At 28.8% G+C, this 144,179-nt stretch overlaps 3 protein-coding genes across 5 annotated transcripts in view; 2 read left to right on the top strand and 1 right to left on the bottom strand.

The window, feature by feature from the left end:
- LOC129988177 (ATP-dependent DNA helicase DDX11-like) overlaps positions 1-6,217 on the bottom strand; it is an 8,239-nt gene extending 2,022 nt beyond the window's left edge. The window contains exons 1-2 of one of the 2 annotated variants that reach the window (XM_056096331.1): positions 6,152-6,217; positions 1-523 (exon numbers count right to left, since the gene is read on the bottom strand). The exon at positions 1-523 is cut by the window's left edge and continues 2,022 nt beyond it. In XM_056096331.1, the coding sequence (XP_055952306.1) occupies positions 1-495 (495 nt within the window). In that variant the 5' untranslated portion in view covers positions 496-523; positions 6,152-6,217. Of the gene's footprint in view, positions 524-776; positions 841-6,151 lie in introns of those variants that run through there. The other variant, XM_056096332.1, reaches the window with a different exon arrangement.
- Positions 6,218-6,638: 421 nt separating this feature from the next.
- Positions 6,639-15,954, top strand: LOC129988510 (exosome complex component RRP41-like). The gene is made up of 3 exons (XM_056096756.1): positions 6,639-6,939; positions 9,209-9,415; positions 15,523-15,954. The coding sequence occupies exons 1-3, from the start codon at positions 6,769-6,771 to the stop codon at positions 15,865-15,867; spliced, it is 723 nt and encodes a 240-aa protein (XP_055952731.1). The 5' UTR covers positions 6,639-6,768; the 3' UTR covers positions 15,868-15,954.
- An 8,714-nt stretch (positions 15,955-24,668) lies between these two features.
- LOC129988815 (uncharacterized) lies at positions 24,669-117,099 on the top strand. Of its 2 annotated transcripts, none has more exons than XM_056097086.1 (4): positions 24,669-25,899; positions 26,779-27,128; positions 32,734-32,909; positions 116,717-117,099. In XM_056097086.1, the coding sequence occupies exon 1, from the start codon at positions 24,929-24,931 to the stop codon at positions 25,892-25,894; it is 966 nt and encodes a 321-aa protein (XP_055953061.1). In that variant the 5' UTR covers positions 24,669-24,928; the 3' UTR covers positions 25,895-25,899; positions 26,779-27,128; positions 32,734-32,909; positions 116,717-117,099. The 2 variants fall into 2 exon arrangements, with proteins under 2 accessions (XP_055953061.1, XP_055953062.1); XM_056097087.1 differs by lacking the exon at positions 116,717-117,099 and adding an exon at positions 38,996-41,204.
- Positions 117,100-144,179: the final 27,080 nt, after the last annotated feature.

Raw genomic sequence — 144,179 nt, 5'->3', positions numbered from 1 at the left:
TTTATCATCATCATCACTATCATATTCCTCAGCAACAAAATCTTCTTCCATTTGTTTATTTTCTTCCTTTTCATCCATTTCTTTCCTCCGCTTAGCATGTGGCAAAATTTGTTTCATTTCATATTTTTTAATATCTTTAGAATTTTTCAATCTTTTTATTTTTTCTTCATATTCAGTCAAAAATTTATATTCTTCTTTAGCATCTAGTATTTTTTTATTTTTCTCATGCTTCTCTAAGAATGAATTAAACCAATCATCTTCAGTGTTTTCAGTTTTTTCTGAAATTAATTGCTCTAAATCCTTTCTTTGTTTTGTCTGATAATCTTTTAACCATTTCAGTGCTCCACAAATAATACTTAAAGATTTACCAGTTCCTGTAGGACTTTCAAATATTCCTATTTGACTTTTATCTAAGACATTGTACAAGTTTTTCATAAATGCTTCTTGCACATCATAAGGTTTAAAAGGAAAAGGAAATGTCACATTTTCTGCCATTTAAAATCTTTTCAAAAATCAATTACACCTAAAAAAAACAAAGAAAGGTTTTACTTTTCATCAAAACAAAATACCTTACATTAACTATTCTGAAATAATATATATATATATATATATATATATATATCCATGAAATTGAGATATGACTAAAAATCATTCAGATTAGAATTTCGTCTACATTTACAGAAAGGTGAGTGTGTGTCTACAAAGTCGAAAAAATATATTACATTTAAAGCCATGAAATTCAGCACACAGGTAGTCATAAAGCTAAGTTAATCTACCTTTAAAATCCAGTTTTTTCAAAATTTTTATTGCAGATGAACAGAAGGGGAAATTTTTTCTTCTACACCAGCAAGTTTATAAACAACTGTATCCTCCTGGCAGCACAGCACAAAAGGAAGAAAGTGAGAAACAGCTGCTAAAATTAAGTAAAGGGACTCAATCGTGGATTTAATATAAGAAAAAAGGGAAATATAAGAAACGTTGTATACCACCAAGATCTTCATACAGCATTGCCAAAATTAAACAGTAAGAATACAACCAACCGCCAGTTGGGAATTGTTATTAATTTTCTTAGGCTCATATGTCAAGTTTCACTGAAAACCAGCAAACCAAACAAAAAAAAATTACTATATGTGCTATTTACTTAAATTATTATATGTGCTATATACTATTTAGTTAATGTGACTTGAAAGTTTAAACTGACTACTTTAAATATTTCATTTCTTTTTCCTTTGGTTGATCTTGAATACATAAGAATTTTGTGGAAATTATGCTTGACTTGGTCCTTGGAGATCTATTGATTCATTTGCAAAAAGTTAAAATGTCATTTGACTTCCTTTCTTTAATATTTTATTTGGTTTATAAAAATGTTGGAGGTCAGTGAAGGAAAATAAAGATGCATTAGTATAGTAAATAAATTATTACTGTATTTAAGAGATAAGTCTATGGTTGTTTCAAAAATCATGAAACTTATTTTTTACATAATTCAAAAGATTACATTGTTTGAAGCAAGATTCTTAATTTTATTCTCTCTTTTTTAAAAAATTATATTTTCAGTTTCAGTTTTTATTATTATTATTATTTTATTTACTTATTTATTACATCATTACTAATTTATTATATAGCACAATATTATTGTTGTGAAGAAAACTAAACAGCAACATTAATTTCTTTTTATTTTATTCTCATAATTTTATTTCATATTACAAGAGTTTTGATTTTACTGAAATTTACCATGGCTCAGGCAATACTGTCTGAGTTCTGCTAATAAAAAGAAAAGTTAAAATTGACATATATTCTATTCAACTTAAATTTCACAATTTTGTAGTCTCTTTTTATTAAAAAAGTGTTAAGGATTTTTCTTACTGTATCATGATTTTAGTATGTACAGAGAAGAACCACTTATATACTATTTACATTTATATGTCACTTCATCAAACGTTGTAGAGACAACCACTATAATGATACAGTACTTGATTCACAGATTTTTCTTACTGTATCATGCTTTTAGTATATACAGTGAAGAACCACTTACAGACTATTTACATTTATATGTCCTTTTATCAAACATTGTAATGACAACCATTAAAATGATATAGTACTTCATTCACAGAATGCAAAAACTTTGATTACACCATGTTTTTCCCTTTCCGAAATTCATAAATTATCTACTTCAATTTCTGTTTCTCTGTTCCTTTTAAAAGAAAACTACAATACCAATATCATGACTAAAATTTTTCATAAGTGATAAATTAAGAAAAAATAAATTGCCTGGTAAAAATTTAAGTGACAATATGGAAGAACAAAAAGAAATTATTCTACTTTCCATTAATGTGCATCAATAATGGAAAATAACATTAAACTAAACATAAATACTAAATAACATTAAACTGAGACTATTTGTTAAATACTAAAAAATATTCAAAAAACTTAATTCATTTTATAATGCTGCAACTAATAGATAATCTATACTTCAAACAATGACTAACTTTTTTTTTTTAATTCAGTGCTTACTTGCAGGCACACAAATTATATAAAATAAGAATGCTTAATTAGTACACAAGAAATGCAGAGATGTGATTTTGCAAAATTTATAAATTTAATTAGTGTTTTTATATTATACGTTAATATGCTAGTAAAATCATTGTATGTTTATATATATATTAATTTCAATATGTAGTTTGATAGTTTTTATGCTTATTTTGTTTCAATGGTTCCATCAGCAAAGTATTTTTATACTTCAAAATTCAGTCATTATTATATAATAAGCCTTATGTCTATTCTGTTCATTATGTCGACAAATTTTTCTACTTGTAACTTCGTCTCAATTTGAGTTTTAATATGATAAGAGAAATCATTAAATTGAAACTAATGAATAAGATACCGGTTGAATAGAAACATGTTCATAAAAATATATAAGGATAATATATTGCAACATTCAACAATGAAGTTACTTGCATAACACTGAATATAAACTTCAAATTTATTTTTTTTTAATCTTAGAAAACTTTTGTTTACCATTTCAATACCAAAAAAAAAAAAAAAAAAAAGCATACTACAAAAATAACTTCAAGCTTAAGGAATGATAATAAATTTCTATACATCCAATTATATTACAGAAAAGTGCAGTAGTGTTTAGAAAAGCACAAAGTATATAAAAATAAAATTCAGTGTTACTTAACTTTTATTTCAAACTGCATTTGTAATTATTATTAAATTTAAATAATTTACTAAAATCATAATTTGAAAAGAAATCTGCTGGATATTTCTTTTTATAAGCCAACTGTTGATAGCTAAAACCAACAGTAGATGAAAAATCCAAAGTAAAATGTTTCCATTCACAATAAATTTTTTTTTTTTTTTTTTTTCTAATTACAGTGAAAAATAATGCCTTAAAAGATCTCAAAATTTTTTTAACTATAAAAATTAGGAAAAAAGTTATATGGCAGTTAAATTAATATCTTAGAAAATCTAATTTCTTTCAAATTTAAAATAATAGAATTATAATATTTTATGGATTAATCATGGAAAATTGCCAAAATTTTATTCAACTTTAAATGAAAAATGTATTCAAATTTTGAATTATAATTTATTTTTTTGAAAAAGTCAGAGGTGTACATTTCTACCCACCAAAGAACATTTGTGTCAAATTTCATAGTTCTTAGGACCACAGATCTATCCTATAGAATACCAACAAACACATATTGCCTTTCTTATTAGTAGAGATATTAAAGTCATTTCAAACAAAATATCTATACATTCAGAATATGAATTGCAGAAACAACATAACATATTAAGGTTTCATAAATACAAAAAAACTGATACCGTAATTAGCATTAGAATTATTATATAAATAATTTCAGCCTTAATTGAATTACCTTGATGAAATTCTGGTGAAAACATGATTAAAGAGATGCATTTATTTCTACCTCCTCTTACTCATATAGGCTTGAAAAACATCCGTTTGAAAGGATTTGCATGTATGGAGAGAGTAAATTTGAAATGAAGATTACAGCTTAAGATTAATCAACTGTGAGAAGACATTAAAACAGGATGTATGTTAAAATATATTGATACTTTTAAATGACATTTGTACTTTCAAAGTAAATAATACAAGCAATGCCTAAGCAACAAGAGTGATAATTTTGATCATTTAAATAATTAACCAGTTGCTTAAATAATTTGAGAAATGAAATTTAAAAGAAAGTTATTGATGCTTTATAATTGTTTAAAGTATATATACTTCTTCGAAATATCTATATATAATTGATTTGGCAGTCAACCTTATATTTTACACTGTTTTTATATATAAATTTCATTTTTTCCCATTATAATGCAAAATAAAATCATTACAAATAAAAAAAAATGTAATCAGCCTCTAATTCTTTAAAATATAAAATAACACTTTATGTAGAAGGTGATGGAATATTAATATAAAAAAAAATAATAAAAAAGATAAATAGTATAAAATAAATAAATAAATTTTTATATAATAAAAAAATTTACATAGATTGACATTGATTTAGAAGCTGAGTTCAAAGTTCTTTTCAAAATAAATGGCTAATTCCTAGCATCCAAAATTTTTTGATATAATTAAATTGCAACATACAGTAATGATTTTTTGTAGAATTTTTTATTTCTTTGTTATAAAATATTAATTTTTAATACAAAAGCATTTAATCTGAATTTTAGACAGATTGATCTTACTAAAAATTTTCATTCTTAGGAAAAACTATACATTGGAAATAAAATAAAGGGTATTTTTCTGAAAATTTTTCATTAATAAAAATATAATAAATATATTTTTAAAGCATGCAATATATTATAGTCACCTCATTTTTTCAAGACATAATATATAATAATGCAATAACTTCCACAAGAAACTAAAACAACAATAAAAGTTAATGCTCCTTCTCTCCCATTATCCTCATGCAGATAAGTAACTCTCAAACCAATAGTTTATTAAATTTTTGTGTGGAAAATAAGATGTAAAACTATTTTTATACAACAAAGTACATTAATTAACAAGCACATTTAATTTTGTCTACTATATATATATATAGCCTTTTTTTTTCCCTGCTGTTTTGAATTACTATAGTGTTTCAATCGAGCAAATGAAGGAAAAAAGACAAAAATACATTTTGTTAATCTAAAAATTTAATACCTTTATTTAATCACCTTGAAAATCTGATAAATGCTTGTCACAAAAGTTATTTAAAATCATATATTTAGTTTAAATTCAAATACAAAATATTTATGTTCCCCTAGATAGCCAAATAATTTATTTTTTTTTCCAACATTTACAGATTGAAATGCTAGTGCTTATAAATATTGAAAATATTTATAATTTGTTTTAGAAATAAAGTAAAAAGTATTTTTTTAAAAAAATTAACTATCATACAATTCACTGCGACAGAAGCAAGACTCAGCAAAAAAATTAATTAGGTAATTAAATTTTTTAAAATAAAATTCCATTAAAATATTGAGAAATGATAAGCAACTGTATTTACACTAATTCACACTTTTTACATTATGTACATATTTTCATCAATTTTCTAAGCTGCTTGATAAGTAAAATTTTTTTTTAAAAAAAATGTAACATTAAAAGAATAAACCTCAAATTAAAAAATAATATGTTTCATACTTTTTGCAGATGAGAGAATATAGAATATTTATTATAGAAAGACTTTTGAATAAAAACTTTAGTGAAATAATTTTTTTTAAAAATGTGTACATTAATATATTGGTTACCAAAATATTTTTTTTTCAGCATACAATTTAGTCATACCATAATATTAATTAAGAATCAAAGAATTTTGAATAAATTAATTTTATTTATTTGCTTTTTTTTTTTTTTTTTTTTTTTTGTAATTTGTTTTGAATATTCTATAAACATGCACAGCTACAGCTAAAGAAATTTTAACTTAATGAAAATGAAAACAAATCTAAAATGTACATGGATAATGAAGTTTCCAATTAAAATTTTCATTAATTTACATTAAATAGAAAAGGAGTTTCTTAGGACAACAGAGAAAAAAATATTTCAAATTTAAAAGCATAAAAAATAAGTTCACTTCATTCATGGTATAATCATAGTAAAAATTATAGGTCATACTTATCAAGTCAAACTAAAAACGAATAAACAAATTCTTACATTTCAATACAAAAAGTCTTATCTCACAAAATTTTTGCTGGTCAAAAGTTCTTGTTTCTTAATACTTAAATTACAATGATCTGCGATTATTTTACAATTAACCGCAAAAGTATCATAACATATAAATCGCTACTGATTAAAACGTTATAAATACTTTTAATAGAAATTTTTTAAGATATTTTTATAAATTTTTCAATTATAAAAGCAAAAACCAGAAAAAAGTAAAAATCCCAAACACTGAAATTTAAGCGGGTAAATTTTTTTTCAGTTCAGTTCTATTCTGCATTAGATATTGACTTCAATTTTTGAGAAATGTGGTTCCAAATAATTTCTTATCAGCTTTTAAATATTAAAAAAGAAATGTAAATATAATAATAAACTTCTTGAAGAATTGTTGAATTTAAAAAATTAACCTCTAACTTATTCGATTATAAAAATGTAAACATAATTGACAAAGCCAGTTTTGATGCACGTTGCCGCTTTTCATAATCATAACTATGTCCATGCTTTTTGAAATGTGGTGTGATTGTTGTTTTGAGTAAAATATTTCTAGTGTCAGCTTAATCTTTATATTTATAGTTTTAAACTGTCTATTCATTGGATAGTATCTTATTAAAATGGCTGGTCTAGAATTATTGTCTGACCAAGGTATTCGAATGGACGGTCGGCGCCCAAATGAATTACGAAAAATTGAATGTAAATTAGGTGTTTCAGAAGGTGCTGACGGATCAGCTTATTTTCAACAAGGAAACACTACAGTTTTAGCCACTGTCTATGGTCCCCATGAAGTAATGATAAATTCTTTTAGATCATTGTTATCCAAAAAATATTTCTTATAGATTTGCAATTTTATTTTGGGCATTGAAGACACATTAGTTTACAGTATAAATAGTACGAATTTCCTTCATAACATGATTTTATCTTTAAAGCATTATCTTGGTACTATCCTCCCTTTTCATTTTTAAGAATTTTCTTTTACTTTTTCTTTACTTTATCTTTTACTTTTCTTGCCTCTAATTTATAGTAAAGAAGGCAGTCACTGAAACTGAAAATTGATGACACTACTCCGAAAAGATATAAATAATCAATAATTGAATATTTTTAGTGATTGATAGAATTCTTTTTATGGGTAACAAACTTTTAGAAATAAAGAAAAAAAATTCCATTTCCAAAATATAGTTTTAAAACTCAGATTGTAGTTTGCTATTATAATATAAAATATAATAGTTGTATAGCATTTTTTAAAAAAAATCCTTTTTTAAATAAATAATAAAAATTTATTATATTAGTTTATGATTATAATGTAAAATAAATATCAGACTGTAGAAAAGTAAATATGTTTTACTTTTATGTTTTCATCTATGCGCTTTTGCTTTACGGTAGCATGGTTTTTATTTATTTTCTTATGTTTTATAAGTTTTGCATATTTTGAACAAATACTTATTGTTTATAAAGTATGATGAATTAGATTAATAATAAAACTTATTACTTAAAATAATCAATAATCTCTGAAATAACTTATTGTGTTTTAGCATTCTAACTTTAGTTATGTTCTTGATTATAAAGTTTCTGGCAAATTCAAAATAAGCAATTAAATAAGTGTTCAAAGTATGATTGTAATTGTTGTATTATGTAAGATGAGTTCAAAGTATGATTGTAATTATTGTATTATGTAAGATGAGTTCAAAGTATGATTGTAATTATTGTATTATGTAAGATGAGTTCAAAATATGATTGTAATTGTGATGGCAGATAAATAATTAGATTAGACTTCAATATGAAATGTAGTTCCCAAAATGTTTGTTTTTAAAGTTCTTTACATGTAGTAGTTTTGACAATTTTGTGGTCTTTCAAGGTGCTAGTATTTTAGTGATTTTTTTTAATGATTAATAGATTTTAGCATACTTTTTAAGAAGCAACATCCTATACTTAAGTCTGATCAATAACTATATTATGTTTTCATCATTTACTATAAAAAAAATCACTTTTCCATTGCACATTTGTGATAAAATCATATTTAATGATAAAAAATTTTATACATGCTTCTTTTAGTGTATTATCTTAGATGGTTTTAAACAGAAGCTGTGTCAACTGCAATTTCTTATAATATTAAAACGATGCCATTACCAATCTGAATCTATAGTGTTTAAATTATTCATTATTAAGTGCTTTGATGACTGGATTTTTTCTAAGAGTGTTGGTTATTAATCTCAATGGAATTTCAGATATAAGATTTATGTAGTTAAATATATATATATATTTTAATTTCATGCTAAGATGGACATTTAACCTTAATTGCAGTTTTAGAAGTTTTACATATGGTTTATATATGTACTGGCCATGTAACCTTTTTAATTAAGCACTTAATGATTGCAGCCTTAACAGGATGGTGACAGAACTGAAAGTTTTCAGTCAGGGAATTTTATCATTCTAGAAAAGTCATGAAAATTCTTTAAAGTATCTAAATTTCTGGGGAACTTGCAATGAGAGCATTTCATGATAAGTCTGGGCGAGATTGTTGATTTCACATTATTTTCTTCATCCAAAACCTTATGTCGCCAAAACAATCTTAACAACAGCTTTCTTTCAAAGATATAACAACTTTTTGGAATTTCATTATGATAAGAACAACAGTATTCTATTGAATGAAGGCTAACAACAACCTTAATGAAGCTTTCAGAATTTGTATTATAATAATTTTAAAATTATAATGAAACTAAAGGTCTTTAATTATAAAAACAAATTCTCAAAATAATTCAAATTCTTTCAAAACAAATTTAAAAAAACTAAATTAACACACTGTAAAAGGTATTAATTTAGCTGGTGCAAGTAAAAATTTCATTGTGTGAAACTTATCAAATGTGAAATTTTAAAAAGTATATAACATCAATCTGTAAATAGTGAAAATGTTTTTTAGTTTGACTATCACACATGCTTTTCTAATGAGGAAGGGGTCATTGTCAATTTTAAATCAGAAATTTAGAGAAAGAGAGATTTTAATATCTGATTAATGGATGAAATAAAAATATTTACTGATAATAATAATTTCTGTTTCAGATAAGTGGAAGAAAATCTAAAGCTTTAGCAGATAGAGCACTGGTTAATTGCAATTATAAAACTGCTCCATTTAGTACAAATACCAGAACTAAATCCTCTGTATATGACAGAAGAGCTCAAGAAATGTCCAATATTTTGAAGTCTGCATTTGAATCTACAATTCTTACCAGTTTGTATTCAGGATCACAGATTGATCTATTTTTCTTGGTATGAATTTATTTTTTAAAATTACTTCTATCTATTTAAACTGATTATTTTTTCCTTGTTTCTTGCTATATTATACGTTTGAATTTTGCTTGGAATACACGTTAATATTAAATTACATGTCACACTCAACCCACTATGATTCTTTGATGTTCTATTTACAAGAAAATACTCTTATTCTTACATCTACTTACACTTTGTTGATGTCTGTTTTTTATATAAGAAAAACAATTGGTAAAATTATTCCACTTGTGTTTTGAAACTATACTTGAACCCTTTGTCATTTTCTTACACTCTGTATTTGCCTTTATTTAAAACTATTTATTATAAATAAAAGAAATAATTGTAACAAGTCATATTAGGTCATTGTATAAGAAATATATTTCAAACCTATAATGAGATTTTATTCAAAATATTTAAATTCGTTAAAAACAAATAGCAGTGCTCTATAAGCAGAATTCATTGACGTGAAGAATTAGCATAAATATATTTTACTAACATAATGCATTCAGTTTTAATATCACTAGTTTACCTTACTAAAAAAGCTATCTTCATATCTTTGTTTCCAAAATTATTATATAGAAAGGCATGTCTAGAAGAAATTATCTACCTTGTAAAGAGATTAATTTAAGTACTATACAGAAATTTGTTTTAGAAACAGAATAATACATAAATTTATTTTGTATTAAAATATAAGTTTGCTTTGAAAATTTTATATGCCTACATAAATAAATTTTATAAACCCACATATAATAAATTTTAATCTACATTTTTTTTTTTTTTTTTTTCCTTTGCTCTACTGTGGATGGCACTAAATATATTCTTTCAAAGTGAATGTTATTTTATAATTTTATTGTTATACAAAAAAAAAAATGTTTTTATTTTCACATAACAAATGGTTTAATTTAAAGTAAAAATAAAGAACAATCAACAAAAAACTTCTAAATTGAAAAATTTCAGAAGCATTTTAAATAAACATATGCAGATTTTTGCCTCAAAAAATTGAAAATACACCAATGGAATTTTTATAATATCTTGCATAGAAAGAGTTAATATTAAGTTGCATGTCTTTTAGCTTTTATAAAGGTCTTTAAACGTCATGGTACTGATTTGACCAACTTTTTGGTGTTATCTGAAGATATTTTACTCCATTTTTTCCATTCATATTTTCTCCATAATAATGTATACGTAAATTTTTCACTAAAAACAATAATTGACATCAAATTTTCAATTGTATTGATGCCAATTATATATCTTCTCAAATTTAGCAGTAGCAAAACATTGTGAGGTTCAGATTGTAAGAATATATTGAAATTACAATATCAAATTTTTAAAATTTAATTTAAAAAATGCAATAACTATGAAATTTATGGAAACATGATGATTAGGTGTTTTCATATCTTTTATTTGAATAATATTGATTTTGAACACTAAATAAGAATGATCATAACCATTTCTTATTCTAAAAAAATTGTTTATCCTTATTCATAGGCTACAAATGTTAAGAACAATAAGTTATTTGCTATAGAGTGCAGCATTCTTTTCTATATGCAACATTTATGAATTACTTTCCATCCCATTAATTTTTTCATATTATTCAAAAGCTCATGTGTTTCAACATTTTCCTTTTCAAGTCCAGATATTTTATCTAAAAAAGATCCATATATTTCAATAAAGAGTTGCTTTCCATCAGAAATTTTTATATTTATATTATATTCATCACCATAACTGTTGTCTTTGTATGTTTATGAATTAATCATTCACATTATTAATAATAATCTGTGTTAAAATATCATCGATTGATATGAGTTGCAGATCATGAGCATCTATATGTTCGGTTGGTGAATAATTTTTAATACATTTTCAGGGAAGTTCATTTTGGCAGAATTCCTGACTTTTGGATTGTTTGTTTGCTTAATTCTTTCCATGCTTTTGCGCTGTGCCAAGAATTTTTTTCGAATTTATTAATCACTTGCATTTGATATTATATTCATATTACTTACTAAAGATAGCATTACAAATTTTTTGATAAATTACTTTAATACAATGAAGAATTATTTGAGTTTTATGTTAACATTTCTTCTATTTAAAGGGAACCATTTTTCTATTTCTCTAATTTATTACTTTCTAATTGTTGCATTGAAAATGGCTATATTGCAATTATTGCTTGTTTCAAGGTTACCCCTCCCCTTTACAATTAGTTAAGTAAAAAATAGGATTCTTAAACCTAGGCTTCACGCTCAATATATTGGTCCTACAAACTATTTGAATTCTAGACTTTTTAGGATCGACTTCTTTATTTATTTATTTGCTTATTTCTCATATTGCTTTTTTTTTTTTCCCTTGCTACAGATTTATAATTTTTGAGTGAATAGACAATTAACTGTCTTTTCTTAATTTGAAGTGATTTTATTCTATATTATAGTACAATTTTTGAATCTGATATTTAACAGAATTTTGTTATATTAGTGTTTATTCACCCATTTCATTTTTTGTTTGTTAATTTTCTTTATTTTTTTTTTTCAGCTTTTGAATCTACAAATTACAAAAAATACAATTACAAAATATGGAAATATAAAAGAATGTAAACTTGGGAAAGATGAATTAGATATATTTATTTTAATTCATTGGTTATTTGATGTTAATTCATCATATGTTTAAATTGGGGTAGTTTCCTTCTGATAAACAATGCCTAATGATATGCTTCTCCTAAAAATTTATTATTAAATTTATTTTAATTTTGATAATTAACAAAACAGCATAAGGGTTCCTCTTTGGCTTTAATTTAACCCTGTAAAGTCTGCATTCTTATATTATTCTGTAACATAATAATTAAATGATTAAAAAAAGCATTGTGCTCTGTATTATGTAATTTATATCATTTGTTTAATAATTGTGGTACTCTGAAAAATAAAATATACGTACAAAACATTGTTGAAATAATATGTTCTAAGCCTAAAATGTTTGTTTAAAGTTTTTAAAAAAAATAATTTATTAATTTGCCTCTAATTAAATATAAACAGGGTTATTAATTTATTTTATTCCAGAAGATGGGGTCATTGACAAAAAAATTTTTCTATAAAAGTCAGAAGTATTGAAATTATGTTTGTATATTGTTATATGCCTATTGTTTTTGCTAAATCAATTATGAATTGGAAGGGGAAAAAAATTGTTTTTGATTTAATTATTTGCATTGCAGTGATAGCAAATTTTCTTTTGTATTTTTGAATTGAATATGAAATTTAATGAATTTCAAATTTTCTTTGTGTTAATTCTACATCTTTCATGTTATAAAAAATTACATTTAGAATTGTTTTTATAATAATGGTAAGATTATTATTTAATATTTATTTGTTAATCAACTGGTGAAAGAATACACAAAAAGTGATAAAGCTTTGTTACATGAGATAATTGCATCATGGTGAGGAGGGGGGTCATATTCTTCTTTCAATAAATCATCTGATCTTATATAGAACATATGTACTAGTGATTTCAAATTTTTTCTACTTTTTAATTATTAGTCATTTAGTAAGATTTAAGGCAAATCCAATATTCTAGTAATTCTTTGAACTCTGAAAATGATGTGAAAATTCTTAATTAATTTATTTATTTTACATTATGTCAAAAATATGTGTAAATAATTTATATTCTGAGTATGGCGTAAAATTGCTAATTTTATTAGAAAAATTTTATTAGAATTTTATTAGAAAAAACTATTTCAAATTCTATTGTTTTGTTTTAATAATTTTAAAAGATTTGTGCACTATTTGACTGTATTTCCTATTTATATTCTCTTATTAAGAATATGCCAGTTGTTTTTGTTTTTTTTTCCCCCCGATCATGTGAGAACATAATGTTGTTTTCGTTATGGGGTTTTAAATAATTGAAGCTCGAAATCGCGTAGGCAATGAATAAAGCATAAATGGTAATATTCATCTTCATTTGCTACTACCAGTATTGGCATTATTATTATTATGTATGCTTCTTTGAAAGCAGATGCGTTTTTAAAAGGTTGACGTGCTGTTTTCACCATAGTAATCTCGTGAGGCTATAGAAGACAACCTATGAAGTCATCTACTGCATGTACTCAGATGGTTTTCGTCACATATCGTAAACTACGTATATTGGAGACAATGGGTTTTCTGGAATGGGTTTTCCATGAATCCTATGGGGCTATAGAAGATTTCCCATGAATCCTCTACTGCGCATGCACAGATGGTTTTAGTTATATTTCGTAAACTACAATAAGGGTACGGCCCATTAAGACAACAGCTACTACTCAATACATCACCACTCAACGCAATATCGTTCGTCTCCCCTTCGCCTCACTGGAGGGAGAGTACTGTGGTGAATCGCATATAAGCCAGTAACAGCGCTTCTGCCCGAACAGCTGTTTTAGCAAAATCGGTATGTTACTGGACTGCTAACCCAAAGGTCCCAGGTTCTATCCTCACGCGTCTCATACCGTTTTATACATATGTTAGAGACAATGGGTTTTCACTTGGAATTACCCCGGGGGTCATCTAAGCCTCCCCAAAATTTTGGATCCATTGCGCATGCGCAGTACGGATTTTGCTTAATATTGGTCAAATCAATGTCGGGTCGATATCATAGAGCTCCTGTGGGTCTCGGGATGACGTCAAGTTCCGGTCAGACCGGAAGTTGTTATATCTCGAATTCTAAGCAACGTAGAGACGAGTGCGACCCGTCTAAAATTCGTCTCGATGAATAGAGTTCGAATAACACTTTTACCGAAACTCTAGTCTCGATAGGGTACAAGAGCGGGTCTCGAAATTTACAAATTCGAGTTACATTGCATTTGCTCATATGGTTGAATAGTACTCGCCGAAATGCACGTAACGATACGAGTTTCACATTGCTGCTCTGAGTGATTCGCGAGTTACTGGCTCTCAAAGTTGTAAAAATGTGAATTTTCGAGCGAGGTTTTCGGCCTCGTTTTTGCAAAAACTCTCTTTACGACTGGCATCGATACACTGTACTCGATGACCTCTATCGAACGATGCCACATTTACGTCGCTTACATTATTAGGAGCCGAGAAACGGAAAAAGAACATGATGTTGTTTTGGTTAGGAGGGGGGGGGGTCGAATCTCGAAATCGCGTAGGCAATGAATAAATCATAAATGGAGTGTCCTAAGCTTTCTCCCTATGAAGCCTTGCAAAGAAAAAAAGAAAGGGAACGAAAGACAAAGATTTTGTTCCGGAAAACAGATGCCGGAACAAAACCTTCAATCAACAAAAACGAATGATGAAAATTTAAAATTAGAAGCTGGTCGAATCAAACATGAACGTAAAATAGCTTTACAACAGGAACGAAGAAAGCGTAAATGTATGCAGTGTGTTACTGATTCTCAATCGCAACACTCAATTTCAAACACAGAAAGTTTTTCATTTGGATTCTGAATCACAACCGTCAACATTCAACACATAACGTCTCCGTTTTGATTCCGAGTTTCAAATATTGTTTCTAGCTCTAAACAATTCATCGATAAAAATGTTCTCACATGATAACTTGAACTTTGCGATAGCAGGTTTTAATTTTTAATTTTATTTATTTATTTATTTTTTACATAAATTAATTTTTTTTTCTCGGGCCATAGAATAATTATTTTGTTGTATTTCTCTTTCTGTCTGCATCATTTAATCAATCTTCTGTTCCAAGGATGATATAATTGGTAAAAGAATTGTGCATACTAAATTTTTTGAATTGGCAAGATTATTATTTCTGTTTTGGTCTGGTTGGCTGTAGTTTGTATATTATTTTTGTTGCACAGATGTATGCATTGAATTAATCGTGAGTATAATTTGACAAATTACGTGTAAGATTAAATTTCACGAATAAGTTTGAGACTAAAAGTCACTATCGACTAATTTATGTGTTCTCTATTTTCTAACTACTCTCCAATCCTTATTGCTGGTCTTAGAATCCAATCCCTACTTTCCAGCATGGCAATTTTATGCATAAATTATTCTTCCAAATTAGGTACCATCATAAAATTTCATCTTTGAAAGGTGTACACAACTACTGCATTTTATAAATATAAAAATTAAATAATGATAGGTAATGACTTTTTTTTTATTTTTTTGTAGGTTCTTCATGCTGATGGTGGTAACTGCAGTGCATGTATAAATGCTGGCACCTTGGCTCTTATAAATGCAGGAATTCCTCTCAAAGATTACTTGTGTGCCTGTTCAGCAGGGTTTGTAAATGAAACTCCTCTCATGGACATTAATCACTTTGAAGGTTTTCTGGGAGGCACAGAACTTAATTTGGCTATTTTGAAAAAGTCAGAACTTATTGCATGTGATGAGATGACAGAACGATTACACACAGACCATATAGGCAAAATTCGAAAAATTGCTATTCAGGGCTGTAAAGATATTTATGCTATTTTAGATGCAGCTGTAAGGAAACATGCTGCTGAGATTTCATAACTTACATAGATTTGTCATTTTCACTAAGTGATGTGTTAAGCTTTCATAATGTATATTTTTAAAAAATAAATCTCCATAATTTTCTAATTTGTTTTCTGCAATATCAATTTCATTTCATGTCAAACTAAACATTTTAAATTTTTAAAAAATTGAAGATTTGCTGGTGTAGTTTTCTCTCTGATCCTTTGAATTTTCTATTAAAGTGGTATTTAAATAAAGTATTCCTGCACAAAAAAGGATTTTTACACTATTTAAAAATTTTAATTTAATTGCTGTAAAATTCTTTAGTCTAAATTTAATTAATTTTTAAACGTTTTAAAATATGTTTCACAACAATATTTTCATTTGTGTGAATGAACCTGAAACCATTTTTGTTTAACCAAATATTTGATCATGTAATTTTCTTGCCTTGTTGAAGGCTAAAGAAGGATTCCATTTAATATTTGGGTAATTTGTGGACCTGAATGTATAAAAAGGTTTAGCTAAATTTAGAAAATAGATGAGCCTAATATAATCGTATTTTGAGGTCATGGAATCAGTGACAGATTTCTGATTAAGTAACTGCCTATGGTCATTAAAACTGTAGGAATAATTATAAAATATTAAGACACACACACATTTGTGTAAGAATTGAATTATTAAATAGATTGCAATTATTTATATTGGAATTTTAATGATTCATTTAACTAACTATATTATATTCCATTTGGCAAGCCGTGTGAAATAATAAATTTTCATACTATTGTTGTTTAGACTTTGTTAGTTGTTCCATACTATAGTTGTTTCCCTAAAATCTTTATTAATAATTATTTTTGCAAATACTTGATAATTTTTCAAGAATTCTATTAATTAATTATTTTTCTATATATGCATATTAAAGAAAAAATAAATAAAAACATATATCTTTGCAAATTTTGAAAATAATAAAGTGGATTAAGTTAAAAGTTCATTGAACGGTGAAACTCAATTAAACAGTTATTAAAAGAGAGGTTTCAAAATGCACTGCCTAGGACTGCAAAATACCTTTATGTTGATTGCATTAAGAAATTTTTTTTTCTTCTATTTCATATAAAATTATTTAAGTTTTTTTGTTTATGTATGATATACCGAAATCAAATCTCTTGAAAGTGGTTTACAATTTCATGTTTTAATATTTCAAATTGTCCAAATGTTCTATTTAAAACTACTTATATACAGATCAAATTAAAATCAATAAAATTATATTTGATTTAGAAATGTGGAAAGAGCCCTCTATTGCTTAGAGATTCTTAGATGGTTTACCTCTTTCGAGTATGGTGGCCTGTTTCTTGAACCACTTATATCAAAACAAATAACACATTTTTAATAAATATTTTTTTATTAATTTTTAAACCATTTAATGAAGAAAGTATATATTTAAAGCGTAAAATATAAGTATAAAGCTTAAAAATATGTTTTCTTCATTAAATGGATTTAAAACTGAACCAGATAGCATAATACTTTAATATAAGTAATTCAGGAAATAAACCACTATGCTTGATGGATTTAATTCTGTTGAGCAAAATATTGTGGGATGGATCTCCCTTATTTAAATGCATGGAAAATACACCAATTTTAGATATCAACAATTTATGTGGTGTGATCAGTTTGAATGATAAAGCGAGGAACTACTAGGCTGAAAGAAGAATATTGCATCTTTTGATCATTATCTCCATTAAGCCCTACACTCTATAGTGTTTTGCCTTGCATTCAGTGAACCATCAGCTGTCACCATAGAGCATTTTCAGTTTCTTGATGAGCGGACGGCGAGTGTTTAGCTGTCTTCTAAAAGAATACGATCAGATCCTCAGATTAAATCAATAGGAGTTTGCGCTTATGTTGAATTTATTGTTTGAAATGTAGATGCGATATTGCATTTTTAGTATAACTCTTTACGAAACTTCAAAACATTTGGGTACCTTTCCCGCATTTATTTAGTTAGTTCCATCAAATAAAAGGCAACTTTCTCTCTAAAAATTTTATGTTTAACCGCATTGTTTGATCTTAAATGATGTGCACAGTTTGCCTTCTCAGAGTAAACTGAATACCATGTTATTCGGGTATACAAATTAATTTTATGAAATCTTTTTCTAATATTAATTTCATTAAAAATTTGCCATAAAGAGACATTTCTGCCTTGCCGAAATAACCAGGTAAATTGAATATCTGTCGTTACTACTGATTTGGAAACTGAGGGAGGAATCCTAAATGCCCTGGTAGCTCCAGTGGGAAGTATATTCCACAAGCGAGAAGATAACTCAGTCAGTGCCTTCAATAATACGTGTACCACCATTAAAATGAAGACTTGTTAGTTTTTCAGGCAACTTCTCGTTCATTTACTTGTAGTTATCTCCTGAGATTCAACGACTATTAAAGGTTAATCAAAACAAATTATTAATAATTTAAAATTCAACTGGTTACAAAACCTAGTTTTAAGAAAAATAAAACCCATTGTTCGCGATGGTAAAAACCATCGCCAACCACTCTTCCTTTCTCGTATATAAAGTGTAAAACTAGAAGGTATTGTGATCTTTAAACAAATCAATCAAGAGATTTTGATCAATGTCCACTTTTTTATGAATCTCCTCAAAGAATGACTAAATCCTCCGGGAAGGGGGATGGGATTGGATTTCTATCTTCCGTTCATTATCCTTTTATAAAATCGATAACTCATAAACGGAATAAGCTAGATGAGTGAAATTTACGAGCTAGACATTACTCTGAAATTGTAGGTATTTATCACACTTTAGATCAAACTCTCTACTGGTTAATTATTTGCCAATGATTTTTCATGTGCATTAAAATGCGTTTACACAAAAAATAAAATTGGTACTTATTCGATCTGATATTCTCACCAAAATTGTAAATCTGCAATTTAGATTTTGACCTAATCTATTAAGTATAGAATTTGTGCACGATTTTCTTTACGATATTACGAAACTAAACATAAAACTCTACTCAAAATGTAAATATAGAAACAAATTCACAAGAAAGTGTATTCTCTGTTTTTTTTATTTGTTGTTTTTGTAATAAAATGTTTTAAATTTATTTTTATAAAATACATTGAAAATTCTGCACAGTTTTACAACTCTGTAAATATTTTACTAATTCATAGAGAAACTTACAAAAAAAAAAAAAAAGTAGCATCGTGATGCTTCACATCATTCGCATGATAACTTAAATGACATCATTTTAAATAATTCGAGGGTATCAAAATTTAGATTTGTAACTTAATTTCTTCCGAAAGGCATTTTGAAACTTAAGAATCAAACATTATTGTGCACAATCACGTTTTTTTCTGTCTCTTAAAAATATGTTTTAAAGATCAGACGATAAATTATGAATCAGAAAAATAGCAATTCCAAAAATAATTGGATTCTTATTCCATGTTTCATAAATATTTAAATACCTCAGATCATATTATTAAAGGGATATAATGCAGATAAAACTTTAATAAATCTCATATTATAAATATTAATCGTTGAGATAATGTATTTATAAAAGGAGAAACTAGTAGAATTCGAAAAATTAGATATAAAACTTGCAGTAAAAATGAAAATAACATCTGGAACAAATAACATTCGGAAAGTAATGTTCGTAATATTACGTTTTGAATCATAATAGATTGTGTAATTTTATTTGTATTTATAAAATTACTATTAATCTTATATTATAAAAGATCGAGTTTTTTAAAATAAATGAAATATAATTTTAAATTTAGAAGCGGATATTTTTGTACAACTAGATACTAAAACAGTGACATTTTGAAACATGATTGACAGAAAACATGACTACTTTTGAATAGATTAGATCAATGTTTATTGTATCAAATAAACTCTCATAATCTTTTCAAACTGTTTTCTTCCTTTTTTTTTTTTTTTTTTTTCCCCTCCACTTTGCTGGCTTAAATTTTTTTGAAGCAAGATGTTTACAGTTTTACAAATAAATAGGATAAAAAATAGGAACAACGAAGATATTTTGACATTCCTTGGAGAATAGTGAAACAAAACGATATTTAGAATTCTAGGAACAGAATCAGGAAAGTTTGTGACTTGTGAAATCTTTTCAGTTCCTTATAAAATAATAAGAATGTATTCGAATAAAAATAGTATGTGTCAAAATATTCAACGATGCATAAAAGTGAAAAATTATGGAAAAGCAAAGATTAGTGTGATTGGAAAAGCAACAAAAAGGAAATTTTCTCCAAAATATTATCCTGTAAGAGAGTTTAAACTTATTTTCTTGCTCTTTTGTTTCATAGGAATCGATCTCAGGAAAACCATAAAACTGAAAAGAATCAATAAATCAGATTTTAGCAAAATGGTAATCACCAAAAAACGGATCGTATACTTCATTAAAATCTGCATGAAATGTTTCGTTTTTTCCATTTTATTCTTCAGAAATCTCGTGCAAATGTTATTTATTGTTTTCTTGCCCGATAAAAGAAATGAATTAACTCATAGTTTGGTGCAAATATTGACTATGCTTCTTTACATAACAGTTTACAGAAAACGACAAGCAATTTTAAGGATTACAAAAGAACTGAATGATTTATACAAAGTGTTGCCAAAGGCAAATATTAAAAAACAGAAATACATTTTTATGTCTGGTTTCGCAGTCTATTTAACGCTTTTGATTATCAAAAGCGTTCGAATGTGTTTTGAAGGATTTGATATGAAAAGTATGAAAATATTCCAGAACAATCCAATGTTAAAGATTCAAGCTTCGAGTATTTTTGTGATTTCTGAGATTTTAGATTTGTTATTTGGATGGATATCTGTTATTATTATGTCTTTATTTGTTATCTTCTATGGTCTCTTATGCACTCTTCTACGAAATTCTTTCAAGCATCTTATTCACCAAGATAATCAAGATTATTCATATGAAGATGTAAAACAAAGGCTTGTCATCTATTTCAAAGCTTCTAAAAGTATGAATGGAATGGACGAAGATTTTGCTTTTCCTGCTTTTCTTACTATACTCTTGACCATGATCGGGCTCTTTTGGGGTGGTTACAGAATAGCCTTCAGTGCAAGCATGGACAGCGAGGGGAAAACTGCTTTAATATTTTCAGGATATTTTTACTTGTGGAATCATTGCTTGATACTAATTCCAGCTGCACTCGCAAATGAAGCTGCCAATAAAGCAGAAAACGATGCAAAATGCTTGCCATACCAAATACCTGCAAAAAACAGACATCTTAAATTCTTACTAAGAAAGAATTTGAAATGGAATAACCGTTTCAGCTTGTGGGAATTTTACGTAATTGACAGATCCATTTTAATCGCCAGTTTTGGAACATTGTTGACATATGGCATCATTTTAGGATCTTTAGGCAAGGAACTGTAAAATTAATTATGTAGAAGAATATTTGTGGTGACGAGATAATTCAATAAAATTTCTTAAGACCAATTCAATGTACTTATCAATCGAAAACAGTCATATTTCATTTGATCAGTTGACTTTCTAGTTCAAATGATTTTTCCACTTTTTACTTTCTCACATGCGAACGAAGTACATAGAAAGTATGGTAATTCGAAAAATACTTTCAAACCCATGCTTTTGACGAATCACTACATTTTTGATCACCCTAGGTTTGAAAAAAACGCACACATTTTCGACACTAGGTTCTATCTATGAACAGGTAACTCAAAAACGCTTTGAAGTAGACGAAAGAAATTTACTATATGAACTGTAGACGAAATTTGCAGATTTCTGTCAAATTTTGAACGAAATCTGTTCTGATTCTTCGAGTACAAGGGAAGATAGCTATAAAAGATAAAAAATTTGAATGAAATTAAAATAAGTCAAACATTTGATAATTTAGAATTCGCCAAATTGTAATAATTTCATCAAATTTAGAAAACAATAAGATTGTGAACAATATACAAGTCAGCTGTTAAAGAATAATTGTCGATAAGCAACAATTAAATAATTTTTTAATTATTATATTCGAAAGAAATTATAGATGACCCTGAAATAAACGAGATTTTTTCCTTGATAAATAACTAATAATAAATTTCCTTGATAAAAATATAGCTAATTTTACTCAATTTGGTTAATACTATTAATCGAATAAAGTTATCGAAATTCTTAAGTCCGACATTGATAGCATCAAGCGGCAACTATTTTATATTTCAAAAGTTCTAAGAGCCATAAATATCTGGATAACTTGCTCACGTCTTATAAGAAAGAATGTCACCAAAATCATAAAGGTAAATACTCGGGTGCAAAATACAAGTTATTAATTATTTTTTTACTACATAGAGTCATATTTTTTACAGCAATTTTGTATACAAGTAAAATTTATAATAGTGAGTCGAAATCCATAAAATGGATAGCAATAAATACCTTATTGCATGATTGCTGGAAATAATGTTTGTAATTTCAGTTCGATTTTATTTGGCAATTCACTTCGTATTTGTTGCTGTTGGAAATTCTTGAAAGTTTGCCTTTGCAATCAACGGACTGTATTCAAAACATTTATTTCGTTTTTGAATCGTTCGAATCTTTTTCATTAAATATAAACTATTTTTATCAACGAATAAATCAAAATAAAGTATTGAATGCAATATGAAATGTGAATGAAGCCATTCTTTGTTTACATCTTAAAAAATGTAACGTGCTTAAAAACGTTCTCCCACTTAAATTCCATTTATAAATTAAATTTTCTCCTCTTAGTACTTTAATTTATATGCACAAGGAACTGAACAAGTTATATTTGCCTTCTTATAGGACTTTCTTTTTTATTTTTCTCTTATATGAAATACACAAAGAGAAAGTTTTTGCAATAATCGAAATATTCGATCTCAAAAAAATTAATCTCCACATTTCAGATCTCTCTGAGTCCGAAAAACTTATTTTTTGAATTATTCTTATCTTTGAGCTCTATAACTTAAAAGCTCCTTATGCTAGACAGATGAAATTCAGTAGGTTGTCAGTACATCAAATTTATAGAGTTCTGTTAAATTTTAATCGATGTCCATACAAAAGAAATTTGTCTATTTGAGGTAAGCGAACATAAGTATAAAAAAATGTAAATACAATTTCTAGCAAAGCTTAAGTATACGAATTACTTTTCAGATTTGTATTAAATTTCGAACCAAAACCTTCAGTTTAGTTGACTGTCTGTTGAACTGTACATTCACATACATGTGAACTTTGTAAATCAAAAAACGCAATGATTTAGAAAAATGAAGTGTCAAATTTTGGTTTCAATAAGTAGAGGAAAACTTATAAAAGACATACTTATTTTCTTTATTAAACTACGAAGTACAAATTTCTCATGTGCGGGACACTGAAAATAAAAATCTAAGCAATATTGGCTTTCATAACCTTGCCCAAGGTTTACAGCTTTTATACGGGAGGAGGGTGGAGGGAAATAATTTGTTTAGTAAAATACACGAAAAAAGTTTTTAGGAAGACCACTCTCTATAGCTTTCCTTTTATTATTGTATTTAGATTTTTTTTTATTGAATTATTTACAAAAGAACTTTTTAAAACTCTTTACAGGTATAAATTACTCTAAAAATAAAACGTTGATGAAACTGGACACATTTTTAAAAATTATAAAAATATACATGCTAAAATTTTTAAATAATATGTCTTTTTGTTTGTGTTGAAGTGCGCAAAACAGTGCTTAATATAAATATATTTTTAATTTTGAAAAATGTGAAGGGAAGGAAAAACCTATAATGTGAGTTGCTAAAATCCGTAACTAATGGGGTCGTTCCGATTGGACCCCGTCCCTTCACCAGTCCTCACTCCCTTTTCAAACTGAAGAACCAGATTATCAAATAAATAAATTAGACAACCGTTCTAGAAGTTTCAAAACTTCGATATTATCATTAATATTTATTTCTATTATTGTCAGGATATATTAATTTGGTACACTTGATTTGATTCAAAAGAAATATATACTAGAATTTATTGAAACAAAAGAAATCATTGATCGTTTAATTTTCAGTAAATTGTTTCGAAAAATCCGAAATCAGAAAGTTGGACAGCGTAACAAGCATTCTGTTATATTATCTTAGTAAAAATTTAGAAACATTTGTTTACACATTCAGTAACTTAACACTTTCTTCTTGCTTTCTACTATTTCTTTTCGGTTATTAATATCGGCATCTCTCTTTATCAACAGCTTAATAAAGTTCTAATTTATCAACAGCTCTCTTTAATTTTTAATATAAATATGATTTTATTAAGTTAGAATAAATAATTTTTCATTACAATCAAAAACAATTTGGGGTTATTTTAAGATGTAATAGTTAAATTACTTATATAACTATTAACCTGCATTAATTTTGCTTAAATTAATCTTAAATTAATTTTTAAATTGCCATAATTTTAAAATTAAATTTTAGTATAGCGTAAGTTGAATAAACATTTATTTTTCCATAAACAGTAAAAAACCTACTAATTAAAAATATTTACAAATTTTAAAATTAATTTGAATAATTAAAAAAAATAATTAATAAAATGAAAACATTTGCACCAAGGACCTTTCGCTCATGAATGATTGCCTTGTTTACCATGCTGTTTTGCTGCTCCTTGAATTTCATGAAATTCCCTTAAATGGTTTTTATCTTGAATTTTTCGAAAACTTATTGATTTAAATTTGGCTTGAATATTTAAAAGTTACTAGAACAAATCCAAAATCTATTTTAAAACAGATTTTATAAAAGTAAATTCTGCCTCCTAATAAGAGGGGGGGGGGGGAAGAAACAAATTTCTACAGCTGCCATAGAACTGATATGAAGAAAACTTTTGTTGATATTCGAATTCTGAGATTTTTCTTGTGAGAATTACTACAGTTATATTTATTTTATTGGATAATGAATTATAATTAAACGAATTTAAAATGAATAGTTCTTTATGCAGTTTAATATAAGAGTACTATTATATGCATTTATGTATCAGAGAACGTAGGATCAAATAATCGCTTTAGAGAAGTCTGAAGTTTTTGAATTCTAATTTTAAAATCTTTGATTTCTTTTTCATATTTATTATTCTGGTAGAATTTTCTAATTAATAAAAATACATGATGGCTGTGAATGAACAAGAATGGATGAAAGGTCAATGGAATGGAAAAGTTTACTACAGTCCGGCACAGTGGATGAAAGGTGATTGGAATGGTGATTTTTTCTACGAGTTATGTAAATTGGGTGATATGGCATGTGTGAAATTTTGTATGGATAATGGTTTGATCTCAAAGAGATATGAATGTCCGAAATGTGGTGATGAGATGAAATTATCTGATTATAATGGCGTGTTATGGATTTGTAGGAAAAAGGGCGGAGCAGATCCTCATCACATTAAAAGATCTTTAAGGAAAGGAACATGGTTTCAAGGTAGCCATTTGTCATTCGGACTCATTTTAAGATTGACTTATATGTGGCTGAACAAAATACCACAAGAAAGTATCATAAATGATTTAGGTATTGCGAGTCAAACGGCATCAGAGTGGAAACATTTTTGTAAAGAAGTTTGCTTGGATTATTGTTTGAGATTTGATGGCCAAATTGGTGGAACTGGGTTGACTGTTGATATTTACGAAGCATGGTTAAGTGAAAAGAAGTATAAAATAGAAAGACGTGCAAAAGGTAACAGTGTGTTTGTTGGTCTTGTAAGACATTTAAACGATTTTTTTGTTGAAGTAGTTGAGGATAGAAGTGCAGAAGTGTTGATTGAAGTTATAATAAAAAGAATTATTCCTGGTTCAACAATACTCATAAATTGTGGCTCTTTGTACAGCAGTTCTCGTTCTCTATTTGAACAGTTGGAAGTACTTCATAATGTGACAATTAAAGAAACACAACAATCATCTGAGGGAATATGGTTTAAAGTAAAGCTAGCACTCCAGGGAAATGAATTTCTTGATGGCGAATTCAATACTGAAGTAGCTGAATATATTTGGCGGCGAAGAAATAATTATATTATGACTCAGAAGGTGCAAAATTTCTTGAAAACAATATCTGAATCTTTTCCTCCAAAATCAAAGGATTAAATTAAGTAAGTATTTGAAATTATTATACAGATATAATATGAAATTTAAATTATTCATAATTTTCAAGTTATTATTTTGGAAAACTTTAAAATTGTGTTAATTATTAGATAAATGAAATGCTTTAAAACAAAAAACAACAACGGAAATCTGAATATTAATGATAGTATCTCTCAGTATAATATTCATTGTTGTAAAAAGTTCTTTCCTCTTTGTTGGATATCAGTTGCTGACAAATTTAATATATGTGTGAAATATTAATTATGGAACTATTTTCAAAGAACTACAGATTTTTGGAAGGACATTATTGCTTAAAAAATTCAATTTTGACCACTAATTTTTAGGTCTTAATATTTGTGTCTGTACCTTGGCAAGATCTTTCAAGGCAGCGTTTTATGTGTGTTGTGACAAAATTAGATTTTATTTGATGGAAATGATTTTTTCCGTTAAAATCACTAATTATAAAGACGAAAACATTCAGTCAGTATTATGAATTAAAACAGCAAATACTTAGACTATTTTGTATATCGCAAGATTTTTTTTTTGTGTTGGACGTTATAGCCATTTTAAAAATGCTGTTATCAAGCAAGATAAACAGGAAGTTGGAAGAGAAAGTAATTTGATAGAATATTTTTACATGTGAATTGTTAAATTAAGAAAAGTTTTAATGAGTTAATTATTGAATGTAACCAAATGAGAGCTTAAAATTTTTGGCAATTTCCAGTCTTTTTACTTAAAATTTTTATTTTTTTCACTTTATTTTATCAATTTTGTATATTGAAATTAAGTATGTAATTTTAACACTGATATAGTAAAATTGATCTGTCTTCTGTTTTTTCGCATATTTAAAATGTCAAACTTAAATGTTTTAAATATTTTTGTTTTAGGTTATAATATAAAAACTCTCCAATTTACTTTTCCTAAGTCTTTTGCTCTACCTATTTTACTAATAAAATCATCTGCTGGATACAAGATAACTGATGGACAATTCAAGACTTTTTATTATTTCTTCAAGTAAACTTGAAGCATTTTGTATTTATCATTTTGAACATGGAACTCAAATCGTAGCAATAAATTCATCCATTTCCTTTTAGAAAAACTGTTATTCTGTTGTTTGAATTTTATTTCAAGAATGTTGTCTTCATTTGCTCTAAAGTATTGTCTGGCTCCAAGCTAAAAACAGAGTACTGTACCAAAGGTACATAAATAGCATTTTCTGGATTATCTTCAAAATGTGGTAAGTAATTCTCAGAATTTCACTTTCTGTTAAAGAACAAAATAAAGAAGAAGGGGGAAAATGAAATTTCTTTATATAGTTTCTGAATATTTTTTTTTTTTTTTTTTTTTTTTTACTTTTATTATAAGAAGTTTGTAATTGTCAAAAATTTGACCTCAGAAGTGAACATTGGATGAAATTTTATATTTAAGTCTCACAAAAACAGCCAATAAATAAAAATGCACTTTTGCAGTTAGATTTGTTTGTATATAAACATAATAACTCAAAAATTGAATAAGCTAGATGTATGCAATTTTTGTGCATGGTTTTATTACCATAATTGTAACTCTGCATCAAATCTAGTCCAATCAATCAAATGAAGATATCAGAACAAATCTTACAGAGTGGTGCAATAGTACTTATTCATCAATCAAAAATCATTTGCCCATCTGCCAATTGTAATAAATATTAAATTGTAAAATGTGTTTGGTAATAATTGTAGTTATACTATTGTGTGCCATTGAATTACTCATTCTTAAATTAAAGATAGTGAATAATAATTTAAATTTTTTCTTACTTTAATTATTTTTTAAGCTTAAAAAAACAGTAAATTTTATATATTAAATTTTACATTTGGCCGTGTTAAATTTGACCATGCACATGAATATATATTAATAAGGGACACATTAGATTTTTTTTTTTTTTTTTTCATCTTAGGCTGCCAAAAGTTTTTGCACCAACCCTTTAAGAGGTACAATTAATATTTTCTTAAATACATTTCATAAATATTGTAGTTATGTATATTATTTTTTAGAATCTGAGAAATTTTAATTTTTTATAATTTTATGTTTTTTGTTCTATGCATTTGATATAGTATCTAGAGACTTCATAAATATAACAAATAATTTTTTACAATATATTAAAAGGAAAAAAATTATGGGACCACATAAAATAAGTCTTACTTAGAAAATCTATTAAAAATTTCTGAAATAATGAGAAAGTACTTTCCAAATAAAATAAATATTTAAATTATACATTAAAACATTTAAATTTAATTTCTTATTTTAAACATGGAGAAATTTTCAAAATGCACATAATTCAATACTACTCTTCGTTATTCAAAATGTGCATCTTCTTGTGATGAATTGACCAAAAATTACTTTCATCACTTGAAGATATTAGAGTTAATTTATTTTTGTATCATATTATTTACTTAATTATAGAATATTGGAATTAGTTGATGTGGTTTGTACATACATTGTATTAGTGTACATAGGACTAGGGATTGCAATACCGGGATACCGAATACCGGTATTTTGAGCCATTTGTACAATTTCGTAATACCGGTATTCACAAGTTTAAATACCGGTTTTTCGGTATTTACTAGAAATTTTTAAAATTGTCTCCACTATATGTTCAGGTATCGCGAACATAGCAATATAGTATACGTTTTTATTTTATGTCTCCCTAGCGGGCGAAATGAATTAGCTAATTAATGGCTTAATTAATTGCTTAAACCTAAATTAGCGAAATATGGATTATCCTTGAAAGAAAATATTGTATCCATAACGACTGATGGAGCAACAATTAGGAAAAAAGTTGGAAAGTTGATTGGTGAAAATCAGCAGTTGTGTTATGCACATGGAATTCAATTAGGAGTAATAGATATATTATACCAAAAATATAAAGAACAGAAGAATCCAAATACGGTGGATATAGAAACTACGGATTCCAACTTTGAAAAGAGTAAGAGTGAGAGTGATATTGACAATGAAGATAATGACAATGTAATTGTTGATGAAGATATTGCTAATGAGGATGAAATATTAACCTATCAAGAATTGCTTCCTATAGTTTATAAAGTTCGAAAAATTGTTAAAATATTTAAACGTTCCTCTATATATACTAAAATATATACTAACTGAAAATAGAACAGAATATATGTTAATATTAGATTTAAAAAACACGTTGGAACAGTTTACTCCTAATGATGGAACGATTTTTGAAACTGAGAAATCCAATCCAAAAAGCAATAATCGACTTAAACCTGTAAATTAATTTTTCAGATGGTGAATTCGACTTAATATCCAGAACTATATCATCTCTACTTCTAATAAAGCTGAATATTGAGGCATTATGTCGGAGAGATTCTAATTTATTAACATCTAATGCAACAATAAATTTCATGTTGCAGTCACTGAAAGAACAGCACACATTAGTATCTGAAGAATTATATATTATATTGAAAAATCGCACAGAAGAAAGGCATACCGAAATAGAAAATGTCTTATGGTATTTACATAATTCTAATGATTTTAAAACTGAAAAGAAGAAAAGAAAATAACCAATTCATATCTGATTAAGTTAGAGTAAAGTTTCTTAAATTTTTTTTCCCACAAACCTATCCACATTCAAAATTTGGTTCAATTATCGAAGATTATGATGTCACTACTGTCGATAGTGAAAAGAAATTGTCTCTTGAACAAAAATTAGAATTAGTGATAATGTAATAATAATAGAATAGAAGTTTTGAATTTTTAAAAAATTCAACGAACCAAAATACAATACAGAAATCAGCTATATCCAAAACCATCCGACGAGAAATCGATTTATTTGAAGATGAGGGATTTAGAGGTAAATACTTGGAAAAAGTATATCGCTCATTGCTAACAGTACCACCCACTAGCGTAGATGCCGAAAGAGCGTTTTCGACAGCTGGTAATTTTTACACAAAATTATATTTCAGGCTTAATGACAGTACAATAGACGCATTATGTTTTTTTAGATCACATTTCAAAAATTTGTAATAGTACCACAAACTGAATAGTGATATTTACACTTTTTTGTGATTTAAATAAATAAGATGTTTCTTTACTTTTTTTGTGATTATATACTGTTATAATTTATAAGTTACAAATTATTTTTTGTGATATTTGCACTCTCTAACAAAACTGGCAAATAAAACAAATAAACACCTGTGTTTTCTTTTTTTTTTCCAAAATTTCTAATACCGGTATTAAAACCGGTATCCCGGTATTGAAATTTTTGTCTGGTATTGCAATCCCTACATAGGACACTATTAGAAAACATTACAACAGTGTTGTTATGTTAACATCACTGGAATTCCTATACTGCATAAAAAAAGGACTGCCTCAAAACAAGTTTGACTGTATTCAGTTATTGACAACCAGGACTTCTTGAAGGCAATGTAAGTATTTTGGAGTCCGGTGAGCCTGGAAATTGGTGAAATGAAAAAGCAGTGAATTTATAGCCCATTAAAATATATTGGTGGAAAAAAAATCTGAAGTATCATTATGGGTAGTTTGTAACTGCAAATCCTGTTGTGTGTTTATTTCTTTATGTTAAATACTTAACAAAGCTGACTTCAGCAATGATGTGAAATATCTGTCTATAGATTTGAATTGAATGCTGTCATGTTCAGAAATGAGAGCTCTTCTGTCTTGGTTTTAGTAATGGTCAGATTTTTGCTGAGAACTGTCTGGTTTTGATGTAGAAAGTAAGCTTCAGGATCTAATAATTTGAGGAAGGGAATTATTTCTGCTCCTTATTATATCCTGATAAATCCAAAAATGTAGATTTATGTGTCATAATACTGCTCCAATCCATTATGACAGTATTCAAGAATGGAATGGTTGAACACTTGTTTTAGCATAATTATGATGAACCCTATACTGCAAATTCAGTCAATTATACCTTTAGAAATACCAGTGCTCTACCATGGTTTCTGTCATTGCCATATTTATCACAGTCAGATTATAGATTAAATATGATTGAATGGCAGTTTCATTCCCATAATAACTGATGATGATGATACTGATTTTGAAAAATCTATTCATTGTATGATGAAAAGTCAAACAAACTCAATAATAGATTATACTGCTTTATTCAACATACAAGTAACAAAATGTAGCCGAAGCATATACAAAAACTGCATCCACAGAAACAATACAAACAGATGGTAAAGCAGCAATTCAAAAAAAAAAAAAAAAATTAATAGTATTCAGAGAACTTATTTCTGGGACCAAAATTTCAAGGAGATTTCATTTCATTCATTTGACTGCCACATCTTGTGTACATGCCTTCATTTATATCATAGAGCATAGAAACTTCTAGAGAGAACCTGTCTTTTAACTTAATATAAAGATACCATCAAAATTTGTGTAAGTTGCTGAATTTTTGCCTTTTTTACCAAATTGTCACTCAGTTTGTCATGAACACGAGGATTGGCACCCATTAAAATATCTGTAAAATTCTCAGTTAAATTACAAATATAGTAAAGATTACAAATTCATAACAATATTAAGCAAATGTATCAAAAGTGGATAAATATTGCACAGAATTTGAACAATTAGATGCATGGACATATTCATGCTTTTATTCAATAATGTAATATCATGAGTTACTGACAGGCATTTATATCATACCATTACCATATATTCTTTTACTTGTGCTTGTGAAACTTTAATTTTACAAGTAAAGCACAATTTAATTTTTAATTTCAATTTTAAACTTCAATTCATTTAATATGTTGTATTATTTTTATTATTTTGATATAATTAGAAAGTGTATGTGTTATTTTTATAATTTTGATATAATTTTCTTCTAGATATAATTCCTTTTTCAGATTTTATTTTCTAATATTTTTAGTGTATGCAAGTCTTCATATTATAAAAAAATGCAGTCATTACCTCTTATTTTCATTAATTGATTTGCAAAGCTAAGTTAAGTGAAAACTGAAATTTTTATACATAGTTACATTTAAAAGCACTATTATTTATGAATTTTTTAAAAGTTTTGTTGAAAGTTGTAATGCCGCAAACTCTTTTCTTGCTTTTTTTTTTGTTAGCATTCTTGAATGCTAGTAATATTTCAACTCGCTTATGCAATAATATCAGCTGATTATATCATTATCATTATAATGTATCATTATAATCAGCTGATAAAAATTCGAATGGCTCATTTTTTTATTTGAAATTATATATAATATAATTTCAATAATATATATATAACATATTATTTTGGTAGAAGCAGAATGCAGGTTCGAAGCAATGAAAACTTTGTAATTTTAATTTCATTTTATTCCCTCTCTAGAGGCAAGCATGATTATTTTCAAAAAGGTGCAGTGAGGCACAAAAGCAGAAGGCAAAAAAGGGACGAACAAATGATCACTAGTCTTATATAACATAGGATTTCTGACCAGGCGCCAATTAATATACGTGCTGACATTTGACACCTTTTCAAGGGCAACGAAAAGTATCACTTTCATCTGATAGGTAGTGCTGATGGCGCATTATTTTTACAAAGGAATTAATTAAACCGAAAGTGGAATTAGATCACGAAATAATAGAATATTTTAGAATGAAGTTTCAATGGGCAAAATTAAGATAAAGTTTTGGAAATTAATTTGGATTAAATTAAGAGTTAAAAATATCATTACATATATATATATATATATATATATATATATTTAAAATTTCAAATAAAAAATGATATATATAATCTGTATAAAATATTTTATTGACATGATTGATAATATATATATATTTTAAATTGCAGTAGTTTCTTTATATTGCATTAATATTTGTATGTATTTAATTTTATATAGATGAATATTCTGTATTTTGTTTGAAAGAACAATGGAGTTCTGCAAATTTTTGTGAAAACTTCAAAACACCTTTATTCAAGCAGACATGACCATCAAGAATTTCTTGGAATGCATAAAAAAATACTTTTTTATCTGATGTAGGGGGCAGCAATAGTTAATAAGGATTTAATAGCAAGGTAAGAAGAATATAATTTAATATTATATTTTTCATATATTGCCATGTTTGATATGATTTCTAGTATGTTTTGATACTTGCTATTAATCCAGCTGTCTTCTTTTTCTTACAGTTGTTAATTGTAGCAATTTTTGTTGTTATTTTTATTTATTTTCTTATATGATATTGTTTTCTATAGACATCTGGTGATTTAGTAGACATTTTTGGCATCTGTAAAAAATGTTTTGGGATCAAATAATGGATTACATTGCTTTTAAACTTCATTAATACTTATAAGAAAATGAAAATTACCTTTTATATGAAATTTAATATTTTCATGTAAATTATAGTAAAAAAAAACTATAATTATTAGAATTAAAAGGCAATATGAAAACAATTACTATTAAAGTTTCTCTTAACTAAATTTGTTCAGTTATCCTTAAGATACAATGCTTAAATGGAAATACATAAAATGGATAAAATGATTATTCTTGATTATTTTTATATTGATGTCATGATAACATGCATATATCATATCATATATAACATACATATTTTACATCATATGTCATGATAACATACATATGGTTGATATATGATAACAGGCATATTGTTTTGAAATTAATTTATAAAAATTAGAGAAATTTGCCAATTATTTAACTATGCTTTTCACTCTTTCACTTGATAAAAATTATAGATTGATCTCCCTGTAGGATTTTTTTCAATGTTTAAGAGGCAAAATTTTACTTTGGAAAAAATTGTATGTTATATTTAAAAAAAAAAATGTTATTTCTAATAAAGATGAATGTTTGTATGTTTTTCTGTATTTTGTGTGTTTTTCTGTTGAGTGTGCATGTCGGTACTCTATAGGCCAAGTTGTATGACCTACAGGTACTAAATTTGTCTCATATATAACATGAAGGATATAAATGTACACCTTGGAGCATTTTTTGTGAAATTTTAATTACAGTTTTAATTAATTAAAAATTAAGATGCTTTTGCAAATTTGGCATTTTTTACAATAACTTCCAAATATATAATTGCACAAAAATGAATTTTACACCATCTCAAAATTTTCTTTTTAATGATACCAATTTAATAATCTTGGAAATCTTGGCTGAATTTTGGCAATTTTTAAAAAATAGTTTTTTGCCTCATTTCCTACAATAGGTTACATTGTTGCTTTGAAATTTAAAATATTTTCATTGTTCCATCAAATATATGATTATGTGATTTTCTTCTGTTTTTTAAAGTTAAAGAAAAGAAACTTTTGTTTAATATTTGTGAAGTTTACGAGATGTGTAAAAGAATGAAGTCACAATAGCATGAAATTTATAAGATAGATGAACTACACATTTATATTTTTAATAGCACCATGATGTCGTGGGTTTGATCTCCATTAAAAAACTCCATGTATGCAATGATCAGAGCATGTATGAGCCAATTAAAACACTTCTTTAATGTTTGGCAATTTCACAGGATTATGGATATGAAATTATTTTTTACAATTTAACTGAAATTAAAGAAAATAAACATCTCTGGAAAACCAGATGTTTTCTAGAAGTAATTAGTACTAAATATTTCAGAATTTTTTTTTTTTTTTTTTTTTTTTACAAAATTAAAATAATTAAAATTGAATTATGTAATATTTATGAAAGTTAATGTAACAAGTGTACACTCTAGGTTCTAAGTACAGGTAACTTCATCAGAGTGTTTTGATTCAGGTGAAATATAAAACCTGCCTTATGAAACACATTTATATAAAATTCATGAATAATTATACATTTTAAAATAAAAATATGAAAATACACATCTTACTTTAGCTTTTATCATACAGCAAATGGATTAATGATATTAATGTTATTTAGTAATAAAGTTGGAATTGCCCCCCCCCCTTTTTGTTACTAATTTATCAATTGGGTATAAAAATATAACATACATTCTCACAAAATTACATTCTAATTTATATTATATCCAATGCTAATTTTTTCTGTAAATGATTTTAAATTTCAAGCCCAATGAAATGCTGAACAGATGATTTAAATAATTACTTTTAGACATTAATGTGAGAATCTGTAGTAAATATCTCTAATTAAATCATGATCTGATTTAATTTGAACAATTAAAAGGGATTATGATTTACTACCTCAAATGGCTAATCATTCTATGAAAGAAATGATAGGAATAATATATATATATATATATATATATATCATGTTTTCTGTCAACTGTCTTTCGAAAAGTTTAATTAAAATCTAATAATAAGTTCTTATTTGATTATGGTTAAGAATCCTGTATTCTGTTTTGTGATATTCTTTCAAAATATCAAATTTTACATCCTTATTCATAGCTATGAAGCAAGGGTGGGAAGGATTTAACCACCTTATGCTAACAGAAAGTTGCAGAAGAACAGTTCTGACAAATCTCATTCATAGCTATGAAGCAAAGGAGGGGAAGGATTTAACCACCCTATGCTAACAGAAAGTTGCAGTAGAACAGTTCTGACAAATAAAAATTGAGGTTGAGGGATCAAAACGTTTTTATTTTTTGTTGTATTTCAACAATATTATATGTGAAATATTACAAAAACAGCCAAAGTTATATGTATGAATACTGAAGTTCAAAGAAATTTAATTAAAAACTAAAATCAATTTTTAATTTCAGTACTACTAAAAAAAATCACATCAGTTATGATTTTTGTCTACTGATATATTCAGATGCCTTTTACTCACATATTTCATTTTTTAATAGATTTTTATTTTTAACTTTTCAGATGTGCATAATGTCATAGGAAGGTTTTTAACCAATTTTATTGCATGCTTTCATTCATGTTGTTCCATGACAATCAAAAAAATTTTTCTGCTTTTGTCATAATTTAATTTTTTTACATTGAGCTTTGTTTTATTTCACTAGAAAATCTTTTTATAAACAAACAGGTGAAGACATTCTCAGTATAGATATTAGAGAATAGTGTTTTAATTCTGCTTTGAGTTTCTTTGTAACATAACTACATTATAATATTGCATCTAATATGGTACATAAACTGTAAAATTTGCCTTTTCTGCTAGCCACTTTTGACTATCAGCTGGTTCACTTCTGTCACTGAGATAATTGCTCATTGAAGTTTTAAATTTAATGTAACTTGGTTTCTTACTAGTTTCTTCAGAAAAAATATTTTTAAGCATTCAAATTCTGACTGTAATATAGCCACTACTATTATAGAAGCTTTATGCAAATTCTATTCACTGTACTATATATAAGCTCCCATAAAATGTACACTTTATATTGAAGCAAATAGGATTCAACTTCATTAAATACAAAGATATTTTTTTAAAAATATGACAACAGAAAGCAGAATAATTTAGCATTGAAATTTTATGTGCACTACAGAATACTTTTTATAATTAATGCAATATCTCAAAGAATTATTTAATAAAAATTTCCTTGGTTCATCATAAAATTCATTTTTTAGTTTTACTTTCATTAGAATTTAAATGTTGTGAGTGACAATATTTTAATTTAGTCAATAAATGAATTTCTGAAAAATTACGAAATCTAATATCTAAATATATATAAAGTTTTTTTGATTCTAAGGAATTCTATTTAATGAAATATTTTATGATATTCATACTGCATCTTTCAAATAAAAAGCAAACATTTCTATTATTTGAGACCAAATCTGATCAAATAATGAAGTTTTTAATGTCTGACTTTAATTATTTATGTTTAAAATTATGGACTTATTTCAGGATAATCAACAATTTTAGCCTTGGAGAAATTCTGGACATTGATTAGCATATCTTCTTTGAGATGATCAATGGAGTTGTCTAAAATTGCATATTTTTATGAGATTATAATATTCAAATTTTCATAACTTACCAATTTTAGTCATAAAAGAGTGTATCTATCTTTTTTTATTTAAATGTTAATGTCTCAGAAATATTTTACTAAATATGATTAATAAAATTGAGGGTCTGTATAAAAATATAAAATTTGTAAATCATCAGAACATTTATTGTCTCTCTCTCTTATATAAACAATGTTTGCCTTAAATACTATATTATTGAATTCATTATATAGATATTTTAAAAGTTCACACGGGCTCTTTTTTTTTTTTTTTTTTTTTTGTTATTATTTTTCTACAAAATGTCGTGTTCATTCCTTACAGACGTAATAAAAATTGCACATTTCTAGGTTTAGTTTGCAGCATGAGTTAGCTCATTTTAATTTGTGCTTTTTTCAATGTGATGGCAACATATTGATAAAAACGTTTTTCCCATGTCTGTGTAACATGCTTGTGATGGTTAAATTTTCATTTTCTTGTTTGTGAAATAAATTGTTGGAAAAAATGCTTGTATCATTTTTCAAAAAAAATATTAAAAATAGAAATTTAATTTATGTGTTAAAAAATTAGTATTGCTGAAAAGATAACTTTTAAAATTTTAAGATGATATAAAAATTATTTTTACTGTAATAATTTTGGATGTTATTATGGAAAAATACTAAAATTTGCTCATTTTTTTATTAATTGAAATTCAATGTAAAATTTAAAAAAATCTTCCCAAGGTGCATATTTTCACCCTCCAAAATATGTATGTACCTAGTTCGGTGGGTCTAGGTCAAATGATCTAGCCTGTATAGCGGCAACTCATGCATACTCACCTATGTTTACTATAAGTTATGAATAATTCTTTATTATTTAAAAAATATATATATATTTACTGTATTTTTGTATTATTTTGCCAAGCAAATTAATATAAAATTGAAAAGCTTAGATTTCGTCCAGCCATTATTTTTACATAATGACTTTTACATTTGGATTCCTCGAAAAAGTTTTTATTAGTATAAAAATGCATGATATAATGAAACTTATTTATTAATTATAATCTAGAAATAAATTTGTGACTAATTATAAATAATGTATCTGTATATGTAGCAGTTAATTTTTTTATATATATATTAAAAAAAGGGGAAAATATATTGAAATGGAAGTCCAATTTGTTGCAATTTTCATGTTGTAAATTTTTCCATAGTTTGTATATAATTTTATAAAAATGATTTTCTTATCAATAACAATGAAAAGTTTAAAAAAATTATTTGATATTTTCATATTTATTGTATTCAAGTTAATATCTAAAAACACTTTTTTTATCCTGCTTTGTTTTTTATTTTTGAAATTCAGAATAGTTATTTCAGAATATATAATTGAAATAATTTTTGGTACACTGCAGTAATATCAATATATTCCTTCTTAATATTTTTTGAGATGGTTTCCTTGACACTTTTAATAAATAATAACACTTATTGTCTTTAAAATTTAACAAAATTAATTTATTTTTTTGTATTTATAATCAATCTAAAATAGTAGTGTCTGTCAGTGAGTTGAATTGAAGTTATACTCAATAACATAAAATTATAGAATTTCAGAATTGTTCATGCATATCTTGATTGTATTTTTAAAATATTGAAACTATGGAATATAAATTCCACTTATTATAAAACTGAGAATTGGCTGAATATAGTATTATATCAAGTAATGCCAAGTAAAAGCCTTTAAATATTGGAATAATGTCAATTTGTCAAGTTTTGGAATTTATTACAATCTGTCAGACCCAATCCAAAGTGGTTAAATATTGTATTTCTTCACATTATAAAAAGACTTATGTGGTGAAACAGAATACCCATGAAAGTAATATTTATATCATTAATAAAATATTAAATTACAAAAAGCAAACATTTTGAAATGAGATAATTTTAAGTTACTAGCTGAATTCTGAAAATATTGTAAGAAGTTTTATAGTAATATACTTCAAAATGAAAAAAAAAAAAAAAAGTGTGTTCATTACTTTGAGATATACCGCTTAATATAATGTTCATAACTTTGTAATAAATATATTCAGAAGCACATTTTCATTTTTTCCCCATTCAATGTCTTTTTAAGATTTTTTTTATACTTTCAAATGATGCCGGTCTATGGTGCAACTCATTTACCTATCTCTTATATTTGCATATTTGATGCTATATTGATTATATATTTGTGATCACATAGGTTGTATTCATTCCTGCTTTTAACATTATATATAGATATATTTTTCAATTTCTTAACAGGTTTGAATTATACTTGTTTCTAATTCTACTTTAACCAGTATACATCATGCCGCAGTTCTTTCTTTCATTAGTCCTGTTTCAAAATCTGCCAACCTATTGTACTAGGATTGTAAAGTATGTAATATAACATATGTTATTACAAAATTTTTTAAAGAAACATTTTGATTGAACACAGTGACAATTGTAAAAATTGACGAATAATGTTGCCTCTTGAGGAATTAATAATAGTTTTCTATTAAGTTGCTTTGATGAGTCTAACAGATGTTTAGCACATTGTCCATAGACTTTGATTTGTGTTTCTTATAATTCTGAAATAAATGTAACATTTATTGAAGATTTCAGGGGGAAAATTATTCTTACATTATAGTTTTTATAATATTTTGTAATTTAGTATTGTATATTTAATGAAACGCTTAAATGCTTCACTTAACTTCGTAGGTATACCAATTGTGATGCTTCAGATTATTACATTTTGAGATGAAATAGTTGGAGATTTGTAATTATTTTACTAAACCATTATTTAGAATAATTTTGCTGTGTTGCATTTCTGACAAGAAATGTTAAATGATTTCATTAATTTTGTTTCATATTTGAAGATTGGTAATTATTTTGTTAAATAATTATTTTATCAAATCTTCATTTAGGATAATTCTTATGTGGTGCATTTCTGATGTGAAATGTTAAAATATATTCGGTACTGTGCAAATTAACTGGGATAAACGCAAACATTTTCACAATGTTGTTTAATTAGTATAGCTTCACTTACACGCATGGTATGCAATCGAGTAGCAAATATGTCCTCCTCTAGTTTTAATGAGATACTGTACATGCTTTGGCATTAACTCCACTAAATTATAACATGAATTTTTGATGCCATTATGAAATGTTAAAAGATATACAGTACTGTGCAAATTAATTGTGAGAAACACAAAAATACAGGGTGTCCCAAAAAATGTATACACACTTTAAATAATTGTAAATTTGGGGTTTATTATAATTCGAATAATTTTCAACATGTAAAAGATTCAATATCATTCTATTGTCTTGTTATCGCATGTTCTCAAACTGATGTCCGTTCTGCTCCAGACACTGCTGACAACTCAAAGCGATGGAATAGCACACATGATGGAACAATTCCCTTGGGATATTCGTACATTCATGTTCAATGGTTGCCCTCAACTGAACAACTGTTGCAGGTTTATGGACGTCCTGAACAGTTCTATCAGCTTTAAACTTATCTCTAATTCGAGTGATGGTAACTCGTGTAGGTGATTCTTTGTTAAACTCCCTCTTAAATTGTCTTTGCACTTCTACTGCATTTTCATACTTCCAGTAGCATTTTAGAATAAATTTCCTTTCTTCAAATTCAAGTCTGTCTACCATCACTCGGTTCAATGGGTTCAGTCCGTAAAGAAAGAAGAAATAACTTAGTTATCAGCTGCTAAAATGTGTATACATTTTTTTGGGACACCCTGTATATATATATCATTCCTATAAGAGTTATGACAATAAAAATAAATTGTGGTAAATAGGCATGTGCTAAAAGAGAACACAGAAGTTCTAAAGCCCAGTTATAAATAGATTATTAATGGTGTTCAAAATGGATATGTGTGAAGATTTTGTGATCTGCTGGATATAATTTTTTTATTTGGTTTTATTAAATATGATTTAATCCTTTCATTACTAATCCATTTTTGACTATCTTCAGAATTAAAGTTCTGATTATTATGAACATCTAATTATGTTAGTAACTAAAAATTGTGTTGAAATGTTGATCATATAAGTTGTAATTATATAAATGTCTATTGATGTTTTATAACATTCACATAAATTATAAGCATAAGCAGTTAGCAAATGTTCCAAATTTTAGTTTATGAAAGCTCATGAAAATACTTTTTCTTTCCCAAGTATATCATATCAAAAATAAAATTGTTATAGAAAATTGATTAGTATAGCATTTGTAAAGATTGTTTTTGTCTGGAATGTCATGTCAAGAACAACTTCAACTGCGTTTCTAAAATATTGATGGATGTTTTTAAAAATTTCAGTAGTAGTTCTGTGTTTACTATTTTTATAATTTCAGAAGAAAGAGTGGGTTATATTAATATATTCGTGATATTTTTTTGCTAAACATGTTTTAGAATACATGTCACTGAGAAAATGGAAAGTTGTATATATGTTACAATTTGCTAATAAAATATTAAATAATTTTTTTAAATATTTATTCTGGTATTTTAACACTTCTTTGTCTAATAATCTGTTTTCTTTATTATCTATATAATTTGCTCAGAATTCAACTTCAGTAATTTACACATTTATTATATATATTTTTGGTACTTGTTCACTTTGTTAGAAATTTGTCCAACTTTTTACTTGTGTAAAGATAAAATTTCCATGAACTATCCCTGTTTTGTTCCTTAACATTTAAACAAAAAACGTTTTTTGTTATTAGTTCAATTTTTTCTTTCTGTAGTTTCACAACTTTAAGGTTTTTGTATAAATTTATCGTACAAAAAATAAAAACTATCCCTATAAACTTATTTTTTCATTTTTATTTCTAGCTTATTTAAATTATTTTTTAAAATTAAGATTACTTGTTAATTTATTTATTATAGAAGGCTTAACTGACTATCTTCAACTGCTTCTGTCTTACTACTAATATCTGTAATTGGTATTAATTAATTAATCTGATTAGGAATTACAGATTTTAAAATCACAATATTCAGGGGTGATTCTGTTCTGGAATTCCGGATCTTTAACTTTGAAATTTGAAATAACTGTATTATTTTTTCTGACTATCTTTATCTGTCTCAATTTTTGTCTGGTTAGACTTAAAAGTTTTCATTCTGATTGCCAAATTAGACTTTTTTCTAATGATGACTCGCCAAATGTGACAATTCAGATAATTTCAATTGTAACTTTAAAAATCAAAAATTGAATGCTTCTTTTGTGAAACTTCATTTTTTGTCTGCATCTAAGTTGGTAACCTTTTGAAATTTCAGAAAAATTTAGTGACAAAGCCTTATCATAATTCTATTTGGAACAAATATATATTTTCATATGTTCAAAAAGGATTTTTTCAGTATTAATTTATTAAAAAAAGGTATTAAATGCATTCCCAGATAGGTATGCATTAAATGAATTGAGAATTTGCTGAAAAAGGTGCATCTAAAAGAAAATATTTTCTTCAAATTTAATAGTTTGAATTCTGCATTACTTGATGAAGCAACAAATTCCATTGCTTTGATGAAATTGATAGATAGTTTGTTAAATATAATTTTAATTGATGAAAAGTTGTTAGATCAAGAAATCAAAAACTGTAAAAAAAGTTGTTCAATTGTTGAAAACCGAAACTGATTATACTGTTGCTGTTAATTTTTGGATTGAGATATTCAGACTAAAAAGAAATGCGAAATAAATTGCCTAATTCAGACAAAACTAATTAAATATTTGTTACTTACTTTCATGGATACTGTTTTTAAAGTTCATTTAGTTTGATAATATTATAATAAATAAACATTATCAAGAATAGATCTCTGTGTAGATCATAAAATATTTCATAATCATTTATTATTAAAATATTTCATAGATCATAAAATATTTATTTAAATAGAAATGCACTTGGAAGTTTTTGAGTTAGAAAATTCTACAAAACTCCATTCATCAAAATTTTATTGAATATTCTGTCTAAGACATCTTTCCCAATCCTCTTACTTTCTACGAACCTTTCCCTTCCTAATTTCAGTTCTTTTCTTATGTCTATTAATATAGATAGATAGATACCTTAGCAGGCATTTTCGATTTTAATAGAATACTGGAATAGTTAAGTGTAAAGCCTTTTTCTTAATCAAACTAAATATTCATTTATTAGCTAAGAAAAGAGTAAATACAGCATTTCCTAGAATTGGATGCCTTCCTCTCAAAGTAACTTAAATTGAATGATTAAAAACAATTTTGTGAAAATAAAATGAGTAATATGTGAAGTAATATAATGAATGATTATTTCGAAAATTCCACCTTTTGTCTACAACAGTGGTTCTTAACCTTTTTAAGCCGTGACCCAAATTTGAGAAATATTTGAGAAAAAGTCAAAATTTTTTCATTGCTTTATTTTAGATTGTATTTTTAAAAAATCTTCAATCCTACGATGATGATTTTTTTTTTTAACTTACACATTTCTTATTTATTTTTTTAATAATAAAGATAAACAAAAGTACTTTTCGATCCAAGGAAAATTTAATTAATAATCAAGTGTTTTTAATAATTTTTATTGACCAAATTAAAATATATTTATAACTTTTTGAAAATAATTGACATTTTAACTTATTCCTAAAAAAAAAGAAATATCAATACATATGTTAAGTCTTTTAAATTTTAAATGCAAGTCGTACAGTTTTAATGAGAACCTTGTGCTTGAATACATTTTGAAAGATCTTCAAGCCAAATCAAATATTTGGTCAAATATTTGGCGCGCTTCTCTTGTACGCCCTCGACAGCTTTGCTCCATTTAGTTCTCACCGTTATTATCATCACACGTACTTTTTTTGCTCTCGCTTTTTAATCAGCTGATATTTTTTGGTCTTGTTAATCACATTCATTTTCGATTGTTGATATTTATTCAAGTCGTCATTTCTAAAATGTCTGAAATTTGGTGTATTACTAACTTTTTTGGTTCGACCCAAGAAATATGCTTCGCGACCCAATTTTGGGTCGCGAGCCATAGGCTAAGAACCGCTGGTCTACAAAATTGCTTAAAAATATAAACATTGCAAAGTATTAAAAATAATATATATTGGTAAAATATTTGGTAGGTTTCCATTTTTTTTTTCCAAAATTATTCTCTTTTTCTTACTAATGAAATTATTTTATAATATACATGTACATTGTTTTATAATATACATTAATGCTATGCAATATCTATTGCATAGCATTAATGCTATGGTCATTGTGATTAATCAAATTAATATTAATAATTGGTAGACAGAGTGATTAATCAATGCATTACATTGTTTGATAATCACATAATCACTTTGACAGTAGCATTAACATTCTGAATTATTCAAAAAAATTTCGAATTTTTGCTTCAAGTTAATTTTTTAATAATATAATATATATATTACTAAATTTTAAGGTATATTTTAAACTAAATAACTAATGATGAACAAATGCAACATTTGTTTTATTTTATTAAAGGTCTGTACCTGAAAAGCAAACAAGTCAAGTTCCTCAATTAACATAATTGAATAACATGTTCCATATTAGTAGAGCTTCTTATCACCCAAGACTAACAAAACACACCAACAGTGATGGATAGTAGACAGGAAAAATTGTCCAATAATTCTTATAAAATTAGTTGTTAGCATAGCTACTTCTAGCTCATGAAATGTTGTGAGAGACATTGAATGATTTACTTCAAATATTCTTAATACATAATGAAAATATGTCTTTTTTTATGTTTAAAAAAGGGAAAGTCTTTTTTCATTGCTTCATATAGGTTTTTAAGTATCACTTAACTTTTGTGGACAGAATAAATATAATATTGTGGTGTCCCATGAATTTCTTTATTCTTTTTTATTTAAGATGAATATGCGAAATGTTTTGTTTCAGTTTGATTTATTGCACTTTTTATGAACCATTCTGCTCGATCACCTTCGTCCATTTCACAAGCAGCCACTTCATTCCCACTTTCTTAAATTATTAAGGCTTACTACCAAAATACTCCTTTAGGTATATTTTTATTTAGCTTGCTGATTAGAACCGTTTATGATGGAGAGAATTTTTAAATGACATGAACAAGCAATAGTCGGATGGAGCAAGATCTGGGGAATACGGAGGACGAGGTAGGTGTCTTTATCGAACTGTAACATCTTTTCTTTAAAAGGCCAATGCAACATACAGTTTGAGGTGATGAAAAACGACGCCAATTACCGCCACACTTCTGCACTGGCAGTTTTCAGTTTATCGAGCTGATTCAAATCTGTTGTGCCAAGTGCGTTTTCGATACATATTTTGATACAGAATCCAAGTATTCTTCAGTGACAAGATCTTTCGAAAAGATTTCTTTCATATCGCTGAAGAAGCATAAAATATAATTATTTTTGCCACTTAAAACATTTTCTAATTTGAAGCATGTGCATATCTCTAATAATTTAGTTGTTGGTCCATGATTAGAGTGGACAACCTATATACTGAAACGTGAGGGATTCCTTTCTTTCTTTCACAACCAGTGATGTGCTTCCTAAGCTTTCTTTATACATGTTAAAAAATATTTTGTGATCATCAAGTAATAATTTTAAGTACATCAAAAAGTATAATTAATGTTCCTTAATTTTCGTTAAAATCACATTTTTGCCCCCTCATATTTGAAGTATATAAATCGAAAATATTGCAATCGTCGAAACTTTCGACTCGATATTTTGGCGAATCATTATGTTGAATAATGGAATATAGAATAATGTTTGTCTGTCTGCGATCACGATTATTGGTATATAGAGATTGAGAAATAAAATGTAGTCTGTAATCTTGATGATCAATTTTCTATGAAAACTTGGATGAAATGCATCAACGGGAAGTCAGCCATCTAACTCTGCAACCCGCCACGAAGGCACACGGATTTAAACCATAAAAACTGAATGACCGGACCGCCGCAACAGATACATTAGCGGGAACTGTGGTTGAGTCCTAAGGGCCATCACCGGCCACGGTACAACCCTCCCTGAAGGAAGTACGTCACGTCATCGATGGGAGGAGCCAGATCCCCCACCTATTAGTGTACCCTCCAGGGTGGCGAGATCCAACCACCATGCCGGAAGCATCTCATTCTCATTCTGAGGTGCCCCCCGGGGGGTATGCAACGGGAAGTCTGCCTGTCTGTTTGTACCCACGGAGAGGTGCTATCCGACATCGGAATGGATGTTATTATAACTACTACACTACACACGATTATTATATCCAGCAAAGAATTGAGAATCTGCTTACGTATATGGCAACTTCTCTTTTCCGTTTCTGAGGTGCCCCCGGTGCGAAATGTGTACACAAAATAATTCTAACATAATAATAATAATACAAAAGTCGGCGCTATATTGATGAAATTTGGTATATAAATGAATTATCGGAATTGACTAGTAGATGCGTGTTAAATTTTGGATCAATCTGTCAAATGCATCACTTGTTTGCATTTGTTGGTAAGCATATTTGTATGTTCATGAACACGATGTAACTCGAGAACGGAATGATTTAGATAAATGAAATTTGATATGCGGTTTGGTAGCCAAAATTACTGATACTTGCCAAAATTTTGATCCAGTAGAGTGGAAATGTAGGAGTACAAAATGTGTGATCGGTTTACTTCCATTATATTACACTGAATGCTGTTACAAGGTACAAAACGCTGCGTACTGTTTCACCATATGCGAAATGGGGGCACTTCAACCGGCCTTCATATACTTTGAAGCGGGGTCAGATAATGAGGATGACATTTGACTCGCCATTTCTTCCCCAAACTTCCACACCCCAGCATTAGAAACACTTGCACCAGAACAGTAAGTGAATACGCGTGAGCTACACATTTTGAGTATAGAGTTTTAAGTACACAGTTTAAGTTAAGCCAATCGACAGCCGAGACAGTCTTTAATCCCATTTATCCGTTATTCTTGTGCTGAAATTTGGAAATGAGGGTGCCGGCTCAGGTGTCTTTCACCTCATATAACCACATTTAAAATTACGAAATACGCCTCAAATAATTCTTGAACTACTTCAAAACAAGGTATTAATTAACATCAAGTTAATTAAACAAATCCTAAATGCTTTCTTTAATTTTAATTGGGCGTTTGGTAAAAATAGTGATATATAGTGATATAATCTTTAGTAGTTGATGTTTAAAGAAATCGCTTATAAATATAAAAACAAATTATTAAATATTTCCTAGAATTAAGATAAAAAATATAAATTACAAAGCAAAAAAGAAAGCTGTAAGCAACAAAACTTAATGAAGATTACTTTCTTCTTTTAAAGATGAAATATTATAAAAGCAAACATCTACAGTATAATCTGATTATTTTTGATTTCAAGTGAACATAAAAAATTCTAGTTCAATAAATTTGTAAATCGCTATTAAGCTTTAATGAATGACTTACACGCTAGAAGTGAACGAAGAGAAAGCAACACTTTAATAACAGCAAGACATATTACTTCCAGTAAAACGAACTCTAAAATTCTTATTCCAGAAAACAGAAATGATGTTGCCATTGGGACAGTAATTCTATTTAAAATATATCACTTAACGCCTCATTTCTTTTAAGTGATTGGAAGACAGAGTGTCATAATTAGAAGCGATATGTCTCACCCCTTTCGATTGTAAGGATGCTAATTAAATTTTCCACTGCTTTGTTCCAAAATGGCGCAGCTTTCCATCAAAGTGACTGTCAACATTTTAAAACAAATGATTAAAAAAAGAATGCGATTCTTTATTCGGTTAACAACAACTTTGCAGCGTTATAAGTAGGGAGTATAATTTATTGTTAGATTCATTTGTTTTTGGAACTTTTTGACTCTAATTATTTTGCAGACGATTTTTTGTTCGTATTGTTTTGTTTTCTTTAAATTATAAAAAAAAGATCTCGCTTTTGCCATTTTTTTTCTTTTTTACTTTGCGTGTTCTTGCAGTGTCATAAATAACACTTAACTCCTTCATGTGTCAGGAAAATATCGAATGTTAAGCACTTTTTTTTTATTCCAAAGAAAGCACTTATTTGCTTAATAGTGATTTTGGCACGGTTATGTCATGATACAAGTTTTAAAAAAATCTTTTTTAACTCCCATTATTTTTTCATTTAATACTTTTCTAGAACCGATTTTATATTTTTTTTCCTTCGAAATGTCAAGAAGTAGCAAACGGAAAAACATTCCTTTTCTTTCCCCTTCCCTATTCTTGTAAGATAAACAAAAAATATGTGATTGAAGGGTTTTTTTGCTTATTGAAATTATTTGCTTGTCAAGTTGAGATGATAACAACTGCTCATAGAGATTGATGTTCAACAAGAAATGATTAAGAACTTTTAAAAGCATTTCATTTAGAAAATTGCTGAAGGTTAATTTGGTATTGCCAACAGAAAGCGACACTTACAATTCTACCAATTTGAAATTTGATATATGAATTCAATTATTTGCAATCTATAAAAAGGAATTAAATGACAAAAGCTATTTCATTCATGAAGGGTGATAATTCATCGTTAAATAAAGTGATAAAAATAAACATAAGATTAATTTGTGAGTTCAGAACTCAATGCTAACAAATGTACGTTATTAAGCTTTCAATTAATTATTTCCATTATGAATCGAATGTCTATTAATTATTAATAAACATTCGATTCTTTTTTTGTCTTTCTCATATACGAAGTATAGAGGAAGTATTGTAATCATGAAAAAACTCGAACTCGAAATTTTGACGAATTCCTATGAACTAGATGGATACAATTTGGTGTACGAACTTACGACCGAATGTGTGCATTTCTATCAAATATTATACGGAATCTATTCACAGGAAGTCTATCAGTCTGGATGTTCGGATACAAGAAAATTCGTAACTACAAAAAATGCTAACTAATTTTTTTTTTTTTTTTTACGAATCTTCATTAACTAGATGGATACAATTTGTTGTATGAATTACGACCGAATTTGTACATTTCTATAAAATATTATACGGAATCTATTCACAGGAAATCTGTCAGTCTATGATACAATGGAATTCGATAATTACAAAAAAATCCAAAGAACTAGTTAGATAAACTTTGAGACTCAATTTTAGCGTATAAAATATGAAAAAAATTGAACAAAAATTATTTGGTTTAATTTTGAACGAAATATTTGTGAGATGACTGACTGTCTGTCGATATGTGCTTTCGCATGCGTTTAACCGCCATACTGCATTAAAGGCACTGATTTAAATCATTGAAATTCTATATGTTATCTTGTGGCTATAATTCCATGCCAAATTTCGGTGCCAAGCTGCTGATAAAGTAGCGTCGAAAATATTTATTCTCATGGCAGATATAGTAAGAATGTTAGTTCACGCCACATATCTATATTTTGAAACTATCGTTCATTGCCACGCTCGATCATTAATCAAAGTTCTCGGTCAATAGTTTTATGCGGGGAGTGAGAGACAAAGAAATTTTTTGGAGAGTATGCGAGAAAGTTTTGTGAGGACCCCTCGCTCTGATTTTAATTGTAAGGCGTGCAGAAATGAAACTATGTGCATTAGGATAATTTTCAATCAACGAATGAATGAAATTTTAATCTATCCTTATAATAAAGCTCAATGTGTGTGTGTTGGCGCTCTACAGGCCAGACCATTCAACCTACGGCTACCAAATTTGGCACGTGTATACCTTGGAGGCCGGGAATGTGCACCTGGGGGTTATTTTTTCGGATTTTTAATTAGAATTTTATTTATTTAAAAATTAAGCGAAATTTTGGCGTGTTTCTGCTATAACTTCCGGAAATATTACCGCACAAAAAAAGATTTTTACATGAAGTTAAAGATTAAAAATTTATCTTTTAAATGATACCAATGTTTTAACCTTAAAATTAAATGTCTATTTTTAATGAATTTTTAAATAAAAATTTTAACTATATTTTTCAACCATTTTTTTTCGCACAAAATAAAAATAAAATTTAAGCTGCACGAGCACGTTTCGCATTCATGGGAAAAATTTTGCTTTTTTCAAAGTGTTGATATCACAGTGATTAAAGCTCCAATTAAAAATAAATTAAATCTTTTTGGAAATGAAATCTGCAAAAATATAATTTTCGGCACGTGTCTGTAGGAAATGAAACAAATATGAAATATAATTTTTTTCTAAAAAATAAATTCAAGAAAAATTATTTTATGATCTTTTACACTCTCTATATTATTAATCCAATAACATTCAAAACTTCATTAATAAGTCTTAGTTGATCGTGGAAAATAGAAACATTCATTCATTTATTTAAAATTTCGTGTGTCCAGAATATTTCTCAGAATATGATACCTTACTGCATTAAATTTAGACTTCATAATTTTTGAAATATATTTATAGACCGGAACAAAATATTATTATTGATTTCATTTCAATCCTTTTGAAAGCAAAACTAAAAACTGAATTTTATGCTGAATCTGAGAAATTTTTGTTGAATTATTCTTTGAGATATTACATAAATTATGAAAAATATTTTGTAGTACACATAAGACTTAAATACCGAGCAATTCTGTTTGCAATACTCATATTCAATAATAATAATAATAATAAATAAATAACTATAAAGATGATAAATAAGATAAAACGCTTGGTTTTATTACAAAATATCTTTATAATAATTGCAATTTCACCCTTTCCACTTTAAATTAAAGTTGAAGTTTTACCGGAAATGACAACAAATTAGCAAAATATATATAGTAAATTGAACGAAACGATCTAAACAACAGTATAATTTTTGTATGACTATCAAAATTTGAAGATTAAAAATGTTTTGTTTGAGAATCTATTAAGAGACCAGTTACTTAAAATATTAAATTGAAAATTGTAGCGAACGGTAATACTGGCGAACCGGCTGGTCGCCAAAGGCGGCTAGTAACTAATAAAAGTATTTAAATCAAAGATAACATTGAAACACATTTAAGCCTATTGAATATCTTTGAAAAAAAATCTGCTTCTTTAAGAAAATATTACAGATATAGAAATACCATCTGAAATAAAATATGAAGAAAAAAAGAAACAATCATTTTGATAATTTCTTCAAAATTTTCTAATCTTTATGTGTAATTCAAAACTACAATTTTATTTTAAAAATAATTGAAATTCATTTTGTGAAGAAAATTTTTTGTGGTTGCCTTATCAATTTAGACGTCATAACGTAGGCATCTGTTTCAATCTAAATAAAAATATTAAAAAAAAAAGTCATAAAGAATGTCTTTAAAAACTTATGTTCCTTTTTTTTTTCAAGTTTATATATATATATATATATATATATATATATATATATATATATATATATATATATAATGTTAATTATTGTTGCTATTATTTCTATAAGCCTTCTTTGACAGGTACCTAAAAAAAAAATCTAGAAAAAGATACTCTTAAAAAACATATTTTTGTTTTAAATCTTTTTTTATTATTAGAAAATATTTTCATGCCTGAAATGGATTTTATAAGAGTAATTTTAAAATTTATTATGAGTTTATCATTTCAAAGGAATCACAATTAATAATTAAGGAGAACGTAAGTGTATGTGTTAACGCTCATCAGGCCAGATTGTTTGACGCATCGCTAACAAATTCGTTACAAATATTTTTTAAAAGATGGAATAAAGCGCTTCCAAACGATTTTTTTTTCGAGCTTTAATTAATTAATATTTAAACTTATTTTGGCATTTTTGCCGTTGTAACTGACAGAAATATTCTCGCCCAGTTTTTTTTTTCTTTTAATATTTAGTTTTAAAATTTTAAAAATTGTCTTTTTTATGTTGCCAATATATTTGTCGTGTAACTTTTTTTTCTAAATTTTTACCATTTCTTAAAAGTATTTTTTTTTGCATAATTTTGCAGCAATATATTTCATTGTTATGGAAAAAAGATCAAAGATTATTTCATGAATTTTTCGATCACGTCATTTTTTCATTTTTAAAAGGAAAGGAAACGAAACCCGATCATATTCAATATTTGTAGGAATAAGATATAACATCGTGAAAATTAGTTGATAGATGGGTCGGACGATTACATTGTTAACAGCACTGTGATATCATGGGATGTGATCTGATTAGGAAGATTAATTTTTACAGTAAATAAAACTAATATAAAATTACTAAAATAATATCGCTGTCATTACTATTACAATTTCAAACTTAAAAATACTTTTTAGAGGGAATCATGAATAAAATGAAAACTATCCTTTGAAATGAAACCAGTGAACATTCCGACAATCAACTGGTCGGCAAAAGGCGTAAAAGTAGAAAAGAAGTAAGGAACATCTTAACCTGTGTTTTTAAAATGAAAGTAAATATGGTGTATTTTGAAGCTAGATCTGTTTTTTATGGAAAATTATTTATAGTATTTCCCCTCTTTAAATATATAATTCTTTTATTTGAAAATAAAATATTAAGAAGCTTTGGCATAATTTATTAAAGAAAACATCGTCATTTTCAGAAAAATAACAAAATATCTTTTTAACAATATTTAAAAAACTTCGAAGTATTTTTTGATCACATTTTAGGTCCGCTTTTTAAAAAAGTATGCTTTATAATTAGATTAAATGTATATAAAAGTTGAAAGTAATTTTTGCATCGACTTTTAAAGCAATCATGGTGTTTCACAAAATGATTTTTTTTTTTTTTCATGATTGATTTTAAACTGACATTGTTTGTCGTTTGGCATGATGTAAAAAGTGCTTAAAATGCTCTACAGGACTGATAATGGATTTGTAGTTATTAAATTATCAAATTTTAAATTAGATTTTTAATTAATTGCTAATCAATCGTTATTTTTTCGTTTTTCTTCTGTAACTTCGAAATATAATAACGCAAAAGGCATTTTTACAATATTTTAAAATAGATAAAAAGCTTTCAGTGTTACTAGTTTTTTATTTCTATTCGATTGTTTTTCTCTAGTTTTAAGAAATTTTTAAAAATTAATTTTAAACAGTTTGAAGTAATACTTTTTTTTATAAGGACGTTTAAACTAATTTTATTGTTTCATCAAATCTTCCAATGGCAATGCTTTTGTAATATTAAGGTTATGAAAAAAAAAATAACTAGACAGAATTTTCACTTTTGCTTTAATATGATAATACTTTTAATGTGGCATGAATTAAAAATTGTTATACATAAAATATAGCGGCTGAGTTAAACATGCCAGATGAGGACCAGACAATCGAATAAAATTTAAAATATCAATTATATTACGATGTTTTACATTTAGAGATTCGAGTCTCTTTTAATTTTTTTCTATTGATGAATTATTTCTCGTTTTATTCACATGACAACAATTGGTTACTAAAAATAACTTTTGAGAATCAATCTTTCCCTTCTTTTCTTTCTTTTTTTCCCATCCCATTTTCTTTGCAGGTGAATATATATAATAGTATCCCAATAAAAGAAGATAAAAATGTTTTAAAGGTAAAACTAAATTTTCTATCTCGAGAAGTTGCGAAATTTTCATAAAAGTTTCACCAATGGCCGATAGATGGCGGAAGCATCGCTCTTAAATATCGAATTTTGAGATGTAGAGAGAAGAATTTAATTTTCTTCTTTTAACAAACTTCCGTCTTAAGTATCGTCAAACCAATCTACCCTCGGGGATTTTTTTTACTTGTAGATGGGAGAATTATAGTACAACTGACCCAGGGGATTTTTTTTCCCAATTTTTCCCTCCTTCTTTTATGTTATGCAAACATTCGAACGACTTCAGAAATGAGCAAAATTGTTCATGCGCGAATATCGCAATTAAAGTGCGGAGATTTACTCAATCAAAGTTTGCAATCACCGTACTTCGTAACATCTCCTTCTACCATTAAACTAATCACGATATTTCAGATCACTTCACTTCGGAACATCTCTACCTCCATTAAACTAATCACGATATCCGTGATTTTTTTTTTTTCTTTTTCTTTTTCTACTTTTCCGATTTTTATTGGAGTAATTTTCTTGATTTTTCTATAGTGATAGGCTCCCGTTTTTTCATTAAGTGTTCGAGTCTGAATTTCAGGGAGTAAATTCATAATTCAGCCTCCGGCTATAGCGAAAATAACATTCTGAATCGATATTCCAAATCGTTCTTTCGACGATTTTCATTACTAGCATTATAAGTTGGATAATTTACATACGGACATGCTTTGCCAACACCTATGTGTCAAAATTCTCATCAAATCAGAGGTTATGATAGATCATTTGGACAACATGTAATACATTCATAAAAAAAGAAGATAGAAAAAATATCGTCTGCTGATAAATCTATTTACTTTTCCTGCTAAGCTGTGGCAATAATTCCAATCTGATTTTGGGATTTTTTTCTTCTTTTCAATCTAAAACGTTCTTTGTGAAACTAAAAATTGGAAAATATGTCGAATCTACTTGTTGGGCTTACTTTCTTTGAAGTAAATTTATTTGATGAGAATTTCCATCACCAGATTGTGGTTTGGTTTTGAATGAAAATATGTGGCCTCAGGATCTCTAAGCGAGCTTTAAATTGCGCTAGGTAACTTGTTGCCGATATATTTTCCAAGAAACATTTTTATTTTCTATTTTTAAATGCTTCCGCCTGTATTTTTTTTTCTATATTTTTGAAAATGGTTCGATAAATTCTTTTGCAATTCATAACTGCATAGCTGTTGATTGGTTTTGTAGAGTTTGGAAATGAAATTTTAAAAAGATGTACTTTTAGAATTGCATGTATTTTGACTTTAAATTTAAGCGTTTAAATATTTTCTTTTGAAATGTAATCAAGCATTTAAATATGCAATTAAGTACTTAATAATTTCATTGAATCTACGATATAAATACATTGCACTTCTTTGATAATATTATTAATTAATGGAAGAAGCCACCGAAAAAAGTATTTTTTAAATTTATTAATTAAAAATTAGAATTTAGAAATGAAAATTTTAAAAATCTGTATTTAGAATTGCATGTATTTTGAAACTTAAGTAAATATTTAATTATTTCTGTTTGTAATAAAATCAGACAATTTTAGTAATAATTAAATACTTAATTATTTCATTAAATTTACGATCTGAATACAGTGTACGTCTCTGATAATTTTATTATTTAATGGCAGAAGTTACCGAATAAGATATTTTTAAGAAAGTTTATTAATTAAAAATAAAAATTTAGAAATAAAAATCTAAAAAAAAAAAAATGTGCATTTAAAATTGCGTATTTTTAAGCTTAATTAAGTATTTAATTATTTTTGTTTGAAATACAAGCAAGCAATTTTCGTAATAATTAAATACTTAATTATTTCATTGAATTTGCGAACTGAATATATTATATCTCTCTGATAATTTTATTAATTAATGGCAGAAGCTACTGAAGAATGTTTTTAAGAAAGTTTATTAAATAAAAAATGCAAATTTAATAAGCGATTTAATATAGTTTAAAAATGAATGTAAATCCGTGTCACTATAAATAATAAAATCGAATGTGCATGTGTCTGTATATTGCGCTATATATTGCTGCATCAATCGTTATCAAATATGGTATAAGCATAGTTTAGAGAGTACATTTCTTTTTAAAATCAAGTATTGAAGTTGTTTATTTTGAAATGTATAAGAAACATAGAAAAAGTAATCTAACTAGTCTTGCATTACATATTAAGCCTAATCTTTAAACGAATCAGTGAATTATTTTTTCCATATCATTAAATATTGTTAAAGAGTATAGGCCATTTCATTTCGAATCCTCTTTTACCTTGTGGAACAACTAATAATGATTATTTCCATCGGTTTTTATTACTTCATTTCTTCTTGTTTTCTTAATTGTTTAAAAAAGACTTTTCGGGCATATGAACAAAACTATTAGAAACAAGTAATATATATATATATATATATATATATATATATATATATATATATATATATATATAAATTTAAGTCAGTTCCTACTTAGCTCAACATTTTTATTTTATTTTAGTTACTTTTTATTAAATAATTACAATTAATATAAATATGTATATACATATGACAGAATTACAATATTAAGTGGCAAAATAGAGCTTGGCGACAAACTTGATGACATGGCGACGTATTTGGCGACCAAATACAAATTACTGGACAAATTTATTTAATTAATTAATATTTGAAAAAAAAAACTGTATTAAAATCAAGAGTCATCCACTACAAGTTTCAAAAAAAGTATTTTATTAACGATTGAAAATTTGAACAAGATATATATAGAGAGAATGTAAGCTAATAGTAGGAATTGAAAAAAGAGAAAAGAACAATAACTTGTAATTTTCATAATTTTCAACATAACTTGTAATTTTCAATAAGAAAATGCTCATATATGTACAATAAAAAGATGCATAATTAAATATGAGAACCAAATTTTCTAAATTTTTTTTCTTCTTAATTTGAAGAAAAAGGTACATAGGACAACATAAGTGGGCTAGAAAAAGAGAAACCACACACGATACTGTTGTCTGTTTTTCTACCTGAAAACCTGATGTCAGATTTACTCTATTACGAATTGGCTATCTTATTCCATCCATAAACAGCTTTGATTTGGTGAAAGATATCCATATCCAAACTGATTTTATTTCCCTTCATGGTTTAGCTGCATGTTCCCTTTTTATCATCGATTTTTCTATTTGGGATATCATTTATAAAGTTTCATGATTTGGGGATAGGGCATTCCCAATCAAATATTTTTGAAATTTTGAAAATCATTTACTTGCATTTTATTTAATTTTTAGAAATTTTAAATTTTTGCTTACCTTGTTAAATTTTTGTTCTTTAACATAATTTGTATTATTTTCAGCTTCCTTGTTTCATATGTGTGATATTTTAGATTTTATTTTTATCTTGTCATATGTTTAGCTCTACATGACGAACTCTGGTCTTTATATCATAAAGTTCGTACTAATGGATCACGTTTTTGTTAGATTCTGTTACATTAGTAAGCAAAAGTAGTTGGAAAAATCATCTTAATTTGAAATAAGTTCAACTGCACAACTATGTTCATTGAATTATGTTTCAGTTGTCATCAATTTCTACTTCTGATTTATTTTTAATTTTAAGCTTCAAATATATTTTTTCTATCAAAAATGAGTCCTTGAAAATTTTTCGTTATCGCACCCTTACTTTAAGAAATCCTATAGATTGCTAATAGAAATAAAATTCCATTCTAACAGTTTAATTGTTTTCACAAATCAAAAATTCCTAACTAGAAATTTCCAGGAAAAAAAAAAATTCGGACCTCAAGAGTTTTGAGGAATAATTCTCAAAATGAATTCATAAAATCTCATGATTAATGGATGCTATTCAAGAAGTAAACTAAATCATTTATTTCTTTTTCTTCTGGAAGAGTGAGAGAGAGAAAAAAAAAAGAACGTTAATTCTCCAGATTACTTAGAATGAAGCGAAATATCTATATACAAACTTTCTATTGTTAAGAAACAATACTAATGATCAAACGAAGTTAGGAAAACTAAGAAAGAACTTTGAAAGGAATATTTAAAAAACGCTTTTAACTGCCCCCTTAAGAGCTAAATCCGAATCGGCGGAAACTGATAATCATTTTAGAGATTCAAACCTGCTTTCTTTCTAAGTTTTCTACTGAAGAAGAAAAGACTCAACAATAAGACACTGTGGTCATATTTTACCGCAGAATTATCGCCAGGAAATGCACCGTTTTTTTCTTTCCCATTTTAATTCCAAAGTTTTTCATCGGAGGAAAACGAATTGGATTTTATATTTGGCGAAGATTACGAGAGAAAGTGTGCCAAGGAAGGGCGCCTTTTGTTCCAAAAGTGTCACATCGGATTTAGCATTAAATGGGAGTATGGATTATAGAAGGAAACAAATGGTTATTTTAATGAAAAAGGCGTCGGAACATTTAAAAGTGAAAAGTTATCCAAAAGACCTCCATCGGAAGTACTGGGGAGCAACAAAGGAGGTGATATGATTTGCAGTTCATCCCTACGTATTGTTTTGTAACAAAAGGATTTCAACTGTCATTTGCATATTTTATAAGTTAGCGAAAACAAAGTGCTGTTTTCATTAGCAAAAGAACTGCTCAGTGCGAGGGAATAGGTATCATTCTTAAGCTCTGTTTTTATTTAGGGCTTTCAAAAAGAAATGGATCTTAGAAATTCAAAATGAATGATGACGATGTGTTTTTTTTTTCACACAAATGGAACGAACGTGCTTCGTATTGTTGTCTGTTTGTGTTTTTGTTTCTATGAAGGTTGCCTAGTCTTTTCGGGTTGCCTTTTTTTGTCACAAAACTTACAAAGTTTTAGGATCTTGTAATCCAGAGGTTTGATATAGATTTAGGAAAGGTGTTTTATTTACTCAGATATTTTTGCATTGGCATCCATTTCCTTTAAAAATAACAGATTTGGGTTCTTTCTAGATTTGAATCGTATTGTTTGGTTTATAATAAGATTATATCTTTCACAATGATGACTAGCACATAAGAAAATCCATGTTTTGATTGATTCAAAAAATATCAATAAGTTGGATTTGTCTAAAGTGGCTAAATTGAAAATATTTAGTGATTATTAAGATTAATAATTGTTTTATTTTTTGAAAAATATTGAATTACAGAAAATGAGTGGCTTGGGAAATAAAGCGATTTAAGAGAAGAAAATCTTTTGTTAAAAAAAAGATACAATATAATATGAAAAACTATCACGCTCCTTTTTCTTGCAAAATAAAGATAGCCATAAATTAAAAGAATGTTATCTTATTAATAAAGAGGTACGATTTGTATAGAAAAGATTTTTGATAAAAATGAAGCACACAGTAATGGAAAAATGCTGCTATGCCTTAAAAAAATACTATCACTATTTGGTTTTCTCACATTCTGCATGCTTACTTTCGCGTGCGTGCTGAACTTCTGCGGATGCGTATTGCTGAAAATGAAAATTTTAGCAGGGAAATATGTGTGTGTGCGTGTGCATATATATAAAAACTCAAATTAATAAGATTTCATTTAAGAGACATTAAGTTTGAGATAAAAAAAAATATAGACAAAAGATAAACGAATCTTATATAATGTAATCATTTTAAAACTATACTTCAATTGAAATGGGCGATATATAATAAGGGAAGGGAGGGAGGCGACTGATGAATTTATGTATATAACCACAGGAAGTGGTCTCCCAAAACTTTCTCGTATCTCTCTAATAAAATTTGGCATGCCAGATAACGCGTTACATGACATTGGTGTACAATAGTTATGAACTATTAACTTTTGGCATAAATTTAACATATTTACTGAATTTATCGCGTCAGTCTTGGTGAATTATTTGGCGATTAATCCCTGGCGTTCGTTTAATCATATCCGAAAATCGAATTTGCGTTTTAGGCATGTTTTTCTCAACTTACTAAGCAAAAATTTGACACGGAGATACAACTGTAGTCACAAAATTACATATCAAATTTGATAAATTTAAGTCATTGCGTTTTCGAGTTATAACGTGTAGATGCTTCTGAAAGTACAAACCGACGGACGGTCAACTTGTAGTTAAATTTGACAGGTGTTTACACTATAGACATTACATCTGTATACCGAATTTTATCTATTTAGCTTTTCTTGTTTTGTAGTTATAGTTTTAAATTAAATTCAAACAGCCATACAGATGAACTTCCTCTGAACAGATTTTGTTTAACCCTTATGTTCATTTTGTATAGTATACCATACATACAACTTTATAAAAATATACTACCACTATAAAATAAAAATATATATAAAATATAAAAAATATAAAAATATATATATAATATAAAATAAGCTACCTATATACATTTTTTTTTGTTGCTTTTCTTCAAAAAAGCAATCTTGCCACGATAAGGGTTAAAATTTGATAGAAATCTGCAACTTTGTTTTTAAGACCCTATACCAAATTTCATCCTTCCAGCTCAAAGCGTTGTTGATTTATCTTTGTCGCAGACAGACAGATGGACATTTTCTAAAAATGTATTTTCGAACGCAGAAGAGGTCAAATCAAAATTCGTTAAAATCTGGAGTTGGAATTTTTTGAACGATTATTATACTTTCTGTATTCTACGTATCCGAGAAAGTAAAAATGAATGTTTGTAGGTCTTTTATACACGTTTTCGGTTTTTGTTCAATCGTGAAGAAATTTGACTCCATAACCTTGAGAAAAATCACTGTTACGTGGTTAAATTCTATAAGTAATTAAAATATTATAATTAAAAATTAAATAAGTTTTTGCAATGTTTTATAGCTATGTCTTGTGAAAATATTGTTCTCAAAAAGGATTTTTACACTATCTCATCTTTAGCTCAAAAGATCATCTTTCTAATGCTATAATTTCATTCCTCCTTAATTTGAATATTTTTTAAAAATTTTAATTTGATAATAAATTTTAAATTTTAATTTGATATATTACCTGCAGTAATGATTTTATTGCTGTGATAAAATTGAAACTAATCTCATTGTTCCATCAAGTATTAAATAGAGTACTTTGACAGTGTTGAAATTATAAAAAAAAAAAAAAAAAAAAAAAAAAAAAATGCTTCTTTGAATATCAATTCTGAAGTGGATTTTAATCTACTTTTTTATTTCGTCGTATAAACATTTATTATTTTGCATCAGATTAATACCATTACATTCAAATTTTTTTCCGTCTTATCTAAAAACAAAAAGTGAAATTTTTGATAAATTTTTTTCATTTTTTTTTGTCATGTGATTATTTTAAGCCAAATTTTTGCGCAGTAGCTTCTGAGCTTAAAGACTCCTGAGCACCCGAGGGCAGAAATCTGACTTCTAGCTCAAATGAAGATAGCGCACACACACTCGCTTGCACAACCCCTTTTTACAGGGGGGCTCATTCACGCACCTCACAGAGATAACACAAGGAAGAGAACACCCATGACCGAACCAGGACTCTAGCCCGGAACGCCTAGATCACGGGGAAGACGCTCTACCCCTAGGTCAGGACGCCGGCCTACATTTCATTTTAAAAGTTTAATACCTGAAAAGTCAAATTGCCAATCTCTCATTACATTTTACAATAATGTCCGGACCTTTTTAAATAGACGAAGTAGGTAATTGTTTAGGAGTCTGACAATATTTGATGGTCTTGGTTTTTTTTCAGTATATTGAAAGCTATTTAGTTTTGTGCTTTCATTTAATTATAAAATTCATTTAATCGATATTATTAAATGTCGTATTTCCAATATCATATCTTGCTTAAATTAGTTTTAAAATATTATTTTTATAACTTTCTAATTAATTTCCATTTATTTTATATCATTTTAATTGGCAATCCTTAAGAACATGTGCTTTATAATTTAAAAAAAATGCCCCATATACTATATTGTATAAATTATTTTTATACAATATAGTATAAATATAGCTTAGTAAATTTTTGAGTTATTGTGATCACATATGCATAAAAGATATTCGAGTGGACAATTAATCCTTCGAAGAATTTGTCTCGAAATTTCATACACATGTATAGTTTCATATGTATAAAAACACATGTATATAATTTCATACACATGTATAGTTTCATATGTATAAAAACACATGTATATAATTTCATACACATGTATATAATTTCATACACATGTATAGTTTCATATGTATAAAAACACATGTATATAATTTCATACACATGTATAGTTTCATATGTATAAAAACACATGTATATAATTTCATACACATGTATAGTTTCATATGTATAAAAACACATGTATATAATTTCATACACATGTATAGTTTCATATGTATAAAAACACATGTATATAATTTCATACACATGTATAGTTTCATATGTATAAAAACACATGTATATAATTTCATACACATGTATAGTTTCATATGTATAAAAACACATGTATATAATTTCATACACATGTATAGTTTCATATGTATAAAAACACATGTATATAATTTCATACACATGTATAGTTTCATATGTATAAAAACACATGTATATAATTTCATACACATGTATAATCGAACTTCTTGCCCAATTCAGCTCATTATGTTCTTTGAGTTATCATGTAGATACGTACGTGGAAATATCTTCTGTAAGCAAAGTTTGTCTAAAATTTTACAGAAATCTACAATTTTAGTATAGAAACGGTATAACAAATTGCACCCATCTAGCCTATTGTGATATCGTACTCACAAATATATATAGTTGATGCTAACGGCAATGGTTTAAGCAAAATTTCTTGCATATTCTGTAATGGAGGTCCTTCTAAACTCCCGTAAAATTATGGATCTTGAGTAAAATCGCGAATGCCTTGGCATTGAACAATAATAGTCACGATATATAGATCTTTGGCATGAATCTAGCATTTTTATTGTATTTATCGTAGGATCTTTGGCGAGTGATAAATTTCTGACATGCGATTAATACAGAAGTAGCCGAAAATAAAATTCATATTTAGACGTCTTTTTTTTTTCTTTTCGTGATCGGTTGAAACCAGAATTTCATATAGAATTACATTTGTATTCATCATCACATACCAAATTTCATTAATTTATTTCTTTCACGTGCATGCGAAAGTACCGAATGACAAACGATCAACCATTTGACAGATTCGGTTAAAAATTTGAGAAGATTCTATATTTTAGATACTAAACCTGTGCATCAAATTTTATTTATCTAGTTCTTTTCATTTTGCAATTAACGTGTTAACTTATACTCAGACAGCCTCAGGCAGACTTACTTTGAACGGATTTCACTTAAAATTTCCTATTCAAAGTATCAAGATCAAATTTTATTGACGACTGCGTTGCTTACTTTTGACAAACATGTATCGCATACGAAAAAATAAAATCGCGTCCGAATATTTATTGAACATTTTTAAAAATAATCCAAAATTATCAAAATTCATTTATATGTATATTTATTAACATCAGTCTTTATTCGCTTACAAAGCTCCTACTTTCTTCCACATTAATTTAATTTCCTAGAAAAATTAAAATTGATTCTGGAGCAGAACAATAAAGCGATTTCACTTGCTAAGCTCGATCTCCTCTCATTCACTTCCTCACCTACCTCAAATTTGGGGGGAAGAGGGAGGGGGAGGTGGAAAGAGAGGCTGGAGCTTCAACTTAATTTTTTTTTCTCTCTTTCTCCCCCAACTTCCGTTCCGAAGTGCTTTTAATGTGGTTGTCACTGCTGCCTAATCCCTCTCTATAGACTTCCAAAAGACAAATGGTAAATTTTCTCTTTTATCATGAAGGACAAGATAACACCTCGGAGATGAGCGATAAAAAAATTTGAAAGAATGGGGACACACACAAAAAAAATCGAACGAATAAAGAAACTAAATTGAATAACATTTACAAAACGTTAATCTACAGGCTTGAGGGTGGGCGCGTCGTTAATCTTGTGGTTTTTCCTAATGCAGGAAAGGTGCTTTTCAGGGGACTTCCGGTGTATGCAAAGTACTTCCGGTTAGTTTTTGGAGAATACATAAAAATGAAGAAGAAAAAAAGAGCAGGGTATTATATATTTATGAGAATTTGATACAATCCTTTGCTTTTTAGCATGGACATGGTATTTATGCTTGGAAGATTTATAAGAAATATGATACATAATTTGTAATTTTGTATCTAGATTTACTGATGTGGTATCCATAAACTAATACCTTATATATTAAGGGTTGAATCCTTTATTTGTTTTTTTTTTGGACATATATCGTATGCAGATTGTTAAAATATACTTATCTTAAGACTTTCATAAATGCAGAAAGAAGATTGCTTAATACAGTACAGTGAAAGTTATAAAAAGATGTATTATCACACTGTGTTTTTGGATTTATTTGTGGCTTTCAGAAACCATAAAACTTCATTTCAGAAACATTTAAAAAATGAAACACATCTTCGAAAGCATATAAAACAATTTTAAGTATGTTTTTGAAAAAATTTCTTGCACATGAAGTATTGCGATTTTCAAAAAGATGCTATCTTGTGATTTTGATGATTTTTTTTTAATTTTAAATCTTAATGAGTCCTAAATGTTTTTTCATGTATTTTTGTCCGTTCATGTAAGCATGGTAGTTGGAAAACGTGACAAACTTGATCAAAGAATTTCCATCACTAAACCAAACTCCAAAATTGTTGTTCTATGTCAAATATCGGACTAAATTTGTCAAAAAATGCGATGAATTTTCTAAAATACACATTCGATTCTCTTCACTATTCTTTGAAGCGTAATGAAAAATTAAGGGGGTACAATCCTCCCCTCGAATTTTTCGTAAATTTGCGCATAAGACTGATATTTATAATATATTATTAAAGAGATTGTGTTATACAATTCGCATTTTTGATTAGATATCTTTACAAATATTTTTAAAATATCATTTTTTTTTCATTGCTGATTTAAATTTATGCTTCAGATTTTGAACTTTTGTATTTATAATGTATTTGTATTTATAACGTATTAGAACTTATTCCAAGGAAAACCATTTTTAGGAAATTTTAAAATTAGATAATTATGTGTTCAATCATGGTAGTTTCATTGAAAAGTTATTTTTGTCTAATTACTCTATTTATTATCTATAATTTTTAAAAAATGAATTGTTTTTAATTATGACTCTGATGACGTGCACATAAATGCATTCAATATTTTCTGTAGAAGAAGAAGCAATACGAATGATACAATAATAATAGCGCATATGAACATAATAAATGACTAAAAATTAAATTAATAATGGCACTTTGTAGACAAATATGTATATAATAGCATATATATATATAACATTATATATAACATATATATATATATATATATATATATATATATATATATATATATATATATATATATATATATATATATATATATATATATATATATATATATATATATATATATATAACATTCATATTGTAGACCATGACATTCATATATTTGCAACAGAAATCCAGTGGAGTAAGATCTGAGCTTCATAGAGATTACGATGCAATTTCCCTACATCTATTTAATCTTTGAACTGGGGAATTTTTAAAAAAAATAAAGCTCCATATGCAAATAACGAATTACGAGAGAGCAATCCAGGAATAAAATAAAATAAACCCTGGAATACATTGTATATTATATGTAATTGCTATAACGAAACTGAGAGTATTTCGTATGAATTATATTTTGAACATACTAGAACTCAGAATAATCATCTAAAGTCAGACTCCAATTTAACGAACCCCTATTTATGGAAATTCGCGAATTAATAAGTTTTTCTTTCACCCTAATCAAAATGAGGGCAAAAGACTATATTTAATGAATAATAAACACGAATTAACAAATTATTGCAGCAGGTCGAAAAAGAAATTTTTTGGTAGTTTGAGTTAAAATAATACTGTATTCCTTTTTAAATGACTACAGTTTCCATTTTGTATACAACAAATGAGTAATGAAAGTAATATGTCTTTTAAGTTTCACGTCGGTAAGACTGGAAATTCTTTTTTTTTTTTTTTTTTTTTGTATGTCTTTACTGCACAATGCAAAAAAGTGAGATATACAGGAAATTCGTTTTATGCATTTGATTTTTTTGAAACCTTGTGAAACGTGACAGATTGCTGAAAACAGAAACGTTTTCATTGAGCAAAAAACTGAGCATTTTAGCATTAAAACTAAGCAAAAGCAATTTGTAGAAACTTCTAAACGCTGTAGCAGTTGTTTTGCAATCACACAATAATTCACTAACAAAGAGTTTCTGTAATGCCCAACTTTTACGTTTTCGAACCCCATGCTGTATTATAATAATGTTTTTGTATAACATTATTACAATAATGCTGCTTTTAAAATTAATTCTATTAAACATTGTTACATTTTGATTTATTATTGTCATTTTCTTTTCAATAATTCTGCATATTCTACTTCTCCTATATATTGAGATAAATTCAGAATATTGTTAATCAGTTTTATAAGCTAAATCTATTGAAAACTTTTCTCTATATTTTTCATTTAAGAAAATATATTTCACTTATTTCATAAAAGTATCAAAGATAGGGAAAATTCAGAGTTATATATAGGCAAATGATTAATAACAATTTAAACTTATTAAGGATATTGAATTCACTTTTAATATATGTAGAAATCTTATACTATAATATCTAGGAGACCAAACTTCACTCGGCCGCTTTTTTTCTTTTTCTTTTCTTTTTTTTCTTTTTTTTGAAATAGTGTTTTTTTGAAGAAAATATTTAAATACGAATCACATACAGATTACACGCATTTATTTACATGTATTTCCATGCATTTATTGAAAAAAAAAAATTAAATAATACTTTTTTTTTTGTAACAATAAGATATATTTCCTCAAAGTATGTTGACACGGCCAAATTAATATCATTGATAAGGAAGAAGAAAAACTGATCGATAGAGCGAGTAATATATCAATAATTTCGGTTCCAAGAGCACATACAAAATATTATGTATCTTTTCTTTTTTTTTTAGTCATCATATTCACGTAAAAGGCACAGATAGGCAAACAGACAATAGACCTTTGACGAATTTCATTCAAAATTAGAAAAAAAGTATAGGAATTATAAATTAAAACTCACCTATGTAATTCAGTTTTTTTAAATATTATTTTCATTTACACATGAAGAAACAAATTAACAAACACGTTGACCTAATAAATCTTTTGCTAACCTTTAGACGAATTGTCTCAAAAATTTTCACGGATCTATACTTTAGGTGCTAAATCTGCATACCGAATTTTATCCATCTAGCTTTTTTATGTTTTGTAGCTATCGTGTTCACCTTTACTCGGACATCCAACCAGATATATCCTTAAGAATGGATATCATCCAAAATTATGCGGAAAACAAATACTACATATAAAATTTCATCAAAAAATTAAGCGGAAATCAAATAATACTACACATTAAATTTCATCAAAAAATTATGCTGAACTCAAATACTACACATCAAATTTCATCAAAAATTATGCGGAAATCAAATAATACTGTACATCTAATTTCATTCAAGATTAAGCGGAAATCAAATAATACTACACATTAAATTTCATCAAAAAATTAGGTTGGCTTCAAATACTACACATCAAATTTCATCAAAAATTATGCGGAAATCAAATAATACTACATATCAAATTTCATCAAAAATTAAGCGGAAATCAAATAATACTACACATCAAATTTCACCTAAAATTAAGCGGAAATCAAATAATATTACACATCAAATTTTATGAAAAAAATTAAACGGAAATCAAATAACACTACATATCAAATTTCACCTAAAATTAAGCGGAAATCAAATAATACTACACATAAAATTTCATCAAAAATTATGCGGAAATCAAATAATATTACATATCAAATTTCATTCGTCTAATTGAAATCACTTATGAGTTCTTGTGTTCCCAAGCAGACAGATAAAATTCCAAAAATGTGTTTTTCGAACTCGGATAAAGATTTAAAATTTGAAGATTCATCAAAAACAAGAAAATAAAAGCTGATTTTTTTTTTTTTTTTGACTTAGAGAAGCGTAAAAGGAAGAATTTAATCAAAATATTATGGCCTTATTGTTTCATGATTACAACGCTTTTCCATTGTATGCTTTCTTTACATTAAAAACTACTTTCCTAAGCAAGTTTGCTTCAATTTTTACGGTGTAATTGTTTGAAATATCACGCATATTCTTAATTACTTAAGCAAAAGTTAAAAATTAATTTACGATGAAAAGTCTGATGAAAAGAGAAAATGGAGATGTTTATAGTTTGGAGGGAAGCAACAAGAATTTTATCCTAATTCGCTAGTACAATAAGTCTCGTGTTGGAAGTCGTACAAGTGAGACTTCGGCTAATTGAAAACAAGAGACAGAATTCTTCCAAACAAGTTTTAATCGCCTTTCCCAGCTTTGCATTCATGCAGCGTGTTTCTCTTTTAAAGGAAAAGGGGGCTCAGCGCGAGTCTTGCACTGCAAAACATTAATTTTCCTCACTTAATAACTTGAGGCGAGGCTAAAAATTTTCTATGGCTTCAAAACCGAATTTTGTGGACGATAAGCAGTGTTAAATCGATGAATATTCATATTTTTGTTCCAAACCTCGCTTTTGGAACATAATTATTCTTGCGACTTAGAATTCTTCTAAGGCGAGGAATAAAGCTTAATTTAATAAGCAGAGGGAAAACCTCAAAAATGCTGCCTCTGAAATGAGTGATTGGGAACTATATGAGAGGGTTTTGGAAAATTGCCGAAACATTGGAAAAATTTTCCACTTTCTACCTACTTACACCTCCTCCCCCTCGCTACCTTTTCCTTGGCAACAAGTCTGTTCCTTATAGCATCTAATCAACAGGTATAAGTGAGATTTTAATCCAACTTCCTTTTTAACTAATCCTTTTCTCGACAATAAATGAGGCACCTCCTCTTATCTCCCCCTCCGAAAAAAAACACTATTTTCTATCTTCCTCAATTCGTCAAGTCTGCAGTAGTTATTTTAACTTATTCCTACCTTCATTAAGCAGACAATGATATCTTATCATCAGTAATTCTTAAGAGGCGAAAATCCGGTTTCTTTTTCTGTGCCGGGGCGACTTTTACATGTGTCTTTTCTTTAATTGCGTTCACTTATGCCGGAAAGTAAATTGCTGCATTCCCCTTTTGCAGCTTTCTCTAATTATTAAAATTAACGGGAAAATAAAAATATATTTATGCCTGTCCCTCACCTTCCCCCCAATGCGCGCATCCCCCCCTCTTTCCTACACGAAAGGTAATTAAGTATTATCAAAGCACGCTGTGGAAGTCAGCAACGCTCTCAGGCTGCTACGAAAATTCTCTTTTATGCAGCTCTCTTCTTCAAGACCGGAGAGAGAATTCGAATCAGCGAAAAAACAACTCTACTCCTCTCTTCGCACTTGATATCAGACGATAATCGAATTGTTTCTGAATTTGGGAGGATTACTCAGATCAGCTGCGAACTGGTAATCACATTAATTCCAGGTCCCGTAAGACAAAGAAAACAGAATCAACATTCGGGCGCGAAAAGCCTCCCTCCCCCCTCTCAGGTTTAAAATCCCCCTCCCTTCCTACAAAGTGCTTGTTCTATTTTCTTTACGTCGCTGTGTGGAGGTTTTGCAGCATTGGAAACAAATTAGTTTGTCAACGCATAAAGCAAGGGGTGTTAATTCTTAGTTGGTTGCGAGTTTTCTTCTTCATTTTTATGCGGCATCCTTTGCTGTTCGTCGAAGGGGGGAAGAGAGGATGACGAACAGGTGGGAGGAAGGAAGTATATGACGTAACTGCGTTAGAAAACTTCAAAAAGTTTTATTTCGGGAAGAAAGGGTTTGCTGGGAGATGCACGAACAGAAATAAAAAGGTTTTACTATGGCGCTTCGTGCTGTTCTAGAAATTTCTCGAAATTTCCTCTTCGACGTGAACCAATCAAAAACTGCTGCACCGACTTTAACAACAATAGTTTTAAACAAACTGGAAAATTCTTTTGGAGCACCCTTTTCGACTCTCCTAACTGATATATTCATTTGCTTTCGAGGACTAATTTTAATCAGGAGGCTTTAATTTCCATCTCTTTGATGATGAAGGAAAGTTGAAGCTGAGAAACAATTGAGTTTGAATTTTGAACGTGTCGTTGCACAGTCGGAGCGTCCATTCGGCTTGATCACCATTTTCAAAAAGTGTTGATGATTCAGCATGCATAAGAGTTGTTCAACAAAATCAAAACAATCTGATCATTGACACTGTTTTATCCTATTACATAGTTTCTTTCCAGGAAATATTGTAAACTTTTTTTTCCTGAGGAACACAATGAGAAACACAATAACACATTTCCTAATTGGACAACTGAAATTTCGCTTTAATTTCATTTAACAGCCTTTGTTGCAAATAAATCACAATGGATATTCTTCTGAGACGTTCTAATGATATTTTCTGCTGTTCTAGTAGAATAGAATTCAAAGGAATAAGTTTTTGTTTCATTAGTAAATACTAAAACTTAACAGAAATAAAATTTCATGAATACTTTGTACTTAGAATAACAATTTAAAATGCATAACATTCAGGCAAAAAATTATTAATTCTATTTTTAAACTGAAGATATTTCTAATATATACTTTAATTTATTATATTGATATTTAATAATTCGTTTCTTACTAACAGTTCTGTTAAAAAATTCATAGCATTCTATATTTTAACTAATTTTACATACGCATCTCCTGTTTTAGATTAAATAAATAAGTTATTGTGTTGCAACAGATACCGTGATTAAAACTTTTCATCAATTAGCTAAAACCAAAATGTTTATGTATGTCTGTGTTTAATGTTTGTTTGTATGGCTGTCACAAGAAAATTCAACATGAACATGAGCAGCACGAAATCTATTCATGCCATTTGGAATTTATTTTCTAGAATAGCTCTGCTATTTTTGACTGTAAAGACATCAAGGAAAATATTTTTTAAATTTGTTTCTTTTCCTTTTATTGTTAAATTAAAATAATTAATTCTTAAATGATTTAATATGATAACAGAAACTACGCCCGAACTTCGCCATTTTGCTTCAGTTCTTGATCAATAAATCCCGAAATAATTATTGAACGGCAATAGTTTTTATACCATCATAATTACCATTGTTATGATCAAATTTAATTAAGATAAAAAATTTATTTTAATAAATTTTTCAAAAGTAATTTTAAATACAGTTTCCAGTAATTCTGTCTATTTTTGTAATTAAATTCAAACATATTTTATTGTTTCATCAAATCCTTTTTTGAAGCGTCTTCTGTGCTGTTAAAGCTATGATAAGATTATATTTCTTTGAACGCAAACAGAAAGGCTGATTTTTTCGATTTTGCATTTATTTATTTATTGTCATATACGCTTTTTAATATGCTTGCTGGCAACTAAGAAATGCGTGCTATGTGATATTTCCTTTAAGTTTCACATATTTTTATATAGTCCTAATAAAAATATAAGGTTATTAAAAGATTACCGTTCCAACAAAAGAAAGAATGCTGGGCAGGGAAGAAAAGAAGGAATGTTAGGCACTATATTCCTGTAAAAGGCTTACGAATCCATCCTACTTTAGGAGACGGCTATATAAACCAGGAAACAAAGAGCAAATTTCTGTTGTCGCTGAAGCAATGATAGATTAGGGAAGGGGGGGATTGGAATCTTTATTAGATATGATTCTAAGTATGAAAAGCAAAGAGGGCTGGATACTAGTAGAAGGGTCGAACAACACAATTGAGTTCGATTGAAAATCATCAAAAGACGATGCATCTAAAGATCGCTTGTTAAGCTTAAATTATTATATTAATATTTTGTCAGGTATATTAGTTAATGCATTATACTTTAGCATATTATACTTACTACTTGCAGCTGGCTTGCATATTATGATGCTCCTTGTCAAGAAAAAAAATCCAGAGGTCTCAAACGAACATTTTTACAGCACGCGGTATTTGCAGAAGTGAGCAATATACAGAAACACAAATGAGATATACAAATAAGAGCGAATTCACATAACGCAACTTATTCCTTAAAATTGTAATTCGTAACAATCTGAACTTAATTTTCCAGAACAGTAAAAAATGCGAACTCCTATGTTCTAACCAAGTTATCAAAATCTAGTCAAGTAATCTAGTAAGTAATCAAAATTAACATGTTTGTTTATAGGGCAGTGAATCAAAAAGGGGAAGTATAAAAACATAAAAAAGAGCAAAAAATCTTTTTCGCATTTTGGTAAGTGTTGTAACCAAAATAAAATATAGATAAAAATAAATTATAGATCTCAGGAGTGGTATATAAAAGTAAAATGCATGAAAAGTATTTTGAAATCAACTATATGAAACTAAAATTTATTTTAGAGCAGGTACAACGGAAAAAAAAAAAATTCGAGAGAGGATATTGGGTTCAAAGTAATAAAAGCCTCCCCCCCCAAAAAAAAAACAAGCAATAAAACTGGAAACCAGGATATTTTAATTCGCATGAAAATTTCTTCCTGCAAATGATGTTTCTCCTTCGATACATGCTCTAAGTAGAAAAGCATCTTTCCCCAAAGAAGTGTGGTAATATTTTCCAGATGAATTTGAATATTAATAAATTTTATTTATATTGAAGAATGTTAGCTCAAAGAAAATAATTATTGCAATATTGTGCTTCCATTAATTAAAGGATTTTCAATATTTAAAAGTCTAAAGAGTCTTTAATAACTGAATGGAAAAAAAAAATATTTTTAAGATTTCAATTATATCGTTCACATGAAGTTATGTCTAATAATCAATTTTCATTAATGGGAAAGTTTCAAAATTTTTAACTAATTATGAAGCAGAAGAATTTATTATAATTTATTACAATAAGTATTAACATCTTAGAATTATTAATACCCTTATTTTAACTGTAAACTTTTTTTTTCGATTAAAAGGCAAAAATCAGTTAAGTCATAAAAATACTGAATTTCTCTTGACAAAAGATTAAGAATACCGTAAATTATTCTATAAATCGAAATTTTATCCACGTTATAAACAAGTTTCGGAGTTCAGAAATCTTTCAGCTTTTAATTCTCAGAGTTGTTGCCCCTTTTATTATTTTTATGACTCATATATATTGTTAATTTTTTTACTTATTTATTTATTATTAATTGTTTTTTTTTACTTTTATTTATTTATTTATATATACGTCCCCATTCTATTTCTAGTTTTTGATTTCATGCTTGTCTTCACTGTAATTGTTTTAAAATAATTTAATTACATTTGTTCACAAATAATTTAATATAGAAAAATTTTACAATTAAATCCAAATCACTAAAGCCACTAATTTATTAAGTTTATAGTAAGATAGATTTTCCAAGGTACGGGCTACTTCTGAGTTTTTCAAGGTGTTGCGGTCCACCCAGTGGCGTTGATAATTCTTTCTTTTAAATTCAAAAACATTTTTTTTTACCCACAAAAATATTTTTAAAAAAATTTTTCGAAAAAATTAATATAATATTCTTTTAAATTCAATCCCCCCCCCCACAAATATGAAATACTTTAAAAGAAGGGGACCCTGAATAAATTTACATATTCCCATATGGTTTCGAAATCCATATTTTAAGATTTTTTTTCTCATTTAACCGTATTTTATATGCAAGTAGTCGCAATACTATCAAATTTTTCTTTAAAAAAGTCAAATTGGAAATTTAATTAATTACATAGACAAAATTCTTTCTATTTTAATCAAATAACTTTTGTTTTATGGAAAAGATTGATGTTATCAATCGTATTGTAAATTTAAACTCAACTAGCCTATGCAACACTCTTTCAAAGGCAGCTCACTTGTTTTAAATTTAACACCAATGTTTTATGCTCATTGTGAATTACAACCTATATCGCACGAGGCAGTTATGGTATATGTTACCCGTCCTCACTTCTTAGCACTGCAAATCACTGTAACCGTACTCCATAGCATAACCGTATTCGCCGCAATGTCGTCAAGCTGTTTCTATTCTAACGGCCCATTAGTTTTCCTACCTTACGTCATGGGGGATGCAGAGCGACCCTCCCTCAAGCTCCACACCCCCTTCCCTTCCATTTTCAGCGGCGAGAACCGCTATCATGCTAATACAAGGGTGTTGTGTGAGAGAACTGAGAATTTATGCTCAGAGGTGCTATACTTGTTGTCAGTGAGCGCCATCTGTTGTCAAAAGCATAAATCACGTAGGATGTGCTGAGGCAATGGAGATTTTCTAGGTGTGTAAGGCTGGCCTAAGTTATTCATGCCCAAATTCTAGGGGTTTAATAGTGCCTATAATTTTTAAAGCGAACACCATCGAAGAGCTGTGTTTGTTACCGATATGCTATTAGGTAAGTTTAATTAAAGGGGAATATATTGTTTTAATATGGTGTGGGTTATTAAAGATTATGAAATACAACTTTCATTATTGGAAGTGCATAGGTTTTCCAGTGGCTTTCAGAGATTATTTTGAGACAGTGATATTTATTTAAGATTATTTGCTGTGTCTATTTAAGATTATTTACGGTGTATCGTGTTTTCAGGAGTAAGCGGATTTTAAGTGCTTATAAAAAAATGAGCCGTTAAGAAAATATTCAAGTAGGAAAACATTTTCTTGGGAATTATTTTGCACCCGGTAGTCATTTTTAAAAACATAATATTTGCTCTCAATTTTCCCAAGCTTGCATTCGATTTAAAAGAGGCATACTTTTTACAAGAACAACGGCATTATAATTCTGACATGAAAATAAACAAATAAAAATAAACTAAAAGTATTATGTCAAACGAAGAAATAATAAGGAAACGGATATAGAAAAACAAAACAAAACGGAATATTATGTATTATTATGGTATTTATTTATATATTAAAAAAATAATCGAATTTTTTCTTGTAACTGAATTTTTCATAAATTATTTACTAATTACAACAATAACGAAGGAAAAAAATGAATTTATCAATATTAAGCAATCAAGATAAGAATATTTCAAAAGATTCGCCGATTTCATAGAAAATTTATTCGATAGATTTCCTAAAAACGTTTTAATACCACTTTTTCACTTATAAAATTTGTTCTATATTAATTAACTCGATACAAATGTTTTCAGCCTTTTACCAACCAGTTAAGCTTCACTAACTAAGAAAGACAGTAATCAGTAGATTTTGGGAATTAACTGTGCTTTATTTTGCTGCTTAGAAATAGTTATCTAAATTCATTAAATTGATACTTATTGGTTCTTAAGGACAAATTATGTATATTAGCAATAATGGACAGAAACATTTTTTTTTCTAAATGAATGAATAATGTGTGTGTTTGTGATGATATTTTAAAATTTTAAAATCTAATTTAAGTCTTAATTGATTTCCAAATTTTTATCTTAAATTAATCTACGTTAATTTCATTCTGGAATTTTCTGTTATTTCCTGATCCAATTCTACGATTTTTATTTAATTAATTGTACACGCCATCTATAAACCTTCTCCCCTCTCCCCGAGTGAAGAGATAAAAATCCTTGACGCTTACAACATTTTTTAAAGACACCTAAATTTCCCTTTCCTAAGTCTATTCGTGTCAAAGACATTCCTATCAAAATTTCATAGTAAAATGACCGAAACACACACACACACACACACACACACACACACACACACACACACACACACACACACACACACACACACACACACACACACTATTTTTACGGGTGGGGGTAATGACCTTAATTTCAAGAAGTTAAGAAAGGCATGTTCTTATAAATAATAGTTTTATTGCATGAAATTCTCAGATTTTATTAACAAATTTATTGCAAACTTTGTAAATCGTCTGCTTTCTAAACTAGATGTATGTTAAAGAAAACTATTTGGATGATAAAGAAGTAACTTCAGAATTTCGTTACTGAAAAATGCGATTCATTTTCCATTTTCCATTGCTTCTTACTGACCTATATTTCTTTATACAGACGATACTTTTTAACTAATCACTCTTCGGTTTGACACATTGTGCAATACAGAAGAGTTCTAGCCATTTAAGTTCGGATTTTTTTTTCGGATGAACTTGGACTTTTGTAGATCTAAGTAATGGCCAAAATTTGGTTCTGGATTTTAAACAAAATGCGTTATATTATTACAGAGACATCCAAACTTGTCCAGGGGTTGATGGTGAATTCATACACACGGTGAAAAATGCGTGTGTGTATGGTGAAAGATCAAAAAGGTTCAGTATCAAATAATAGAGTTTTAATCTCCCGAAAACACAATACTCAAGTAACAAAAAGCACAGACGAAGCATACATAAAAGGGCATCTGCACTAAACAGCAATACACAAGCAGAAAATCATAAATAAAGAGCTATAGCAGCCCAGAACAGCCAGAGAGAATTTGCAGGTGAATAAATTCCGAAGAGAGATTACCCTGAACTTCTGTACCACTAATTCCTTTTTCCTCGACTGCCATTTTTGTAGCTCCCGTGAAAGGGAATCAAATGTTCTAGAACAAACGTAAAAACTCGATTCTTAATTGAGGTATCACCAATATGCTCAAATATTCTGAGCCAATTTTGGCCACAAAATAGGCATATTCGTCGCCAAGTTCGTTGTCAAGTCTGTCGTCGAGGTCAGGAGTCATTGACTGAGGTTACTATATCTGTAAAACTTCTTTATCAGGAGACTAATTGCGTAGGGAAGCAATATAACAAATTGCTAACATTATAACCAACGTACTCCGGAAGTTATTGATTGGATTGTAATTGACAAAAGTATTTCAGTGATCAAAGTACTGAGTGACGGTTATAAATTCTTGTATGAGCTCACAAGAAACCCAGATTCAGGTGGAACAATCGAAAAAGGAAAGAGTTATAACAAATTAGATTTAATACAAACAGGTTAAATATAGTTGTAAAATTGCTCCTAAATTAACTGCAAGTAAATACAAAACTAATTGTTTAGCAAAGCAATAACTCATAACTTCAGTATTTAAATGCTGAATACAATCTAAATGTGAATCCAGTATAAAATGGAAACCAAGTGTAACATTTCAGTATAATATTCAGCATTTATTATAATGTACCTTGCATCCAGGTCAGCATATTTTGTAATCCGGCTGGTTAAATACGGATTTTTCGTGTTGATTCGGATGTTTGCATGCGAAGATCCAAACGATATTAGATATTATTGAAATACTGTACTACCATTAGTAGAAATTGTACCAAAATATCTTTTCACTTATGTATCTTATGTGTACTTTATTGAGTGAGTTGAAATCGATGAAAGTGGAGGAACTGAATGAAGAATAGATTATATAAAGGATTGCGAATCCACAAGACCATGCTAAGGAGATAGAATCAGAAGAAGAAGGAGCCATGGCTCGCGAATATAGAATTTTGGTGCATTAAATCTATTTAGAAAATTTATCAAATAAAACAGGGACTATAATTCTAAAAAACTCATAAATTTATGTCTACTTCATAAGAATTTTTTGAAGATGAAATCTGAATTACGGATTACACTCAAAGTAAATACACACTATGTGTACTTGCGAAGTGCTCAAAGAGAAATCACTGTAATTCTCAAAAGATTCGAGCTTGAGACTTTGTCGAATCTTCACATTTCATACTACCCTGTCAGAAGATCACATTTTTGAAATTATATCTATCTGTATCTGTAATAACTTTAAAAAGTGTTGAGCTATATGATTGAAATTTGGTATTTTTTTTCACATCGAAATTCAAATTATAGTATTCTATCAAATTTTGTAGTAAAGTGATAAAGAGGAAAACTGTATTACTGAATACAAATGAATTCCTTAAACACATAACGCAAAATGCTAGGTGAATAAAATTTGTAAAATTTTATTGCCTTAAGTACAAATTCGTATCTTATTTTGAGCCTAATCCTTCAATGGATTGACCCTCCATCGGTTTCTACTTTCACTTGTATATAAACATTATAACTCAAAAGCGCAGATGACTTAAATAATTTTTGAAATGTGACTTCTTTACTAAAATTATAGTTCCGCGTGAAATTCTGGCTACAATGCATTTTTTTGTATACTACGAAGCATAAGACGTTGTGCATGACTCTAAAAATAAAATCCTGAGTACTTATGTAATGTTCACAATTTTATGGGGAAAATAATGGGAAAAAAGATTTTATTACCTCATTGTTATTGAGTATGTGAAAAATTTCGGTTGGATCACTCCCGCTGGTTTAAACAGTAATGCAAAAATGATTTTCTTTTCATTGAGCAGCTTTTCATAGTTCATTTTAAAGCCATTTTCTGATTAATTTTTCTTTGATATTCCCATTAAAATTATATTGAGTTTCAATAATTCAACAAAAATGCTACAGTCCTGAACGGGTTGGATGGTCTATAATTTATTGTTTTAAAGATCCATCTATCACTAAGGTTGAGGGACAGTCCATATGATAAATAATACAAATTTATATTTGTAATTTATTTTAATTATCTCTAAATTTTGTGTCATGGTATATTACCGAGTATATAGAAATGAGACGCTTCCGGTATGGTGGTTGATTCTCCACATCCGTGTAGATATAGTAAAGGTATAGAGTTGGAGACTCTAACGATGATAAGACGTGTCTCCTACCGGTGGGGCAGGGGAGGATTAAATAGTGGCTTCTGATGACTTTCAAGCCCCGTTCCGACGATCCATTCCTTTACGGATGTGATTGTAAATCTGCCATCTGACCCATTGTAGGACCACATCCGCTTGTGAACGTCGATTAGGAGCTTCCTACAAATTGTTGGTAAAATGAACAAATGATATCAAAGAACCACGGAACAAGTACATTTTACCCTCTTTTCCCACTCCAGTGAGGGAAAAGAGGATAAAATGTACTTGTCTCAAAATATGTACGGACCCTCGGAACGAAGCTTTAGAACGCATAGTTCCTGCTAATGTTGTTGCTGCGTCCAGAACATTCAATCATTCCGTATACTTTTTGGGAGGGGGGGGGTAGCCAATGTGGATGGTATATTAATTCATTCTATGTTGAAAACCAATGAGGAAAAAACAAAATCAGTCCTCTTGTAGGTGCGCATTATGGACATTATCGTGGCAGAAATTTGTTAAAAATTAAATTCAAAAATACTAGAAATATACAGTACTAAAACCGTTTGGACAGTTCCTTTTCTTCCGGTTTGTTAGTTGTGTTAATTCGGATTCTATGATTTCTTAACATTTCCACATTGCAAACAGCTGAAATATCTTTAATATTTTCTGGTATAGCGTTATATTTTAAATATGCATATTTGTTTCCATTTATGGGTGGATGGCTTTTTTCTTTCTCTTCTTCCTTCATTACAAACTCCAGAGACCATTGACATTATAACTTAATTTTCTAAGAATCCATACTAAAAGAAATATAACCTTGCTTTTAAAAAAGTTAAAGGAGATTAAGGTATCACTGTATTGGCTAAGAGGCCATATAAATAGAAATGTTACTTCGTTTGCTAAGTTTAAGAAAAATTAAGTTATCATTCTACGGAATGATAATCCATACAGTCTTCTCCATATGGTATTCGGTGGTTTAATGTTAAGATGGGTTCGGTGGTTTCGGTGGTTATTTAATGAACGGCCAGCAGTATAGTAATATAATTAGTGTAATACAAATCAAATTCGATATTATTTAGATTATTACATATAATTTTTTCTCTTACTTTTAAGCAATTAAAGATAATCTAAAAATTTTCCACTGATGTTTTTGATTTAATAACAACAACAACAACAAAAAAAATTATGAATTGTTAAAATAACAGACACTGCTTCTTTTGTTTGTTTACAATTTTTTTTTCTTTTCCTCTAAGCTAAATAAAGATTCAGAATTTTTTGCCCCCTAATTCGAAAAAAAAATTATTTTAAACTGTTTAATCAATGAACAGATTTAATAACACATTTCATGCTATTGGACAAGTGTACCTCAATTACCCTCCCCCCCCTTTACTGTTCAAATCTAAATCAGTGGTTCTCAAGGCGTAGATCCTCCCGCTGGTGTGGCGTGGTGTGGAGAGGGGGGTGCCAGCTCAGGTGTCGTCCTCGTCATCTGACCGCGGTTCAAAATGACGAGGTCCGTCCCAAAATAGCCCGTTGCTTAAAACGGGACGTTAATATAACTAACTAACTAACTCAAGGCGTAGAATTTGTGGATTACTAAATGAGAAATTATGCCTTGTGCGGCCCACCCACACCCCGATTTGGATGGGAAGGGGGTGAACTTTCTAGGGTCACAATAAGGATTCTTCCCTGGAAAAGTTTTTAGAATTAGGATCTAAAAAGTGCATTTTGAGGTACTTTCATAATGTATTTACTTGTTATTTGCTTTTTTTATATGAATTGCCAAACCTTCTCCGGGACCATTTATGTTCAAAAACCACCGATTGGGAATCGCTGATCTAAATGTTGAAATATAGAAAATTCAAAGCAATTCTTCGGACTTTAAAGCCCCAAGCAAAAATAGAGAAGTAATAATTAATAAAAAGTTATTAAATACCATTTTGAACTTTTTATTCTATCTATCATTCTTAATGCAAAAAAAGAGCATAAACTAACTTTATTCTTATTTAAATATTAATACTTAATTCGTGACACATTATATTAATTTAAAATGAAATCAAAATTGATATAACCCTTTACTCTAATTTCATCAAATTTATTTATTCTATTACTTAAAGACTTTAAGCAATTTATTTTTTCATGGAAAGCAAAGTTATGTCATATAGTTGAATCTTGTCATTTTGGATTTAAAGTAGTTTCTGACCATTTTAAAATCTTAAAAACTAGATTCAGTCTAAAATGTATTATTATCCTCACCCTCCCCGTTTATGTTTATGTGTTTTGGGTAAGGGGATTAGGAATAAATAAAATAATTTTGGATGAATTTCAAAATCTTATTATAGTTTTTAATTTACGCATAATATAATTCGATGTGTGATCCTGGCATAAGCTTGTTTGATCGACCTTAGGTACGTATGTCCAAAATTTAGGGTCCAATTTTTTCTAAAAGACAGTCATATTAAAATGAAGTAACAGATTCAAAGCCAGTATTATCTCTAGGACAACCATTTATTCAATTATTAATTAAAAGTAATTAGATAAATATTTATCTCTGTATAATTAACTGCATAAATGCTATAAAGTAATAAACATAACTTAATAAAAATAAGATCGTTTTTTGAAATAATAAATAAATATTTAGAATATGAACCATTGAGCAACAATAATTGATTTCGGTAAGTTAAACAAAGAAATTATAAAATCAAAACAAACCAACCTTATTTCAAAGTTTATTCAAATTATTTTTATTTATTAGAAACAAATTTCTTCACCAATATTACACCAAGTCGGATACATCAAAAGAATCAGCACTGTGATAGTTTGTCTCTCAAAAGCTTTTTGCAGTGTTCTTTTTTGCAGATCGAACACATCTGTTCGCATGAATTGACAGTTGCCTGATTAACTAACCACCTACTAATACAGCTGGAACAACAAGCAAATATCCGAGTACTCCCGATATTCTCATAAACATCACCCGGACACCCCATATCCGGCAAAACCCATTAAAAGCATCCGGATAATTACCGGATTTTAAGACTTCTAAAGGTACGTAAAGACAAGGCGCGCGACGAAGACCATTAATTAACGTTATTGCGAGAGCCGCCATGTTGTCTGACGTCACAGACTACTCTTGAACCAGGCATTTATTTAAAGCTACTTGGCGGTACGGTGCGGTGCGTTGGCGACATTTTTGGTCAGTGAAAATCATTTTTGTTTTTATGCAATCTAATGTAGCTTTTAAAAGAAAAAATATATAATCACAAAATATCATTTAAGGTATTTTGCTTTTGATCAATTAATGGCTTATAATTTTAATATAAGAATGAAATTTACGGTTATTATTCAAATAAATTTAAAAAATATGAAAATTATATGATGCGAAATATGAACGCGTGAAAGCGATTCAAACGTTTTGTATGATACAAAATAACATTTAAGACATTTTACATTTGATCAGTTAACGACTTATAATTTATTTTGTGAAAATGATATTTATTCTTTTATTCAATTGAATTCAAAATTTTAAAACTTTTCAAAAATTTAAAATATAACTGAAAGTAAACAATTAAAGTAACATAAAAATGAAAGTTATCTTTCTTAAAAAATATTGTTCTAAAATTTATTTTTTTAATAAAGAGAGAATATGATTCAACAAATAAATTATTTTTATTGATAAATATAATTTAAATAAACAACACTATTTTTTCACTTGCAGGAGGAGATAAATGTGAAATTATTTTTAAATAATCTTATATTTTATCGACAGAATATCATTATCAAATGATGCTTAAATTTGTTAATTATATATTGTTATATATAATTAATTACATTTGTTAAAAATATTGCATATTAAATTACTTTGAATGATAAAGATTCTTGACATTTATTTTCTTTTTTCAAATTTTCACTATTTAGACATCTTTTTTTAACAAAATCATAGAAGTTGATTTGTGCAATATGATTTTCTTTTAAGAATTTGAATGCGTTGATTTTGTTGAGTATTTCTTTTTTACCAATTAGGCTGTTAATTTATTACAGGTAAGTTTAATTTTCAGGTAAAAAATAACGAAATAAAAATTCTTTTACAGACTTTTTTCTTTATTTTACAAATTAGGCATTAAAAGAATATTTTGACAGCTTTGTTAAAAGTTTGCTGTCTGTTAGAAAAAAAAAAAAATGATAAAATGCGATTGTAAATATAAAAAGGTCATAACAATTTACTACTGCTTTCATATAAAACAAGGTATTAAAATTATGTACAACAAGAATCGGGCTACTCCCGCCGTGCTAAGGAGTTCGGGATAATCTGAGTTTTCTAGTCTGCCGAGAGCATAATCAAGCTCTAAGATAAATGCAAAATGACCCTTGTTACGGTGCCAACTATACGTTCACTTCCCCCGAAAGGGGTATGACCTGACATCAATATGGGGGCAGTTCAACTCAATACCATTTCTATATTCACCGAGGAAGCGAGAACCTGCTTACTTATCCCATAACTAATTTCTAATTCTAAATGGGATAAAATTGTATATAATCAAATAAGTTTAAATTGATAAATTAGCAGATCGATATTAATCAAAACTGCTATATCTAATGAGTTTCTCTCTTTAATAACGCATTATTAAAGATATATCAATGAAAAGTGGATAAAAAATTGAGATGAGTTTTATAAAAATCGTATTTGCGACAACCTTATGTCTTTGCTATTTTTTTTTTCAATTTTCAGTAGATGTATTCATCTTTTTAAGGTGCACCACCAGCCTTTCAGAGCCACGTTATAAAATCAAAAGATTGGCACAACAATAAGTGTGTTTCACTTGTGAGGAAAAAATAACGAAATTTTTATAAGTTTGCTATTACGCTTTCATATGTTTAATTATTTATTATGTAGTCGGGCGTTTTAAGCGAAATACATTGCATAAACTCATATTCTGAAAATTGAATTTTCTTTGACTTATATTAAACAAATTATAAGGCGAGAAATAAATTAGTAAACTGAATTAATATGAAACAATGGCTTAACGTTTATATAACTATGCAACAAACAGAATATTGTCTATTTAAATCATAAAAATTTGGAAATTTTTATTTGAAAAAAAATTGAGAAAATATTGATATGTACATATTTTTTGACAATTTAAATTGAATAAAACACAGGTTAGGATAATAGTCCATGTGATAGATAATTTGATATATAAAGCTCATATATAAAGCTGATATATAAGGCTCATTTGATACATAAAGACGACTCAAGCTTACAAAATTGAAAATTCTGAGGTAATTGTTATTAAGTAGGCTTAAATCTGGAATATTCCAAGTAAATTGGAATCCTAATCATTATATTTTAGAGTTTTTAATGGAGAATTAAGAATTTTCCTTCTTATATTCTCTGTGAATTAATATCCTTATAATATTATTTCTAAATCTCTCTCATTTACAATTTTCTTTCGGCCTCTATACTTTTTAGTAAAATTATTGTCTACCTTTTAGGCCACTAATAAAAGTACATTAAAAATATATTTTTTATTTTCCTTATTTTCTTCTATAAATTTCAGTGATTGTCTTTATTTAATAAGATATCATCATTATTTTAACCCTTTCTAAGGCCTTGGGAAGTATGCTTCCCACCAAATTTATCAATCTTTGTATGAAATTATGTAGGTTGGCATGTGTTCTGACAAATTTTTTTAGAAAGTCAGAAACTTAGATGCTTCATTTCTTTATCTCACGCAAAATGATGTGTCTTTGTTTGTCACTTAATCATTAATTAACCAAATTAATTTATGAATCAAATTAAATTTATCTATTAAGCTAAATGAATCCCTTTTCTTATTCTAATTTTAAGCCTAAAAATATTTTAACATAATATGACTAGAAAAAAAATGGCCCTTTAAAGGATTAAATGCAATTAAGGTTTTCTGAAAGATCACCCCATCTTTCTCATGTGGAATCAAAAATTAATTAAAATTAATTGATTAACTGATGATCAAATTCTGAAAAAATAAAAAAAAGTGTGAAGCCATCGAAAGCAAACATTTCTCCAAAATTTCACAATTCTTGTACATCAACAAGTGAGTGAATAATCTATTATAATTAACATACATTCTTGTAATTAATTTTTTTAATTCACCATCAGATGCCCTTTTTATATGGAATTTATAATTAATTAACTTAATCGATTAATTGATAATGGAGTTCTGGAAATATTAAAATGTATCATCGTCTAAAAGACACATTTTTTTCAAAATTTCACAAGACTAATATGTTAAAAAATAAATCAAGGCAGAATAAAATCTGCCAAGAAATATCTTTACACACAAGAAAAAGTCAAATAAATCAAAAAACATGTAACAAGAAACAAGTATCATATTAAGCTACGTCACTATGCTATTGTAACTATGTTAAAAGCGCGTGCAAAACAGTTTAAACGGTAATGCAAAATAATTCTCGTTTTAGTGATCAAAGATGGCGGCGAACAGCTTGGCCCATCATCCCTGAGGATTGGGAGGCATTTATTTTTCCTATAGACGCCATAAAGCTGCTAACGAGGCTATCAGGGCCAACTGTGACCTGCAGTAAAGCAACTAATAAGGGGGTGGAGAGCCGAAGCATAAAAAGACTGTTGTTTCAACAATTGGGGAAGCAGCGAGGGAAGGGGGGCATCGAATGTTAAAAGGGGGGGGGGGTCTTCCTTCCAAAACAGAATCATCACCATCATCTGCTGGCACTTGGATGCTCCCGGCGTGATAATATTTTCAGACTCCATCGCAGTGGCAAGATTTACGAGGGCTATTGTTAGGTCCCCCTAAAAGGATGAGTCGATCTCCGAATTAGAATCAAAGCGAAAGGGGATTTTACGATTAATCTACTGAGATTTCAAGGAGGAATTTTAAGTGGAGTGTTCGGTAACGGAGATTCGCCCTGAGATTCGTTGATGATTGACTCGATTCGGGAGTTGGGTTACTTCTCAGATTCTGGGGGCACTCGGGACTGTGAGGTGTTAAATTATTTGTTTTCTTTTTTTTAGTTGTGAATATGCTCCCTTCCTTGAAATTTAGAAGTATTTGTTAGGATTTTAATATGTATCTTAAATTTAGCAAAGCCTCTTTTAGATATCCTAGGCACAAAAGTGGCACCAAGGATTATTTTAGATTTCAATAGATATTACCAATAGTCTTTTATTTAAATGAGGGATTCTTAACCTCTTGACCTACAAATTTATATAACCTCCAAATTAATTATATGATACATTTTATAAGAGTGTAAAGGATATCTACGATGCGTAAATGCGTTCAAGTAATTTCATTTCTTGGACGCATTTCAGTCATTTAGATAAATCTTAATTTTCACTTACTGCAATTTAGATTTTTTCTTATTACTACAAATAAATGAGATTTCTATTAGCAGCCTTTGGTTCAAAATCGCATTAATAATTATTTTAGATTTGAATAAATATTACCAATAAACTTTATTTAAATGGAGGATTCTTAATCCTATGATCGAAAAATTTATATGACCATCAAATTAGATGGCACATTTTATTCGAAATTTTCAATCCATATAAGATTGTAAAGGATATCTGCGATATTTAAATGTTTCTCAGTGATTTCAGGTAATTTTTCCTTAATCGCATATTTAGATTCTTCTTTTCTTTTCCTTCCTTCCTTCTTTTTTTATCACTTAAAATAAAGGAGATCTGTATTAGTTACCCTTGGTTCAAAAGTGCACCAAGTATTATTTTATGCTTGAATGGATATTACCAATAATATTTTATTTAAATGAGAGATTCTTAACTCCTTGACCTACAAATTTACATTACCTCCAAATTAGATGACACATTTTACATGAGACTTTCAATCCATATGAGAGTGTAAAAGGATATCTGCGATGCTTAAATGTATCCAAATGATTAATCATTTAGATAAATTGTACTTTTTATTTATTGCATATTTAGGGTTTTTTTTTTTTTTTTTTTTTGCTTAAAATAAACGAGATTTTTATTAGCTGACGTTGGTTCAAAATTGACATCAACAATTATTTTAGATTTAAATGCATATTACAATTAATCGTTTATTTAATGAGATATTCCTAATCCCTTGATCAACAAATTTATATTACCTCCAAATTAGCTGACACATTTTATTCGAGATTTTCAATCTATAAAAGAGTGTAAAGGACATCTGCAATGTTTAAATGTATCCGAATGATTTCAATCATTTAGATATATTAACCCTCTGACTACGTAGTTTTTAAAAATCACTATTTAGATGCGATGTTTGCAAATAAGTTCAAATATTTTTCAAACAAAGTGAACTGATACTATATGTTATACGATAATAATATGATATAATAAAAATCTGTAATCATAAAAGCAAGCACTCTAAACTGCGAAAAACGCGGGATGCAACAGCAAATGAACTGATTACAAACTCGCGGAAATAGCAGAATAAACAGCTGGAGGATTAAAATTTTGACTTAATTTCAGAATTGGATTTTTTTTTCTTTTCCTTTAGACTTTCTAGGGCCGTGGGAAGTATGCTTCCCACCAAATTTATCAATCTTTGTATGAAATTATGTAGGTTGGCATCAGTTCTGACAAATTTTTTAGTAAGTCAGAAACTTAGATGTTTCAATTCTTTATCTCTGATAAAATGATGTATCTTGATTTGTTACTTAATTATTAATCAACCAAATTAATTAATGAATCAAATTAAATTTATCTAATAAGCTAAATGAATCCCTTTTCTTATTCTAATTTCAAGCCTAAAAATATTTTAACATAATATGACTAGAAAAAAAATGGCCCTTGAAAGGGTTAAAATAAACGAGATCTCTATTTGCTGGCCTTGATTCAGAATTGGCATCAACAAGTATTTTAAATTTGAATGGATATTATTAACAAACTTTTATTTAGATAAGAGATTCTTTACTCCTTGTCCAATGAATCTACGTAACTTCCTGATTAGATGGCACATTTTATTTGAGATCTTTTTATCCATATAAGAGTGTAAAGAACACCTACGATGCTTAAATGTGTTTAAATGATTTTAACCATTTAGATAAACTGCAACTTTGACTTAATTGCAGATTTAGAAAAATTTATATTGCTTTTATTATATGGCGGGTCTCTGTCTCTACTAATCATCATTAGTAAAAAATTAATACCAAAGATTATTTAAAATTTTTATTGATATTGTCAACAATTTCTTATCTAAATGGGAAGTTCGTAACTCCTTGACCTATATGTAATCTTCTAATTAAATGACGCATCTTATTTGGACATTTGCTATTATTCCAATACATATACGAAGGTAAAGAATAGCTATCATACTTGAATGTGTTCAAATGCTTTTTACTTTTTAGATTAATTGCATAATAATTGTTAACTGTAATTGTTACTTGATTTAGAGTGAATAATATCTGTCTTAAAATAAACAAGGCTTCTATCAGAATTCACTTCTATCAAGGCTACTAAAGAATATTTTAAATATTTTAGAATGTGATGGATATTGGCAACAATCTCTTATTTAAATCTTTTATCTGAGCAATTTTTCATTTCCTTGATTTTTGACCTTACTTAACTTCTTAATTATTTAACACATTTTTTATTTGAGCTATTTATCGTTATTTCAATTCGCATAATAACGTAAAAGAACGTACCTACGTTGCTTCAATGTGCCCATGTAGTTTTTATCCTATTAAATGGTTGTGACATTGACTCAATAGTATATGCAGATATCAAAAATTCGGTATTTATAATAAGATTCGCTATTATTAGCGAAATTCCAACATCTTCATCAAGAGTGCCTCACTTAAAAGTAAACTGGGACCACGAAATATCTCACAAAACATTTTCCTATCGTGATTTCCAACATTTGTAAGAAAAAAAAAAAGAAGGTAAGTCTTAATGCGATTCAGATTATTTCATTGCAATACCTAAAATAAATATTTTTATATAGTATTACATAATTGTCATTAATAAATTCATCATTAAGATCTCTTATAAATTTTACAATTTTGGAATCGCAGGAATATTTCCCGCAAAGAAATTATTTTACCATTTGATTGGCACACCATAACCATATCTGGTTTTTATTCTAAGAACCCAACTTATCAATCATAAAGAAATAAAGAGTCCTGATATTAATAAAATTTTTATTATTTTGCACTCAGATGGAATTACTTAGACTGATTCATCTGATTAGTTAAATTAAACTAACCATGAAATTTCTTTAACTTGAAGCAATATATATGGAGCTCACACTAATGAGAGGGCTGTTGAAATATAAAAACTATTATAATGTGCTCTACACTCTCATTATATATTGGTTATGAATTATGAAGCTTTAATTATGGGCTTCCTGTATATAATACAGATATTTCAAACTAGATATATTTAAATATATTTAGATTTCTCGTTGTGAGACAAGCATTTTACGAAAATAATTGAAATTTTTTATTTTTCTATTTTTAATGATTTTTTAAATCAATTTAGATTATTAAAATAATTATTTATCATTTTATTTCTAATTACTGAAATTAAATATGAAGCAGAATTTTCCTAGATTAGCGTTTGTGAATCCCTCCCCCTTTTTTTAATCAAATTGTGAATTTATCGAAATATTAAAAAAAATGAATAACTATTCGAAGTCAATATTTTTAATTGAAATTTGATTAAAAAAATCTTGATTTAGTCAAGTCAATCAAGTTCAAATGCTCAGTTACTAGTCCATAACAGAAATCTTTTAAAAAATGTATTATATTATAAATAAAAAGATATATTTTTCATTTTCATAATATATCTTAAAATATTTTTTTTTAAATATAACGTTTATAATTTATCACTAAACATATTTTAGGTCATGATTTTTTTTAAAAATCTTTTCTTTGTTTTAATAAAAAAAACATTGCAATAAAATTGCAGAAAAGTTTCAAAGTTTAGTTAAAAAGGATCAAAATAACAAAATCACTAAATAACAATATGCGAAGCCGTGATCAGAAAAGGTATTTTATGAAACTAATTCATATTATTGATGTTAATCTGAAACATAGGATCATCCATTTTTGACCACGCGCAGTAAGTAACATTTTTTTAGATCGTATTACTGATGTTAAAATAAAATATAGGCTCATCCATTTTCGACCACATGTAGTAAGTAACTTTTTTTAAAAAATGTACGAGAAAAATGATAAAAAAAAAAATCCATTCCAAAAGTTTACTTGTATTTTATTTACAAGAAATATGAGAGTTTATTTTCTTTAAGTTCGTATTGTTTGAAACTATTTATATTAAAAGAAACTATTTATATTTCCGGCCTCGTTTTAAACATAGCAAGATATTTCTGATCACGCGTTTCTATCTAATACTCTATTTAAAGATTATATAAAATAAAGATAAATGATTTGAGGAATTGATTTTAAATTTCAATTGTTGTCTATTTATTATTATACATTTATTCGATATTTCATTAAAATTGATGAAAAGAGTCCAATACTATGTTCAGAGCGTATTAAAATAATATTCATTGTTTTATTCAAAACGAATAGAATGACAGTCGAAATGTGAATAAAACTTTATTGGTCTGATATGTATAAAATTAAGTTCCCTATCAGTTTTATAAATCATAATTAGAATCCAACCGCTCTTGGCGACCTAATAGGTTGGCAAGAATATTTTTTGGGGTTAATTTTTATTAATTCTATTATGCATAGCTTGATTTCATGATTATTTGAACAACGGAGGAATTTAGAAAAACGAGTTTCATGACATTATAAAGTCATTAAAAATGAAGTGGTAGAGCAATTTATTTCAAATTTTACTTTGACTTTTGTGGTAATGTAATTTCTCTTCCCGATTTCACATGAAACTTTGGGACTACAAGGATGAAATTTGGTATGTGGATTTCACGCCAGATTTGCAGATTTTTTCAAATTTGAAACAAAATCCACTCACAGGATGTTTGCCGGTCAACTACCGAATGTAAATTAAAATGATAGCTTCAAAACTAAAAGAGCTACAAAAGATAAAATTTGGTACACAAGTTTAGCATCTAAAATGTTGCTCCTTTGCAAATTTTGAATAAAATTGGTCAAATAGTTGACAATCTGTCGGTCATTGCTTTCGGATGTATTCAAGCGTTACAATTCATGAATGCAATGGCGCAAATCAATGAAATTCGGTAAGTAAACTTGTTATTGCAATTGTAGGCCTGTGTTCCAATCGTTTGAAAAAAGGTAACCAAAATACATATTGGCACAATAAATTCAGCTAAATTGTTAGATTCACGCCAAAGATCAATATTTCGTAATTATTGGTGGCCAATAAATACCATGCAAGGCTTTCGCGATCTTACCTAAAGTCCACAATTTTATGCGGGAGAAGGAGGACAAGACATTTATTACAGAATATGAGGGAAAGTATTGGAGAAATCACAGGAACTGGTCTTCTTTAGCTTTCAACAATGGAAAAGAGTCGTGCGATTAAGTATTTGACAAAACAATAAAAGGTGTTTAAATTTCACTAAAACAAGAACATCGTTTGCTAGAAAATAATAATGCAATAATAATAATTATTATTTATTAAATTGGCGAGATTCAAAAAAATATTACACGGCAATTACATCAGTATTGGTGAGAAGACAACTTTTTAAATTTTAAAGTTGTTTAAAAGTCTGTATTATTTAAGGAAGTTACTGCAGAAAATTTTTAAGATTTTTCTTAATTTTTAAGCAGTTAAAATTATTAAAATTTCAAACCAAAAAATTTATTTCGTAGTGCACATTCTTAATTTCTAAAGTATACCTTTCCGAATTTTGTAGCTGTAGGTCTAATGGGATGTGCTATAGATATACGCACACAAAAACATTCTTTTATTTGTCTGACTTATTTTATTTAAAGTCTGACCTCTAAATATTAAAAAACTTTTTTGCTTCAAATAAAAAAATGCTGTAAAAAATTGAATGTCCTCTATTATTAAAATATTATTTCCTCTATTATTATTCCTCTATTATTATTCCTCTATTATTATTTCCTCTATTATTGAATTTCCTCTATTATTTCAAAAGCTTATTTTTTCTAACAATAGACGAAAAAGAGTGTGTATTGACATTCTCTTTTCCTTTTAACAAAAACATTCATTTTTTCCTTTTAACAAATACATTCTTTTATTTGTCTGACTTATTTTATTTCAAGTCTGACCTCTAAATATTAAAAAACGTTTTTTCTTCAAAAAAAAAAAAAAATGCTGTAAAAAATTGAATTTCCTTTATTCATTTTATGTATCATACAATTCCAATTTTCTGTCAGATTATCATCTGTATATGTTATTTCAAAAGCTTATTTTTTCTAACAATAGACGAAAAAGTGTGTGTATTGACATTCTCTTTACCTTTTAACAAAAACTACAACTACAAAATAACTACAAATAGTACATTACTACTGTGTTTACTAAAAGGCTGAATTTGACATTCTTGTGAATAGGGAATTAGAATAAATTTTTAAACTTTCTTTTTCTGTAATTATCTTCGTGAGTTTAATTTTTTCCTTCCGAATTCCATTTACCGTTGCAAAAGTTTTATCAAATTTCTCAGGTTGGAAAAAGGTATAATTTAGCTCTTCGAGTTTATAATACATTGAAAAGATGGAGAAGTTTTTATCTAAGATAAATATTAATTGATTGCTTTATTCATTGATTTTATCTCTAAGCAATCCGTCTTAGAATTAATAAAAATTAATTTTAAAATAATTAAAATATGTCATATAATCATTAAAAATTTTTTGAAATTAATCTTACGAAATGAATCTCATTCGACTGATTTCTTATTGAAATTATGCCTTTACTCTCTCTTTTAAATTGTACTTCAACCTTTCTATATATTTTATGATTTAAATAATATTTCTCTTAATTGGTAATTTTCTATCCAGGAATATGTTTAATAAATAAATGACTTCTCGGCTTGTATGTTTTTAACCATCTGTTTTTATTGCTTTTCTTTGTAATCTTTTCTCTTCTTTCTATTCCTTTCATAATCTCTTTTTGTTATTTTATTATTTAGATTGTCTTTTTTCCTCTAATCTTCCAATATTCTCTTTCTTTCTTTTTTCTAATAATAATTATATTTCCAATTTTTGTTAGTTTTCCTTTTTTTCCTTGTTACTTTTCTCTCTGTTTGCTATAATGTTCTTCTTGTAATCTTGTCGTGTTTTTAATAAATACTTCTTCTTGTTTCTTTATTTTTCCTCTAGTAATCTTCTTTTTCTCTTACTTCTTAAAAATTTTTTGTGAGTTTTCAGTATTCTTCTTTCTGTTCTCCTCTTTCTCTGTTTTTACTTCTCTTCAAATCTTCTTTCTTCTATTTTCAAAATCTTTTCATAACTGCTCTTCTTTTCACTGCTCTTACAATAGCTCTTTTCTTTTCTTTCTGTTTTGATAATCTTCTCTAAATCTTTTTACAGTTTCTTTAAACTTGTTTTCTTCACAAGGATTTTATACGATTCTTCGATTTATTGATATTCTTCTTTCTGTTCTCCTTTTTTTCTGTTTTCGTTTTCTCTTCAATTCCTCTTTCTCCTTTTTCTGTTCTTCTGATAACTGCTTTTCCTTTCACTTTTCTTACTGTAGCTTTTTTTTCTTTCTGTTTTGATAATCTTCATATTTTTTTTAGTTCCTTTAAACTAAAGAAAAACTTGTTATCTTCACAAGGAATTTATACGATTCTTCGATTTTTCCTCAGTTATTGGCTCTTCTTTCTTATAAATATTTTTATATTTTTACGAATAATTAATTTGATTACCATTTTTATATCTTTCTGGAAAAAAAATTAAAAATACTTTTTAAGCCAGTAAAAATTCTCTTTTTATCCTACTATTTCTCTTTTATAGAAAATTTGAGAAGTGTTTTGATAGAAAAATTAAATTTAATAGAGGAAAAAAACTGTTATTACTTACTTTGATACATGTTTTCTTCTATATTTTTTATTAAATTTAAAAATTTGTAAAGCATTTGTATGTTTTGCATTGATAAAATTCGTGGATTGACATTTTTTCTCAAAATAAATAAATCTTATAAATTGATAGGAGTTTTTGAAGATTCTATTTATTTTAGTATTTTTAAATGAAAATTTACAATAAGTAATCCTATATATAAAATACTTACACATGTTTTTCTTTTAAATTAAATATGATAACAATACACAAGTCTGTAAAGAATGTGCTTATATAATATATATTATTAAAACAAAAAATTTAATCTCATCATTGTGACAACAGTCGCAAAACAACTTGCAATCTTTCCAATAACAGAACTAATAAATATTTTTAAAAAAATACTTTATTCTCAGTATGTTGTTTCAAAAATAATATTTCGATCCATACTGATATTTTTAACAACATATTCGCTTAAAGATAAGACTTGAAATTAGAAGCAATTTTTGAAATTATATTATTATTTTAAGATCATAATATTTATAAGCCGATTTATTATCTTTACAATAAATCTGAGACATAGATGAGCATTGTTACAAACCATGTGAAATATGGAAGATAGTTGGACCTGGAACCATAAAATTCGGTATGTGGTTACTTCTTGGGTAGTAACTTTTAAGAAAGAATTGGCTTACTAAGAAAGAGAATTTTTCAAAAAATTATTTGGGTCTTTAAAAAAATTAATGTTTTTCTCGATTATTGCAAGCCGTTTTGCCATTCTTAGACCATTTTAAAATTCATGAACTTACCTTTATGTCGATATCATTTATTGTTTATATAAAATTTCTCTCCAATAAATTTTAATTGCATTTTAAGCATATTTCATAACATTACTTTTCATTGATTTAACAACTGTTTTAATAAAAATTGCATTGCAACGACGATGAATATATTTTTGGAGTGCATGTTACTGTAATTACGAGTATATTCTTAAAAATCATAAAGAAAGAAATGAATCATTTCTAATATATTATCATTCTATGACGTTTCGGACTAAACTTATTTATTTTCTTACTTAAATCTTCTTTGTTTTTTCTAATAATGTTTTATTTATGGGTAAAAGCAGTTCTTGGATGAGTTAAAAATCTACAAGTCTAAAATCTTAAGTTTCTGTTACCTTTTGATTTCAAAGATTGATGAAAAATGTACTCACTCATAATAAGTTAAAATATTTATATCCTAAAACATAAGATATTATTTTGAGACATTAATGATAATTGTTGAACCATAGTCAGATGACAAGGATGACATCTGAACAGGCATCTCATTATTTAAATTTATATACCAAACCAAAATACCAAAATATGACTCGTAATTTCAGATTTAATGTGTAACAGATTCTTTAAGCAAACAATGTTTTATGTCAGTGTTCCAAATACCATTTTTTCAAACAATGTTTATGACAGATCTTTAATGGAATAGAATTTCGAATTTACACTATTATTTTTTTTAGGTTTCTCAGTCCATCTCAGTCACAAGGACCATCATTAGTGTCCTCAACTCTAATTCCAAATACTTTTCTATCTAATTAGCTGTTCAGTTAGCAATTTGCATTAAAATAAATCAGAATTATTATCTACCAAAACCTTTCTTTTTTTTTTCTTTTATATTTCCACCCTTCCGCCTAAAGGTTTTATTTTCATAAAGTTTCTGTCAGAATTTTTTTTTTTAAAGCTTATTCTAGAAAGGTCACTTTAAAATATTATATCAACTGTATTATCAAATCATATATCCTAATTTAATCACTAATTTTTTTGAATACTTCATTAGGTTTCAAAACATTTAGGAATGTTTTTAATTATATATGCAAGTAAAGAAAAAAAAATTACCAAAGGAATCAGTCCCATGCGTATTAACTCAGCATTTACTGCGCCAATCCATCCATTTAAACCAAGTATCCCTCCGTAGGGAAAACTCCTTTCAACAGGGGGAAAACTAGGGGAAAATCCTCGAACTCCATCAACCAATCAGGCGTCTCCAAATGAAGCGAACTGGCGAAGATAATTAAACAACTTTTATGCGTCGCAATTAACAGTTTTAAGGGCGCGCGCGTCGACTTGATGAGTGTTCGTAGGACCGAAAGGTTCGCAAAAAGTTCGACTCGGGCCTTTTAAAAGTGGGAATTCGCCTCGCACGGCCTGGCGACAGCTGCGCTTAAAACCGTAACATCTTGGACCGAATACCCTGACGGAGTTATGCAGGGCTATAAAACGGAAAACTGTATACTGCTGGGGATATGATTCCTTTAAAACACGCTTTGGGAAACGATGTCACTTTATTGGAACTTCCCCAACTTTAAATCCTGGCCAACTGTGAAGAGAGCTTCGATAAATCGGTGTGGTTTTTAATTTTAAGGCCCTCTAGGAGACTGGATTCGGGTATTTTAAGATACCCTTTTTGGTCGATCTGCTCAAGGTCAACCTAATATGTCTGTCTAGAATGTATAAAAAGCGCGAATATCATTGATTAGTCATTATGAAACGTTGTATTTTAGCAATGGAAGTAAATATTTCGAATAATTCTAGGAACCAATAAATAAATACTAACAAAAGAGTTTATTAGTTGAATTTTAAAAATATTAACGCAAATGAATATTGATTGCAACAAATAAAATTTATCTATTTTAATTATCATCCATCAGTTTTCTGTAAAAGTTCTTAATAATACACGATAATATGAGTACAAATTACCTCAGAATATAATATAGTGTTGTGCATTCGTATCATTTCTGATGTGTTATATTAACTCTTTGACTTTGTAAAATCATACATATTATGCATCATCCATCGTTATTAAGAGGTTGGAATGTAAGCATTATGTATATCAGTGAGTCTATTTTAATACATTTTGAGACGTCATTACCAGCACATATTAATTATAAAAATATTATTTTTCTGTGATATGCTTTCCGTTTAGTATTTTATCCCCTTCTCAGTAAATGCACTCTTGTGTTTTGGGTCAAGGATTGGTTTGCTTTGCTATATTAACGTCCCGTTTTTAAAGCAACACTTGGGCTATTTTGGAACGGACATCGTAATTTTGAACCGCGGTCAGATGGCGAGGAAGACACCTGAGCTTGCAACCCTCTCTCTAAGCTTCCACACCACACCAACGAGAGGACATATGGACCTGACGGATTTACCGTGTACAAGACTCGCTTACACGACGGTTCTTCGGTGAAATCGGGTCTCGAAATTGACAACCTCCGGTTCCGAAGCCGTGACCTTACCATCAAGCAATCGCGGCCCTGGGCTCAAGGATCACAAACCATCTCATGTTAGCTCATTTCACAACTCTATACACGTTCTATAATAACTATTAAAGTGCAAAAGCAGGCTATTTGCCCTCTACCCCTTCACTAATAAAAGTGAAAAGCTTTAAATTTGTTATCCTAAAAGATCGAAATTAAAGAATGTAATATTCTCTGGCGAATATTGAGTTTATCAACCAATGAATATCGAATGGCGACTGTGTGAATGTTGATATTCACCGGAAATATCGATATTTGACAGCAACGTATGGTAATGGGAAATCCAATTCGGTTTGATGAGTGTACAGTGCATAAATATTTCAATTTCGATAATGAATGACAGAAAACAATATGCATGTAGTGAAATGTATGAAAAGCGTATCAGATAGCAATTGCAGCAATCAGCAACATTCACGTAAAATTATTAATAGAACAACGACAGCGTGATAACGCTTGACTCATCCGTTCGCAGTATAATAATATTTCATAGGAAGATTTCAACTGACTGATTTTAGCATATTGAGTTTATGTAGATTTTTCCTGATATGAAATATGGAATTTTCTAGATGTTATACTAGAAATAGAGCCAAAATTCTTATATTTTCCAGGATCCTAATCAGAACCAAATGGTCACCAAGTTTGGAAGGGTTTTAAGCATGACATTCTTTGAAAATATCTGTACATTTCTCATTATTATGAGATCGTCTGCTCAAAGAATAATAGATCATTTCATAGCATTATATAAAGCATAGATGCTCCAACTCGAAACAGAGCCAAAATTCTTAAATTTTCCATAATTCTAACCAGAACCAAATGTTCGGGATTTGATAGCATCAGCTTAGAGATCGTAAACCTTATATTTCAAATAATGAATGTAAGGAAGAAATTTGAAATTGTGTGAATAGTAAAATCTTGCCATTGTTTTAAAAATGATACATTAATCATTTATTTTTTCTCAATCTTATTTAGTTTTAAATACATAGTGCACATAAAATAGTTATATTATGGAAATGTTCCATGACCATGCATAATGTATCGGGTAGTTCAAAAGTTCGTTAATATTTGAAAATTCAATAATTTACGAAATCATGTAGGTAAAGAGGTAAAAATCGACACATATCTTGAAATGACGTGGGGTTTTAATGAAATAAAAAAACTGCAAAAAACGTCCAGTAGATGTCACTTCATATAATAACAACTGGAATAATTGGCATAACAATGGATTTTTAGCAAAGACTATGTTCCTTATGATAAATGGTCAACATGTCGACCGTCATTCGCTAACAATATCTGTAATCGAGGAACAACGTTCTTTGCTAAAAAAAAAAATCCAAATACAGCATATCTGTAAATGCGAAAAAATATTCTTCGGATGTTGTCTTTTAACATCCCTAATGAGATCGAATGATCGCAGTATACTTGCGACTTCAGGTAACCTCACAACCAACGTTATGCAATGAGGTTTTCACAACAGTTCTAAAATTTTCGATAGAACAAAATCTGCAGATATGGGAGATAAAAGACCCTTGGAGGGTTAAATATTCTTTGTCGGTCCACAACACTTTAGACAAACAATCGTAATCTTCCCACATTTTTTTACTCTGTCTTTTTTTATTTCAATAAAACCCCATGTCATTTCAAGTATGTGCATCTCTTTTTACATCTCTATCTACATTATTCCGAGAATTATTGAATTTTCAAATGTTAACGGACTTTTGAATCACCCTGTATTACGTACATGTTATGAATGTTATTACATATATGTATTACACGATGCACAAATGCTAGATTTTCGTGATGCTTTAGAATGATCATACTAATATATTGTTTAGAGTGTTTTTATATATTAATATTTTAAATATCTGTGGTGTATTAAACTTGTTCTAAATCATTAATCTGTCCCTATTCTACACAAAATTACTACATTCCTACCCAAGAATCTAACGCTTCCACACAATGTTAATACATTCGGACATTCAACCTCAAAAACCTTGAAGACACGACTACAAAGTCTTCAAACTATTCTTTCGATGCATTGTTCATTTACTTAGGAAACTACATTCGTGATGCTTTTAGACTACCCATGTAGTATATTGTTTCGAGTATTTTTATATGTTAATGTTTTAATTTCCTGTGGTGTATTAAACATGTTCCAGCTCATTAATCTGTCCCTGTTATTCATCCGGCATAAAATTAGTGCGGTTTCCTCTTAGAATTCAACGCCTCCACACAATATTAATGTATTCGGACATTCATCCATAAAAATCTTGAAAACACAATTTCAAATTCTTTAAATTATTCTTTCGTTTCGTTGTCCAGTTTCATACATATCATAATGTATTATGTATATGTTATGTATGTCACTATGTTACTAAATAAATGTATTATACAATGCACAAACGCTAGATTTCCGTGATGCTTTAAGAATGATCATACTAAGTATTGCTTAGAGTGTTTTTATATATTAATGTTTTAAATATCTCTGAAATATTAAACTTGCTCCAGATCATTAATCTCTTCTTATTATCTCTTGCTCCATAAAATTAGTACGTTTCTACAAAAGAATCCAACGCCTCCACACAATATTAATGCATTCGGACGTTCATCCACAAAAATCTTGAAAGCATGACTAAAAATTCTTCAAATTATTCTTTCGATGCATTGTTCATTTACTTAGGAAACTACACGCAATTTTCACAATGATTCCACACTTAAGTTGGAAGAACCAAAAACTGTTAATACGAACTCTAAATAGATGGAATGTTTTTTTTTAATTCTTTCCCCACCACGACATGAAAAAATGTGTCCCGTCACGCATACTAGTTAACTAGCCAGTGTCGCTGTGAAAAAACAAAATTTTTTTCCTCTGTGTTTTTCTGGTAAAAAACTTTTGTACAGAAGTGCTATTAGCAACTCGCTAATTTCGTTTCCTATGGACGAGTTAAATGGGGCGAAATGTTTGCGGAGAGTTTAATTTGCGGTGGGTGAATCGTCGAGGTTCGCGTGTTACACGCCATGGTCCCCTGCCCTTAAAGAGCTCCGAGCTCTTGATAAAATTTTCGCTAAATTAGACGCTCGTCTAATAAGGTTGTCGTGATTGATGGGAAAATCCAGATGAATTTCATTACAGTACTTATTGTGCCTTGAAGCTTAATTGGCCCTAGTGGATGGTTTTCTCAAGTTCTTATCGAACAGATACAACATAAGAAAGGTGTTGGAAGGTTTATGAAACGAAAACTCAATCAAACAATTTTTTTTTATTATGTTTCAGCTTGATGAAATATGTTGTGAATACTATTAGTAAAGAATATATGAAAAAATTATCACAAATCTAAATGCAAACCTAATATTCATAAAAAAGGACAAATTCTTTATTTTTTTTATGTATAATTGTCTTAAAATGTTGAATTATATTCAAGTACAAAATAATACTAATAATGCGAAATAATAATTGAGTTCTCAATACTTCAGAAAACATTACAGCTATATATATAAAAAATACATATCAGGATAAAGAAAAGGCATTTTCATTTTTTCTAACGTTTGCTAAAGTTCAGTATACTTTCTTTATTTTAAATATCATATACCAAATTGGGAGTCAATTTTTCCAAGTAAATTTTGATTTTATATAATTTTAGTTATGTTTATATCCCATTTTGAAGAAACTCTAGAGCAATTTCGGGTTCAAATCGTGATTTTGAACCGTGACTGGATGATAAGAATGACACCTGAGTCAATACACATCTCTGAAAATCTTCCAGCAGGTGGACATTTAATCCCCGATATAATACTTTACTGTAGACCCCCTTGCACAGCTTATTTTTATTGGAATTAAGCTTAGAACTTAGAGCCCTTCCGCCTTGAAATCAGTAACGTATTGCTATCGATGTAATAATAATCGTCATCGTCTGTTGCTCCTATCATCAGCGCATGTCATTTCTCAGAGCTACACTTGCCCATATAAGGACATCAAAGGTCACATCTGTACCTCTTCTCCTTTATTTTTAGAATTGGGTATTAATTGAGTTATGTTTTGCTGTTTTAAGAGCTCTAATTAATTCTTAATTATACTAAAGATATTGATTCAGATAGTTTATAATTTTTATTGAGCTCTTTGGCGTACGAATTGAGTTTAATGAGTGAGATGTTGGCGCGGTTATTTACCATTAACTCCAAATGGAGATACATATGTTATAGCTCAGTTTAAAGCCAGTGCTTTATGAACACAATCTTCAAACTTGTGCTGTTAATCCGGAGACTCAGGCTCTGATTCCTAGTGCCAGGCATTTTTTTTCAAATCCATTGTTGATCTTTTCCGAGTATTTTCTCGTGTGTATTTACCTTATTTGAATTATAAATAAATCCATTTTAAACGGTTTTACTATATATAATCTTTCCTTCGCTTTTGAATTGGTTGCTTGTATCGTATTGATAAAGCCTAAAACAAACGCTTTTTTTTTACTAGGGTATTCAATTGAACATAGCTGTTTTTTTTCAATTAGAAAGCCATATTCATGTAGCTATTGCCGCTTTGAAAAGAGGCAGTCGACTCTCCATGGCCGAATGGTCATAGCACTCATCTCATAATCAAGAGATTGTAAGTTCGAATCCCGCTGGAGACAATGCGATTCACAGTCAGTTTGTGTAAATATTTAATTCCTTGATTTTATGTTTCTCTTTATTTCATGTTCCAGAAGATTCTGGACATTTCTTTAGTTCACCAGACAAGTGTTCTGGACTTTTCTTACTGTCTCCAGAAAAGTATTCTGAAACTTTCCCTGCTTGTATAAAAGCAAAAGATTTGTCAGTCACTGTGTTCAGAGTTCAGTTAATAAATTGGTTTAACTCTACTTCTTGTGTGTGTCCTTGAGTTCCATACTAAAGTAACCGACGAAACACGATTATATTGGCTGATGATACTAAATATCATATGGTTTCGACTTTAGATTCAAAAGTATTTTCCGATGTAAAGATCTTTTGCATGTTCTTCTCAAAAGAATCGATATAGGGTTTTGAAGCAAAGGCTATTTATAAACTCATTCTAGTTTGCAAACTGCGACTATAGTGAGATTTAAATACAATAGCGAAAGGTCCATCAATTGATCATGTTCTACCTCTTCATGAAAATGTCTTAAGATTTCTACCTAAAATATCCTATATGTTTCCGCTGAGAATATTAATCCGTTTTCAAGAATGGCCGATAACGTTCATGAAATATTTATTCCTGGTGTTCTAGTTCAGCAATGATAGAAACTTGAGTTTACACTCGTTAAGATGAAGTTTATTCTTTGAGAAAACGAGTTACTGAACTAAGTAAACATTGAAAAAATTTTAATAATTGAAGCGTCCGATTCCGATCACCTAATTAGATTACCATTGTTTTTTCTGTTATCTATAACAATTGCAAGATCATCTAATTGGAAAGTGGGTGCGAATCGCAGGTGATTCGCGCAGTAATCAACGATCTAAGGAAAGGAATTATGGAAAGTCTGTTTATCTTAATGCAGCATTAGAAATGATTGATAAGCTAATTTTAGTTTTTACATCAATTCTTGTGCTTAGATTTTAGTAAATCTTGCCAAGAATATTAATACCAACTTCGGAAATCTTGTACCTGGTGCAGCGTCACAAAAAATGGCTTTTGAACCATGATGATATGCCGTGTCCGCGTTACCACGGAAAGGGGTTGCAGTAGCTTCTGAGGGTAAAGACCCCTGAGCACCCAAGTGCAGAAGTCTGACTTCTAGCTCATATGAAGATGAAACTCATACATTCGCTTGCACAACTCCTTTTTACGGGGGGGGGGCACATTCACACACTTCACAGATGAAGAACAGCCATTCCCGAACCGGGACGCCCAGATCACGAGGAAGACGCGTTATCCCTATGCAAGTACGCTGGCCTTTTGAACCATAAAACCAATTTAAAGGAATCTTAGATCTTTCTGAAAGACTTTAGTTCATCCAACTGTCGTGGTTTGGCACAAGTACAGTCGGAAAACTCGCCAAGTGTGTTAAGCTATGTCCCTTTCCGGATAATTTGCAACTTCGTTTATGATGGTTGCAGTAGATAGAGTTCCACTCGGACGCTAATCCATTTTCTGTACATGAAAATAATGGTTAGAATTTTCTGGTCTTGGGATGCAGCGGTGAGTTGTATTCTTAGTCATTTAATTAAATTACCAAAGATTATTAAGATGGATTGTACATTATATAATTAATAAAGTCCAAATTAAAATTTATAGTTTAAAGCAATTGAATTTGGATCTCGGTCTGAGACACGGTTTTTGTGGTTATTTTTGATGGTTGATGTTTGAATACTAGTTTTGTGACTGGATATTCCATAGAAATGTTGGTTTAATGGTGGGTATTAAAAAATATGTACTTCGCCAGTAATACTATCTTCCTTACTTAAAGTGGTACTAGCATTGACCCTTTATATGCACTTAGTTTAACTAGAGTTAATGTTTATTTCAACAAATCTCTCAACTCTCCTTTACTGTTGTAATTTCTTTCCTGTTTCAAAGTAAGCTGGGGATGGTTCCCTGCGGTATTCATGGTTTTTTTGTTTAATCTAGAGTTCTCAGAGTACTGGATTTTCTTACGGAGTTTAAATCTGATTCTTAGAGCGAATGGAAAATTCATTCCATAAAATAAAAAAATATGCGAGTTGCTCGGCCTTGAAATGCTTTCATGGTACTTGGTCTCTATATTCTGCCCATATTCACAATTTTTTTCCAAAAATCGACCAGGCAAAAGGATATTGCCAGACGTCGATTTAGTCTAAAGGTGTTCAGAAGACTGCAGTCATTACATCTATTCGAATATAGACAAAGACTGTTTTTCTTAATGCTGCACAATTTTTCAGAGGTTAATAGATCAGGTTATGTTTAATATGGTTGATGCGTAAGTACTTGGATGATTTGTTAATGGGTTCATGTCTTTAGGATTTCCAAAAATAGAACTTTGCTAAAATGTTCTATTAGTTGCAGGATATCGGTAGTCATTTCTGAAAGAATTCATTTTGGCCTTGAAAGCTTGGATTATTCAAGTATTTCCTTCTCTGTCAAAGAGTCTAGTTTTTGATTTACTGTCCATAAAAGAAACTTCTCACATTTACATCATTTTCTGACGATTGTAAATTTTACAACTATTTCGAGGCCGTCAAATTAATCTTTAGAATATAAGATTATTTTTCACACATTGATTGCCATGGTGAAAGGGGAGTCGCCGATAATCCATATAAATTATATTGCAAGAAATTCAGCACCGCAGTCGCCATGTTAAGTGTCTGATCTGATGGCTTTTTCTGCACTATAAGTTTCCATGATAGATTTTTTTAAAAATTCCAGGCGTATTAGTTTCTATTGCTGTTCTTTTCCAATATTTTCCAAAATCTATAGATTATGGTAAGTTTCTGCTTAGAAAAGGCCTTTTTTCAAAAAAACCAAATTATAATAGTGGATCAAACATCGGGAAGTTTCTTGGGAGTTGTTGGAAATGTCATATGCATATAATACTTGTTTCGGTCTTCATTTTTTCAAGAAATGCAATGGTACTTTTCGAACTGCGATTTGTAACTTTATCTCGATAAAATTCTGTTCCTGAACTTCATTGGAATAAATGAAGTTTCTTCTATGCATATCGAACATAGAACTCTGCCTTAATAGTACTTTGAATTGATTTTGACGTTTTTTCCATTCTTATTTTTAAAAACTAGTTATAAGAGAGCACAACGAATCATAAACCCTTTACTGAGACTTTGTATACATTGAACCCAAGAGTCGTTCTTTGGCTATATTGCACCATATAACATTGCATATATTGGCGGAAACAAGTTTGTGCTTTATCTTAGCTTTATTTAGTAAATGAACCTATTTTTTTTTTTGGCAAACCTTCAGGGGAACATATGCATCATGAATTCCAAACTGTACCTTTATCACCTGTTAGACAATCTTCATACAAGGTTTACAAATACTCACCGTTGAGCTAATGACTACGCCAAATCCGGTGAACACTATTTTTTTTTTTTTTTTTTTTTTTGGCTTCTTGTATATGAAGTATAGAGGAAGAACTGTAATCGTCAATCTCCACGTTTCAGACTTTCTCCGCCTTCAATTTTTTCACGTTCAGTGGCGGTAGCTCAAGGAGCTACCTCTATTTTGCAACAAACTATTGAGACAGACTGCTCCATCTCTTGCATAACGCGTGAGCTAACGATCGTAACTACATCTTTCTGGCACCAAACATTTTTTTTTACCACATGATAGTACATCTAACTCCAAATTCCTCTAGAATGAAGCTACATCCTTTTTGCAGCAAACCCTTCAATTATGAATTTCTCTTCGGACATATCCTTTATTCTATCTTCTTGTTTACTTGTGATATTTTGAAAGGAAAAAACCTTAAAAGTAGCTGACAATATTTTTCATTTCAAATGAATTATTGCCGGAATTAATTATTCCTAAACGTTTACTTTTTATTTTTATAAAAATCGTTTTAAAAGTGTGTAAATACACCCTTGTAGTTAAACAATATTCAAATATAGTATTGAAGTAATATGAGGTAGATCTTTCTCGTCATTTCAAAGCGTAGTCCTGATACGGATTACTTGTTACAAATATCCGAAATCATTTCCGCGACACGCGAGAGGGAAAACGATTTAATGTGTACTAAGAAGGTTCTTTGTGGCATCAGCTTTAGAAACTGGAACCTCCCCTCCCCAAGTGGAAACTTTACCATTAGGCCGCTGAGATCTTAATTCAGAAACCTGAAGAAAGCACTGATCGCAAAAAACAATTGAGATTTTGCTATTCAAGTCAAATGAAAACTCCGATTAGATTGTAGTTTGGCATTACATAATATTTAGGTTTGTTATAAACGCTTGTTGATTGTATAGAGGCAACTTTTTTTGTGTCTGTGTGTGTGTGTGTGAAGGAAGACTAGTAGTCGATGATCGGATTTTGACTTAATTCTTTACCTAGAAAAGTTTCTTGGGAGTTTTTGTGCTTATTTTTTCTAATAACTAGTGAACTGTTTCGTCCTCTTCGGAAAATCTAAATTGTTTCGCAAAAATTTAGCGATGACTAAAATAATCGTCAAACACACAATATGTATAATATAAAATTATGTTGTAATGAAATGACTTTTACTTTTTATTTCAATAATCATATTTATTTATTTACTTAAACTAACATAATTAGTTTTGCATATAAACAAAAAGAAACATAAAATAATAAATTATTTTAATTTTCTGTTGGAGAATGGTATTGAGCATGATATAGCGGATAATGGAACTTAGCAAGTTGAACACCAATATCGCGGTTCTTTCCGTATATTTTTAGTACAATTGCCTCTGGTATGACTAATATAGCACAGCGATAAGTTAAGAAAAATCATTCTTATTGTATTCGGGTTTTTTTATAATAGTTTATTAATAATCTTTGACTTGGCTTCAAAATATGTTAAACATCTTGAAATTTACGAATATGTTTGAGTCTTTACTAAAATTGTAATTCAAACTGCAAATTATCACCAATTATTACTCCTGACGAATAAACTCGTCATAACGCAAAATGCTGTACTTTCTCCATGACGAGAATACTCGTCAAAAACACTTAACTGGCTAAATGATTTGGAAGGTTTTTAACATGAATATACGACTTCTCAAATTTTCGAACTGAGGTCGCCCGACTTCCATTAAAGTATTATTGAATAATGAAAGCCCGTTGTTCCGTCGTGTAAGCCAACACCTCCTAAAGTACAAAGCCTCCAGACGGCTGGAATGAGTCATCCAAAGTAGTCTGTCGATCACAACAGCCTAACGAGGAAAGCGATGTAGTTTCCTGTTTTCTCTATAGTAAACACATCGTTTGGCTGTTATAAAATTAAATATAAAGCAAGAAAAAAATCTCAAAATCAAAGGATATATTGGACTGTAATATCTATATAACTTTGATAAATCGTATTTGCATAATTGTCAGGATATAATCTCTCTCGTAAAAATGGTAATGAATAGGAAAGTTTAAACCATTTTATTTAAAAACATTTTTGAATTAGATATGTAAGCTCTCGCAAGAAGAAAATCTCTAAATCTAAGGATATATTGGAGTGCAATATCTATATAACTTTGATAAATCATATTTGCATAATTGTCAGGATATAACCTCTCTCGTAAAAATGGTAATTAATAGGAAAGTTTAAACTATTTTATTTAAAAACATTTTTACATGAAGTGTACAAGCTCTGACAAGATGCAAAACTAATTAAAAGATATTCTGGAATGCAATTATTACAATTTCTCATACATTTTATAGAAAAGACAATTTAAGTCAATTTATTTAAAAAGATTTTTACATGATTAAAGCAAGTCAAGGCTTTCAAAATTTTTGAATGGACTTCAACTGTGCCAATAAAATTATTTTATGCAAAGTAAGTTAGAATTGTATACACAAAAAGGGGCATACCAAACACACTGCTATATTACAAGGTGCGCACAACATCACTAATTATTATATGTAGGATCGTGTCCTCAATCGAAAGAAGACTACACGTTTGTCTTTTCCATATTTTAATAAACGAACACAGGACTACACGAACATTAAGCAAAAGAACAAAAGTATAGGGTTGGTTGCAGTTCAGGCGAACATAGCATGGCTGTTATCCTTCAATTTCGAAGCTCACACACTCTCGCACCAAGCGTCTCTCTTCGGCCGTTTGCCTCACTTATACTTCTAGTTGGAACACTACTGCCATCTGCCGGCGAGGTAGAGGGAGTAGCATAGGGGCTCATACTACATATATACTTTACTACATAGAAATACATTATCATAATACAGCTACTTTCTTCATGAAAATATTCCATATTTTTTATAACATCTTCCTCTCTAAAATGCTGTTCATTGACCTGGAAAAGTGTGGAGGATAAATTAGAATTAACTAATGATGAAATTATATAGAAAATTATTTTTAGGATGTAGATAAATGTCCACAAATTAAAAAAATGACTGCATTATCATTTCGTTTTCTTTAATATATGCTTTCGAAATTTATGAATGGAGATGTTGCATTTATCCTATCTGTACATATATTTACTTTTGGGTTATACAGTTGATTTATTAACTGCAGTTAAAATTATAGGATATTGAGTCAAAGATCAACTAAAATTTAAATTCTTATTAAAACAGATTGAAATTTTATTGCTAAACATATAAAATTAACTTGCAAAAGAAAAAAATATTAAAACATAATTTTTTCTTTAGGAATGCATTATGTTATTGCTAAACATACTTGTTTATAGTTATGCGTTGATATTCAAGATTATTATTGAATCAATCTTTCAATTAATAATAAATTAAAAACCAATTCTATAAATTTAAGCTGAAACAAAGAGAAAACGAAAGAAACAATTCAAACAACATTATTCACTGTTGGAATTTGAAAACAGAATGCATTTATACATTCAAATATAAATTCAAATTGAAAATTATATAAATATAATCTTTTAAGAAAATTATGGAATAGCTGTATTTACTCTTGAACCTTTGCTTGGCTTGAAACCCTTACGAAGGAGCCCGTGAGTCCATTGTGCTAATTTTTCATCCTCCGGAAATTTAAAAATGGATAACTTTTGGACCATTTTCATAGTGCCTTTCCACTGTTCAGTCTACAACTGTAAAGGAAATTATCTTATTGAAAAAAGGTATCTCTTTATGAAAAAACAAATGTAATACGTCTAATACATAGCTTCTCATTTTCTGTTTTTATTTCAGAAAACTAACGTCAACGGTTTGAAAGCAATCTACGCACCTGCTAATTCGCAATCAACTACTATTCGTCAGACTGCTTCCTATGACTCATCCGCTCGCATTTCAGACAGAGCTGAGGCTTTGAGCTTTACCAATACCTCCTAAAGTACCATTTTTACTAACCCTAATCAGCTGTCAAATGATTTTTTAATAAGATTACCAACACTTTACTGTACGATTGGTGATTTATTTGGGACGCTCTTTATTTAAATAATATTTGTGTTCAAAGTTTAGTGATATAAAGATCGTGCTTTAAGAATAACTTCTTCAAACAAATGAAAAAATTTTCTTTTTTTCAAATAACGTATCACAGTTTTTAGTTGCAAGTCTGATTTTGCCATATTGTCATCAGGGTTTAAATGTAATGCTCCGAATTTGTATGAAGAAAAAGACAACAGAAGAATTATGTTCTATTGAGGCTATTTTGATTATTTTGGACGATTGAGATTTTTAAACTTCTGGAGCATCAATTCTACAAGATTAACTGAATATTGTTATTCGTTTTCTTTAAATAATCGTCGAACAATGATTCAAGTATATAGCAATAACTTTGAGAGAAGATATTGTTCATGAATGGTGCAGGGAATCTAAAGACGGTGAAATGAGATTCAGGATAGTCTAATATGCAAGCCTTATTTTAATTCAAAATCTTGCTTCAAGAATCTAAATCTAAGGACTCGCAATGAAAGATCATGTTCAAGTGGTTCATTAATTGGCTCAAAAGAAACGGGGGGGTGGGTGGAATTGCAGACAATGAACAGTCAGGCCAGCAGGCTTAAATTGCAATTTTGGAGCGTGAACATATTCTTCTCTTCAAGTAAAATTCAAAGAACTTCCAGTTATATGGTCAAATAAACGTATGGCTCAAGTGCAGCAACTGTGGAAGAAAGATAATGGGAGTTTTTTTTTTAAATATTTTCAAGGAATTTTAATTGTGTTTTCATTCAATTTATTATAGCCATGCTTTCAAACTTCCTTTATCTAATATCCTTTAAATTTCAGAATACTATTCTTAGATTTTCATCCATGTTTTCGAATTCCCATAAATATTGTGATCCTATTTTCTCCCACAAATATCAAGTCAAATGTTTCAAATTTCTTTGAGCTATTTTAAATTACTTTTAAATTAAATGTTTTATGCGCGAAATACTGAAATATACATTTAAAAGTATCCGCAAACAAATGTTTTGTTATTTCAGTTTATGAGCAATTTTTCAGTAACAATTGATAAATATTAATTTAAGATTAAATAAATTTGGTTTTAAGTTCCAGCGAAAAGAATTGTGAAATTTGTAATATTTAAAGTTTAATTGGATCTCGTTTCCGAAATTGAAATTTTTTCCTTTTCAGTAAACAAAATAACGCTTTTTAAAATTTTTATGAACTTTTTAAATTCGAATATTTTTGGCCAATGATTACTTTGAGGTGTTTGAGGTGAAGATGGTTGCTGCTAAGGGCTTTCATTGTAATAACTGCTAAAAAGGAAAAAAACTTGCCTTAATTTTATTTATAAATAAAGAGAATACACTTGCTGAACCCTACTAAAAAATATCTCGGTTTTTACATAAATGACGATGTTTACCATTGTTTTTTTGCAATATCTGTCTGATGTAACTGGTGTGTTATCGTATGAAAATTCCATCAGCTGGCAATCGAAGGATTTAAAAAACCAATATTCGATTGTTTATTATGAATAAAGGAGAGGAAAAGAAATGTTTCTTCAATTGTAATAAAGAAAATTATATGTAAAGCAACAGGCTTTTCGCACTCTAGATAAAACAAGTTTTGTGAGAGAAAAAAATATTTCACTGGTAAGTCAAACTTCGGTATTTAACATTTTATTCTATGGTAGATAAGGAATCGCAGATTCTCGAACAATACACATTTGCAACTGAATTTTTATAAAAACAACAGGGTTACTTAGTTTTGCAGCTGGTATTTTAAATTCAAGGAAATATTAACTACTTGTGCAATTGAAATTGCGCCAGGAAATATTTTTGAACCTCAAAAGCGGAAGGACAAATGGAAGCAGGAATGCAGCGCAAAACGAATGCATCGGCGAGCAAACTTGCAAGAAGATGTATTTTCAAGCAACTCAAATCTTTTGCTATTTCTCGTTATCGTTATTCTTAAACAGTCTCAGAAATTGCATAAAGGCTGTCCCAAAACTGTATAATATTTTGAACTGTTGATAAATAAGTAACAAATAACGTTCTTGTATTTATAATTATTCACACAAAATACTGTGTCAAGCATTTTTGAGCTGCAAGTTATCACATCAAAAGGAACAATTTTAAATTATACTCGAACAATATGACCGATATCTGTCAACGATTTAAGCCGAATAAGCGTCTCTTTTTTTTTCAGTAGCGACATCTAGGGCCAAGAGTACGACTCAGCTACTCGCACGTCACAACCCTTTTTACGGGGCGGACTTCATTCATGCATTTCACTCGCTCATCCACAGATCGTAATTTAGACCTGAATCAGATTGGATTTGGATTTCTGGCGCAAGATCCTGATTCAGAATATGCTGCGCCGAAAAAGCTTAAAATTTCCCAGCAAGATAAAAAGTAGCTTAACGTTGTAAAAGAATGAAATTGACTGTGTTCAAACTAGTCAAAAGTTAAAAAAGTAAGGAAGTTAATAAAATTACAGATTAAATTACATGGATAATATTCACATCTTTTACATACAAGAAAATGTTTGGATGATGTGTCTCACCCAATAGAAAATCTAAGGTAAAATTGTTGGATTTAAAATGTTCATAACGAAGATCAATAAAACTTGCGCATTCTGTTAAAATGTGACGAGCTGTTAAAATCACTCAACAACTGCCACATACCGGGGGAGGCTCGGCAAAAAGTAGATATCTATGTGTCAAGCGAGTGTGGCCAATGCGTAGTCGGGACAAAATTACATCATAGCGCCTGCTTAGTTTACAAGACCATTTGGCCAACTGTGGTTTAACAAAATGAAGCTTATTGTCAGTTTCCATGTCCCATTGATTTTGCCACTGTCGATAGCACCAACGAGTAATAGATGTGCGCATATCCTCATAAAAAAGACGTTGTTGCAAATTTACACTCACTGACTTAGCTGCTGTATCTGCGATTTCATTTCCAGAAATACCCACGTGTGAAGGTATCCAGGAAAGCAAAACTCTAATATTTTTCAAACAAAGACGACGATACATATTCTTCACTTCCTGTAGAAGTGGGTGACCAGGAGAGACCTGAATCAGAGAATGATCACCTCTGAACCAGTACCCCCAGTGGTATTACTCTCGACATGGAGGACTTTGTGACCACGATAAATTTATACGTACGCCAATCAACGTGCGGAGAGTCTTCGGCCGGCGGGATGCGAATCCAATGCCCTCCCCACCATGCTGTCCCGGTCTATATACAGAATATTGAGTAATTTTTTAGTGTGGCGCCCTTCGATATGACGGGCTTCATAACCAAGAGATATCCTATTGATCTGCTCCGCTTTCTAAATTCTCCTCCCTTTAGCCTGTTGCTTTTACTATCCTTCATCCTTCCCTTGTCTGCAAGCGAAGGAGCTCTTCATGAAAGAATGTCACCGTTCTGTTAGCTTTTTACTTCTCCTTAACAACCAAAAACCCTTCGTGCTTGCTGTGAGTGGCGATCCCTTAGTAGACGGTAAGTACACTGTCGACCACCGTTGTACCGCCTAGTACCTTCGAATCGCTTTCTTAGTATCACGCATAAAGTACCCCATCCCCACCTTTTTACCTTTTTAAAAATGATTGGCTTTTACTTTTCAATTTGAATCTTAAATAACTCTTAGATTCTGTTTTACCATGCTCTTACGTTTTGTAGATTTTACAGGTAGACAAGCTCAGGAAAATGATGCAATTTAGAAATTTTTAAACCTTTTAAAAGAGGATTAATCTCACCGTATGTTTGGCGCAGTTTAATCAAAAATGGTTCTTGCGCCAATAAACTCCATCAACCAACCAACCTTAGTATCACGCTCGGATTTTATTTATTTTGCATTTATTGCAAAATTGTGGTTTAATTGTTTATTTGTTGGACTGCGAGTCGTGTAAACTGTTCTAGGAATGAAAGGGCAGGCTCGAATACAGAATATTTTTTTAGACCAAAGAACTTCCATATTAAGATATTAACGGATCCTTGGAATATCATCTATTTTCTAATTTTATGACACATGGATCTGCAAATCCATAATTAATTGCATTTTGTCAATCAACCATTGGTTTGAGACTCTATATGCGTGGTTGATGTCAAATTATTTGAACCTAGACGAGTCATTTAATTTCCCTGCTTCAAACCAAAAAAATATTTAATTCTTATAGGATTATTTTCTTTTATACGTCGTCTTTAAAATTTAGGACATGGTGGATGAGAAATACAACTCAAATGTTAAGTTATTCGCTCTTTCATTACATATTAAATGCCTGTCACTAGCATTTTCTTTTTATATTAGACGTTTTGATGCCATACTGTTATCTTTGTACTCGGATCTTATTTCTATTTTAAATTTGTTCCATTGTATGGTTTCTATAATTTCAAATTTTGACTATTCATTGTATCATGTTTTATTTCTCTTCATGTGCTGCATTATGGGGGGGGGAGTGCCTAAAAGAACTAATTTTTATAATTTTCACTATGCCGTATGTATATAATTGTTTTTAATTCCTTGAATTTCAATTTATATGCTTGAGAAGTTCTACCTGATAATAATTTCTCTTAAAAAATTGATATAGAAACTTAACGGATTTTTTTTACACAAAAAAGCATCAAATACAGCTCGTCATTGTCAGTTTTCTCAAGAAAAATGTTCATGCCCACCTCGACTCTTTATTTCAATTTAAATGGTTAAGTTTCGAACATGGCCAACTTTGTATGCAAGATGTGTAAAAAAGAATATTATTCTGTCTTAAATGTAGAACATAAATTGATATTTTTTAAAAATTCATTTGAATAATTTTGAATGAAGACGAATTGCATTTTTTTCAAAACAGATTTTATTCATGGAAATTCAAGATTCATACGCGTGTTATAAGGGATAAAATCGTAACCTTATATCTTAATATCTGAAATCGGGAACTCTTATAAAAAAAAATTAAAGAATGTAAATTATAATTACTTACACACTTAATTGATCTTTTAACAAGGTTTGCGTCTTTAAAGGTTTACTTGTTGTTCGCTCAATATTTAATATTTTAGGTATGTTTGGAATGCAACACATTGAGAAGATCACAAAAGTTTCTCTGATAGTCTTGACAAAATGTATTATTTATTGATTTAAAATTCTAAAAATTTGTAAATATATCGTATGAACTTTATGTTTTTTTAACTTCTCTCTGTTAATCCGCCATGTGTTTGGCGCATGATGATTAAGTGTCTCTTATACCAATAAAACCCTATCAACTTGCCAATCAAACATTTAGAAAAAATGGACCAAGGATGAATTTTATTATCTGTATAATTAAAATTATTTACTTGCCCTTCTTTTTTAAACTAAAGGTCTGGATCGCCTATTTGTTTTAAAATAAAGAAACAATTTGATTCCTGATAAATAAATATTAATGATTTAAACTAAAATCAAATAAATATTAACCATATTTTATCAACTAAAGTAAATAACAAGACTGAAAGCTTATTTATTGAAGAGGTTATTTTCCTAATTTAATGACAAAGTGAGAGGAAAAGCAATTATAGCAGCATTACACATTTAACTTTATATGTTATTGCTTAAGAATATGAATGTTTAATTAAATGGATTCTTCAAAAGTTATTGTAGATTTTTGATTATGTGTATAAAACAAATCACATACACATAAAATATCTTTAATAAAAGAAATAAACTTAAAAGGAAATAAAGTAGTTCGCATTTAATAAGAACAGACTGTCTTCACCGCTCTGGAGTTCAATGTGTAGTGCTTCTTGAAAATTCATTACGGTTTGCAAGTCAGTTCTGGCCTTAGTTGTTGTTTTTTAAACTGAGCACAATAGATCTTCCAAAAGCATTAAATTCGTCTTCTGAAGATAGGGTTAGTATCCCATCAATGGCATTTAAACTACTTGTCGAAGGCCGGGATAGCCTGGTTGGTAGAGCGTCGGATTCGCTTCCCTTTGGTTGCGAGTTCGAACCCCGCCGGCCGAAGATTCCCCGCGTGCTTGGTGGCTGACGCGCGTTAGATCTGTCGTGGTCACAAAGTCCTCCATGTCGAGAGTAATACCACTGGGGGTATTGGATCAGGGGTGATCGTTCTCTGATTCAGGTCTAAATTACGATCTGAGGCTGAGTGAATGAAATGCGTGAATGAAGTTCGCCCCGTAAAAAGGGTTGTGACGTGTGTGTAGCTAAGTCATTCTCTTGGCCCTAGTTGGCGCTACTATAGAAACAAGAAGCGCTCCCCCCCCCCCCAGGCCTAAATCCGCTGTCTTCGAACAGCGGGCTTGCCTATGGCAAGTGCCATAAGAAACAACAACAAACTACTTGTTGTTGTAAACGGCTCTGAAATTTTCATTTTTCTATTTCATAACCGCTCCCTGGACATTTGGGGAATGCACACTCTTAAAATAGACGTTGTCAAGAGGATCTGGCCTATTCTTCGCCATCGAGTCCATCATTTCTTGGCACCTAAAAATATTAATTTCAATAATAATAATAATTTACTTCCACAAATATTGTTTTTAATATTCTAAAATGTAAAAACAAATTGAATTAATCTTTACAGTTTTTACCTTAAAACCAATAGCACAGAATCAAAATTGCATTGCCCAATCAAATGTAATTTGTAATGGATTTTTTACTAACTTTAAAGAACAGGAAATAAATAAAAAACACATAAGCCCACTTTATTTGATTTTATTTACAGATACAAATAAAGAGTTTAAGAATAATTAAGCATATGAAAAAGTGCATGCTTACTAAATTCGTCTTTTTTCAGAGACGGTTCTCAGAAACTCGTACATTAAGCTAAAACATTTCATTTTCGGCTTGTATATGCTTTCCCTCGCTATTCCAAAAGTAGTTATCTTTTTAATTTTGGAGAGTTCCAAATGATAAGTACCCCTTATGCTCTTGATTTTTAGCTCAATAGCTTTAGGAATGACATCAAATTTTACTTCAGAGACAAGAGATTTGTATTTCATTTACCATGTTCCTTCAATATAGAAATTGGCAAGTTCCATGGTATAATCACTTCTTTATACTAAAGTACTTCTTATCAATATAATTTAAATATTATGAGTTTTTTTACATAATTCTTCTCTCCCTGAAATGCATTAATAACAAGAAGTTGAAATTAACTCTATAGCTAGAAAAATGGGACTTGAAAATGACTTTAAATACTATATTTAATCAGTAGAAAAACTAAAGTTAAAAAAAATTAGGAGGTAGAAAAAGATTTAAAAAATAATGTGGTGACAGTACTAATATCACCAATTAGCAATGAAGCAATTATGCAAGTACATAAATGAATGAGAATGCTAATTCCTTGAGTGTGCCGATAGTGCAAAAATATTCATTGATAATTAAATAAAATTAAAGGCTCCCTTTCTAGAGTATTACTTCGTTAATTTCTAGATTTGAAATATTGCAAATTATTAAAACTGATCCCCCCCTTAAGTCTCGATCCGATAAACAAATTATTTTTATCACAAAATTATAAAAACATTTAACAATTTAAATTGAAATTACTAAGATATTTTACACATTTGGTTCTTAAAATCATAGATATTTAAACATTAAATATGGCTGATAAGTTAATTTTCTTAAACCTCGATTTGGTTAACCATTTTTTTTTCAGCAATGAAATTTTTTTAAATAAATATTTGTAAAAAAATTAACAATTTAAATTGAGATTGGACAGAAATAATCTACATTAGCTTCTTAAATTCAAGGTTATTTGCACAAAGAAATATGGTAAAATAAAAAAAGGTCAACATATCTCACTAGGAGAATTATAGAGAAAAAATGCCTGATGAAATGAGGAAGAAATAACCTCTCAAAAAAATCAGCAAAGTGAAAAAAAAAAAAAAATGCCGGATGAACCTTATTATTAGTGTTTATTTTTTTACTCCATAAAACTGCAAATTTTACAAATGCATTTTCAGAAAGGAATATGGAACAGCGGCCTGCTTTTGGCACATCGCATACTTTCCATGGACAGAACTTTTTTCTGCTTTTCTACGCCTACGCTGCCTACTGATAATCTTTCTATTGGCTGAGTGTAAATCCCCTTTACAGATTCTTTGCACGGGAATCTTGTCAAAATTATTCTGGTGGGGATTATTTGAAATTTAAGGGGAAATTCTTAAGGAGAATTTTGATTATTTACAGTTACAACCAGAAATATTCTGAACATTATATATTTATTCAGTTATTCCTAATCTCTATCTAGGAGAAATAACTTCACCAGTTTTAATATTTTCTTCATTTACTGTTTATAAATCAAGAAAAGGATAAGATGCTTTTACCGACCAATTATATAAAGCAATTTTAATTTGTCCATTTATTTGCCATAACATAACTAAAAATGTTTCTTGTACCAATAAACACTCCCAAACAAAGCTAGTTTTTCATATAGTGAATAGTTTAGAAAAATTCCACCATTAGATATTATACCACTGTATCCAACATCAATATATATAAAAAAGAAGTACCCGAAATAGTTAGTGCTAACAGAATTATAATGTTAAAGCCCTTGTTGAAAAATTGCTGTCACAAAGAGGATGTACCTGAATCGGAAAATACATTCCATGAAGTGCTCCACAGCAATTTAGGAAATTCCATTGGTCTCTTCCATTGGTCCATTGCCAGATAACAGTTCATTCTTCTGTAGAAGTTACCTGTAATAAAATTTATAAATTTTAATAGTGCAAAAAATTTAAAATTATTGATACATTCTCAAATATGCCTCTTTGAATTCAAAATATTAATAAATTTGTTAATTTTTTAGGAGTTTCATCCAACACTTGGTGGCGGAGGAGGAAACGCATCTGTTAGAATAAATGTTGAACCATAATCTTCTGCTTTACCATCTTCATCAGCATATACATCCCAGCTGTTACGGGGCCACATCTCTTATGGAAAGAGGTAGCATGCGGATCCAGAAGTATCAGGGAATTAGTCGACATTTTAACTGATGAATCTGAGGATGGATGCTTTCGCGAAGATTACAGCTATGAACATGGAAAAAAAAAAAAAAAATTGGAACCAAAATCATACATAAAAGCACAGCTACAAAATGTATTATCAAAAAGTAGGCTGACAGAATTGGCAGTGACCGGCCAACCAGAAGCTGGCCAAATGTGGTCCTTGTGCCATTAAACCTGAAATAACAATCCAACCAGAAGCACATGCCATAAATGATTTTTTTGCGTTACCCATGCAATGTACAATTTTCAATGATCAATAAATTATTTTAATTGAATAATTTTTTCTCATGAATGATATATTTATAAGATATTTAAATAATTCAGTTGGCAAGAAGTAAATTATAATTTCACAGCTGTCGCGGTTTATTGGCCCAAGAGCCATATTTGGTTATACTGCGCCAATCAAACGGCAAGATTACAAAAGGTTTAAGAAGCACTCATTTATTAAAATATAAGATCAGAGACAAAGATAAATACACATAAAAAAATGTTGAAACAAATAAAAATTATTATAACTTCACAGAGATCAATGAATAGTCTCTGCTAAAATTTATCAATTTTTAACAAATCGTATGATGATTCACTGCATATTTATATAAAAAACCTCATAGCAGTTTAATGCTTAAATATCAATGATTTGATATTAAGCATTTTTTCGTGAAAAAGAAACCATTAAATTTTAAATGTAGTAATCTATTGTTAAATACAACTTCATCTTATGTTTGACCACCTACTATTAATAAAAATTATTCTGAAATATTTTCTCGTAAATTTAAGTCTTTTTTCCGACAATTTCGCAGATTATCTGCTATTACTATGTTTAAAATCGGCAAATAATCTGGGATTACCTTATTATCAAATATAAATATTTCTATCGTATCTCACCTCTATTTTGGAGAAATCAACCCTTCTTGGCGCACACAAAAAATGTGGAAAAATTTCCGTATTTAAGAATCGACAGAATATCTAGAAGACGTATTTGACGAGAAATGAGCTGCAAGTTTCAAACCAAACATGTAGGATGCATTTTATGATCGCTGAGATAAGTAAAGCGCATTTAAAATTAAAAAATAACATTAAATACAAAATTATAAAATTGTGATGTTAAACCATTCGTTCATTTTTGAATATGGAATCCTTCCAAGTTTTTGCGTAAGCTTCAGGGGACGTTCATTTTGTCAAAAAGTGAGGGCCAGAAAATATGAAATGTTTCAATTATGGAATACTCCCATTTAACAATACGTTGATCTCATTATTAGCAGCATTAGGAGGGGTACAAACCGCTCATCTTTTTGCTTATCGTCCCTTATCTAAGTACAATCGTCGGAAAGTTCTAGTATCGGAATATTGAAACAAGCAGGAAAAAAGGCCTCTTAGTAATTCCTCAAATATATTTCATAAAAACATGCGATTTGATTTAATAAAACAGATCGATTACGTAATTAAAGAAACCCTTTTGAACCACTCTGCATATTTAATATAGTATGCTTACTCTGTGGTGGTAGAAGATGACTCTGAAGTTGTTAACAATGGCTTTTTAAAGATATCTCGTAGACACCAATCGAAACGAGCCGAGCCCACAATCTGAAATTTCCAGTATCTAAAGGGGAGAAATGGTAATTAATGATTAAGAAACAAAGTTGTCAAATAACAAAATAAAGTAAATTATACATGGTAACAACAATCAAGTTATAGCCGGCCCACCCGAAAGCGAGAGAACTGAACTATTTGAATGATGCGGTAGCATTACAGAGGACTATGAGTTCTAAGGGCCATCACCGATCACGGCAAAACCCCTCGAATAGGAATCACGTCCCGTTACTGGTGGAAGGTAGCCGATCCCACACCGTTTCTATATCCATCAAGATAGGGAGAACCAATCACCATACCGGAAGTTCCTCATCTCTAAACCTGATGTGCCTCTAATAGTACAACTATGACTGATAATTATTATTATTATTATTTTGCATTAGCAGTTTGAAATTCTGTTCTGCTGCCAATCTCTTTACGGAAGCGCAAAATTAAAACAAAAATTTGAAAATTGTGAAAGGTAATTTTTGAGATTAAGAGAAAATGTTCTTTTAAAAACTTTCCTTGAAGTCAAAATTATACATCTTCTTGAATGAATGTAATAAAGAAAATGAATATCTTAAATTAAAAAGGAAGTGGGAATTCAAAAAATTAAAATTAGAAATTTCATAATTTCACTGAAATTGCACATATAGAAAAAAATATTGGACAGAAATGGAAAAACTTAAGACGTGATTTTTGAGTAACATCTTCAATTAACTGTTTTTGTTTGTAAAAATATTTTGTTCTAAGATAAAATTTTAAACACCAAGTTGAAAGATTAATGCTGCTATTGCCAATATGGATTTTAACTTTTTTTCATATAGGGAATGCGATTATTATTCCAGAATGAATAAAAACCTGAACAGATACGGCCCCATTTCTCTTCACTTCCCAGATCTAATTTGCCTGTTCTCAAATAACCTGTAGATGATTCTTATTGCTTTTTACTTTCTAGTATGCGAAGTATTCAAATCAAAAAATTTGACTCTAAATTAACGATACTTCACGTTTTAAGACGTAATGAGTTCGAAAAACACATTTTTTAACGAATGTCTGTGACAAAGATATCTCAAAATTGCTTTGAATTAAGTGGATGAAATTTATTATAATAGTCTTGACAAGACGTCTGTTTGAAGGTAACTTAATACTTTAACTACAAAAACAAATAAAGCTTAATATGTAAAATTTTGTTCATAGACTATAATCTATGAACAAAATTGCATCTATAACCAGGCATCTAAAACGGCTTCGCTCACGGTGGAAAACTTTGTCCCACTGAAAGATGCTTTACAAGCTGTTAGGAATTTGATCAATAAGAAATGGCAAAGTAATTGGGACGAGCAGCTCACAAATAAATTACACACGTTTTGCCCTTTTATCGGTCGCTTCAACACATATAATTTATGCAGGAAACAAGATATCATATTGACTCGCCTTAGAATAGGTCATATAAAACTTACGCATAAACATTTGCTTTGCGCAGAGCCTTCACCTATTTACTCTCATTGTCAATGCATTCTTTCTGTGCGACATATTTTAATAGAGTGTCAAAATTTTAATACATATAGACTCAACCGATTTGGAACAAATGGCGCTACCTTAAGCCAACTGATTGGAAAAAATCCCCATCCAAACCTTTTTATGTTCCTTAGAGATGTAAATATTTATAAACTCATTTAAGTTCTTTTCTTTTAAACTTTAAAATTTTCTTTTACTGAACTGGTTATTATAACATAAAATATGAAGAATGTAGATATCTAGTGTTTGGCGCAGTTTAGTCAAATATGGCTCTTGCGCCATAAAACGCAACTCAACCAACCAAGCATCTATATGGTATCCATCTATCAAATATTGAGTCATATGTAACAAGGAATTTATTGTTTGTCGATCTGTTCTTTCAGAAATATGCAAATTCGATAACTCAAAAATGCAATAACAAATAGGGTTTTTTTTTTGTCAAGTTTTTTTTAATCGGTTGAGAAAAACATATCTAAAACAAAAATTCACTTTCCTTAGAGAGCATGCAAGAAAGCTTTAAGGAGACAACTCCCGCTAGTTTTTATTGTGACACTTCACACGTGTTTCTCGAAATTACTGAAAGACAATTCATCGAAAGGAGGAATAGATTCATCATCCATTCACTTAAAAGCGAAAACTCTTTGCCAGAATTTTCGTCTTGAAAAGTGGTTTTCGGATTTCGGCTATAAGTAGGAAAATTTAGGATATTCTTTTATGTAATAATTATAATAAGCATTTTTATTAAAAAATATATTACTAGGAAAATTGGGATATAGTGTTCGGTTCAAACACATTTCGTTTTTGACTTATTGACTTCATAAAAAATTTCTTTATAAATACTTTAATTGTATAATTAAATATAATGAAAGTTCTGTTTTAAAGAAACATTAGGGATATTTTGAAAGGATTTCTCATATTTAAATAGCGATCAAATGCCGAGAACACCATCTAAGCCTATATCCTCCCTTCCATGCTAAGCTAGAGAGCAAATTGATTGTCCAATACTGATTTAACTTAGTACATCACAGGCTCCCATTTGTGGTGAAATTTAGTTTTTAATCCAGAACCATCGATTCTGAAATCGAGACTTTTTCGATCAAAGTCCAATTTAATACTTAATTCTAACTTTAATCTCGTGTGCTAACAGTATAAGATTTAAACTGCATTATTTTTTGAAATATTGAATTCATTATAGTCTTGAATAATTGAAAGGATTTTAATAAGTATTTTGTTTTAAGGAAAACACATTTTCATTTCATTAAATGAAAATTACCAAGTTTCTCATAAACTTTTGGAGAATTTCTAATGAGCCAATATGTTAACAGAGATTAATAAATCATTATTTCAGTAAATAATAAAATCACAGTGCATCGAGAAATGTCGATATATCTTGGGCAATATGCAGTGATGATGGCGTTCGATCACCTGCCACGACCATGAGAAGTATGCGGATATTATTAGACATTGAATCACGATTCCCTCCCCTCTTTTTCGCTTCTTTTCAGCTTCTTATGCATATATACAGCATTTTGTGTTGAAAGGTTTAAGTCCGCAAATACTTTAATGGAATAATTCAATTACTACACAATATTTAATGGCCTGAAGTAAAACTTACTTCTTCATGGAATTCACCTTCACTGTCTTGGCTGGCTTGGTTTCCCATCATTTCTCAAAAGCGTTAGAAATCTAATCAGCAATTGAAATCTGGAAAAAAAAATCAATATTTAAAATATTCATAAACAATATCTTATATTTGAAATATTCCCTTTAAATTATAAAAATGTCGAAAAAGATCCAAGTTTACCAATTTACTTTTCAGAATTATCACAAAAATTCTATGAAAGAACGAGCAATAGTGGAACGAGAAAGAACGATAAATAGTTTAGTTTTAGTTATGTTAACGTCCCGTTTTAAGGCAACACTAGGGCTATTTTGGGACGGATCTCGTAAATGTGAACCATGGTCAGATGACGAGGACGACACTATAGTTGGCATCCTCTTCTCCACACCACGCCAAGCCACACCAGTGGGAAGACGAAGAACGAAAAACAGTAGAACAAGAAAGAATGAGCAAAGAATATTCATTATGAGAAATGAGTGGGGAGGATTCAAATGCTATGTTTACTTTTTTATAACATTGTCTTTTTACATATTTTAACATTAACTGCTCTCTTCCCTTAACTGCTTCTTGATTAAATGCATAGCATTTGTTAAGATACTACACATTTCAACTATACAGAGTTATAACTTATTCATCAGAATTATAGAGAATGAAGATCAAGAACCTTATGATTTAATGACTCCTTGCACAACAAATAATATTTTAATTACTTGGATCTTTGTAAATTTGTCGATTAATAGGATTAAAAAAATGAATTTTATTTTACAGGTTTAGAAGAACAATGAATGGAATTTTATATATCATACATATTCTTTAGATAAGAATAGGTCCAACAATACTAAACATTACGATAAAAATAACCCTACGGTATCTTTGAATTATAAAATACTCTAACTCACTCCAATAACCGATCATACCCCGATAGTTTCTAAACCGTTAGAATAGGCATGTACTTCTAAGTGAATTATTAGTCGTCAAAGACAACTGATGATGTCAATATTTATTTATAACAGAAAAAAAAAGAATAAGTACTATTCTAAATTTAATTTTAAATACCCAAATAAATTCAATTAAAATAAAATATTAAAACTTTTTGGTGAAGAAATATTAAATCAAAGTTACTGCTGCCAAAACTAACTTTTAGAACTGTGAAAATTGCTATTAACTTTGCAAGTTTATTCCCATCATTAACATTCTTGAAAAACATGAAACCACATGATGCATTCATAACTTCAAAGAATCACCCATTCTTGTTAACACGGCGAACCAAAGTAACGAAGTTAAATATGTGTGGAATGCAGATGGGGAGAGTTTTTCAGTCGGAAGGTTTATTAATTTTCTTTTTTAATGAATCATGTTGGAATTATTGAAGATTCGTTCATGGTTTGCTAAATTCTTGTAAAGGGGTCTTGAGTGGATTTCGGGGGTGTCGAAATTTTATTTGAGTTATAAAGATTTTGTGAGATAAAAATACGGCTTCCGGAACAGCGCGCTCAATTGACATAAAAATTAAAGGTCTTCGCATAGGTATTTTAGCGTATAATTATGCGTCTGCATCACAAGTGATGCATAAAATGCAGTATTTTTATTTTCATCTATAACGAATTTTTAGGGGAGTTCAAATTTGTGGGAAGACTGGCTTATCTGCCTACTATCAAATAATAGTAGGCAGTTATAAACCAAAATGTTGAAGACAATGGAAAGTTTAACTGGATTTTTTTTTAATTTAAAGAAATGAATGGGTAAAATTTGAGTCTTTGAAACAATATCAGTATAAACCTTACTCATTATTTTGAAAAGAAAATCTACTCAAAATATCTTTTGATTTGCTTTCATAGATTTACATTTTTTAACTTTTCAGAAGAGAGATTTCGTTCATGTCTCTTTTTAAACAAGATGTAGTCTTAGTTATCCGTTAGGGATAAATGCATGTTTAATATCTAATTAAATAACAAATATCAGTATCCTAATTTTTTCTCATGGATTTATGCATTCATTAACATTGTGTCCCTTACAAAGAAAAAAAATTGTGTTCTTTCAATCTTAAAAATTTAATTCTTGAAATTTAAATCTTGAAAATTTTTCTTAATCTAAAAATATTTAATTTCTTACACTTTTGACATTTTGAAACTTTTCTGATCTTATGGAGGCTTTAGAGGAATAGCAAAGGTAAGTGGTGTGCAGGGCATTATTTTAAATTTAATGAGATTAAATTATGAATTGATAAGAAAGCATAAAATTCAATTTACAAAATAAGTGCACATTTGAAATCTCAGTTTAATAAAGACTTCACTCTCAAAATCTTAAGGTCATTTAAGCAATGGTTCTTTAAACTATATTGCATTGGATTCACTTAAAGTTAAAAAAATCTCGCTGATTTCTTAGATTTAAACTTTATCAGAAAAATTTTAGACGCAACCTTGGCTTTAAATTGTACTGAAATTTCATTAAAGCTATATTGAATGAATTTTCTTTTAGTTATAATTAATTACTTTCATAATCAATATGATTACCATTACTATTTTCGCTTTTCCTTTCATTTCCAATCCTAAACTTTTCTTCTCTTAACCCATTCACTGTCAGCGAAATTTATAAACCCTTAATATTATAGCAGTTTCAACACGAGATATCTTGTAAATGGCAGTGTATGGGTTAAAACTGGCTCCCATTCAGAAAACGTTCATTCAATTCTTTTAATTTATTACTAATTTATTTATTAAATTTTTATCATTCATATTATAATTGGGATATCCGAGCCTCTTATTGTGTAAAGACTCATACCACTTTCCCTAAATATCATGCGAGAATGTGTGACCAAACTTCTTCAATGACAAAGTTTTCTCCCATATTTGATTAATGCCTGTTACTCTGACGAAAGGAAGGGTTTTTAGAAAGGGAAACTCATATTCATAAATTTCGTAATTTGATTTTAGAGAGTTGGATACGTTTGGATCTAATGAGTTATTTACTCTCTCATTTTTAATTAACCTTTCATCGACGGGGATTCTTAAGATTTTTTTTTTTTTTTTACCAACGCGATGAATTTTCTTTGAAAGTAAAACTTTGATTAAGGCTAATGAAACAAAATATTTTATGTAACAATCACGGTGAGTGGGGGAAGAGATGTGCCATAGAAAAATGCTGGATATTCGAAAATTAAAGAATTTATGATGGAAACAGTTATTAATTTGAAAGAACAGATAAAGAACTTTTATTTAAGTTTTAAAATTTCAAAAATATTGGCTTCAATAGAAGCAGGTTGATGATAAACATTTTCCCCACCAGTAACAGTAATGCTTATTCAGCGAACTTGGCAAATTCAACGCTAAAGGGAATATTGTTAAAATTGGATTTACTTGGAAATTTAAAAACTGTAGAAACTGTTCAAAATTGTGTATAGTTAAAGAAACTGATAATTTTTTAAAATAAAGATAGAGGCAAAGAATTTTAAAATGAAACAGTCTCGATAGATTAATTATCTTTTAACTTAAACGAGCAATTCGTATATAAATCTATTTCATGTATCTCGGAAACGGCTATAACGATTTGGATAAAATTTTATATTTAGATAAGGTTTTTCTTTGTAAGTTTATCCAATTAGGTGTCTCCTGAAAAAAAAATCAATTTCCTTTATAACAAAATATTGACATGTGACTGCACATGACCTGTATTATCGTATCAAAGATGGAGTAATGGTTAGGACTTCGGACTCCCATGCATTTCTCTCATGTTCGATCCCGCGTTTGAAGTTTAATTAGATTTCGCTTATAACTTTAAACAAACCATAAAATAGAATTTTATTTGCGATTTTACAAATAAATAAATTAAATTAAAAATTAAAGCTCTGTCTACCAGGTATCTTCTACTTAACAGAAAATAATTAATAAAAGTTATTGAAGTTATTTTAAAAATTATAAAAAAGTAATTTCAATAAAACGTAAAAAACATTGTATACTGACTTATTATACTATATTTACTGTATATTATATGCTGAATACAAGAATACTACAGCAAAAATTCAAAATAAACAATAAAATGCAAATTTAACTATTTCAAAGTATTTTTTTAAAAAGGGGAAAATTTGTATCATTCTATTAAATAATTAATAAACAGTAATTTTTTTAGGTTCTTAAAAATTTACTTACTTACAATTTTATCTGTGCCCTCATTTAACTTACGAAAAGACATTCGAGAATACTACTTTTGTTTGAAATTCGGAATTAACAAAAAATTAAACAATATTATAAAAGCTATTTTAGCATCGTTAACAAGACACTCAGAACACCAGAAAGTGGTTTGAATTCCTGAGAAATTTGAATCAAAGATGTTCGAATAAACCAAAGTTCCACCGTAAGCGATCCTATTTCATTTACGGCATTTAAAAACTAGCAGATCATTCACCAATTAAAAAGACGACGGAGACAAACATTTCAAAATCCCTTTAATTAAGAAAATGTTCCCAAGAATTGTTCACGTCCCAATTTTCTACCTCCCTCCCCCATCCCAATCACTGATTAGTCACAGCATTTAATTGATGATGAAACGAATCTTTTCTTCTAACTCGATTAAAACTTGGACTCGTCGCATATGAAGAGGGGCGTTCCGGAATTGGAGTTGGATGAGGCCGAATTTGTCGGGAGTGGACAAATGGCTGAACAATGCGAGTTTTGTTTCCAGCTGCATTAATCATACTGTTTTATGAGAGCTCAGGGAAAAAGCAGTCGGCTAATGGCGTCGGAGGTTCTAGATTTCGCCACATTTTAGTGCTTTGGCTCTTTAGTTGGCGATGAATAGTGTTTGGTACGGATTGTTGCGATGTTCGTTGACATTTTTATTCAACAATCCAAAAAGGTACCGCGGATGTTTTTTTTAGAAGAACATAGAAATAATGCTCTTACAATATTTTTTTTTTACTTTCCCTTTATACTCTTCACATTCAAGAAAACACTATTTTTGTTAAAAAAATCCAACTTGAAAATTTGACGAAACCTCGCATTTTAGATTTCCCTGAGTCTGTAAAACACATTTTAGGGATTATGTTCCGATTGATTGATTTTTTTTCTGGCGCAAGGTCCAATACAAGCCAATCTATGCCAAAATCGTGTTAACTTAAAATACAAAAAATTTATTCATTACAAACAGCAAGGGGATGTAAAGTTAAAAGAACAAAGTGAAAATAAAAATATTATGCACGAAATTGATGTCAAGTAAAAATGAAAACATTAAAATGGTAAGGTGTGCCAATTACATCTTTTAAATTTGGATAATCTCTTCCGAAATATTTTATTCTTAGAAAACTATACTTTGGGCATTCACATATGATATACCGAACAGAAATTATGACAGTACATCTTGAAAAAATTGGAAATATATCCGAATGAAGTAAATTCTTTTGAATAAAATAAGTTTGGCCTATGCGAAATCTTGTTAACTTGATACTCCATCTACAGCTGAGAGAGGCAGCCTTAAAACCAGAAATAGATGGTTGAGTGGAATACAATTTATTATCAAGTTGAAAATCCTAGGTATGTTGCCATATATGGAGCCGAACATTGCCTTAAAATTTTATCCAAGTCTTGAAAGGGAATAAATGTGTCTTCCTTTGAGCTAGCTGTTTTTGCGGCAACATCAATTTCATCATTCCGAGGGATACCAATGTGTCCAGGAATCCAGCAAAAAGGAATTATGTTCTAATATATTTCTCTGTTTTCTAGAACAAAATACCCAAACATGGATATAATTTTCAAAATACATGGATGAATTCTGATATATGTCTTTTACACCCAACTTATAGATCTCTGTCAAATGTTGCGTGAAATTCATTCATAGGAAGTCAGTCTTCTTTTCAAGTATAATGGAGTACGTTAATTGCGGAACGTAAAAAGTTAAAAGTATACAATTTGATATCCATATTTAAGCTTTAAATGTAGGTTTGTATCAAAATTTGAGCAAATTCCATCAAGGAATTGATCGTTTGTATGTACTTTCTCATGTATGTAAATAATTCAATAGGAGCAACAACTGAGATGAGACATTTGATGTATGATCTCGTGACTACAACTCTAGTTTTGCATCAAATTTGGTATTCCAATTGGTTGAGGAAAAAAGTCGTTCAAAATCCACAATCTCTTTTCTTCACAATATTAGAAAGCGAAGAATTAATATGCAGAGCAGAAAAATTTCCGAACAATGGGGCGTTTACCGCCTTGGTCATTGGTCCACAATTTTATACGGGAGAAAGAGAGAACTTTATTAGAGAGGTAGTTTGAGAGAAAGTTTTAAGGGGACCCCCAACATTAATTTCCATAATTGTTTCCCCTATCTCCTATATAAGGATTTTCAGTCTAATAGTCAAACAACAAATTATTTTTAAAAAATTGATGCCCAATACTTGAAGCTTAAAATTAAGTGGTAAACAAAAGTAATTGTGTTTGTAACACAATTTATTTACATAATGCCCGTGAAAACCAAAGGAAGCACTATAACATGTCTGTAAAAAATTAAATATAAAAATAATATAAAACATACTTAAAATGTGGCATGTTTTATGTTTAATTTAGTTTCTTTATGAAAATGAAGTGTTGAAATAGCACCGTTTGCCATTAACCTATTTGTCCCAAAATTTTATGTTGTTCGATATAGTATGAGATAATAATAAGCTAATAATAATATTAATACATTAGGTCATAAGTATTACTATAAACTTGCAAATATTAATGCAGTTACAATGCGTAATTTTCATCGCAATTGCAGGAAAAAAAATTTAAAATTTTACATTCTTCAAAAAGGGCGAAAGCTTAGAAAATAAAGCAAATTTTTGTAATTTCAAGATAGTAAGCGAAACGCTATTAATAATGAAGTAAGCACGTGCGTTGGAGTTCTGTAGGGCAGACCGTTTCATTTAACAATTATCAAATTTTATATAAATATGCTTTAACATTTAAAAAATTTTATTTAAACATTGTTTAATATTTTTTTTATAATATTTTAATAAATTATGTTGGATTTTTGCGATCACAAGTTCCGAAAAAGTTATTGCATAAAATTCTCTTTGAAAACGTACAAGTTCTTTTTAATGATATTAATTTAGTTATCACGTAATTTGTTATTAAACTTTGAAAACTTTTCCCAAAAAACTTTTTTAGCATAACTTTTAAAGATAATTTCATTGTTGTAGGGGAATTCAACTGTTTATTGTTGCAAATGTTTTAATCGCACGATTTTCTTATTAGATCGATTCTGTTAGTTGTATGTAATTACCTACCCAGATTTCAGGAGGAATAAGACAATAAAATTACAGTACGATGAAATATGGTATACATTTAAAAAACAGATTGAACCGAAAGCCATGTTTTTATAACATGTTTTATTTGGACTTCATTAGAAAGTACCCAAAACACAGCGCAGATTCAAGGCTATCAAAATATTTGTCTTCATTATATTTCAACTTTTTAGAGGAGGAGGCTAATCATGAGTATCAAATTATGCATAAGATATTTAAATGACATTAAATGCAAATATTTCCAGCGAACCAGTTGGTCGTCAAAGGAGGTTATCTTCAAATCAATATGGAATTAATTTTTCAAAGAATCAAATTTAAATTATGAAACTCCCTCCCCCGTCACACTTGTTCGCCCTACCACCTTCAAGTTTTAAATAGATAACTCAGAATTTAAGTTTTTCTAAATTTCTTTAAAGAAACTGCAGAATTGTGGTAAAAATGCTTTACGTATCGCTGGTGTATTTTTTAATTGTATGCAAAAGAAATATTCAAACTTAATCTTCTAAATGCGATTGCGGCATTTGGTTGCAATAATTTGAAAATTTATAACTAAATAGTTTTTTTCCTCCTTTCTGTGTGTGTTCGGAAGTGCTATTATATTGTCTGGAAATGCATGAATCGTATTGCTCTTCTGGCTTGACGAGCTGCGATAACTTTCTGGAACGCGTTTTCCACGTATGCGAGTGTTTTTCAGGAAAGACAACATTTACAGTGCATCATTCACATTCGGAAGATTTGTGAATCGAAAGTATATTTGAGAAAATTTAAGATTTTGGGGATAATGTTATAAAATGCTTGTATCTTTGGAATCTCGCACCAAATAAATTGAGAAAACATCAATGAAGCAAAATATATTTATTAAAAATAAAAAATGTTGATTTTTGACAAAAAAAGTTTATAAAACAAATTTTAAAAAAGCTTATTACATGATTTATTCAAAAATTTGCAGATGATTTAAAGATATTTAAATCCTAGACTAAGAAATTTTTTTTTCCTAGTTTTGAACAGTGGGGTCCGACTGATAAATAAAATTTTAATTTTCGTAATAAAAAAAGAGTAAAACATTTTTTTAATGTTAAGATTATTTTCTTGTTTAACAAATATAGAACATATTGGGAATCATGCCAAAATTAAACACAAATATGCATTAACTTTTAATTAATGAAGTTTTGCTAAAATTTAAAATTTGAGGAACTTGCAATTAAAAACGCAAAATAAGATTAAAATTAGGGTAGGTTAATTAGGGTAATTTATACAAAACCCGACTTTTTGAAAAACCGGTTTTCGAATTCAATATTACCAAAAAACCTGTTTTATCTGGTTTTCGAATTTTTGTCCCAAAAAATAGAATAGGAAAAAATATTTTATTTAATTAATATAAAATAACAAAAAACAAAATCAATGTCAAAATCAAAATATTAAAAAAAAATTAAGAATTGCATATGAATATTACTTACACAAAATAACGAAAACTCAAACAAATATTTCAAATAATATTTATGTTATTTTCACTAATTTTAATTTCTCCCAAGGATATAGGATTTTAAGAAACAATAATATATCCAGGTCTTCAAGAATTGATTTTTCCATGGCTTCTTTTAAAAAATCATTACTCTGGTGAGTAGTTTCTTTTATTTTGAATTCTTTGGGAAAGTACAATATATTAAGACTAGGAATACCCAGGCGTTCAGTAAAACAGGTTTTCTTAATTAAAAAACCAGATTTCAAATGTTATAAATTTACTTTAAAAAACGGGTTTTGAAAAACCGGGTTTGAAAAACCGTCAAACTCTAATTAAAATGCATAATATGCAAATATAAAAACGAATGTAATTTAACATAGAAAGAATTTGGAACAATATATTCTAACGGCTTTATGAAAAAACGGTCAAATAATTAAGAATAGAGTAAATTATTCGATATTTTCGCCAAAAATCGATATTTCAATGTAGTCACCTACTTTTAAATTTTCATGGAATGAATGAAAGTACAAGGAATACTATTCGTAATGAACTAATTATATTTTTGAGGAAAATATTTTTCGGTCTAATCAACATAAACTATCGATTCCGTATTAGTACAAATAAATTACGAGCAAAAATTAAAATATTTGGAAAAGGTTACCAGACCATTATTCGTTGATTGAAAATGAATCGGTTTATCTGATGAGAAAAAATTACAGAAAGTATGATAGTTTGCCTTTTAAAGATTCCATATGGTGTTTAAGAAAGTTTTCAATTTCATTCATGTGTTTATGAATTTACCTTATTTCATTATTCTAATCTTTGCTACAATACAGTCAGTACTTTATTTTTTTTAAATTAACTTATTAGAGATATAAACTATCATGTGCAAATTATATCATTATATCATGAAATAACTATATTTAATGTCTTTAAAAAGTCCTAAACGAAATACATTTTTTAAAAATTAAAACTTAAAAATAATTTTAATTTTTCCCAATTTTTATTTACTCTGCCCCCCCCCCCCCAATTAAAATGAGCATCTTGAACTAATTTAGTTAAAAGATGTTTAAGTATAGGTGCTGAATTTTCATCATTTCATTTTTGATAAAGTGTTTTGATGTTCCATTTTCTAATTGCAATAGACATCTAAACTATATATTAAAATAAAATTGGGAATATAGCAAAAATACCAATGAATTCTATAAAATTTGTCAAAAATTAAGATACACGAAACATCTCACACTGAAGAAAATCTAAATTTTTAAATAATTTAGAACATTTAAATCCTCAAAGCAGATTAATATTCTAAGTTATCAACTTATATTTCAGCGTTTATTTCTTTCATAAAGCTTATATTTTAGAGATAATGAACCAATATATAATTCTTTTTTTTATTTACACCAAATTATGTGATTTAAAATAGTGCCATCTCTTTAAATATCGCATTTTCACGTTATTCTTATACGAAATAAAATTTAAAGGGAAAGCAATAACACAAAAATTATATTGATCCTTATTATTGATAAGTATAAAAAGCGATAAATTAAGCCAAGTGGCAACCCTTTCCTAAACAAGAACCCATCCAAATTAGAAATCACGGTGGATACCTTTTCCCACCTCTTAACAAAGAGATAAATCCTGCAAAACTAGGAGGGGACGAGCATCTCAACTAAGAGGGGGAGGAGGAACAAGAAATGAATGTTTCCCCCCGAAAATAGGGGTAGGTTATTAACGAGATAATAAACTGAAAAGAGATACGATTTCCTATCTATTCAAAATTAATGAAATACAAGAAATTACAATGGCCACTAGCCATCGAATTCAGCGATGATGCATCCAAATTAAAACGACAAAGAAAAACTAGTTTTATGTTACTCATTACTTTGGCCCATTCATCTGGTCAAGCGAAATGGTTGATTTGCAAATAGAGAATGGATTAAGAACATTGGAAGAGTGGAGTTGTATTTGAATAGATGGGAAATTTGCACCAATAATCAACAACACGAATATGCCAAATGTGCCTTCATTATAAATAAAAGACCGAATGGCAATTCGAAGTTCAAAATAATCGTCTGCATCCCAATTAGAGCAGATGTTTTGTAGGTGGAATGGAACTGGAGACGAGTTGAGTTGTGTCTTTTCAGAATCGTCCAGGATCGAATTAGTGTTGTAAATGTAAGATCTTCAATCGTTATGTTAGGAATTAAGGATAGATTTCGGGGGAGATAATTTCTTTTGGAAAAGAAAGTAGATTTATCAATAAGCGTTGTGAAAATCAACATCTGCCAGAAGAAAAGAATTCAGCAAAGAATAAAAGATGATTACTTGCCTAAATGATATTTTTCATTGCTTCCAAAAACTATACTTTTTTTCAATACAGTTGTTTATTACTCTGTTTTTCCGATATCTGAGTTATATTTTGAAGAAATGAAATTAATTGGAGTAAATATTTCTGATTGAAAAATATACAATTCGAGAAATTGCATTCAGTTCCATATTATATTTCACTAAAAAACGAATTTTTGCTTAATGATATTGAACATTTGAAGATGAAAAGTAATTTAATATAAATGATTTGTACTTAAATATTAAAAATAGCAAAATAATATGCTTAAAGCAGGACACAGACAGTTTAAATTTTAGAAATTTCCAGTTTAAATTACTCTTTCTTCAAAACGATACACCAACATTATCAGGAGTTTTTGTTTTTGTTTGTTTGTTCTCTCTCCCTCCCCCCCTCCCTCCATTTCCCCCTCTCCCTCTCCCCCCCCCCCCTCTCTCTCTCTCAAGCCACTGCTCCATTTTTTTATAATCTGAAATCCTTTGAAATTCCATTTAAAATAAAGATTCTGTTAGTTCTTTTATAGGGATCTTTTTACTACACAAAATCTTTAAAGATCTAAACATCGAAAATAAGTTTAAGAATATTCCAAGTCATGGAAATTGCATTTAAAATCATTCAAGTTCCATTTAAAGAAACCACTTGCAAATGAAAATAATTCGAATTGAAAGTACGCAAACTGTGAATTTTATTCGATATGTTATTGAGGGATTTTTTAAGGCACATAAATTGTTAAATATGAAATATCACACAACTGGTATTTAAATAAATTTTAGTACTATTAATCTACGTTAATGAATCAATAGCAATGCTAAATTCAGGTATTGAATAAAAAAAAAGTTCATCAAATGATTAAAAACAGTCATGATTGAAATTTCGACTGAAAAAAAAATAAAAGCATTTATTCAAGTTTCTAGCATGTTTTGTTTTCCAATTTCTAAGCCAGGATCTAAGGTGGCTATGAAGTGAATTAATCTAGAATTTGACTTGACTTAGAAGTGATTTTAAATTGGAAATTTTGAATATTTAAGAAAAATAGGGAAATGAGAATATCGAAAACTTGTAATATATATCTTTCAATTTATGGAGTTTAATTGCATTCACTCAAAAATAGATATTACAAAACATAATATTTTAACTTCTCAAAATAGAAACAAGAAAGCAATTAATAACCATCTAAAGTTCATATTGTGTTAATTTTCATAAAAAAGGAATTTTTAATGCCATGTTTTTGTAAATTCAACTGGCACCTTATCATTTTTAATTTGAATTCGACGATCATTCAAAATTTCTTGTGTAATTAAATTTGTCTATTAAGGATGTTAAAATTTCACATTTAATTTTCAAATTAATTTTGGCTCATTCCACGCCGAAGTTAAATTTAAAAAAACTTTTATCTTTGAATTGTTTCTTTTCTTTAAATATGCCTGCAAATTCAATCTTCAGTGAAGAAAAATTTAATACCCTCGATTCACTTAAGAAGGTCATTGCTATACTATGTATTTAAATCACAAAGGTGATAATTTTTCACTTTTAAAAAGAAACCAGCAGTAAGGGTACACTCCAATAAGGGTCTTATTCCCCTTCATCCAGATAAAACTGTGAACTTGGATAAGAACTCCTTGCTTGGTATTGGTGAACGATAATTACAAAATATAGATCTTTGGCATGAATCTAGCATTTTTGCTGAGTCTATAGCGAGAATGTGTATTTGGACATTTTTTCCTGGCCGATTGACAACAAAATTTGAAGAAAAACTGCAATTGTAATTACAAGATAACCTACCGAATTTCATCTACTTAAGTCATTGTGTTTATGAGTTCTTGCGTTTACATGCACGCGAAAGTGCAGACCGACAGACGGACAAATAATTTGACGGAGGATTCAAAATCTGAAAAATATATTTTAGATACTAAACCTACGTATCAAATTTTATCTACCTAATATCTTATGTTTTGTCGTTATCGAGTTCACTTGTACACAAGCAACCTTACTTCCTCAAAATAGATTTCTTTCAAATCTTTATAGAATTATAAAATGTATTATTAAGTCCATGCACCAAATTTCATCCATCTAGCCCTAAACATTTTTGAATTATGTTCACAGACATAACGGTAAACAAATGTCTTTCGAACTTGAGGAGATCTGAAAATTGAAGATTGGTCAAAATCTTCAGTTTGAACTCTTTTAACGATTACATTATTCCGTATATAAGAAAGCAAGAATTTTGAAACTATATTTTGAAGATTTGTTTAGCAATTCACATCTAATGTTACTGAAATCTACCACTGAGTGTATTGTCTAACAAGCTCGATAACGAATAACGACTCATCATTTACAAGAAAGCTCGAAGCAAACGCGAAACTTGAAGGAGAAAGCTGAAGAATTCACAAATGCAGTGCTTGCAGAAATAAACAGCACGCTACCAGACATCTAAACGTAAATAACAGCACACCAGCAATCAGGATAAAACAAAAGAAAAACTCGTTCTTTCAAACAAAAAAATTCAATAGGCCGACGACTTTAGCTCTCCCCGTGTTGTCATAGTCTCCAGAAGAGTACCGAACTCTCCAGAAGGAACCTGGAGCTTGGCTCCCCAAAGATATCGTCATGGTTCTTGTTCATTCGAGAACTTTGAAATCGCCAAGGCTATAGGCGTCAGTAACCTGGAAGTCATTAAAATATTTGTAAAGCTATCTTCCTTAAGATGAAACTAACTGTGCAGAGAAGCAATATTACAGATTCATAACAATAAAGGGCTGTTGAAGTACTCAAAAGCGATGTGCACTGTATATTTACTTTGTCTTAATTATTGTTTTTAAACTCATTAATATCTACTTATTGTAATAATTATAACGTTACTAAAAATATTGATGTCTTATCTATTATTAATTAAAACTTTAATATTAAAAAGTAAACTTTACTGCCAAATTTGGTTTGGGAATTGGTGTTCTTTCATTTCCATTTATGATCTAATATTTTATTTGAATTTTTTCATACAGACAATTTTATTTCGCCTTCTTCACGTTAGTCAAGTTCCATTGCATTTAATTTTGTAAGTATTTTGAAATGAACTAGAATAGAATAGTTTTTGTTTGACGAATTGCATACATTTAAGCTCAATTTTCATCTTTGAACAAATCATAAGTTATACAATAGGCATCCAATTATCAAGCTCAAATATAAAGATTGAGAATTCATTTATAGGCATTTATTTGAACATTTCTAACCTAAAATTCTATTAAAACAACCTTTTCAGAACACAGCCACATTTAATCAACCTTCTTATCCATTCTAACAAATGAATGCTTATAAAACAATTCGAGACAGAAATCTCATTTCGCGACTATTTATAACCCGATTTACATAACCAATTAGAAATCGAATCTGAATTTAAAATGGAATAGGACAGAAACTCCTAGTCCATCAACTGGCACTTGTAATTAAACACGGGGTAACAGAAACTAGTCCGGTGCAAACCAATCTCCCTTATTGCTGCTGCTAATTATCGTCCGTAACTGTCATAACTTTCGCCTAAATATGGACTAAAATCCTCACGTCTGGCCTCACTCATTTGCATGGTGAAAGTTGGCACAATGAGGAAACAGGACTCCGAGCTCTGGAGGAGAAGACCATTCAGAGTTGGTTTCCAAGACATTTAATTCTGTCAATTGCCCAAAAGAGCCTAATTATGATCGGCAACACTATCCGCCAGACGGCGCTTAATTGTACGAAGATGATAAATGTTGCCACTTTTCCGAAGCCTTAATTGGTCTCGCAAATTACGAGCTAGCACCCGGAAGGCTTTAAAGGGATGTAAACAGAGTCGATTTATGGACGGTCGGGTTGGACAGTTTTCGAGTGGTGGGATGATCGACACCACGATTGATTCTTAAACTTCGGACGTTTTGCAGCAATTTTATTTACTTTTAAGACTCCGAAAATAAATATTTTTTCAAAAGCACAATATTCCAAAATAAATTCTGTCTAGTTTTATGTGTCAAATAATATATTCTATAACTTGTGCTCTGTATTCAAAAAGTTCTCCCATAATTCAGATTTTTCCTATGACAGACAAAAGAGTATTTTACAGAAGAAAAAAATATGATGATAGTTGGTCGTACGAGGTTTAATAACAGGAAAACCAGATCTAATTTGTTGCAACAAACAAAAGGTTTCGTAAAACATTAAACTGAAAAAGTACACTATTGCTTATAAAGTAAAGGAATTCAAACAACAACGTGCAGTAAATTTGAAAATCGGAGAAAACACCTTACTAATGATTATTATACAAAACTGGATGTAAAATAAGTTAAATAAAAAATATTCGTGCTTTTTAAAATTTGCGTTCTGCTGTTTTAACTTAAAACGAGCTATTTAAAATTTTTCTAAATTACAAAAAATTGCAGAAAAAAGTTAGATTAATATATGCATATATATATATTACTTCGAATTATTTATTAGGAAAGTTTCATTTTTCTAATCTAAAATTTTTTCACTACTTTTTTTAAAAATAAGAATGAAAGGATTGTGCCATCCGTTAGCTGAATTGTCTAAACATTGTAAAAAAATTAAAAGGTTTTAAAAGATCCTTCAAAATTACAAAATGAAAAACATTAAGAATATGTTTGAAAGAAACTATGACATTTAGAAACATTTAAGGGGATAGTGGACTTTGAAATAAGCAAAAATGGACGAAAACGTGCAATTTTATTTTAATCGTTTCATTACCGAAATATATGTTTATATTCAACTAAAATAGAGTCATAAAATGTATTGCTGAGTAAAATAAATATTTGAAGAGTTAAGAGGAGAAAGGTACATCTTAATGATTTTTCTCAAAGTGATGCTGTAATTAGATTACGTATCGTTGAAATGTTCCAGGTGTCTTAATTTTTTAAGAAATTAAATGAAATTGATAATAAAGATTTCGATCAAACATTAAAAGAAAATGGGATATGCATTTTATGTTTCGAGTTTCCTTAGCTCGTTAAAAGTCGATTTTAGTTCAGAAAAATATAGAATACCTATGAAAATTCAGTAAGTGTAAATAAAAAGTATTTCTAAAAAATTAAGATTTAATTGGAAATACAAAATGACACATAGTTTTGTTCCAAATAAATTTACATTGGGTAAGAAGAAAAAATAACAGAAAAATTAAAAATTAAATCGCCTGTAATATTTGAAATTTTTAAAAGATATATATTAATTTTTTAAAAGGGATATATTTTGTTTTAAAATTTTTTAAAAGAAATTCGACGTATTTATATATTAATACATAATGCATAAAAATTTTCATACCTCTGACCGGATAATTCCCAGAAGTGTGTAATAGAGTCTACTATTCCCTTAATAACGTATCTTGAAATTAAAAAAAAAAAAAATCTGAAAATCCCAATCTTCTTATAGATAAATCAATACAAATGAGATTTCAAAAAATATTGACCGTTAGAATTCCAGTTATCTGGTTTGCTTAGAAAATAAAAAATTCGCATTATATATATATTGGGAGGATAAAAAAACTCAACTACTTTGAAATATTCAAATAGTGATTTTTTTAACTCAATATGCAAACTTTATTTTTATATCCATTTAATTAATATATAATAATCAAAATTCTTTTTCAAAAGTGACTTTTTTTCAGCAATTCTCCAATTATCTGATGTGGTCGCAATTAACCAGAATGACCGAACTTCTACAATATTAATATTTTATTACTAATTTAATCGTTTATTTGGTAATCTTACAGTCTTGATATCCCATATTATATTTATATTTGAGAAAAAAAAATTTAAAACTTTATAACTTCCATGAATTGTATGATCTGGTAAATACAGCTTGCTGGAAAAAAAATTGTAATGGAATATGATTAGTAAAACGATAAGTCAAAACTGCCTACGAAGAAATACTTTTTTTTAATGTGTTTAAAAAACCTTATTTTTTTCCACATGAGGACGGGAAAAAAACCTTTTAAACCCATATCTGCTCCACATTAACGAAATCAAACAAAGTATGGTATTTAATTTTATTTTAGTCCAATTACTTTTTTTTGTTACCCTAAACCACCACCAAACGTTATCGTCTTTACATAAATCCATCATCTCAAAACAAAACTATAATTCTTCGAAAAAACTTTTTAAACGGTTTGGAAACACTAATATCTAATTAAACATCCACTTTAAACGTAAACGAAACATTTTATTGCACTTTTCCCCTCAAGGATAGAAAAAAAAAAAAAAATACGAATAAAAAATTAACAGATGTTAAAGAAAAGCAAGAAAAACTCCAATAAAATCTAATTTGACCCCCACCAAAACATAGCAATACAAGAAATGAGCATATTCTGCTTTGCGTCTGCTATGCACTTAATTGCGGTCGCAAATTTTCTACATATGTCGTTTTTCCAAACTAAAACTCCAATACCCCAAGCAGCAAAGAAAACGCCAACAAAAAAAAAGTAGCCTTAAAAGAAAAACCATTAACGCTGGTTAACAATGAAAAAGCAAATAAGATGGTAATAAAAGTTAAAGATAGGTTTTTACTGCCGGTACTTTTTTGCAAACATATTTATTTATTATTTTGCGCCCACTGTAAATTTTTTCTCTACTAGGGGTAGGGCGAAAAGAATAAAAGCCCCTGCACCAGATGGAACAAAAGTCATTATAACCATAAGTTCTTCTTTCCGAAAATTAACGCCAATCTCAAAAACATTATCTTGGGAGGACTAAAGACTTAAGTCAAATATTGAAAAGTTTACACCCAAGAAAAGTTTTCAGCTAAATATTTGATGAAATTTTCTGATAAATACTCAAAAGTTTTCTGTAAATACTTAGAGAACTTTTTTAGCATTTTAATACGATCATTTTTTTTATATTTTATTAATGTTAAATTCATTCTTTAATTTTATGCAAAGAAAAAATATAATATTCTGTAAAATGTAATGAATTATTGTGTAATGAATAATTTTGGAAACGATTTCTATTTTTGTACAAAACAAAATTTATGTTTTTAGATATTTTAATTTGGCAGACGATTTTCGTAGCCAAAGGAACTTGACTCAATTCACTTTACTTGGAAACAAAAATAAATCAGACGACATTTTTCTTTCCTCTAACTTTTTCTCTGAGTAAAAGTAATTAGTGAAAAACTGCTTCCAACAAATCTGAGAAAAAAAAAAATGTGCTGCAAGATAAACACTAGCAGCGTATGTTTTGCTGAGAAAAAAAAAGGAAAAATTAAGAAGCAAATGCAGCTAGCACGGAAGATAACGACCGATTTAACTTTGTTGGAATATCACTTGTAATATTCTTTTTTTTCCTCCTCTTTCTTGGCTTATATTTATTTGATAGATGTTCAGTGATTAAAAGCTCCTTGCAAACTTTAATAAACAATTAATGTATCGCAATTACTGCAATAAGTTGAATTATGGCTCAAAAAATCAATTATGCTAAGGTTTTTTTTTTAATGTTAATGTCTTTATAGCCTTGACTTTTTTAAAAAATTAGTTTGTCATATTTAAATATAGTGCTTTTTTTATTCAAATCCCAAATCAATAATGCATTTTTAAAAAAGATATTAATTAAAGGAAAATTATTTTTAAAGAATTTAGCTTCATATTTTAGGTTTAATCAAATGAAAACTTTTTTCCATTATCATAGAAAAAAAATGATTTTAAGCCTCATTCTCTTATGAAGAGAAATTTCTATTTCATTAAGAATTAGAATGAAGATCCTCATGAATCGAGCCTGTTCTAGTTATTCTCCGCTAAAATGTCTCATATACTAACAATATCGCGTGGTCTTTCCTTCACAATGTAATTGAAAACTGGATATATATTTGTGTGTCTTGTTTTCTATCGATTTTGTCTAAAATTTATACATATTTATAATAATCTGGTAAGACCAAATACTGAATTACATTTGTTTAAATCATTATGTTAGTGAGTTATAGCGCTCATATATTTTATACTGATCGACAAATGGTCTACGCCGCTTTGATTAGCTCAAATTTAAAAGAATTATGTTTCTCATGATAAATATATAGTATTATCCAATTAGACATTTGTTTTTGAGTTTGTCATAGAGGGACAAAAAGGCAAACTTTTTTGCTAATTGATTTTGTGCAAAATTTCAAATAAGTCTATTTTGGTGCAAAGGTCATATGCCAATTTACGAGTTTCTTGAAATTCATTCTTCAGTTTTCGTGTTCACAGACTGAAAAAGAGACAAAATTTCAGTGATTTTATTTTTAATTCAGAGAAATCTGCAATGCGAAGAATTTTGAAAAATCTATAGTCATTTTTTTTATAGTTGTAACACTTTCTCTAATTACACTTCATATACGAGGAAAGACATACAAGAAACTAAGATATTCTCGTGTAAATTTCAATTTGGAAACTGATACGAATTTAGAATATGCACTTCGGCCATGAATCTGTTTACCATTTTATGTAGATTCGAAAGACGATTAATTTTCTCTGGCTTTCGCATGAAAATGTCTGACAGGACAGTATCACTGCATAGTAGACGAATTCATTTTAATAAAAGTGGAAGAAAATCATTATCTTGTCATTTCATCACTACTAGCTCTCCGTTTTGTACTTTTACCAATTGATGGTAGAAATTTGAAAATCAGGAAGAGTCTGGAAAAAATAATTTAAACTTTAGAACAGGGCTCACATATTGGTTTTTTTCTCCAAACTCAACTTGAGCAATTTTGACTTTTTTTTTTTCAAAGAAAGCTTCAGACCGATATTAGAAATCTTTATTTAGCCTTAAAAATAATTTTTACCTTATGGCAAAATTTTTGTTTATAACATTCAAAACTATTTTTAATATTGATTCTATTTTTCTTCAATAAACTTTTTAAAATTGTGTATGTCCAGCCAACAAATGAAGTAGCTTTTCAATACAACAAGGCTTTTGTACTTAGGTCTTAATGGTTATCTCATTAAAACATTTTTAAATTTCACATTTTAATAGGTATATAACTCATATCAGAAGTTATACTTTTTTCTATTTTCCATCTTTCTTTTTATTATTATTATATAGGGGAGCAATCATGATAAAAAAAAAGGTGGGGAACACTTTTTTAAACTTGAGTTAAATCTTAATTGAAAATCTATTAAAATTCTAAAATTTAAACTACTCAACATGGAAAATATACTTAAATGGAATTTATACTTAAACCTACGCAACATGAGAAAAATTAAGAAGAATCTTTATATTTTCATCATAAAAACATTGAAGGGAAAACGCCGAGATGAAATATTAGTAGCAGCAATGAAAACGATTTGAGTTAGACTTCAACAACAAAATGTATAGTTATAAAATATGCTTGAAATATTTTTAAAATTAAGAATAGAAAAAAATCAAAGCAATTAAAATAGCATTATTGAAAAGTTAAAGAATTATTGAAAATTTTTAAAGACAGTATAAATATTTTTTCAGAAGTTATAGTGAGAAAACATCAATATTTACTTAATTTTTGATTAAAATTTCAAAAAAAAAAAAAAAAAATCGTTCCAAGGTGCACGATTTTCCCATTCAAAGTACATCTATACCAAATTTGGCAACTCTATATAAGGCGATCTGATTTGTTCAGCACTAAGCACACGCTCTTTATTAGTAGTATAATTTTTCACATTAGAAATTTTAATTTAATTTTTAATTCATTACAATTACATCTAAATCTAATCAATTGATTAATCTTGAAAGCCTTAAACTATTACATAAACAAGAACACGATATTGAAAAAACTAGAAAACAAAACGAATTAAAAATTGATTACAAAGTTCCTTTTCACATTAACATGAACAAAATAAAATAAAATAAAAACACATAACAAAAGCCTATTGCAACTTCAAATCATCAACACCACCAATTCCATTCCTACCTATGATTCCCATACCAAAATGTTTAAAATCGACGCCTGGCTCTGTCCAGTCGTAAATCTAGGGGAACACAAATGAAATTATGTTGAAAGGGGGAGGGAAGGATTCAAAAGAGAAAGGGGGAAAGGGAAGATCCTCTAATGACCCGGTCATTCAGGGGTCTCGTCATTAAGGAGGGTCTGCGCTAATTATTCCCAAAAGTTACGTTTCCGTGCCTTAAGTGATCCTCGGCAAAGAGGCAAATGAGGAAGAACATGCTGATTATGTGTCACCGCCACGACACCAGAGTCACCGGCGTCCCATTAATAAGCCTTTAGCGCCGAAGTGGTATTCGCATTAACACCTGCTGTTTGGTGGTGCGAGAGAGATGCCTGGCTTCCAAAGGTGGATTTGGGTTGGCATCCTAATGCCACATTGTAGAGATATTTTAGGATGTGTCTATTGTATCACCGTGACATTAAAGATAGTTTTACCTATAGGAGCAAAACTAGAGAGGAGATAGTTTTACCTATAAGAGAAAAACTAGAGAGGAGATAGTTTTACCTATAAGAGAAAAACTAGAGAGGAGATAGTTTTACCTATAAGAGAAAAACTAGAGAGGAGATAGTTTTACCTATAGGAGAAAAACTAGAGAGGAGATAGTTTTACCTATAGGAGAAAAACTAGAGAGGAGATAGTTTTACCTATAGGAGAAAAACTAGAGAGGAGATAGTTTTACCTATAAGAGAAAAACTAGAGAGGAGATAGTTTTACCTATAGGAGAAAAACTAGAGAGGAGATAGTTTACCGACAGGAAATACTAGATAGGAGATAGTTTACTTATAGGAGAAAAACTAGAATATAGTATATTCAGTTAAGAAAAACCTGAAAAATTATTATAATGTAATGATACTAGTTGATGTAATATTTGAAAAACAATCCATCATTAATCAGTTTTCTCTATAACAAACAAACAAACAAAACTGCATATTATATTTTAAACAAAAATTTATACAGATTTATAAAGCTCTATGTCAAGAGAAGAACCGGACCATCTACCATTTCTTCAACTATGATTAACTGCATTTGATAAATAAAACGGTGAAGTAAAAACAAACCGATTAGACATATTTAGTTTTTATGGCACCGAATCATGAAACTTTTTTCGATATTGTTTTAAAAAATACGAAGGATGTTTCAGAACGGACTTGGAATTTCGGAACTTAGCTAGAATTTGAAAGATACTCAAGGAGGCATCTCTTTTTCCAAATTTCGAATCCACATTATAAAGGCATGTTATTTGAAAGTTATAATTTCAAAATACTATTTTTTAAGTGAGTTAAAGGCAGCGAATATAATTTACGGAGACACGTAGAGAGAAAAGTTAGTTTAGCTATATTAACGTCCCATTTTAAAGCTATGCGAGGACTATTTTACACCTTACTTCAATTTCGAATAACACATCAGTGGGAAAACTCGATTGCAGATTATAGGGTGGATTCATTTTCGAATCTAGAATCTTGAGGAACTGAAGCCAGTATCTTTTAAACAAACCACTGTACCACCCTCTTTCCCAAATTTTGAATTAAGCATG

This window comes from Argiope bruennichi, chromosome 10 (assembly GCF_947563725.1).
Source record: "Argiope bruennichi chromosome 10, qqArgBrue1.1, whole genome shotgun sequence".
In the NCBI taxonomy this organism is placed as follows: Eukaryota; Metazoa; Arthropoda; class Arachnida; order Araneae; family Araneidae; genus Argiope; species Argiope bruennichi.
This window is presented reverse-complemented; position numbering and strand designations above follow the sequence as displayed.

Excerpts from the sequence above, each read along its gene's own strand:
- LOC129988815 (XM_056097086.1), top strand. The coding sequence starts at position 24,929 with ATGATGGCTGTGAATGAACAAGAATGGATGAAAGGTCAATGGAATGGA.
- LOC129988510 (XM_056096756.1), top strand. The coding sequence starts at position 6,769 with ATGGCTGGTCTAGAATTATTGTCTGACCAAGGTATTCGAATGGACGGT. Across the intron at positions 6,940-9,208 it reads CTGTCTATGGTCCCCATGAA|ATAAGTGGAAGAAAATCTAA; the intron begins GTAATGATAAAT and ends TTTCTGTTTCAG. Across the intron at positions 9,416-15,522 it reads AGATTGATCTATTTTTCTTG|GTTCTTCATGCTGATGGTGG; the intron begins GTATGAATTTAT and ends ATTTTTTTGTAG.